This window comes from Odocoileus virginianus, chromosome 20 (assembly GCF_023699985.2).
Source record: "Odocoileus virginianus isolate 20LAN1187 ecotype Illinois chromosome 20, Ovbor_1.2, whole genome shotgun sequence".
Lineage (NCBI taxonomy): Eukaryota > Metazoa > Chordata > Mammalia > Artiodactyla > Cervidae > Odocoileus > Odocoileus virginianus.
This window is the reverse complement of record NC_069693.1, coordinates 339,019-479,531: the sequence shown is the minus strand read 5'-3', so window position 1 is coordinate 479,531 and position 140,513 is coordinate 339,019. Positions and strand designations below refer to the sequence as shown.

Below are 140,513 nucleotides of genomic sequence, written 5' to 3'. Positions count from 1 at the left end.
AATGTGTATTTGTATGAATTTGAGTTGAGGGTCCATGACTCAAACTCAGTGATTCTCTAGAAGACCTCACAGGACTCAAGAGAGCAATATGTTATATTCTCTCTGTAAGCTAGTGTGTTCCTTCAGAGTAAAGGAGAGTCTTCCTTACAAAGGAATGCTTAATACATTGTCTGTCATAGGTGCATACACATAGGCTGTAGGTGGTTTCCAGATTAAAGATTTAAGGATGTTCTCTTCCTCTTTTGTGAATGGATGAACATGTGAGTCTCAGAATGATTGAATAGAAGCACAAAAGATAGGCTATTTTAAATTTAAAAAAATTGGCTTTTCCTACAAAATAAAATGCAAAACTTGTTACACAGAAAGCAGTCAAATAGCTCATCATGGGAAAACTTACAGGAAAACTTATGAGACATTCCTATTTATCTTCATAGTAGTAATTCAAAGATAATTCTTTTAGAATGAATAGGAATGTTCTATTACAGGGCTTGGTGTCATTCAAGGATGTGGCTGTGGTTTTCACCTGGGAGGAGTGGCAGCTACTGGACCCCCTTCAGAAGAACTTGTATCAAGATGTGATGCTGGAAAATTATATCAACTTAGAATCAGTGGGTAAGAAGAGCATTCTGGGTACTGTAGGCAGTGGATTGCCTTTTCTTTCTCAGGGATGAAAGGGGAAGTCTTACAACTGTCTTACTTTTCTAGACTTGAGTTTCATACATCATAGATTTTAGTACCTTCTGGCCTCTTAGTTTTCTTTCCCACTTCCAAAGCAAAAGTCCTTTACTTGGCCAAGTTGGAATTTGTTCAACCCCTTAAATATAACCCTGTCCTACAGAGGACTTGTATTTGGGTCTGTGGGTCCTCTGTAATTCCCCTTGAGTAGGGTATCATGTTACCAAAGCACATGCATTCTACCAGTTGCAACAAGAAGCACCATGGATAACAGGAAAAAATCCAGAGTCAGACTCATCCTGGTGAGTGAAAAACCAGCCCCATGGGATAAATGGAAGTATCAATCTTTGTTGGCCAGAAAGAGGGAAGCACCTCAAAAATATCTGGAGAAATCTTCTTGAAATTTTTAAGCTCTCAATATGACTCAGAACAGCTGACCTGAGTTCCCATGTAACATGAACATTGACTCCTTTTTTCTTTTTTTGGCCATGCAGCATGGCTTGCAGAATGTTAGTTCCCTGACCACCAGGGATCCAACCCGGGCCCTTGGCAGTGAAAGTGCTGTGATTTCACATTTTAATCTCTCTCATATTAGGATTCTTCACCACTGACCCACCTGGGAAACCTGTATTAGGTCTCTTTTGCCTGGTTTAAAAAAAAGCCAACACACATTTCTTTATTTTAGATATTCTGATCAGATCCCTCTCTAGTCCATCTTGGAATTTGCTTTCCTAATTAATCTTTCTCTCTGTTATCCTCAGTGTACTTGCCTTCTCCTTGTCTCCATCTCCTTAATCCATGTTTATATTAATAGCTCTCTTTTCTTAGATATTCAAGCATGCATAAATTCTCCATTCTTCTCATTCTGTGTATCTCTCATGCCTCTTGTGCATGCATGCTAAGTTGCTTCAGTCGTGTCCAACTCTTTGTGACCCTATGAACCATGGGATTCTCCAGGCAAGAATACTGAAGTTGGTTGCCTTGCCCTTCTCCAGGGGATCTCCCGGATCCAGAGATCGAACCTGCATCTCCTGCACTGGCAGGCGAGTTCTGTACCACTATCACCACCTGGGAAGATATTTGTAGTTTATTCCTTTTTTTCTTTTCATCTTTAAATCTCCTTTTACTTATAAATGTCACAGACTTTAGATATATACTCACAGTCTCCCTTCCTTTTTTCTCTTTGGCCTTTGCTGAGATCCTCTTCCTTCTGTTACATGGTTATTGTGGATTCATTGGTCTGTTTCTAGAAGACACCTGGCAAGTTGATAATTACAGAGACTGGCATGAAGTAAACCATGGCAACCTGGAAACTACAGAGAGTCACCACAGAGATAATGCATTTGGAAAAGTATCTTCTCTGAGCTTAAACCTTGAAGTTTCTTTAGCACAAGTATCTCATACCCTGACATACTTGGGAAATACTTGAAACCTAATCTAGAGTGTATTACTCAGAATAAAAGCTATGCAAGAAATGAAGTTGGATTTAATCAATATGACAAGTTATTTCTTTATACTAAGCATGAGAAAATTCTTAATAGACAAAAATATGACGAATATAGTGAACACAGGAAAGCTTTCAGCCATAAGTCACAGCTTATTAAACACTGGAAAACTCAAATGGCAGAGAAACACTACAGCTGCACTGACTGTGTGAAAGCCTTTCCCCAGAAGTCAGACCTCATTAAGCATCAGAGAACATACACTGGAGAGAAACCCTGTGGGTGCAGTAGGTGTCAGAAAGCTTTCAGCTGGAAGTCCCATCTCATTTCACACCAGAGAACCCACACAAGAGAGAAGCCCTATGAGTGCAACAAATGCAGGAAAGCTTTCACTGATAAGTCACGCCTTAATAAGCACCAGAGAACTCACACAGGAGAGAAATGGTTTGAGTGCCGCGTATGTCAGAAAGGCTTCAGTGATAAGTCACAAGTCACATTACATCGAAGAACACATACAGGAGAGAAGTCCTACAGATGTGATGAATGTCAGAAAAGCTTCATCAATAAGTCACAGCTCATTATTCATCAGAGATCTCACACGGGAGAGAAACCCTGTGGTTGCCATGAATGCGGAAAGACATTTCCCCTTAAGTTTAGCCTCATTTTACATCAAAAAACACATACAGGGGAAAAACCTTATGGATGCAGTTAATGTGGGAAAACCTTCATCCAGAGATCTGAGCTCATCAGACATCAGAGAACTCACACAGGAGAGAAAACTTATAATTGCAGTGAATGTGGAAAAGGCTTTAGTGTAAAGTCACTCCTCAACACTCACTGGAGAACTTGTACAGGAGAGAAGCCCTATGGATGCAATGAATGTGAAAAACATTCTCCATCAAATTTAGTCTCATCCTGCACCAAAGAACTCATACAGGTGAGAAACCCTACGAATGCTACCTGTGTCAGAAAGCTTTCACCCAGAAGTCACATCTCACTATTCATCAGAGGTCTCACACAGGAGAGAAACCCTACGAGTGCAGTGAATGCCACAAAGCCTTCAGCCAGAAGTCGTATCTCCTTATTCACCAGATAATTCACTCTGGAGAAAAGCCTTATCAATGCCATGAATGTGGGAAAACTTTCTCTCACAAGTTTAGCTTCGTCATTCATCAGAGAATCCATACAAGAGAGAAACCCTATGGATGCAGTGAATGTGGGAAAACTTTCCCTATGAAGTTTAGCCTTGTTTTACATCAGAAAACACATACGGGAGAAAAACCCCACGAATGCCATGAGTGTCAGAAATCTTTTGCCCAGAAGTCACATCTTATTATACATCAAAGAACTCACACAGGTGAGAAACCTTACAGATGCAGTGAGTGCTGGAAAACTTTCTCCCACAAATTTAGCCTCATTTTACATCAGAAAACTCGAGAGAAGTCATGAAGAAAGTCAATATCCAAAAGTTGTCATTGAAAGGAAATAGCTCATTACACTCCAGAGTAATTTCAGTCCGTAGGAGTGAAACCTTAAAACTGAAGCAGATTTGGGTGCTTTTCAGATTCATACTATGTTACTTTTATCAGACAATGGTATTGCATAGAATGCTAGACAGGAGGAAATACCTTTCCCGATAAATGTCAATTGAATGTAGGCTAGAGGGAACAAATAGGAACGTCTGTATATGTATTAATAGTGGGGATGTTGTCAGTATGAAATTCAGCTACAGAGAATTGACATTTAGGGGGCAAGTCATGCTTTCATGGTATCATTTATGAGGGAATTAATTTCCTGTAATTTTGACATAATACACAGCATTATAGAAATTATTAAATATGTAAATAAATACAGTAGTTAGAAAACAAAGCAAAAATTATATCAGAACCATGTGAAAATAAGTGTTGTGTACCTATTTTAATAATAACATGATTTTTGTATTTGGGAATTGTGTGTGTGAGCATTAATGATTGTGACTCCCTAGTTCATGTGCTTAAATGTCATAAAATTTTACCACAGAACATCTGCACTGAGTCTTTGTATCTTCATAATGCTACATGAATTATAACTGAACTACATGGTTCATTATTTTAGTAAAAAGATCTTATGACTCAATATCTTGCCACCTCTACCATGCCCCACTGTATGCTTTATTAGTAAGTGGGCTTGGAAATTTCTGAGTCTTTCTTGAGTAAAACTTTTGTTTTCATTGATCCAAAGATGGAAAAATTGTCCTGTGTATTAATAACGCTTAAGTTAAAATGCAGCACACAGTTGATTGCTTGACATATTTAAATGGAGAACTGGGTACATAAAATATTAGTGTATCATACAACCAAAGGTATCTTAGATTGGATGAAATACAGTAGAAATCATCATCTTTATAATATTCTTCTAAACCAGCCAGATATTTAGGGTTTGAAGATGATGACTATTCATAGGTTTTATATACCCTCTTTGAATTCTGAACAGTTTGAGATAAAGTCCCTGGTGTCAGAAGATAAAATTAAATATTAGCTTGAGTCCTGGTGTTGCCTGATTGGATGTGTGGTTTGTTCCTAAGGACAAATAAAATATTTCCTATTTCCCCCATACAGCACAAGATGCACTTCCTTTTGAAAGAGCATAAACCAAACTTTAGAGATGTTTTTATTAATCCCTTTCTAGAATGTAATGCAAAATCTCAATTTTTTTTCTTAAATGGGAATTAAACTCTTAAGTTTCAAGGAGCTTGACTCTGGTTTCCTTTTCAAGCACATTTTACATTAAAATAAAACACACACACACAAAAAAAAAAACAAACCTTAAAGAACAATACACAGACTGGGAAACTATGTCTCAATACTTAACTGAAAAAGATGAAAACTTAGAGTATATAAAAAACTCTTATGAATCTGTGGGTACAGAAAAATTAGGATATTAAGACAAAGAGGGTTGCTCACTGTCCAGTTTTGACAGGGGGCTTCCCTGGTGGCTCAGAGGGTAAAGCATCTGCCTGCAATGCAGGAGACTATAGTTCGATCCCTGGGTTGGGAAGATCCCCTGGAGAAGGAAATGGCAACCCATTCCAGTATTCTTGCCTGGAGAATCCCATGGACAGAGGAGCCTTGTAGGCTACAGGCCAGAGGGTCGCAAAGAGTCGGGCACAACTGAGCGACTAACACACTTAAGTTGTAACCCACTGCAGTTACTGACAGTGCACTGAGAGGAATTTAAACAGAAAACAACAGGCATTCTGTGCTTAGAATGCAAGTGAATAGACAGCCTTACAGATCGTTAGATGTATATCTCAGGAAGAATTTTTTAGTGACACTGGATTCTAGCATCTTCGCATACAGAGATAAGCCTTAAAAAGATTAACTTGAGACATTTTTTTTTTCCTTTATGATTAGCAGTAAATCTTTTACCAAGATGTATGCCTAACTGCATGTATTTCCTATTCAGAAAGCATATATAAATGGGCTTCCCCCTTACCTTTTCAGAGCAATTTCCTCAGAGCTAATGTTATCCCAAAACTGGGTTCACCTCTTGGTGGGTGTCAAGCCAATAGGCACAACCAAGCCAAAGAATGGAAGAAGGAAGGGTTTATTACTTGCAGCAAGTAAGAACACCAGGGATCTTTCCCAAAGCAGTGGCTCCTGGGAACCGCAGAAGTGAAGTTTTAAGCTAAGGGCACATGCACGTTCATGAAGGGGCTTGAACAGAGAATTCAGTACAAAACTGGGCAAAAGCTGTGTGTCCAGCTTTAGTAGATTGAAGCAGAGGGTCAAGATCATCAATTTGGTCCTTCACCTGGTGAAAGTGAAAGTTTAGCTGCTTAGTGGCGTCCAGTTCTTTTCGACTCCATGGTCCGTAGCCCACCAGGCTACATCGAGTTCTCCAGGCAAGAATACTGGAGTGGGCTGCCATTCCCTTCTCCAGGTGATCTTCCTGACTCAGGGATCGAACCCACATCTCCTGTGGCTCCTGCATTGCAGGTGGATTCTTTACCATTGAGTTACCTGGGAAGCCCCTTTGTTCCCTTAAGGTCATTGATTACGGAGACTGTTTAAGGGCAAGAATTATGGCCAGGCTTAGATGACAAAACAGCTTAGGCTAAAATGGGTTCTCTCATGTCAAGAAAGCCACACCTGGTTCTCTTTCTTTGAGGAATCTCCCTAACCCATATGCTTACACTAATTGGGTGGCTGTGGTCCTTAGCAAGAACCTGAATAAAACTTAAAGCTCACAACTGTTATTTTGTGTGTCTTTCAGTCAACAGAGCAATAGGAAAATGACAACAGAGTAAAAATAGGTAAATATCCACAGAAGACATGATTCTGAATAGCCAATTAACATGAAAAGACACTAAACTACATTTTTAACTGAAAGCAGGCCCATTTTTGAACAGCCAATTCTCAGATTTTACTTCTTAATCTTAAAAATTATAGCAATTCCTGCTGGATAGGATACTTTTAATAGCTTTGGGGGACATATCTGTAAAGTGACAGCTGACTGACTTACAGTGTCCTAAAAATTTGTAAGGAACACTTGATTTGTCTCTGCCCAAGTGTGACAGGATGGAAGGGGGCAAGGCACAGCTGTTAGGGGAAGCATGCTGATTGAAACCACCCACCCTGACCAGGCACCATAGTAACAATTTGCATGAGTTGTTTTATGACAGGAGATCCTGATAAGGAATACAGAACTAATAAGCCACCACCAACCGGAAGAGTTTGGGAAAGGTCGAGAGGAGACACTGCGTGTCCGTCCACTTCCCAGAATCCCTCTCGATAGCATCTATCTTGGCTGAGCGATGCATGCGCCACCAGGAAAGACTCTGAATTAGAATGATTGGCCAAAGACCACCCGGAAACTAATTCCATCACCATAAAACCAAGACTTCGAGCCATGCGGCAGGGCAGTTCTCCTGGGTTCCCTGACCCTCCTGCTCTCCACCCGCGTGCCCTTTCCAATAAAATCTCTTGCTTTGTCAGCACATGTGTCTCCTCGGACAATTCATTTCTGAGTGTTAGACAAGAGCCCAGTTTTGGGCCCTGGAAGGGGTCCCCCTTCCTACAACACAGCCATTACAAGAATGACACAGCCACTGAAGATATGACATAAACTGGTTAGAACCTACAAGGCTTCGACTAGCCTATGTGACTTCCCATAGACCTTGAGCCTCATTATACACTCATTGTAGTACATTAACATGCTAAATAACACACCCACCAGTGCCAGGACAGTTTCAAGGTTGACCATAAAAGACCAAAAAGTGGGCGGTGGCCCAATTCCTGAAAATTGCTTTTCTCCACAAATAGTTTAAATAATCCTCCCACTTGTTAGCTTATGAAATTATTCAGCCCATAAAAACTAACAACCCTCTACCCCCAGGCTGCTCTCTCTCGCCTAGGGCATGTGTATTCCTCTGAATAAACACACTTTCGCTTTACTATGGCTCACTCGCTCCCAGGACCCGGGATGTGACCAATCTGCTGCTCCCCCCTTCTCCTGCAACCACAGCCCACTGCTGCTACAGCTGGAAGAAGCTTGGACTAAGATGCAGAGATAGGGTGAGGGGTGAACAGAGAAGGGGCTGGAGGTAAAAAATGACAAAACAGCATGAAGATGCCCCAGAATTGTCCCCCAATAATCTTAGATGAAAGCAGAAGTGCTAAGGCCTTAATGATGTTGTCCCAGAAAGAATGGTTTTGTGTATTTTGAGACCTAGCAGAACCCTGTGGGGCTTCCTGTTCATAGGAAAAATGCTTTGGGCTCCTTGACTTTCCCTGAGTTCAAAAGGGCAGATTCAAATAGTTTTTCTAATTAAGGAAGTAAGGGAACTCAGTAACAACAGAAAAGCAGTCAAGAAATAATATTGCAGCAATAAAGCGGGGTCCTGGTTCTTCCTCCAAGGATATACATAACAATATACCTTTCAGCTTTTGGCTGAGCACAACATTCCTGGAACACTATCCATTACCTCACCATCAACCAAACAGAAGAAAGTCACATATCCTGTAGCTCCCCGCCCCGACCCCCATCCCGAATTTTGCTTTTAAAAACTCTTCCCCAGAGTTCCCTAGTGGTCTAGTGGATAAGAATCCTCCTGCCTGAACACAGGTTCAATCCTTGGTCTGGGAGGATCTCCACATACCTGCGTGCTGTGACTACTGAGCTGGCAAGCTTCAACTACTGAAGCCCTTGCGCCTAGAGCCAGTGCTCCGCAACGAGAGAAGCCAGTGCACTGCAGTGACGAGCTGCCCTCACTCTGCAACTAGAGAAAGCCAGCACATAGCAATAAGGGCCCAGTGCAGCCCAAAATTACTTAATTGATTAAAAACAAACAGGGACGTCGCTGGTGGGCCAGTGGTTAAGAGTCTCCCTTCCAACGTGGCAGATGCAGGTTCAATCCCTGGTCAGGGAACTAAGAGGCTGCATGCTTCAACTAAATGTGGTGACTAAGCTCCCATGCTGCAATGAAGATCCCATGTGCCTCAACTAAGACCTGATGCACCCAAATTAAACAAATATTAAAAAAAAAGAAAGAAAGAAAAACTCTCCCCTCAAAACCATCAGGGAGTTCAGGTTTTTTTTTTTTTTTTTTAGCACAAGCCACCATTCTCCTTCCTTGGCCCTGCAGTAAACCTCTCTCTGCTCCAAATTCCAACATGTTGGTTTGGCCTCACTCTGTATCTGGCACATGAACTTGCAGTCAACAACCTGTGTATCCTGCATTGCAGGTGGATTCTTTACCTGTTGAGCCATGAGGGAAGCCCATGTATTGCCTTTAATTACAAAAAGGACTTATTGTCACAAATTTGGTCTTTGTACATACTTGGTCTTTGTCTCTGGTTCTTGGGAGAGTTTCTAAAACATCTGGAATTTCCTGAGAAATAGACGAGTGTCCTTTTTTTAATTCATAACAAGCCCCTCTGAACCATCTGTGAATGTATGCTAATGAGGTGATTCAGGACAGGTCCCTAGACAACTTTAAGATGGGAGCTGATTCCAGAAAGACCAAGCCTTGACTGGAATGTTCGGCTCTACCCTCTGATCTCAGTAGACAGGAAAGGAACTGGAGATTGAACTCTGTCACTAGTAGGCAGGGGTTTAATCAATCATTCCTGTGTAATGGAACCACCGTAAAAATCCCAGCAGGGTTCAGAAAGCTCCCAAGGAGGTGGGCCGATCCCCGTGCTGGGAGCGGGGCTCATCCCAGCTCGATGGGGAAAGAGGTCCTTGCACTCAGGGCCCTTTGACACTCGGCTGTCTGTACGTTTTCACGTGGGTGTTCATTTATATCCTTGATGAAAGTGAAAGTCGCTCAGTCATGTCCGACTCTTTGCAACCCCATGAACTATACAGTTCATGGAATTCTCCAGGCCAGAATACTGGAGTGGGTAGCCTTTCCCTTTTCCAGGGGATCTTACCAACCCAGGGATGGAACCCAGGTCTTCCACATTGCAGGTGGATTCTTTACCAGCTGAGCCACACACGGGAAGCCCTATATCCTTGATAATAAACTATAAAGGTAAGTATAACATTGTCCTCAGTTCTGTCAGTTGTTCTAGCAATTTATCAAAACTTAGCAGGGAAATTATGGGAGCCCCTGAGTTGCAGCCAAGCTGGACACAGATGCAGGGAACCTGGGACTTTGGACTGGTGTCTGAACTGAAGGCAGTCTTGTGAGACTGAGCCCTTTAGTCTGTGGAGCCTGATGCTAACTGAGTTGTCAGTGTCAGATTAGGGCTGAAGTTGAAGAACAAATATTAGAACAAAAGATGTTCCTAGTGCTTTTACCACTTAGGAGACTACAAGGGTTTTAGGATCTCTGAGCCAACAACCAGGGACAGAGACCTCCATTATTTCACACCCTCTATTTTAGTAGTAAGAGGAACACTCGTATTACAGAGAACTGTGTTGTTACAGGGATCACCGACGCTGGAGGATGTGGCCGTGGCCTTCACGTGGGAAGAGTGGCAGCTCCTGGCCCCTGCTCAGAAGGCCCTGTACCGGGACGTGACGCTGGAGAACTATGGCAACCTGGTGTCCGTGGGTGAGGACGGCTGCCCTGGGTCCCTTGGACAGTGCCTTTTCTTTCTTTGGCTTCTAAAAGCTTTGTTGTGTCTGTTGTGCTCTGAAGTGGTAGATTTTTGGTCTCTTCTCTTGTCCCAGATGAGAAGGTATACTCTCTTCTCATTTTAGAGAAAAGCCTTTAATTTACAAACATACAAATTGTGTAGTCCCTAAAAAGTGTACTGTTCTCAGCATCACAGATCCATGGTGACATCTGATGAGCCTGAGTCTTCTGCCATTTCCCATGAACAGGCTATCAAGTTAGCAAACCTGATGTACTCTCCAAGTTGGAATGAGAAGAACCACCATGGACCTTAGACAATGAAGTTCCCAGTCACCCCCATCCAGGTAGGTGAGAGAGAAGAAGCAAGACAGGCAAGGCTGTGGAAATCACCTTCCAGTTCTTTAGAGAAGGCATCCCAGTGGGGAGGACACAGAAACAGCCTCCATGTATCCCTCTCTCCATATGAGAGCTCTTTTTCTGTGTGGGAATTTAAAGGAAAATATACCCCTTTATCTCTTCTTGGAAAGAATCCCTGTTTATTTCTCCTTAGATGTCAACATTCCCCCCCGTCACCCCCCCCCCCACAGTCTTGCTTGGATTTTCAAATCTTCCCATACTTCATCATTTGTCAGAGTGTGAGTTTATGTTCCTTTCATGTCTCTTGCTATGAAACTCCTCCTTCTGTGTCTTGCTTCTAAGAGGAAACTTTGAATTCATCATTATCTTCTGACTCATACACGTTCCTGCCCCACTGGAAAGTATTTCCCCTTATGACAGCCAGCCACACCTCGGAAGCCTTTCTTCTCATGGTGACATGGTCTCTTAACATGTTTTTATGTTTGTTTCTCTTTTTTCCCACTCTGAGCTGCTTCAAAGGTTCTGTTGTCATCCTCTGCTCTCATAGACTATAAAACCTTACTTTATTTAAATGTGTTAAGCCCTTGTTCTCTGTGGAGACTCCCAGTTGACATGTCCCGTAACAATGTCTAATACACCTGCTGCTACCATATATTTTAACTGTCTCCATGGCAACTCCCAATAAATGCACACTTTTTGTGTGAGACACTAGAACCATCTTCCCTCCAAGAAAATCCCTAACATCCTTTGAAGTTGAGATTCTGCTGTACTTCTGTACATCTTAAATCCTGACATTCCCTTGACTCTTCCTTACCTTCTGTGTGTGTGCATGTGTCACTTCAGTCATTTCCAGCTCTTTGCAACCCTATGGACTGTAGCTTGCCAGCCCCTTCTGTCCATGAGATTCTCCAGGCAAGAATACTGGAGTGGGGTGCCATTTCCTTCTCCAGGGCATCTTCCTGACCCAGGGATCGAATGTGCATCTCCTACATCTCCTGCATTGGCAGGCAGGTTCTTTACCACAAGCACCACCTGGAAAGCCCCTCTTTACCCTCTGTGGTCCTGTGTTTAACACCTTTGCTGTTCCTGTTCTTTGTTTCATTAGAGAAGATCTGTCTAAAATTTCTCATTCTCAGTTCATTAGGCTAGGGAGCCTAAACAAAATCATTAAATCTCATGAGTCTTATCCCTCCAAATAAATCATTTCTTCTACGTCTTATTACTTCCTTTGCTTCTTCAAACCACTGTCACATTTGAACTGCGTACTTTATTCCTTATCTTGTTTATTGTTTCCCTTTCTACACGCAGAATATGGCTTCAGTTTAAGTAAAGAATTTTTTTGTGTTTCTACAACATGAGCACCATGTCTGGTTTATGGAGTAGCCATTTAATAAGGATGTGTTGAATGAATGCCTTTCACCATTTTGAAATTGGGTGTCCCACCAGCCTCTGTGAGGTGATGCTAACAGTGATGGTATTTAACTGTCTCCAGGGCCTTATTTATAAAGCAGACAAATCTATATTTATTCATGGTGAATTTACTCTATTTTACACTGATGCCTGACATCTTTTGGGTCGTTTGGTGTTTTATATTATCATGTTTTTAACCATTTCCAAGAGATAGGAATTAGTGCTTAATGGATGCAGAGTTTTTCAGTTGGGGAAAATGAAAAAAAACCAAAAAACTAGCGATGAAAACTGCTGATGGTTGTACAACATTGTGATTATGCTTAATGCCACAGAACAGTACAATTAAAAATGGTTAAGGGACTTCCCTAGTGGTCCAGTGGTAGGACTCTGCTCCCACTGCAGGGAGCATGGGTTCAATCCCTAGTCAGGGAACTAAGATCCTGCATGGCCCAGCCCCCCCCAAAACCATTAAAACAGTAAAATTTATCTTAAATATATTTAACTATAATTTTGAAAAGTTTCTTAAAGATAAGGTACTTTTACACTTGGAATTTCTTTTATATTTCATATCTTAGGTTTTTCATTAAACAGCCAGCTCACCCCAAGGTATTTTTGAAATAGTTTTATTCCATCTGATGCTCATAAAGTGTTCATCATTCTCTTTCCTAGACATTAAGGAAGTGGATGATCATGTGCAGTTGCAATGGCAAAACCAAAATATGCTGAAGTGTTATGAAGAGAATGTATTTGGGAATATTATTCATCAGAGCAGAAGTTGTTTTCCTTTAAGGCCAAACCATGATGTATTTGATTTACACAGGAAAACTCTGAAATCATATTTAGACATAACTAACCAGAATAGAAGCTGCAACAAAAAGGAACCTGCTGAATTTAATGGGGATGGGAGATCCTTGCTCCATGCTCACCATGAACAAACTCATACTGAAATTGAACATTAGGAAATACACAAAACAGGGAATGCCCATGAATGTGCTGAATATGGGAAAGTCTTCCTCAAGAAGTCTCAGCTCAGTGAACATAAAAGAATTCACACAGGAAAGAAACCCCATGGATGTAGTCTGTGTGGGAAAACATTCTTTAAGAAGTTCAAGTTCACTGAACATCCGCGAACTTACAAAGGAAAGAAACCCCATGAGTGTTGTGAGTGTGGAAGAGCCTTCCTCAGTAAATTTCAGCTTACTAAACATCAGAAGACACATACAGGAAATAAACCCCATATATACAGTATATGTGGGAAAGCATTCTACCGAAAGTTCAAGCTAACTGAGCACCAGAGAACTCATACAGGAGAGAAGGCCTACCAATGTACTGAATGTGGCAAAGCTGTCTTTGGAAAGGCAGAGCTCACTATACACCAACAACACAAAAGAGGAGAAAAACCCCATGTACGCAGTGAGTGTGGGAAAGCTTCCTCCAGAAAACCACAGCTCATTCTGCATCAGAAAATCCATACAGGAGCAAAATCTTATATATGCAGTGAGTGTGGGAAAGGTTTCATACAGAAAGGCAATCTCCTCATACATCAACTAACTCACACTGGGGAGAAACCCTAAGGATGCACTGAATGTGGTAAGGCCTTCAGCCAGAAGACATGCCTCATAGCACATCAGTGATTCCATACAGGAAAGACTTCCTTTGTATGTACTGACCATGGGAAATCTTGTTTGCAGAAATCAGGACTCATTAAACCTCAGAGAATTCACACAAGAGAGAAACCTTATGTGTGCAGTGACTGGAGGAAAGCCTTCACCACAAAGACAATGCTCATTGTCCACTGGAGAACTCACATGGGAGAGAGGCCCTATGGATGCAACAAGTGTGGGAGAGCTTTCTCCCACATGTCATGTCTGGTTAAACACAAGAGGACATACACAAGAGAGAAACAAGTAGATTCCGTGAAGGTGGAATACCCTTTCACAAAGGGTCACAGCTTCTTAGATACTAGAGAACTCTTGCAGGGGAAAAACCCTGTTAATATAGTGACTGTGCAGATGCCTTCTGTGACCCTTCAGACATCATTACACATCAGTGGACTCCTAGCAGGTAGGGATGTAGTCCTGATGGAACAGTCAGCTGCCAGATGTGCATCCTCAGGAAATACCAGAGAGCTTGTGCAGGAGAGAAAGGTTTATGGATGCCATGAATGTGGTTATGCCTTGAGTGGTCAATTACATCTTATTTTATGTCATGAAAAATACATAGGAAAAAAGTGGTGCATTCTATTTGGAAAAGCCTTGGGCCATAATGTATAGCTGATTGCATGGTTATATGTAAACAGGAAGCTTATGAATGCAGAAGTTAGAAAAGCTGTGTTTTGGAAGAAAGACCCTATCATCAGTGATTACCATTAGTCATAGGTGAGCTTATAGTGGGTAAAAAATATGAGAGTGGTAAAACCCTTGCCCTCAATAGGTATCATTACATACTAGAGAGAAACTGAAGGCAGTGAATGTGGCAAGGTTTTCAGTGGTACATTCTGCCTCATCCATCAGCTGGTGAAATCATACACAAAACACTGTGATCATACTACTTGACGAATATCTTAATTAGTTCTTGTGAGGCAAAGCCTGTGAAAATGAGGGGTATTTGAGAGCTTTATGTACCATTTCCCACTTTAATGCATTACATAATATACCTGATGTACATTTTTGGACAGGAAACCTGGAACCATATTCTTAGTTACTATGCTTAAAAGTGAAAATGTTAGTCACTCAGTCATGTCTGACTCTTTGTGACCCCATGGACTGTACCTGTCAGGCTCCTCTGCCCATGGAATTCTCCAGGCAAGAATACTGGAGTAGGTTGCCATTCCATTTGCCAGGGGTTTGACCCAGGGATCGAATTAGGGTCTCCTGTATTGCTGGCAGATTCTTTCCTGTCTGAGAAACCAAGAAGCCTGGTTACTATGCTTATGTTTCCAAAATTTTAAGGAGATAATCTACCTCACATCACAGGTTATATTCATTTCTTTTTTTTTTTCCATTTATTTTTATTAGTTGGAGGCTAATTACTTTACATCATTACAGTAGTTTTTGTTATACATATTCATTTCTTATATTCATTCATTTCTCCCAACTGAAAAAAAAAAAAAATTATCTTCAACACCCACCCAGTATATGATAATTAGCTGCTACATTTCTTTGACTCTAAACTTATTTAAATATTATTTCAGACAATTGAATTCTCTAATAAGAAAAATGAATATTAAGGTCATAAATGCAATTTAATGTCCTTGGATGAGCTTAACTTCAACTGATAAATAAGACCAAGCATTATACAACAAAGGTCACCTTAAATGTGATTTTTAAGATTTTCTAGACTTGAAAAGGTAGTGAAAGGAAGGTTTTCAAGGTGAACTGAAAGCCCAAAGACAATTAGTAATTTAAACCTATAAATTAGATAATAAAATACACTGCAACACAGACCTTGGTTTGTTTTTTTTTTTTTTTCCTTAAAACATGAAAAGACGGGCAATCTGAACACAAATTAAGATTGCTTCTCTCCTAGCTCTCCCCTTCTCTGATTATCCAGATTATTCTCAGAATCCTGGGAATATGAAAGTCTACACTGGTTAACTCAGCTGCATTCTTCCTTCTGGACATAGTTTCCTAACCCTATCTTTTGCCTCACTGATGGGATGGAAACAGATGTCAGGAAAAAAGGTGGATGGTTCCATTTCCTCCTAACTCAGGCACTCTTGAGTCCAACATGTTTGGGAGTCACACGAGGAAGAAAGAAGTAGATTTCATAGAATCAACTTTGGCCTGTTACCTCATTCTCCTCAGAGCTGGAGAGACTGAATCAGATTGGGAATGAGTTGAGAAGCCCTGCAAGAGTGGGCTGAATCTGGTCCTAGACTAGAATACTACAGGCCTTTAACCAATCTGGCAAATGTTTTCCGAATCTCTATAATCATTGAGCTGTAGCCAGAAGTAATGTCAGTAGTGACTGGCGTAAGGCTCAGGCCAAGTCTACTGCTGGAAAACTGGGTTTGAGGAAGGGCATTATGTCAGGTCCCTTAGGGAGAAGCTAGCGGTAGAGGCATGTAAGTAGATGAGATATCTTAATGGCATTGTAAATGTTTTTTTAAAACTAACACATGATGTGAAAACTTAAGACTCACTTGGAGTGAACATCTCAATTGTTTTCTTAAGGGTTTTAATGTGGAATATATGAAGATCTTAGGTCATACATAAACATTCCTGTATTACACTGCTCTGGCTGCCATACCGAAATACCAGCGTAGGTGGCTTAAACAGAAGTTAATTTTCTCATAGTTCCAGAGACTAGAAGTCCAAGGTCAAGGTTCCAGCAGATACAACTGGAGCAGAGCCCCACCCTTACAACTTCATTTAACCTGAATTACTTACCTTAGGAGTCCCATCTCCAAATAGAGCCACAGTGGGTTTCAGGGCTTCAGCATGTGAATCTGAGGGGACACAAACATTTAGTCCTTAAAATTCCACCACTGGCCCTGTCCCCTCCATTCATGCCCCTCTTGCATGCAAAATACATACATTTCATCCCAATAGCATCCCAATAGCCCCCTGGATTAACTCTAATCCAGGACTTCCCTTGTGGTTCAGTGGTTAAGAATCCACCTGCCAATGCAAGGGAAATGGGTTTGACCCTTGGTCCAGGAAGATTCCACATGCCTATGGCAACTAAGCCTGTGTGCCACAACTACTGAGCCCACATACTGCAACTAGATAAAGCCCCTGCCCAGCCAGGAAGACCCAACACAGCCAAAAACAAATACCTTAAAAAAAGTCTATATCCAAAGTCTCATCTGAGCCAAATATAGGTAAGACGTGATGTACTATTCACCCTGAGGAAAAATTCCTCTCCATCTTTGGACCCGTGAAACCAGGTAAGTTATGTTCTTCAAAAATACAATGGTGGGACAGAGGTACAATACATACTTCCATCATAAGACAGATAAATCATAAGGAAAAACGAGTGACTGGTCCCAAGCAAGTCCAAAAGCTAGAGAAACAAATTCCATTAAATCTTAAGGCTAATGTCTTTGGTTCACTGCTCTGCCCTCCGGGCACTGCTGATCACGTTGCAGATGGGAATCAAAACTCTCACTATAATGAGGAAGACAAACAAACAACTTTCCTTTTACATTCTGCACACCAGTACTGAGACAGGCTGGGACCCAGGACACTTTGCTGCAGTGCCTGCACCTGGACAAAGGGCCCATCCAGAATATAGAGGAACTATAAGGGACTAAAAATAACTGCCTGGCATAGGCAATAGGGGCATATTATGAACAAGATACACAAAGACCCAAACCCAACCGCTACTTCTGAGGTACTGCGAGCAAAAGCAGGATCCTATGTGTGCTCCCTGCAAACAGCCCTAAAAGGAATGGGCAGATCACCCAAGCCACCCCCCTCCTCTGGACCTGCCCTACCCTCACGCCATTTAATGCACCAGCTCACCACCTGTCCCCTAGCAAGAAAGGGTACCTGTTACTTGTTTTCATGTCCTCCTGCTACAGCACCAGGCCCAATAAAGCCTTGCCTGAATTTATCTGGCCTCTTACCAATTTGTATTTTTTAGAGTCCAAGGACCCTGGTCAGTAACAGAATGTACAGCTCGAAAGAACCATGCTATTTTTCCTGAATTTATACCTTTTATATTTCCAGCACCCCAGATCCCTGTTTGCCACAGAGTATGCATTTTATAAACATCTGCTGGGTCAATAAATAAATGAGTAACCCCTTTAGCTCGAAAGTTCTCTGAACCAAGTTGTATGATTACAGGGTTGTTGTTTATCGCTACGTCGTGTCCGACTCTTTCGCGACCCCATGGACTGTAGCCCTCCAGGTGCCTCTGTCAATGGGATTTCACAGGCAAGAATCCTGGAGGGGGTTGCCATTTCCTTTTCTGACCTTCCTGACTTAGGGAGCGGTGCTTCATCAGTTGCGTCACAATACTCAACAGAATAACTTCCCTCAGAGCTTTTGATTCAAGTATTTCTTACCTTTGTGCAAGTAAAATCTTACCCCATCTTTGCCTAGTCCCACTGTGGAAGGGGGAACCACGCTTCTCCGCTGGCTTTGCCCCGATCAAAAGTGTTCCCCATTTCCCTCCACACCACTCATTACAAGAGCTGTATAATCCCGCCGTTTCACTCACTCTCAGACCTGTGCCCTCCTGAACGGTTCTCTAAACCCTACAACACCCTCTCCAGTCCGCATTCCTAGAATACTACTCGGTTCTCCTTCAATTGTTGCTAGGTTTGGTTTGGGATCCCTCCCTGTTGGGTTTCTTTGAGACGGTCGCGCTTCTTAGCTTCTCCTTATCTTTCAAATCAAATGGCCTTCACGTCCGCGAACATCCCTGTCCAGCCTGCAGAGAACCAGGTACCCTTGAGTTTCTGAGAAGCTAAGCGTTTGTTGCAGCGCCCCTGGCGAATGTTTAAAAGTCATGGCCCAACGAGTCAGGTGGGCTGAAAATAGGGTGAAATAAGTCCTCTTCGATAGCTTCTCACCATTTTACACCTTCCCGCGAAAGGAAGAAAAACAAAGCCCTCATCTGTCAAACGGAGCTAGGCGGAAAAACAGCTAGTACCGGTAAAGAGCCGCGAACCCGGCGTGGAAATATTGCGTCATCGAAAGCTCGCGAGAAGCCAGGATCCGGGTCTCTGGAACCGCTGCTTGTGAACCTCTTCGGCCGCCATCCTTTCATCTTCCAGCGGTCGTGTCTGCTTCAGAGGGTGGTCGCCTGGTTTTTAAAACAGCTGTTCTGTGATTTGTCTCCAGCGGTGAAGACAGAAGGCATCCATCAGGTCAGTGTTGAGTTCTGGGTGTGTTTCAGGGCCAGGAAGAGCGCCTTAGGGTGTTTGTTGTTGTTGTTGTTCCAGATTGCGTAGGGGTAGGCGTTGGGGTGAAGCGAGCGGTCTTGCAGCCTGCTGCCTTTTGTGTTTGTGGACCAACCCGGGGATTCGTGTTGAGAGTTTTCCCTGGTGGGGGAGCACACGGGTTACTGTGTTGGATCTGTAACCTAGCTGGACGCCACCAGGCCTTCCTGGCACAGGCCTTCGCTCATACTCTCTGCTTCAGTTCCTCTCTGAAGTACCTAGATAGTAGTATTTGATGTACGTTTCATGAGTTGTTTTGCAGAGGTTAAAAAGAAAAAAACCTCCCCCTCTCCAACAAAGAAGAAGATATTAATATGCTATTTAGTGAGGTAGAGCACAGAACCCCAGGCCTCCTGCAACCTAAGGACTGATACCATTAACCCCTGTGAAACCACCCTGCTACCTCACTATTAGCCAACTAAAGAATTGTGCACAAGCTGATCTTAGATCCTGAGAACCCCATCCCTCACCTGGCTTTTAAAAGTGATTTGCCAGATCCCTTCAGGGAGTTAAGGGCTTTTTAGGGCAAGAGCCGTCTTGTCTCATTGCAAGGCCTTGATATAAACCTTTCTCTGTTCCAGACTCCAACCTTTCAGTTTGTTTGGCTTTGCTGTGTCTTGAACATGATTAACAGCAGGACAAATTGGGAGGTCTTTGCTGGAGAGTAACATTTGGGATGTCTGGTTGGGGGATTGAACTCGTGTCCACGTTAGGGATAGCGTTTGGGTAGCTTACTGCATGTTTAATTTTAGATGTGGAGTTTCTGGTCTTGCATCCATGTTTATTGTATATTCCTATTGAAAATATGTTTTCAAGTTCATCCTAAAATCAGGGCTTCCCTGGTACACAGCAGTAAAGAGTCTGCCTGCCAATGCAGGAGACCGAGGTTCGATCCCTGGGTGGGGAAAATCCCTTGGAGAAGGGAACGGCAACCCACTCCAGTATTCTTGGGCTTCCCTTGTGGGTCAGCTGGTAAAGAATCCGCCTGCAATATGGGAGACCTGGGTTTGATCCCTGGGTTGGGAAGATCCCCTGGAGAAGGGAAAGGCTACCCACTCCAGTATTCTGGCTTAGAGAATTCCATGGACTGTCGCAAAGAGTTGGGCACAACTGAGCAACTTTCACTTTCCAGTATTCTTGCTTGGGAAATCCCATGGACAGAGGAGCCTGGCAGGCTACAGTCCATGGGTTGGCAAAGAGTCAGACATGACTGAGCAACTAACACGCTTTAAACAATCCTCCAGAAAGCAACTCTTGTTAAAATTTAGTATGTTTCATTTTTAGCGTAGGGATCAGGTGTGTAGGTATTGGTATGATTTTATACATTTTAATCTAACATCCTATCATAACCATTTGAAAGTTTTATTTCCTTTTAAAAAAAAACTAAAAAAAAAAAAAAAAAAACGAAAAAACTATTGCAGTTGTGTTCCATCAAGTGGGTATTTTAATTTGAGAAGAAGCGATACAGATGTAGGTACTACACTTTTAGGAACGTGTAAATGGATTCCTTTTAACTCAAGTTTTTTTATTTCTTTGATAAGCTGTGATTTTTTTCTATATGTGTTTTGGACATTTTTTTTATGTTTGTTTGTAAATGGGTTATACTTTTGTTGTAACTGTAAATAGTGTCATTTTTTTTCCCGTATGACCCCGCTCCCTCTTTTTTGTGTCTTCTAATTTTATGTAATGCACAAGAGCAAAAATTTAAAAGAGATACTTATTTTGTCACCTCATTCCACTCATGATATTACTAATTGATTCCTTCAAATTGATTTCTTTATGTTTTCTAGTTGAGCATCTTTGTCATCTGCAAATAGAGTTGGTCAGGTGGCAAGTTTATGGACTGGAGTAAGAAAAACCTGCTTCTCCCTCTGACTTGGGTAGGTTAATCTCTGAGTCAGGCTTCATCAATTGTGAAAAAAGCTGTCATAATTCCCATTTTCATAGCTGTTAGAAAGATGAAATGAGCAAAAGTTCTTTGAGTACAAAGCATAGTATTTATAGTCTGAATAAATGGTACCTGCACTTTATTAAGTTATTAAACTTTCTCAAAGGCTTCCCACCCACTTTATTGAGATGTTATTGACATAGAACATTCTGTAAGTTTCAAGGTGTACAGTTGTGTTTATTTAATACACTTACATATTGCAAAATGATCACCACCATAAGTTAGCCAGCATCTGCATCATGTGACATAATTACCATTTCTTCTTAGTGGTGAGAACACTGAAAATCTACTTTTTTTTTTTATTAACTTTCAAGTGTATGTGGTTAGTTGCTCAGTCATGTCCGACTTTTTGTGAACCCATAGACTGTAGCCCACCAGGCTCTGCTCTCCATGGGGATTCTTCAGGCCAGAATACTGGAATGGGTTGTCATGCCCATCTCAGGGATCGAATCCAGGGTATAATACAGTATTTAACTGTAATCACCCTGCTGTACATTACAGTCCCCTCAAAAGGCTTTTTAATTTTATTTTCATTGATAATTTCTCTCTCTTTAAAATTTTCTTTATGTTGCAAAATTTCTCAATATTTTATATTCCTGGAAGAAACCATACCTGTTCATAATGATTTGTTCTTTTAACATGGGACTGAATTCTGTCCCATATTTGCCAAATATTTTTGAACCTAGAAATCAAAAAGTGTTTTGGATTTGCTTCAGAATAATCCAGTGGTGGTGGGGGTGTAGATAAATTAGATTTGAGTTGATAGTTGTTGAAGTCACACGATGGATGGATGTGTGGAGTTTGATTATGCTGTTCTTTTTTTTTTTAATTTTTAAACTGTTCTTTATCTATGGCTGCACTGGGTCTTCATTGCTGCACACGGGCTTTCTCTGGTGTGGCAAGTAGAATCTGCCCTCTAGTTGTGGTGCACGGGGTTTCTCACTGAGGTGGCTTCTCTTGTCGCAGAGCACGAACTCTAGGCACACGGGCTCAGAAGTTGGTGTGCCTGGGCTTAGTTGCCCCAAGGCATGTGGAATCTTTCTGGACCGTGGATTGAACCCATGTCCCCTGCATTGGCAGGCAGCCTCTTAAGCACTGAACCACCAGGGGAGTCCCTGAGTATACTGTTTTCTATGGGGGTTTTTTGTACCTGAGGTTTAAATTACTGTTCCTTCTTTTGCTTGAAATTTAAAAAAAAAGATTGTGAAAATGTATAAGTGAAACTGATCTGTACTTTTCTTTAAAAGCTTTTTTCAAGTGTAACACCCAAAATTAAAGACTAGAATATTACAGAAATAAAAACCAAATAAAAAAAGAAGAGAATATTATAGGGACTTCCTTGGCAGTCCAGTGGTTAAGACTCTGCCCTACCACTACAGAGGCATGGATTCAATTCCTGGTATCCCTGCTTGGGGAACCAAGATCTCACATGCCAAACAGCATGGCTGAAAAAAAAAAGATTATTCTAGTGCCCTAGAAGCCTCCACCTCCTAATCTCCCTCCACTCCAGAGGCAATTACTTTCCTAAAAACATATTAAATTTGCCTATTAACTTTATGTAAGTGGAATCATACATTACCTGTTCTCTTGTATCTGGCTTCTTATGTTCAATATTTTGTTGTGAAATTCATCTTAAGTTATTGCATGTAGCAATAGATCATTTCTTTTCATTGCTATTAGTATTCCACTGTGCGAAAGTAAAAGAAATTGTTAGTTCCTCAGTTGTGTCTGCCTCTTTGTGACCCCATGCACTGTAACCCCCCAGGCTCTCTATGTGGAATTCTCTAGGCAAGAGTTCTAGAGTGGGTAGTCATTCTCTTCTCCAGGGAATCATCCCGACTCAGGGATTGAACCCAGGTCTCCTGCATTGCAGGTGGATTCTTTACCATCTCATTTCTTTTTATTGCTCAGTCATGTCTTGATTCTTGCAACCCCATGGACTGTAACCATCAGGCCTCTCTGTCCATGGAATTCTCTTGCCTCTCCAGGCAAGAAGCTGGAGTGGGTTGCCATTTCCTACTCCACTATATTATATATATGTACACATTCTGTTATATTCTTTTCCAGTACTGTTTATCGTAAGATACTGAATATATAGTTCCCTGTGCTATACAGTAGGACCTTGTTGTTTATAGAGCCAACATTTTTGTACTTCATTTTTCCTGAACTGGATCTGTGTGAGATCTTAGCCATGGACAAGACCATGAGCTGGTTTTTATTTCCCATCTTCTCTTCCACTTTCACTCTCTTCCAACTTTGTCAAAAAAGGCATTCCTCTCACCCATTTCGTATGTTTCTGTGGGACCCAGCCCCATGATAGAAAAGCTTTCAGGGAGTTAAAGAGACTTGAACTATTGGGACATTCTGTTAGAGTAAGTACTCGTGGCTAGAGAGAGCTGTGGCCACAGGTTCAGTTGTTGAATTTGCTCTTGAATCCACAGGTTCTAGTCTACAGGACCATCTTCAGTAATAGAAGAAGGAGGCTCCAGTCTTGGGAGATCATGGATTCTGACAGCAGCCTGACCTGAGATCCCTGACCATAACCTCCAGGCAGGTCTGGAAAGAGAGAAGACAGAACACACCCTGGAGTTACACGCCCTTTCTTAAGAACTGGAGAAGATGAGCAAGGTTCAGGTGAGGTTTGTGTTATCTATTTTACTCCTTTGTTTCCCAGGGGACTGGTGGAAGCTTCTAAAAAGCAGTCTTGTGAAATGAGAGCAGTATGAAGTGAAAAGTGAAAGTGATGGTCACTTAGTTGTGTCAGACTCTTTGGGACTCCCATGGACTGTAGCCCACCAGGCTCCTCTGTCTGTGGAATTCTCCAGGCAAGAATACTGGAGTGGGTAGCCATTCCCTTTTCTAGAGGATCTTCCCAACCCAGAGACTGAACCCTGGTCTCCTCCATTGCAGGCAGATTTTCTGCTGTCTGAGCCACCAGTAAAGCCCTGAGAAGAATATATGTTAATAAAAATTAGGATCTGCTGTACAGTAAGCTTAGGCTAAAATCTTAAAATAGAAGCAGATTCTTCCCTTATAACTTCTTAAACCCAGTTTCAAAAAATGAAGTCAGAGCCAATTATTCTTGGTTTGATCTTTGTATTTTTAATTACACAAATGATACATAGCTCCATTCACGTGCACGAGGTTTAAGCACACAAAAGTCTTTGCATCAAAAGGGAATATCCTCTTGTACCTTTTTCTCACCGAAGAGTAGCATGTTAATAATTTGGGTCTCCCATCAAATTCGTGTTTGGTAACATATATCTATATTTATATTAATTTACATATATCTTAACATATGCATTTCTATATGCATACATATGTAAACTTATAGATATGTAACTGAATATATTAGAGTTTTCCACATGTCTGGGATGAGACAATATACTATTTGGGGGCTTGATTCTTTTCATTTAAGAGAATGCCTTGAAGATCATTGATGCCAGTATATTTAAATCCATCTCGTTGATTTTAATGTTTGCATAATATTTCATAGCATGGAGGTATGGGATACCCTGTCTGCCTCTGATAGACATCTAAATTAATAACAGATTTTTCACTTATATGAACAAAGACCTTCTTAACTGCACAGTGTCTTTTATTTCTGTGCAAATATTATTTTAGTTCTTTTCTAGGCTGGGAAGGACTAATTTGTAGAATTCCACAGGGCTGTGGTTTGAGTTTTTGTGTGCCTCCACAATTCGTATGTTGACATTTTAACCCTTCAAAGATGATGGTATTAGGAGGTGAAGGCATTTGGAGGTGTGTAGGTCAGTCATGAGGGTAAGGTCTTCACAAATGGGATGAGTGTCCTTATAAGAACGCACAGGGATCCCTTGCCCTTCCCTGTGAGAACCCAGTGAAAAGGTGCCCTCTGTGAACCAGGGAGCGGGCCCTCACTAAAATGTGGCCATTATGGCCTTTGATCCCAGACTTCCCAGCCGCCACAACTGTGAGAAATAAATTTGTTTTTATAAGCTACCCAGTCTGTGGTATTTTATTATAGCAACCCAAGTGGACTAAGACACAGTCACGGGCTTTCCCTGGTGGCTCAGTGGTAAAGAACCTGCCTGCCAACGCAGGGGACACGGGTTCGATCCCTGGGCGGGGAAGATCCCACATTGCTACAGAGCTCGGCCCAAGCACCACAACTACTGAGCATGTGCTCTGGAACCCGGGAGGTGCAACTGCCAAAGCCCTCTGGCCTAGAGCCTGTGCTCTGCAACAAGGGAAGCCGTGACCCTGAGAGGCCCACACACCACGGCTAGGGAGTGGCCCCCACAGCTAGAGAAAAGCCCATGCAGCAACAAAGACGCAGCACAAAAATAAATAAATAAATACAGATTTTTTTAAAAAAAGACACATGGTCTATCCTCTGTGAAATAGCCACAGCCACAGCGCACATGATTTATCGTGGGGAGGATAAACAGAATGTGTTCCTGAGACTTCCGTGGTGGTCTAATGGTTAGGATTCTGGGCTTTCACTGCTGTGATCCAGGTTCAGTCCCTGGTTAGGGAACTGAGATCCCATGAGCTGTGTCGTACGGCCAAAGAATAAAATAAAAATGAGATCTCTGCTGATTTATAAAAAAATAAAAGAACATGTTCTTACTCTTTTTTTCCACATCACATATTCCACTGCAAATTGCGCTGGGATTTGTTATTACAGGGTTCTGTGTCATTCGAGGACGTGGCTGTGGGCTTCAGCCAGGAGGAGTGGCAGCTCCTGGGCCCATCTCAGAAGGCCCTGTGCTGGGACGTCATGTTGGAGAACTACTGCAACCTAGTGTCAATAGGTAAGGGCAGCCTGTGCTCAGGCCACCCAGGATGGCGGTTCTCCTGCTCTCTGTCCATCTCTGGTTCAAGCCATGCCTGCTTCACCTCCACCCTACTCAAGTGACTGACCTCCCTATCTACAAACTTACCCCAGCCCCAGCTAATGCCCATTCTAGCTTTAGATCAGAACGTCTCCACTATGAGAGCTTATCATAGGGGTGGTGACGGGTGTGCCCCTCTGCTGGTTTCCCTGGTAGCCAATGAGTCAACCTGACATCAATTTCCCCTGTAACTGGTAATGCACCCCTCACCCCAGCAAAGACTGCCACCATGTCCTGCCAGCCATGTACTGCACACAATGGGGTGTTGCTCCAGGACTTTGCGTCAGATAAGTAAGCTCTTCCCTCTGTTAAACCATTGACGTCACTGTCCCTAACTCCAGGCTCTTTTTATGTGGTTTGAAGTTGGATGAGTCCAGGGCTTGGAGGACTGCAGGGTGCAGCCCAGCAGATAGCATTATAGTCAGTTGCCTTTTCTTCCTCATTCAGTGAAATCTATAGGGTTCCTGGAATGTTGTATTTTATGGGTGGGACTAAAGCACTGTAGGTCCTAGAATGCATGTTCTCCCTTTCCAAGTTAAAGGTTTTTACTTTACCAAAGTACAAAGGATGTGGTCCCCGAAATCAAATTTTCTACAGTTCTTGTAGATCACCCCGGCTCAAATGCTCAGCACCAGCCATCCCGTGATTTCCCATTTACAGGATATCAGGCTCCCAAACCAGATTCACTCTTTCAGTTGGAACAAGGAGGACCCCCGTGGAAGGTCAAGGGAGCAGCCCTGAGTCCAACCTGCCCAGGTGAGTAAGCACAAACCAAGAAGGTGGGAAGAAACGACATGAAAATTCAGTTAATCAGTGACGGGTTGACACTTCTGAAATGTTATCTAGAGAACTTCCCTGATACCAGTTGGTGGCCCAATAGCCTAACACCTTTCTGCATGTTTTTATTAGGGCTCTTCTTCTTTGTCTGCTATTAAAGGATGATGTCTTCTTTTTTACAGTTTTCTGGATCTTACTGTGGTTTGTGTCATCCAAGACCTGGAGGTCTTAAGCTGGTTTCGTGCCTCCCAGCACACTCCCTCATGCCTTGTCCTTTGCTTTGTCTGCAGGGGCTCACTTCCTGTCCTCCACCTTCCTCACTATGAGGTCGCTCTCACCACCCATACAGATCGCTTTGCACTTAGCACTGCAGTGTCACCTCCCCTTTTGACGAGCTGTCCTCTCTCCCTGACAACCCACCTCACCTTCATTCATCTGAAAACCATACACACCTTGTCTCCCAGGGGACCTCTGTCTACTGATTGACCCTCTGCTTCCCCAACTTTCAGGTTATGGTTTTTGTTGTTAATCTTCTGTTAAAAGTTTGACTCAGTCTCAGGGCCTCAGCTTTCTGTTCTCTGCTGGAGGGTCCCAGGTTGACTCCTGCTAATGTCTGACCTGCACTCGAACCCTCTGCGTGTTGCCAGCCACCAGGGCCGCTGGCCTGTAATGCTCTACTTCCTGTGTGTGAGACCAGAATCCTCTTTTCTCCCAGATACTGTCTTCACCTTCAGAGTGTGTGTTCACACATGTGGAAGATTTAAGCTCTCTGACAGATATTCCTGGGTTGACAACTCTCATTTTATAGTCTAATCTGCCTTCTCATGCTGCATTTTACCTGTGTCCAAAGTAATTATTCTATGAAATCCTTTTTCCTTCAGTGTCATGAATGAGATCATTTTTCCTCCTAGTGAATCCTTTTCCTCCCCATGCGTTTTGTTTAGGTTCTACCATATTGCTCTGCCTTTCAGTTACCTTGAGTCTTCCATGTTTGGCTCTGTTATTTCTGTGGTAGTCCAGTGGTTAAGGCTCCATGCTTCCTCTGCAGGGGTCACAGGTTCCATCCCTGGTCAGGGAACTGAGGTCCCACATGGCATAGGACATGCCCCCCCCCCCCCCAACCTCAAAAAAAAACCAAAAAGGCATTCTGTATGGATTCCAGGTGCCTTCTTTTGGGCTCCCCTGGTGGCTCAGATGGTAAAGAATCTGCCCGCAACGCAGGAGACCTGGGTTCGAGTCTGGGTCAGGAAGATGCCCTAGAGAAGGAAGTGGCTACCCACTCCAGTATTCTTGCCTAGAGAATTCCATGGACAGAGGAGCCTGGCGGGCTACTGTCCATGGAGTCACAAAGAGTTGGACACGACAGAGTGACTAACACTAACTAACTGCTGTTCCTGTTTAATTTTGTTTTATAATGCTGTCATTTTTTTCACAGAGCATAGGATACACTTCCATGTAGGCGTTTCTCTTAGACTGGGATCTTATAAGAGCTAACTCAAACCATGGCATTTTTATGCTCCATTCCCCCCCTAGAATTATCATGGATGTTTTCATTGTTCTTTTTCCTAGAAGAAATGTGGGAGATTGATCCTATGCAGTGGCACCCAGAAAACCAAAACAGGATTAAAACTTTGGAAAGATGTCCACAAAGTTATGCAAATAATTTTAATTTATGCAAAAGCCTTGTTCCTTTAACACAAAGACACAGTAAGTTTGGCTCACGCTGTAAAAGTCTGAAGTCACTGTTAGGTTTAGTTGTTGGGAATAGAAGATACTCATGAAAGGATTCTGATGGGTTCAGTGGGTATGGGAAATCATCTGTCTGCCTCCAGAATAATAAAACTCTTAGTGCAATCAGATACTATGGTTGTGTGAAACCCAGTAGCACTAAATCACCGCTCAGTGGCCGTCAGAAAACTTATTCAGGAAAGAAGCCATATGCACGCAGTGAGTGAGGGAAGGCATTCTCCAGGAAGGCACAGCTCATGATACATCAGACAACTGAAAGGGGAGAGAAGCCCCATGATGCAGCACATGTGGGAAAGCATTCATGAAGATTCAGCTCACTGAACATCAGAGAACTCACACGGGAGAGAAGCCCCATGAACGTAATGAATGTGGGAAAGCCTTTTCCAGAAGGTCGCAGCTCATGGTCCACCAGAGAAGTCACACAGGAGAGAAACCCTGCGGAATGTGGTGAGTGTGGAAAAGCCTTCAGCCGGAGGTGCCAGCTCAAGAGACATCAGCGCTCTCACACCGGAGAGAAATTATATGGCTGCGGTGTGTGTGGGAAGGCCTTTTCCCAAAAGGCTTACCTCATTGCCCATCAGAGACTCCACACAGGAGAGAAGCCCTATGAGTGCTGCAAATGCAAAAGAATCTTCTTTTTTAAGTCTGACCTGACCAAGCATCAGAGAATTCACACAGGAGAGAAACTGTGTGAGTGCAGTGACTGCAAAAAGGCCTTCCGAAGTAAGGCAAAGCTCATTCAGCACCAGCAAACTCACACCAGAGAGACCGTACAGCTGCAGTGAATGCGGCAAAGCCTTGGCCCACATGTTCTCATCAAACATAAGAAGACTCACTGGGGAGAGAAAGCTGTAGATTCCCCAGAGCTGAAGAAACCCTCCTCCAGGCATCATAGCTCTTTATGCCTGAGCAAACTCGTACAGGAGCAAAGCCCTATGAACACAGTGCCTGCGGAGATGGTGTCTTCGGGAACCCAGTCCTTATTAAACAGTGAGCTGCTAAGGCGCAGAAACAGTGATTGTGGCCCAGCCTTTTCTAAGAAGTCAGGCCTCAGTAGATAATCGGGGGTTTCCCCAGGGAATAAGCCTTGGAAATGCACTGAATGTGACCACCCCTTCAGTAACAAATTGTGTCTTATATGTTACAGATACTGCATAGCAAGAAAAGTCCTCGGTATCAGAGATGGGGGAAAGCCTTGAGCCAGAATCTTCCCCACAGTATTTATGTATCAGTGCTCACTTAGGGCAGAAATGCCAGACTTCCCTCGTGGTTCAGTGGTTAAGACTCCAAGCTTCCAGTGCAAGAGGTGCAGGTTCAATCCCTGGCTAAGGAACTAAGATCCCACAGGCTGTTGTGGGGTGCAGCCAAAAAAGGAAAAAAGTTGATTTCAGGACAAAAATGCCATGGATGCAGTGGTCGTGGAGAACATATCTATGAAAAGTTAGTAAATATCAGTGAGATCACATGGAGCAGAAATGCAGTTCTCGTGGGGAACCCTTTTCCCAGAAGTGATATCCCAGTGGGTTTCAAAGAGTTCCCACGGGACCGAAACCTTAGGAAAGAGTGGGATGGTCTTCAGTGATCAATTATACCTTCTCACTTGTCAGAGAAGCATAGAAAGACAACCTTAGAGGTGCTGAAAGTGGAAAAAACACATTTATAAAATGTGGAAGAATGCCTAGAAAAGAGAAATCCCCTGAAAGCCATTAAAAAAAAGGAAATTGTATCCTCAAACTAAGTTGTGTATCACAGTTTTGCCTTGGGAAATGGAGAGAGACTTCTCTAAGTAAAGGAAATCTTAGACGTCAGGAATTGCACTGTGGAGTGAAAACCTCAGAATATAATGAATGTAAAAGTACAGCTGTATTGGTTTCTTGTGGCTGCTGTAACCAGTTTTCACAAACTCACTGTTTCAGAATAACAGTGTATTAGTCCAGAGATCTGAAATCCAAAATGCATCTCTCTGGGATTAAAAACAGTGTTGTTGCAGGGTCACATTTCTTTATGGAGGTTCTAGAGCAGACTCGGTTTCTTTGTTTTCCCAGCTTCTAGAAGCTCCCCAGATTCCGTGACTTTTGGCCCCTTTCCTTCCTTAAGGTCAGTGATGACTGATCAACTCTTCCATCTCTCATTTTTCTGCCTCCTCCTTCCATACTTAAGGACCCTTGTGATTACATTGGGCCCACCCATAAAATTCAAAATAATCTCCTATCTTACAGTCAGTTAATTAGCATCTTTAACTCCATCTACTAGCTTGTGTCCCCTTTGCTTTATAATATAGCATATTCACAAGTCCTGGATATAAGGATGTAGACATCTTTGGGAGGCCATTATGCTGCCTATCAAAGGCTACCCTTTGGCGCCCAGTGGTTTGTGTCCATCCCATGAGTAAAATGGATTCACCCTATCCCACCATCTCCAAGTGTCTCAGCCTGTTACAGGACCAACTCAGAGTCCAAAATCTCACCTAAAACGGATCCACTCGGGAGTGCGAAATCTCACCTTCTAAAGCTAATATTGGTGAGCCTCTGAGTATAATCTGCCCTGGGGCTCATTTTCTCTCTGTGAACCTTAAAACTCAAAAACAATTTATTTGGCCCTAAAATGACTTAATGCCATCTTCTGCCTTAATTCCCCTTCACCATACAATGTAACAGATTTCCAGATTCTGGAAATTGGGACATGAACATCTTTGGGGTTTGCCATGATATTGCCTACCCCAAAAGCATTAGATTTCAGAGAGTTTGCACTTCAGTAAATTCCTGCCTGCCCCTTCAATAAATTTGGAACAGCATGTTCCCAGTGAAGCAGTTATCTAAAGTAATTATGTTCTAAGTACATTAACATTTTTTTTCTTTAATCAGAGAATCTTGTACTAATTCTTAAGACATGAACACCATGGAATGCTCTTGAAACATATGAATCAAATTGTCAGCACTGGAAAAGAACTCTCTCCTAATGGAACATGAGATTTTTGCTGCTGGAAATACTACCAAACATACGTTTGTATGTATTCTGAAATTGAATAGGTTAATATATCCACATATAAAATTCCATGGGCAGAGGATCCTGGTGGGCTGCAGTCCATTTTAGTCAGCAAAATTACCAAGAAAAAGTATAAAAATATGAAACACATGACACTAAGCAGACCGTGAAAAGGATGCTTGTTTGCATTAGGAGAACTGAAATAAGACAGCAGCATTTGGTTCAGACTCAGCCGGGATCATGCACCTCGGGTGACTCAAATTATTTGTTGCTCAAATTATCGGCTATGCATGTCTGCAGATGTTCGTGAAAGTGCTGTGATTATTGACTTTGGGTTAAAAAGAAATTTTAGCAGTCAGGTGAATTCACAGAAAATCCATGAATAATGAAAACTGACTGAAATTTATTTTTAAATTTTTCTGCTGGTTTATGTACATCTAAATGGTCATTTTAATAATATCCTTTCTACATATTTTAGATATCCTGTTTCTCAATACAGTAAACCTTTATATTAAACATTCATATTAATATCTTGTGCTGATAATTCCTGTATGTGTAGTCATTTCATATCTGATTCTGTTATTTGTTCTATCTGTTGAAAAGTGTCCAAAAGCTCCTTGAGGGCAGATTTTTGCTGTGTTTATATGTTAGCACTTAGTTCTTCACCTTTTAAATAGTTGTCTGAGATGATTTATAGAGACATTTTATATCCCTGTTTTAGGGATATTTTACCTGTAAGATATAGTGAATGTGCTTTTGAGAAACTTCTGATTTACTAGACTAGTTGATAATTAAGTGTTCAATTGCAAAATCAGTATAAAGGCATTTTACTTCTTTTCATAGTAACTGATGAAAACTGTTACCCAGAGAGAGCGCCTTGGTAACTTATGGTGAAAACAGCCACCTGTAGGGCTTTTGCTCATTAGTAATGATCACCACAGGCTTCCCAGGTGCTGCCATGGGAAAGAATCCACCTGCCAACGCAGGAGGCCCAAGAGACAGGGGTTCAATTCCTAGGTTGGGAAATGGCAACCCACTCCAGTATTCTTGCCTGGGAAAAATTCAATGCACAGAGGAGCCTGGCAGGCTGTAGTCCATGGGATCACAAAGAGTTGGATACAGTTAAGCACATATACACACACACACAATGATCACCACACATTGGAAGAAAAATGTGGGATAATTAATAGGGACTAGTGTCATTTGACGGACAAGGCAGTGACACCCCACTCCATTACTCTTGCCTGGAAAATCCCATGGACGGAGGAGCCTGGGTAGGCTGTGGTCCATGGGGTCGCTGAGAGTCAGACACGACAGAGCAACTTCACTTTCACTTTTCACTTTCATGCATTGGAGAAGGAAATGACAACCCACTGCAGTATTCTTGCCTGGAGAATCCCAGGGATAGGGGAGCCTGGTGGGCTGCCGTCTGTGGGGTCTCACAGAGTTGGACACAACAGAAGTGACTTAGCAGCAGCAGCAGCAGTGTCATTTGAGGATATTTCTATGGACTTCACCTGGGAGGCGGGCTTCCCTGGTGTCTCAGATGGTAAAGCATCTGCCTGCAATGGGAGAGACCTAGGTTCAATTCCTGGGTTGGGAATATCCCCTGGAGAAGGAAATGGCAACCCACTCCAGTACTCTTGCCTGGAAAATTCCATGGACAGAGGAGCCTGGAAGGCTACAGTCCATGGGGTCGTAAAGAGTTGGACACGACCGAGCGACTTCACTTCTACTTCTTCACCTGGGAGGAGTAGCAGCCACTAGGTTCTGCTTAGAAGAGCCAACATCAGGATGTGTTACTGGAGAATTCTAGTAACCTGTGACACTAGTTAATGATTGTCCTGTGTCATTCAGAACACAGCCAATAGCCTTTCCTTTTTCAGTTGCCCTAACGTCCAAAGAGCCTCAAGATATTGGAGTTGAGTTTATAGACAATAGATTTTCAGTCCTTCTGTTCCCATCAGAACTTAATGGGCTTTCATCTTTATTAGATCTTTAATCTGCCAAGGTGAGAGTGTGTCCATTCCAGAAACATTTTGTGCTCTTCCCAGACATCCCCCACCAAATCCAATTGTAAGCATCCAAGTCTTTGTCATTTCCCATGAACAGGCTATCAAGCTACCAAACCAGATGTGATCCTTAACTTCGAGCCCGGAGAAGAGCCATGGAAAGTAGAAGATGAAATGCAGCATCAGTACTTTTCAGGTAAGTAAGCAGCTGAGAAGCTGCAAGATGGGAAACCTTGAAAGTAGTTGGACGTGAAAGGTTGACCCTTCCGAATGTGTTTAGCAAGGCTAAAACTCTGAAGGTTGTTGTTGTTTAGTCACTAAGTCATGTCTGACTCTCTACAACCCCATGAACTGCAGCATGCCAGTCTTTCCTGTCCTTCACTGTCTCCCAGAGTGAAAATAAACTCATGTCTGTTGAGTCTGTGATGCCCTCCAACCATCTCATCCTCTGTCGTCCTCTTGTCCTGCCCTCAATCTTTCCCAGCATCAGGGTCTTCTCCAGTGAGTCAGTTTTTCGTATCAGGTGGCCAAAGTACTGGAGCTTCAGCTTTTGCATCAGTCCTTCCAGTGACTGTTCAGGTTTAATTTCCTTTAGGATGGACTGGTTTGATTTCCATGCTGTCCAAGGGACTCTGAAGGTCTTTACAAACACCTGAATCATTGATGAGGCTCTCTTGCATGCTGTGTCCAGGAAAATGTGCCTCTTTTTCTCTCTCAGATTGACTCAGTGTTCAGTAATTAGTTTCCTTACAGCATCCAAACTTCCTCCTACTTCTTCCTCTTTGGCAGCGTCATTTCCTTTCTCCACATTCTCTTTAGCTTCTTTTACCTTATCACATAATGCCACAATTCTTCCAGTTAATACAGCAGCACCGGTGCCGGTGGCTTTCTGTGGGCCATGTGAGAATGTATCAGAGCAAGCCAGAAAGTGGAAATATTGACCACAGTGGTGGTCTGTAAATGTGATATTAGACTGTTGGGAAGGTTCATTGTCTATTGCCTGCAGAATTAGACAAGAAAGGATCAGTGAGATAGGGTAACTACACTTTAAGTTAAAAGCTGAGGATCCTTTATTCTAAACTGCTTACCCCAGATGTTTGTTCAAGACTTGGCATCTTTCCTTTGTAGTCATTGTTTGTGCCTGATGAATGGACCTTCTCGATACTCTGGGCATCTCCTAAAGTCTTTAGAGTTGAAAAGCATGAGGCTTCATCTTTGCCTGTTTCTGTCATTTGCTAATCAGTGTAAATTCATTAAATTTCTTGGCCTTAACAATACTATTTATTTGCTGATGACCCCCAGATTTCTGTCTACTGACCAAACCTTCCCTCATCCTCATATACCTGATACTTCTTTTCTGCACTCAGAATCTGATACCTACCTCATATTCACATCACTTTTTCTTCCTCTTTTCACTCACACCACAAATTTAATCCATCAGCAAGTTTGGTCTCACTCTCCTGATATCCCAAGGGCTCCACTCTTTTCTGTTACTATTATTTTCACTCACATGTCAATGTCCAGTATTTTTTGCCAGAATTGTTATAGTTTTCTTGAAAATACTCTTGACTTCTTTAATGTTGCTTCTCTCTGTTCTCCACACAATAATCAAGTGATTTTTTTTCAAAAATTTTGCTATTTTTATATATTTATAAAAAGGAAGTAAGGAAAGTCAGTGTTTCTATAGCTACTCACCACCCCACCCCCCACAACGGTCATGAGCATAAGCTTCAGAAGCATCTGGCTTTTTAAAGACATAATGTCTTGACAGTTACCTGGATTGAAAAAACCGGGTATGGCAAGATAAACCATCACGTAGAACAACCTTCTGAGTGGGAGGGTAGAGAGCAAAATCTAAAGTGTAATCCAAGAACGATGCTATATGACATAGCAGATCATTACCAGTTTTCATAACCACAGTCCACAAGCCTAAAAATAGTGTATGTCACAATGTTTGAGACCTTGTAATTCACATACACAAAGGATGACATTTTTGAAGTGAAAGCCTAAGACATCTCTCTCCTAGTATTACCTTGAATGGCATCCTATTATTGTTATTAATAATATAATATCTGAATTCCTTCCAGAGTCTTCCTACACGTGAGCATTTCCTGACTACTGCCTACTTTTTTACTTCTTGTAAAAATGAAGTATAATGAAGTTAATTTTTGCAATCAACCCACAGTGTAACCAACATTTAGATTGGGAATACTAGAGTACTGTGCAGGATGCCATTGTGGGAATATGAAACAATTTAGTCATTCTGCATTCAGGCCATTATGAGTAATCCTCCTATATAACTTAATACAAATGTCGTCTTTTATTTTCTATTTTTTCCTTTTGAAAATATTTATTCCTAAATAGTTTAAACTTCATGTGAAATCCCAAGATTATACACAGATTTCATGTACATTGTTTTTGCAGGTTCCCTTAAGTGGTAGTATTTTACCACATTTGCTTTATCATAATCTGTCATTTTACACACACACACACACACACACAAGTACATATTGCTTTCCTGAACTCTTGACCCCTAATAATAACCCTTTATAAATATATAACTATTTCCTAGAAACAGGTAATTTAAAAAACATAAACAGAATAGTTATCAAAATCAGAATATTACTGCTTATACAGAACTATTATCCAATCTAGAGTTTCCTCAAATTTTACTTATTATCTCACTCTTATTTTTATAATAATAAAAAAAAAAAACCTTTTTCTGGACCTTCACTTGCTATGTTGTTCATTCTGCTATGAGTACTCTGGCTTTAATCTAGCTGTCAGAGTTTGCTAATTATAACTCAACTTCTTTAGGCAAGAAACTATATGGATGCAATCAAAATGCAGTGGATACTTGTCAACCACTCACAACCATGCCTTGGAGAACTCACGCAGGAAATAATTCCCATGGATACCGTGATTGTAAGAGAACCTTTCCCAGTGAGTTAAAGCTAGTTACTCATCAGGACACTCACACAGGAGAAAGCCCATATCGATGCAGTCGGTGTCAGAAAGCCTTCATTACAAAGTCAGCACTCGCCTATCATCAGAAGACCCGACACAGAGAAGGAAAGTCCCACAGATGCAGCAAATGTGGGAAAGCTTTTCCCTGGAAATCAAAGCTCAGCTTACATCAGAGGACTCATTCAGGAGAAAGACCCTTCAGATGTGGAGTTTGTGATAAAGCCTTCATGGTGAAAGCACATCTCACTGTACATCAGAGAACTCACACGGGAGAGAAGCCATACAAATGCTCCGACTGTGAGAAAGCCTTCTCAAAAAAGGCTCAGCTCCTGATTCATCAGCGAATCCACACAGGAGAGAGACCATATAGATGCAGTGAATGTCAGCAAGCCTTCATCCAGAAGTCAGATCTCAGCGATCATAAGAAAAGTCATCACGTGGCAGAGAAGTCCCACGAATGCAGTGAATGTGGGAAGATTCTGTCCTCTAAGTCAACTCTCATTGTACATCACAGAACCCATACAGGCGAGAAACCCTTCAAATGCAGTGCATGTGTTAGAGCCTTTACATCAAAGGCACATCTCGTTATCCACGAGAGAGTTCATACAGGAGAGAGACCGTATGAATGCGCAAACTGTGAGAAGGCCTTCTCCACTAAGGCGTATCTCATGATCCATCAGCGAATTCACACAGGAGAGAGACCATATGGATGCAGTGAATGTCCACAGGCTTTCATCCAGAAGTCAGGTCTCACTAACCACCTAAAAAATTGTCATGCCAAAGTGAAACTGTGTGAATGCCCCGAATGTGGGAAGGTTCTGTCGTGTAAGTCAACGCTCATTATACATCAGAGAACCCACACAGGTGAAAAACCATTCAAATGCAGTGTATGTGACAAAGCTTTCACAGCCAAATCCTATCTCACCGTACATCAGAGAATTCATACAGGAGAGAAACCATATGAATGCCCCCACTGTAAGAAAGCATTTACTACTCTGTCAGCTCTTATCAGTCACCGGAGAACTCACACAGGAGAGAGGCCCTATGGATGCAATGAATGTCAGAAAGCCTTCTTTCGGAAATCAGTGCTTGCTAATCATCAGCGAACTCAGCATAGAGGAAAATCCTGTGCACAGTGACTGTGAGAATGTGATAAAGCTCTTCTCATTAATCTTATCTACGCACAGAACTCATAGAGAATGGAAATGCCATAAGTGCTCTCATTATACAGGCTGTTCTGGAACTCCTTAATAGGAAAGAAACCTTGTACATGGAATGAAAGTTGTACATCTTCCATCTAAAGACATTCACCTTGTTATACCTTAGGGATCTCACCAAAAAAAGAAACATTATAGAGTCAGCGAGAATGGGCTTTCCTGGTGGTGCAATGGTATAAAGAATCTGCCTGCCAACGTAGGAGATGCAGGTTTGATCCCTGGATCGAGAAGATTCCCTGGAGTAGTAAAAGGCAACCTACTGCAGTATTCTGGCCTAGTGAATTCTGTGGGCAGAGGAGCCTGGCAGGCTGTAGTCCATGGGGTCACACAGAGTCAGATATGACTGAGCATGCAACATAGTATAAAGGCAGTGATTGTCAAAAGACTTTATTTGAAAGTCACAGGCTATGCATTTAAGAGGCAGCCCATGTGGGTGCAGGGAGAGCAGGAAGTTTTTCTTTTTCAAGTCATGTTGGTTATACATTAGGGTATTCATTGAGGAGAGGGACCCTGCAGTTGCAGTGAACAAAGCAAGCTAAGAAAAGTCACATCTCATTGTACATAAAAATGGAAGTTTCAGGAATGTTTTGATAATGACAATATCCCCTAGAAAAGTCAAAACTTTTTGATCATCTTGTACAGGAGACAGATCCTATGGATGTGGTGAATGTGGTAGTCTTCCCACATCAACGTGATGTAAGATCTTCCTTACATCAACAGACTCAGAAAGGAGGAGAGCCTTGTTAATGTTAATGATCTCCTTGGACTGCAAGGAGATCAAACCAGTCAATCCTAAAGGAAACCAACACATAACATTCATCAGAAGGACTTATACTGAAGCTGAAACTCCGATTCTTTGGCCACCTGACTCAAAGAACTGATTCATTAGAAAAGACCCCGATGCTGGGACAGATTGATGGTAGGAGGACAAGGGGGTGACAGTGGATGAGATGGTTGGATGGCATCACCAGCCCAATGGACATGAGTTTCAGCAAACTCTGGGAGATAGTGGAGGACAGGGAAGCCCGGCATGCTGCAGTCCATGGGGTCACAGAGTCAAACACGACTTAGCAAGTTTGTTGAACAATGACCCAGGAACTCCACTCTTGGGTATATACCCAATAAAGTTGAAAACAGATAATTAACTACTTGCATAAGAATATTCATAGCAGCACACTGTTCACAATAACCAGAGGGTGGAAACAACCCAGATGCGCATCAGCGGCTAAATGGATAAACAAAATACATGTATATATGTAATAGAGTATTAATCACCCATACAAGTGAACTATTGATACATATTATAAAATGAATAAGCCTTAGAAACAATACACTGAGTGAAAGAAACCAGACCCAACACACCACGCACTGGGACTTGCCTGGTGGTCCGTCGTTAAGACAGCACTTCCAATGCAGGAAGCCTGAGTTTGGTCCCTGGATGGGGAACTAAGATCCCACATGCCACCCAACTGAAAAAAAAAAAAAGATCACATATTTCTATAAAATGTCCAGAATGCATAACTCTATAGAGGCATAAGAGTTTCCCTGGTGGCTCAGTGGTAAAGAATCACTTGCCAGTTCAGGAGACCCAGATTCGATCCCAGGGTCAGGAAGATCCCCTGCAGAAGGAAATGGCAACCCGCTTCAGTATTCTTTTCTGGAAAATCCCATGGACAGATGAGACTGGTGGCCTACAGTCCATGGTGTCTCAAAAGAGTCAGACACGACTGAGCGACTAAACAACAACAACAGCATAGAGGCATAAAGGAAATTGGTGGTTACCAGGACCTGGGGGGAATGGGGACTAGAGACTGAATGATTAATGGCTGCAGAGTTTTCTTTTAGAATGATGAAAATGCTTTGGAATTAGAAGTGGTGGTTGCATAACATTCTCAGTGTAGTAAATGCTCACTGAATAGTTTGAAATAGTTAACTATATCTTGTGAATTTTTACATCAATAAAAAAATATTTGAAAAGAATAACATTGCAAGAACCTTGGCACTCAAAATGCAAATAAAAATCGTTTGTTCTTGTCCAGTAGCTAAGTCATGTCTGGCTCTTTGTGACCCTATGGTCACACCAGGCTTCCTTGTCCTTCACTATCTCCCAGAGTTTGCTCAAATTCATGTCCATTGAGTCAGTAATGATACTTACAGAAAAAAAAAAAACAAACCTGCACAGCAAAACCAGTGTAAATATGCAGCCTTTAACATAATAGATATTAGCTACCAAAACTTTATAGCTAACATCATATTTAATGATGAAATTTTGAAGATATTCTCTAGTTATTCATCAGTGAGGTACACAAATCTGCTGTCTATATTTCTGCTAAAACACTCTGCTGGAGGTCTTAACCAACATAGCATGACAATAATAACAACTAATGGGTTTAAAAATTGGAAACAAAATTGTCATTATTTGCAGATGATTTGATTGCCTATGTGGAGAGATGAGAACCCATAGACAACCATGTAGAAAAAGTCCACTGCATAGTACAGGGAAGTATATTCAATATCCTGTGATAAATCATAATGGAAAAGAGTATAAAAAAGGATGTATGTGTATAATAGTTATTTTGCTATACAGCAGATATTAACATTGTAAATGAACTATTGGGTGAGAAGTGGGGACAGAAAAGGTAATGTAGGAACATGGGTCTAATCATTTTCGTCTAGGGAGCAAGCTAGATATCATCCAAGCTGACATAAAAAAAATAGAAGACAAGTACATGTCAATGAAAAATTAGTCAATCTAAGGAAAATTTTATTCGAGCCCAGTTGAGAATTATAACCCAGGAACAGCCTCTCAGAAAGTTCCAAAACCTGTTCTGCCTGTTGGAAGTCAAAACACACTTACATACATTTTCTGAGACAGATGACTGTATGTTAAATGGCATACTGTTGACAGTTTACACAGTCCAGATCTAAGCATCATTGTGGTCCCTTACAAAGTCAAGAAGGAGTGTGAAGGAGTTGTCTTGATGCTGGGAGAATGTTGCTCCTTATGGTTGAGCTGGTATTTCTCCTGATGGGGGAGGTTTGGTCGATGTCCAATGTAGGTACACAGGCACGGTGGAGGGTGAGAGAAGGCCACTGGACAGAAAAAAATTTTTATGTTTAAATTTTTCTGGGAATTCTCTGGTGGTGCAGTGGTGAGGACTCCATGCTCTCACTGCCACGGGCTGGAGTTTGATCCCTGCTTGGGGAACTAAAATCCCATAAGGCTTGTGGTACAGCCAAAAAATAACAATATTAAAAAAAACACATATTTCTTGTCTTACTGTAAAGTGTGAATTTTATCTCACATACACATAAAATATAAAAAGAAACATGAAGACAAGTGTACAGTTAACCCTGGGCAGTAGAAGGAAAAAAAAGAGGAAGTGGAACTATACGAAGCGTATCATTACATATAGTAGGCACTCAAGAACTGAGGGTAGAAGCACTTTCAAAAGTGATTGGGTCACTTGTTGACTTGGCCCCAAGATGGTTCAAAAAGACATATTTGGGCACGAAAGGTGGAGGGACTGGCAGGAGTGATCAGGGCTCCTGCAAGCGTGAATAAGATCCAGCCAGAGCCTTCCCAGCAATCCAGCGCCTCAGACACAGCCTGTGTCCTTAAGAGTGACATACTGTTAGCCAAATGCAAGTTCGGGTGCTTGATGCGCTGTGAAACCAAACCTGCAATGTGAGGGTTTGGAGCAGAGAGGTCATATTGCAGGGCTGTGAAGGAGACAGGTGCTTCGTGCTCAAAAAAGCCCCAACTCCTGGAAGGGTTCAGCAAACCCTTTTAAAGGCAAGGTGAGGGAGGGGCATGGTTGGTTATCACAGACTTCTTGGTGTGGGTATCCTTGCTTCTTGCAGCTGTTGTCCACATAGGTCAGTTCACTTTGTTCCTGTAAACCTCCAACAAGACAAAGGTTATTGTCTCTTCTGCAACTTTTTATATGAATTGACTTTTTTTTTTCAATGAGGGGAGTAAAATATAGATCTTTTATTTCTTTTTTAATATTTTCATTCTTGCTTCCTATTTTAATGTTGCTGATAGACAACAGAAAGTGTCTGACATTGAATCTACACCAAAGAAGTACCATTGTTTATTTCTGCTTCAGTTCAGTTCAGTCATTCAGTAGTGTCTGACTCTTTTCGACCCTATGGTCTGCAGCACGCCAGGCCTCCCTGTCCATCACCAACTCCTGGAGTTTACTCAGACTCATGTCCATTGAGTCGGTGATGGCATCCAGCCATCTCATCCTCTGTTGTCCCCTTCTCTTCCCACCTTCAATCTTTCCCAGGATCAGGGTCTTTTCAAATGAGTCAGTTCTTCACATCAGGTGGCCAAAGTACTGGAGTTTCAGCATCAGCCCTTCCAATGAATATTCAGGACTGGTTGCCTTTAGGATGGACTGGTTAGATCTCCTTGCAGTCCAAGGGACTCTCAAGAGAGAGAGATTCAAGTGAGATTTAAAAAAAAAAAAAAGGTTGGAGCACTTTATGAAGCAATCATTGATTTTTTAAAAAACATTTTAAAAATAATTTAAAATACGTATTTATTTTTGACTGCATTAGATCTTCACTGCTTTGTGCAGGCTTTCTCTAGTTGCAGAGTGGGAACTAGTCTCGAGTTTCGGCGCACGCACGGGCTTATTGCGGTGGCTTCTCTTGTTGCAGAGCACAGGCTTAATGGTCAGAGTCTTGAGATGGGCTGTCCTATATATTTCAGGCTCTAGGCAACATTCTTTTGCAAAATGTGCATTATGACTAAGCACAGGCAACAGCACAAAATTTAGAAAGAAACAGATCTAATACGGAATCAGATTTACTCTTCCTTCTTACAACACCACAGCTCAGAGTCCAACATGAACCTGATAGGTCTCATCTATGTGACCCTGGTTTGCAGCGGGGGGAGGGGGGCAGGACTGGAGGATCCACTTTGCCATCCCAGCGCTGAGTGCCCTGTCTGTCCCGCACTCCCTTGGACACACAGGATTCACTGCAGTGGGGGCAGGAAAATGTTGCCCTCAGCTGCACCTGCTTTTAATTAGCTCTGTCTTAATCCCCAGGGACTGTGGATGCCAACTTGTCTTGGGACTAACGTTGACAGCTGCTTTGCAGATGTACCACAGTCCCTCTGCAGAAGCTGTCAGTGCCTTGCAAGTGCCAGGGTAATTGCAGCTCTTTGGGCAGGGGGCGGGGAGATGAACTCAGGGGATCTCAAGACATATAGCTGCCATGGCTTGCATGGCACATATTCACTGACAGCCACGGTCCCACTGCCCTTTCCAGCAGCAGTGACCAACCCTGGTGAGTGTGTCCTTATAGCTCAGACTCCAACAAGGTGAGGGAGACAGTGTCCAGGAGGAGAGGGCAGCTGGGGAACGGGGCGGGACAGCAGCTTTTCCCCCTTGCGTCTCGGGACAGCTTTGTCTCAGCTGGTCTCCTTCCTGGGCAGAGAGAGGGACGGGGCAGGTGAAACAGCAGAGACCCCCAGAGCAGGCGGTGGAGGGCGGTGGGTACTTGGCTGGAAGGCGGATGGACGTTGCCCAGGCTGTGCCCAGCCTGAGGGTAAGGGTTGCTTTTTTTCTCCTGCTTTTGCCCCTTAAGATTTGAGACGAGATTTTCCATCAACTCAAACCACTCAGCGCTGGACCCAGAGTTGAGATATTTTGATGTTTAGAGCTCAGTGTTAACGTGCAGATTCTTGAGCCATGGCCCCTGTTTTCTGCACACACGTGGGCACTCACACTCACACTGCTCCACTATTGCCTCACAGACCGATTCCACAGTCTGGAAGGACCTGGAGAAATGGACAGGCGTGGGACCTAGTGGGGTTGTAATATCGTACATGCTTTTCTTTGCCACCAAAAGGCACAGCTTCAAAGCAACACTGAGTAAGAGTCCAGTCTGAGGGTGGGAGCAGCTTATCTTCAATTCCTGACTCTGCCTCCTACAACCTGGGGGACCGGGGGCTCCCGACAGCGAGTCTCAGCCTCCCAGCGGTGAGCCGGGACTAGGACAGTATCACTCTGAATACTGAGCAGGGTGGCTGAATGTTGAAGAGGGTGACAGGCGGGTGCACCGCAGGTCTCTGGTAAATGGTCGTGATGTTCTCACCTGCATGATGCTAGAGCCAGTATTCTGCAGCTAGGCATACACACAGCTGGCAACAGCTGTCATCAAATTTCACCCCATCTCTTGGTGATTCTGTGTTGATTTCCCATTCCATCTGATGGATCTGAATGACTTGGTGTATCTGTGTGTGTGTGTGTGTGTGTGTGTGTGTGTGTGTGTGTAAGAGAGAGAGTGTAAGAGAGACAGAGACAGAAAGACTGCCTAGACCATGCCCACATTTACCAGCCCACCAGTGATTTAATGCTAAGATACTTAATGAAAAATGAGACAGTACGTCCAAACATGATGTCTTATTCAGCAAAGAAGGCTATTGATGTGTTTAGGAGTTTCTTCTTAGCAAAGATTTCCATAGTAGAGAAGAATAACCCCTTTACAACACAGATCAGTATTTTTCTTTCTTTTTTTTTTTTTTTGCTTTAGCTTTGTGAAAGTGCCTCTTAGACCTTAAAAGGCGGGAGTGGGGTTGGGGAGGGGACTGCTTTTTTAAAAACTTTATTGAAGTGTGGTTGATATACAGTATTAATTTCTGCTATACAGCAAAGTGATTCAGTTATGTGTGTGTGTATAACTTTATAAATTATTTTCCATGCTGGTTTATCACAGGATATTAAATTTAGTTCTCTGTGCTATACAGTAGCATAAACAACAAGGTAGGACAAAAAACTGCCTCTGGGAATCCCCTGCCCAGTGGTTAAGATTCAGCACTTTCACTGCCAGGGCCCTGATTCAATCCCTGGTTGGGGGAAAAGACCCTGCAAGCCGAGTGGTGCAGCGGAAAAAAAAAAAAAATTGCCTTCTTAAAATTGGCTAGTTGGATTTGAATTACCCACTGATTCACTTAACATGTTGAGTAAACTTTAGTAGCAAAAGAGAAACCAATTTGTTTTCAAGACTAAAGAATGAATTTATTTTTTAAAAAAATCAGAAGTACATACCTTGGGTCACATCAGACCTAGGCTGCAATTTACTGGAACTGAGTGACCTTGAGAAGGTTAAAAAAAAATCTCTCTGGCTTATTTTCCATCCATGTAAAATAGGATAATAATATTCATCGGATAATGTTCTTTGACACTGAACATTCAGTATTAACTTGTCCCTATGTGCAAAGGCTCATCAATAAATTGTATCTCCTGGTATATTTTCTGAATGAACTGTGAGCCACTTATTGGGAAGTGAGTTAAAAATACAGAAATTGGGGCTTCCCTTGTGACTCAGTGGTAAAGAATCTGCCTGCCAATGCAGGAGACACAGATTCAATCCCTGATCTGGGAAGATCTCACATGCCACAGAGCAACTAAGCCTATGCATATTAAATTTAAAAAAAATACAGAAGTTGGTGAAAAGAGAAAGTGAAAGTCACTCAGTGATGTCCAACTCTTTAGGACTGTACAGTCCATGGAATTCTCCAGGCCAGAATACTGGAGTGGATAGCTGTTCCCCTTCTCCAGGGGATCTTCCCAAGCCTGTGATCAATTCTGGGTCTCCTGCATTGTGGGCAGATTCTTCAGCTGAACCAACAGGGAAGCCCAAGAATACTGAAGTGGGTAGCCTATCCCTTCTCCAGTGGATCTTCCTAACCCAGGAGTTGAATCGGGGTCTCCGGCAATGCAGGCGGATTCTTTACCAGCTGAGCTACGGGGGAGGCTACAGAAATTGGTAGCTCTGTTAATTACTTCTGTCTTCCTAATCACTTCCAATTCTTTTCTCTCTCAAAGAATTCCCGTTTGGGTGATTAGGCCTCTTCTAAGGCCATTTTTGTTCCTTTTTTTTTTTTTTTAACTGTCTTCACGTCAGTCTCCTTGAAGATTCAGGGTTTATTTCCAGCGCTGTTACAGCTGGTAGCTTTCTCAAACATCACAGTCCCCGACTCCAAAGAGCAAGTCTAACCATGCTTGACTCACCAGCACTTGACCTGATCTTCACAATTCCATTTTCGTTTTCATATTTGTTTCTGCCCGATGCTTGCCCCTGTGGCACTTGGAACATGAAGACATTTTTTTCCCTTGTCCTTGCTGTCAGTTTAATGTGTTTTTTTTTTCCATAAAGAGACCCCCCAGAAGCACCAAGCAGCCAGTGGAAAAGGCAGAATCAAGACACATCTTGAGTCCTATTGCAGAAACTTATCATGTGTAGTAAAGCGGGTAGAGACAGGACCCCTAGAACCTGCAGTCGTAGAAGCGTGCTGGACTGCAGCACACTGTGGTGGACTGTTTGGTATCTGGCCCCATGCAAGCACATTCAGGGGTCAGCCAGAGTCTTGGATAGACATTCTGGCTTTGATTTATGGTTACACTTTTCTGGCTCTCTTTTTTTCTTTTCTTCCTTTTTTTTTTTTTTTTTTTTTTTACTTTGCAGCCTCTGTAGTTATCCTGTCATTTGGTTCTTTAGACCAGTAGGATTGTGGGGAATCTATTTGGGCTAGGCATGATGCTATAGCTACAGCCTGCCCTCAGGAAGAGTCATTTAAAAAAAGAAAGAAAGAAAAGGAAACCCGTGCTTCTTCCAAGTGTCCTCCCAGCAGGATTTGCCTGCTGTTGTTCACTCTTCAGTGAACTACTTCTGTTGTGGTTTAGTCGCTCAGTCGTGTCCGACTCTTTTGTAACCCCATGGACTGTTGCCCGCCAGGCTCATCTGTCCGTGGGATTTCCCAGGCAAGAATACTGGAGTGGATTGCCATTTCCTTCTCCAGGGCATCTTCCCATCCCAGAGATCTAACCCACATCTCCTTCATTGGCAGATGGTTCTTTACCACTGAGCCACCAGGGAAGCTGAATTAACTCTATAGATATTCATTTAAAAATACAATATAAATATAACAATATAAATATATGTGTGTATATATATATATATATCTTTTGTCCAGAGTCTATGATTGTTATTTGTAGAATTTTCCCAGCTGTTAACAGAAGCAGAAACTGTTCTTTGTCTTTTATTTTACTTATAGTGTTTCATGAAAACTTTCTTCTTTTTAACCTTTATATAGTTGATTTTTTTCAATATTTTATTGTCTTTTGGTATTCAGTCATAGTTAGAAAGCCTTGCCCTATGTCCGGGTCATAGAGGAATTCACCTATAGTCTCTTGTACATAATAAATCTTTTAAAAGGTTTTGATCTTTCATCTGTTCTCATGCTCAGTTTGTCCGTCTGTATGCGAGTACGGGCTCCCCAGGCAGCGCTGTGGTAAAGAACCCACTGCAATATAAGGTATATGTACTATATGTATTATATAATTATATGTATTATATTATACGTACGTTATATGAAAGAAAAGTAAAAGTTGCTCAGTCATGTCCAATTCCTTGTGACCCCATGGAATATACAGTCCATGGAATTCTCCAGGCCAGAATATTGGAGTGGGTAGCTGTTCCCTTCTCCAGGGGGTCTTCCCAACCCAGGGATCAAACCCAGGTCTCCCACATTGGAGGCAGATTCTTTACCAGCTGAGCCACCGGGGAAGCCCATATATTATATATATATATATATAATACATATATTATACATATATATTATATTTTTTAATGAACATACAGTTAATTCAGCTTCCCTAATGGCTCAGTGGTGAAGAACCACCTGCCAGTGCAGAAGATGTGGGTTAGATTCCTAGGTTGGGAAGATCCCCTGGAGAAGGAAATGGCAACACATTCAGTATTTTTGTCTGGGAAATCCCATGGACAGAGGAGACTGGTGGGCTACGGTCCTTGGAGTTGCAAAGAATTGGACATGACTGAGCACACACACACACATGTGAGTACAATGCTTTGTAATTAATTACAGAGATTTTGAATTATGTTTTAACACCTGCTAGAACTACTCCATAGCCCGTCACACTTCTTTTATGCTCTTCCTACCTAATCTTGCATGTTACTTTCCTTATAATTTAAAAAACCAACTCATTTGGTTCCAGAAAAAAAGCTTGTTGTTGCTTTTACTAGGTCCATTAAATTTTAAAATTATCTTAGAGAGAACTGATGTTTTTAGAATGTTTAGAAAGCATGCAATGTCCTTTCGCTTGACTAGAATTACTTTGATATCCTAGTGGACTGTTCAAATTTTTTTGCATTAGATTTTTCTGTTTTTGTTAAGTTTATCCCTAAAAAATAATAAATCTTCATTGGTTTTGTAAATAAAATTTCTCTTCCATTACATAATCTGATTGTTTTATGTGTATATGACTCATATATTAATTTTAAAGCTTTCTACCATGGGGCTTGGGGGAATCTTAGTTCCCTGACCAGGGATTGAACCCAGGCCCATTGAACAATGGGCAGTGAGAGGGCAGAGTCCTAACCACTGGACTGCCAGGGAATTCCCATAAATTATTTTATTAGTTGAATTAGTTTCAACATGGATTCTCTAGGGTTTTCATGCTATACCATCATATCATATGCAAGAATAATTTTACTTCTTTTAAAATGCTTATGCTTATTTGCTTTCTGTTGTGTAACTTAGAGGACACTATGAATTATTAATTGAAATATTATTCCTTCTTGCTTTGTTTTGGCAATATTTTCCCTTCAGTAAAGTGCTAGTATGTAAATTCATAATCATGCCAAGGAGGTATCCATAAACTCATGTATCCTTGAGTGTTTTTTTAAAAAAAATCATGTGGTTGATTTTTGTCAAAGCCTTTTTTAACATCAATGAAGATAGTCATATGAATTTTCTTCTTAGATATATCAAGTGGATTTTATAATATCAAGATATATATATGGTGAATTTTGGTAATAAAATTACTTGCATTCCTGTTTCACATGGCCATGGTATATTGTTTTCTTAGTGTCAGGTTTTCAGTATGATTTTTTTTTCCTTTGGTACATGTTTTATGAGAAAGAATGCTTTAAATTTCTAAACATAAGTGGCACATTTAGTCCTATACTTATTATTACTGATTGCTAACACACATGCCCACTTTTTGTGTGAATGGGTGTGAAAGAATGCACACCTAAAATATATGATTATCTCAGGGGAGAGAGGAATAAGACTAAAAATGAGAGACAGAGGACACAAATGAACTTTTTCCTCTCTATATCTTTGTAATTATTTTATTCCTTAATAGGAGGCACACATATTAATTTAATAATTTGGGATAGTAGTTTTACCAAATTAAATGTCTATATATTATCACAGATTCTTTTAAGTGCTGGAATCCCTGACACACGTATCCACAATACTATTTCTATCCTTTATTCATTTTTGTATGATTTCTATTTTATCTTCTTGTATGTTATATAGGTGTCTCCCACACTAGGCTCCCTGCCTTTGGAACAATGGTCCAGGTCAGCTAATTTTTGTATATCTGTGCACCGACCACCTGTCCTGGCATATAGTAGATGTTTAAGAAGAGTTTTTTAAGTGAAATATGAGGGTTTATACCTTGGAGTTTATGGCCTCAACACATACACTGAAGGATTTGGGTAATGGACTAAATAATGAACCATTTTGCATGGCTATGTGAGCATAAGCAGGCATATGCCAAGATGGCTACTCTGAGTGGTAATTTTGAGCTCATTGCTGTGGACTCCCCTCCCCAGAATTGAAATCTCTATCCTCAGAAAGGGAGTTCCTTAGGGCCCAAGAGTCCCTATCAGATCTGGGAATAGTGATGCAAATCTGTGATTAGTGCTATCACTCAGTTCTAACTTCATGACCCTCAGGTTCTTTTCTGAGCTGCTTCCTCCCATGATCTCGTGAGAATGATTTTTGGTGACTTGATCCTGAGGCTACTCTTCCTGGTCCAGATGGGGCTTGGGGTCCTGGGAAACACCTTTCTGCTCTCAACTTACGCTTTTACATCTTGCACTGGCTGTACCCTGAAGCCCATACACTTGATTCTCACCAACATGGCAGTGGCCAACTTTTTGGTTCTTCTCTTCAAGGGGATCCCCCAGATGATTTTTATCTGGGGAATGACAAATATCCTGGGCAACACGGGGTGTAAACTTGTCTATTACATCCATAGACTAGCCCGAGGGCTTTCTCTCTGCACCACTTGCATCTTGAGCACTTTTCAGGCAATCACCATCAGCCCCAGAACTGGTGGGTGGATGAGGCTCAAGGACAGAGCTTGGAAGAACATCCTTTCTTCCTGCTTCCTGTGTTGGATCTCCAACCTGCTGATAAATGTCTTTGTCCCTATAAATTTAGAGGCTCATCGGCATACTCACAATTCAACCAAGCTACGGGATTATGGGCTGTGTTCTTCAAAAAATCCTGAAATGTCTAGTGCTGCAAAATACACAATTATCATGACTTTCCCAGATGTTGTGTTCATGGCACTCATGATTGGGGCCAGTGTTTACATGGTCCTTCTCCTGCATGAACACCACCAGCGAGTGAAGCATATTCACACCCTCAGAAACTGTCACAACTTCTCTCCTGAGGCAAAAGCCGCTGAAACCGTCCTGCTTCTAGCAAGCACATTCATTTTGTTTAACTTCACCAATTCTCTCCTTACAATCTATAATGTTTTTTCCAAGTCTCACCTCTGGGTGCAGCATGCTACCACCTTTCTAGCTGCATGTTATCCCTCCCTGAGCCCCCTGATATTGTTGCTTCGAGATCTCCAAGCACCAAGATTCTGTTCTTAAATGGTGAAAAGAAAAAATCCCAAATGACTAAAGGCCCATTCACAACAGTTTTATCTCTTCTTCAAATAATCTGGTTATTCATTTATTCAAAGCAAAGATATATGGATGTCTAGCACATGACACATACACTCAAGATACTGGAATGTATCTTGATGATGATGGAAAGATTTAGAAGACATTGACTTAACTGTATAGAAGCTTTCAGCTTCACTAAGAAGGTAGACAAATAATCAAATGAATACAATACTGCATAAGTGTTAGTATTGATGCTTTGTGATTGTTTTTTCTTTGAAACAGTTGATGAAAGTGAAGTTGGATAGACATAATTTGGGGATACATCAAAAATTTGAACAGTTTACTAGGGCAATTATTCAGTTGGATTCAGGGTCTTCCCCTCCAGTTAAGACTCCATCTCCCAATGCAAGGGGCATAGATGGGTTCAATCTCTAGTTGGGGAACTAAAGATTCCACATAATGCACAGTGTGGCCAAAATTAGTAAAAGTAAAATGTTTAGCTTCAATAGAAAGTTGTGATACACAAAGCACAGGAGAGTATTACTTTTTACCTTTACACACAGGAAGAAAGTAATCCATAGATATTGTCACTGAGCAGTCTCATGTATTAGAATTATTACACAAAGACATTAAATCAGCTATTATAAATATAGTCAGGAAACAAAAAGAAACCATCTCTGAAAAACTGAAGGAAAGTATGACAATGATGTTTCATGAAATGCAGGATATCAACAAAGAGATGAGAAAAAAAAAAAGAATTTACTAGAGGGGCTTCACAGCAGATTTCAGTTTTAGAAGACAGATTAGGTAAACATGAAGATCAGTCAGTAAAGATGTGAGAAACAGGGAAAAGTCAAAGAGAAAAAAGTGAAAAAGAAAAAGTAAACAGAGCCTCAGAAATTTATGGTACATTCTCAAGCATACCAACATATGCATAATGGAAGTCCTAGAAGCAGAGGAGAGAGAATAGTGGGCATAAAGAACATCTGAAAAAATAATGACAAAGGGAATTCCCAGTGGTTAGGACTCTGCACTTTCACTGCTGCAGGACTAGGTTCAGTCTTTAGTTGAAGAGCTAAGATCCTGCAAGCTACCCAGTGTGGGGGAAAAAAAAAAAAACAACTTCCAAATTTGATGAAAACAATCTACATATACAATCAGGTCAACAAACTCCAAATAGCATCAAATTATTTTCTTCCTCAAAGGTTTTAATTTCAGGATATTAAACAGGAAACTGGTTCTTTCCAGAGATGGGTACAAAATGAATTCTTATTGGATGAATGCTGAGAACATTTCTACAGTGATCTGAGATAGGATAAATAGAAACTCTACTTTCTTCTCCAACTTCTGCCACACAAAAAGCAAATCACTTCCAAATCAGTTACATATCATCCAAAACCAGTCACCAGTAGCTTCTCACAAGTTTCTTATTATAAAAATGTTCTTACATATATAAAAGGTCATAATACCACAGACATCCATATACTATCATATAGATTCAATAAATGTTAAATTCTGCCATTTTATTTTGTATATATCTTCTAGCATCATGTATCTATCCATCTCCCTCTATCTTCTATCCAATTTACTTCTTTGGGCTGAACTATTTTGAAAGTAAATTGCAGACATCAGGATCCTTCACCCCCAAATACCTCAATTCGAATCTCCTAATAATAAAAATATCATCCTACAAGCCACAAGGTCTTCGTGATGCCAGTCTTTTGAGAGTGTGGTATTGGGAAAGAAAGAGGACCAGATACTGGAGGACATGCGCAAACTGAAAAAGAGAAGCCTAATTTCAATAAAAGTTTTAGCCAAGAAAGCCACAGTGAGGCTTCCTGAATTCAAAAAGGCGACAAAACCAAATAAACCATGTAAGGCAACAACAGAACCTTCATTATATTTGAAAATCATATGACCAGGTTCAGAATCAGGCCTCCACTATGTAAACTTCCACGTGGTTATTAGGTCTTGGGGCCGGACAACCACAGTCCTTTAGGTTGGTCAAATTTAAGACTGAAGTTCTCTAATGTCTATAGAGCAAGACTAAAACAATTGAGTTCCTCACTGAAGACCCAGCAGGCGAAAGAGAAGGAGGAAATGTGGTGGATCTTAGGTAGTACTCCCTCTCTTTTTAAGGATTTCTCTTTTGTAATATTTATTTATTTGGCTGCTCTAGGTCTTAGTTGTAGCCGTTGAGATCAATTTCTCTGGTGGTCCAAATGGCTAAGACTCCCTGCTCCCAATGCAGGGGGCCCTGGTTCATTTGTTGGTCAGGAAACTACGTCCTTCATGCCACACGTCCTTCATGCCACAACTAAGACTCAGCACAGTCAAATAAATTTTACAAAGGGGTGGGGGGCGGGGGTGCCATGAGAAAGAGTGGGTGCGGTCATTCTGCTTTAACCTAGCCTGTGATTGGTTTAGATCTCAGGTCAGGTCAGCCGAAAGTGCTGAAATGCTAGATGGAAGTGCCCAAGATGAAAAACATCAAAGAGAAAGAATCGCTTGGATTGGCACGTTGCCGGCCTGGTCAGCCCCAGTGTCCAACTCAGCTCTCAGTAGGTCACGTGATCCAGAACGGCGACGCACTAGCCAAGATGGCAGCTCCCTTCATAACGTAAGGACGTTGACGCAGCCATATTGCATGGCACTAATTTCCGCCAGGCGTCGGAAACCATCGCTCATTTCCAAAGCGTTCTGGAATGTGAGTGACAGCAGGGACCTGCCACTCACGTCAGCAGAAACGGAACTGTCGGAAGCTTGGCTTTCCCTAGCTTAAGGTCGCGAAATTGGCCTTTGACGTTACTTGAGATTTCTGCGAGCGGCTTTTAGAATCCCGCGTAGTGAAAAGTCTGTGGCTTGAGATGTGGTGTGTGGTGGGTACTCGTGGATGATTATTGTTTAAGGCATCCTAGGAGTTTGAAGGGCGTTGTGGGTGGTTTGGGCGGGCATCAGTCTTGGGGAGTGGGGTTGAGGAAGACACCAGAGACCGTTGCTGTTGACAGTGACAGGTCGGCTCCAGCTCGCATCTCTTGGCCCCTAAGCCCCCAACCCCCAGGCAGTGGAGAGAGGCAATGGAAGAATCAGTGATCAAGGGGCCCGTCTGGGTGCTGTTGTTGAGGATAGGGCTTGGGGGTCATTCATTGGAATACCTGTTGTTGGGGTTTGAGCTTCGGAGGGGCTAGTGCCCTCGATGAAAAGAAGTGTCTGGGGAGCCGTGAATGGGTGCGACAGCAAAGTGCAGGGTGGGTAGCTGTGTGGGTATCCTTAAGAAAGGCTGAGAGGGGTTGGAGCATAGAGACTGCAGGTGGACAGATATTTGGGTGTATACTGAGCACTGGGATACTTTATTTCCCAACATTTTAGACTGAAGAATTTCAAGCATACAGGAAAATCGAAAGAATAGCAGAATATTCTGCAGTATAGCTGCCACTTAGACCCATGAATTGTTAAAATCAACAAAGGTCTGTCTGGTCAAGGCTGTGGTTTTTCCAGTAGTCATGTATGGATGTGAGAGTTGAACTGTGGTGTTGGAGAAGACTCTTGAGAGTCTCTTGGACTGCAAGGGGATCCAACCAGTCCATCCTAAAGAAAATGAGTCCTGAATATTCATTGGAAGGACTGAGGTTGAAGCTGAAGCTCCAATACTTTGGCCACCTGATGCGAAGAGCTGACTCTTTTGAAAAGACCCTGATGCTGGGAAAGATTGAGGGCAGGAGGAGAAGGGGATGACAGAGGATAAGATGGTTGGATGGCATCGCTGACTCAGTGGAGTTTGAGTAGACTCCTGGAGTTGGTGATGGACAGGGAGGGCTGGCATGCTGCAGTCCATGGGGTTGCAAAGAGTCAGACACAATTGAGCAACTGAACTGAACTGCCATAAATATATGTTTATGTGTGTGTGAGTTAGCCAGTGTACACGTGTGTTTGTAAGCACTTGAAATCAAATGAATCCTAGCTTTTTATGTCAGTTTTTCCACTGGTTTGTGTGACTTTAGATAAATATCAAGGCCTGCATGCTTAGTCACTCAGTCATGTCATGAAGCCACACAAAGCCACGAAGACCCAGAATAGCCAATAAATAAATAAGTTATTTTTTTAAAAAAGCTAGTGCAGTTGACCCTTGAACAATGCAGCATTTAGAGGTGCTGATCCCCTATGCATTTGGGAATCTGTATATAACTTGATTCCCTAAGAACTTAACTACTAATAGAGTTCTGTTGACCAGAAGCCTTACCAATAACAAACAGTTGACTAACCACATATTTTTTTATGTTTTATATAATAGAGAAAAGAAAAGAGAAAAGGAAATGTTATTTTAAGAAAGTCATAAGGGGAAATTCCCTGGCAATCCAGTGATTAGGACTCTTACCCTCTTACTGTTGAGAGCCTGGGTTCAATCCCTGTAAGATCCCACAAGCCAGGAAGTGTGGTCAAAACAAAACGAACAAAAACCACCTGTGATGATAGGCTGATACGCAGTTTCTCCAACAATGAAAGAGAAGCAAAGTTATAAATCAGAAAACTAACCCACTAATTTTATACTAAATATCACTCACCTTAGGCCTATGTAAGGATAGTCTGTCCACTTCCAGTCTTACACGTGATATTCTGCATGATGAATACTTAGGCAATGATAATGGTGATGACATAAAAACATCTCACAGTTCTTGCTATCTCATTATTAGATAACTGACTGCTACTCAGAAACTATTACATACAGAATGGATAAACAAGGGCTTACTGTATAGCACGGGGAACTCTATTCAATATCCTGTGGTAAACCATAGTGGAAAATATGAAAATGCATCTGTATGTATAACTGAATCACTGTGTACAGCAGAAATTAATGCAACATTGTAAATCAGTTCTACTTCAGTAAAAAATAATTTTTTAATGCATCTTTAATCTTTAACAGAATAGAAGCAGGATGTGTGTCTTTCAAACCAGTCAAGGGCAAAAGTAAAGAGCAAAAATAGAATGACTAAAAAATATTGTGAGCCCAAAGAAAGGCTAATAAGCAGAGTAGAGGGAATATCTCACAGATAGTGCAGGTTTTGCTCCAGATCACAACAACAAAGATAATATTGCAATAAAGTGAGTCACACAAAAGTTTTGGCTTCCCAGTGCATATAAAAGTTATGCTTGGTGAGTTATTTGGTGGGCCAGTGGTTAGTTAGAACTAGGCACTCTCATTGCCATGGCCCTGGTTTTAATCCCTGGTTGAGGAACTAAGATCCTGCTATCATGGCAAAAAAAAAAAAAGTTATGTTTACATTATATTATAGTGGGTTAAGTGTGCAACGGTATTATAACTTAAAAAGCAATTTATATACCTTGAGATTAAAATATATTTTTTGCTTATCTGAAAAAATTATGCATAAATATAACTAAATCACTTTGCTATATACCTGAAACAATATTGTAAATCAACTATACTTCAATTAAAAGTGGTTTTTTACTAAAAAAAATACTAACCATCACCTGAGACTTCAGCAAGTCATAATTTTTTTTTTTAATAGCAGCATCAAAGATCACTGATCACAAAGACTTCCCTGGCAGTCCAGTGGTTAAGACTTCACACTTCCACTGCAGGGGGTGAGGGTTCAATCCTTGGCCGGGTACCTGAGATCCTACATACCACACAGCACAGACAGAAGGAAAAAAAGTCACAGATTGCCATAATGTGTATAATGATAATTTTCATCTGTCTAGTAACTAAGTTTTCGGGTGAGGCGAGGGCCAATCTCCTGAAATACATTCCAGGTAAGGACATTGGGATTTCTTGGAAGGTTATTTATCCTAGGGGTCCCTGAAAACTCACTCTGGAGAAGCTGACGGGGACTGCAAGTTTCTTCTGAGGCTCTCTCAGTGACATTTAGCAAAACTTCTTTAATCATGTGTCCTAGCTCCAAGCAACCACTAGGTGGAAGTGAGTGAAATTTGCTTAGTCATGTCCGACTCTTTGCGACCCCATGGACATACAGTCCATGGGATTATCCAGGCCAGAATACTGGAGTGGGTAGCCTTTCCCTTCTCCAGGAGATCTTCCCAACCCAGGGATCGAACCCAGGTCTTCCACATTTCAGGCAGATTCTTTACCAGCTGAGCCACCAGGGGAGCCTAGGTGGAAACTGAGTTCTAATCTGAGTTTTCATCCGCTCTTGGGACAAAGAAAGGTGACATGAGTGCCATCATCAGGTCACACCAGAGCTGTTTTACTTTTGCTCTCTTTTGATCCTCTGGGTTTCTAATTAGTCTAGTTTATTTATTTTTATTTTTTGGTCGTGACACGAGTCATGTGGGATCTTAGTTCCCTGACCAGGGTTGAACCCATGGCCTCTGTAGCGGAACTGCAGGGTCTTAATCACTGGACTGCCAGGGAAGTCCCTAACCTATACTTTTTAAAAGTACCTCCCCAGCTTTCCCTGGTGGTAAAGAATCCACCTGACAATATAGGAGACAGGGGTTCAGTCCCTGATCCGGGCAGAGTCCACAGGCCGGGAGCAACTAAGCCTGTGTGCCACAACTACTGAGCCTGTGCTCTAGAGCCCAGGAGCTGCAACTCCTGAGCCCATGGGTCCTAGAGCCTGTGTTCCTCAACAAGAGAAGCCAAAGCAATGAGAAGCCTGCTGCCACACCTAGAGAGCAGCCCCCACTCTCCACAACTAGAGAAAAGCCCACGCAGGAAGTTCCAGCACAGCCAAAAATAAATAACGTAATTAATCAGTTAAAAAAAAAATACCCACCCTCAGGTGATTTTGATGGAACAGTATGGGCTGTAAATCAACTTTTGGGAAACAGTTACCTGGATTGTATTTGCCACCTGGAGAGGCATGAGATGGGAATGTGAGGGGGAAAAACGCAGTTGAACAATCCACAGCATCCCAAGGTTATTTATCTAGGTTCCCTCTTATCTTGTAGCCGTGGTAACTCTTAGGGTGGGATGAGATGCTTGAGAGATCTCCAGTCTCTGGAATGTACATTCTGGAATGAAGGGGACTTCCTGATTACTTTAAAAAAAAATTCCTTGGATAAACAAGGTCTTATTGTATTGCACTATTCTGTGATAAACCATAAAGGGAAAGGGAAAAAAAAAGTTTCTCATTCAGATACACTTAGAGATTCACTCTAGAAGCTCCCACAGAAAATAATTTAACTCTCCTAAACTTTCTTTCCCAATGAGGTCAGAGAGCTGTTCTTGTTGCTCAGTCGCTAAGTCGTGTCCAACTTTGCGACCCCATGGACTGCAGCATGCCAGGCTCCTCTGTCCTTCACTATCTCCCAGACTTGGCTCAGATTCATATCCATTGAGTCAGTGATGTTATCTAACCATCTCATCCTCTGTCACCTCCTTCTCCTTTTGCCTTCAATCTGCCCCAGCATCAGGGTCTTTTCCAATGAGTGAGCTCTTCGCATCAGGTGGCCAAAGTATTGGGGCTTCAGCTTCAGACAACTGAGGGTGAGGCAAGACTCATATTTCCTTGCTTTGTGTCTTAGCAGCCACCAGGTGGCGCTCAGTTTCTAACGAGTTGGTTTTCATTACCCGTTGGGACAAACTGAGGTCCCGCACCAAACCAAGTCATGCCAGGATTGTTTACTGCTGCTGCCGTCTGACCCCTCAGCTCTCCCCGTCCTAATTATGAACTGATGTGATACAACAGTTGCATCTCATTGCTTGGAATTTACTGGCATCTAACTGGAAGGGTGGCTGAGAAACCTATTGTTTTAGGCAGATGAATTTCCACCCACGTCTGGCCACGAGGAAGAGGCATGAATATTGAGCAGGAAGCTGCCAGTCTTTACCGCATCCTACCCTTTTGTCTACCCAGCATCCCTATATACTCTTCTCCCCCCTTCCTAAGGGGGACAGCGCCAAAGTTTTATTTTGGAGTTTTAGACTCAATCAGGTCTAGAAGCCACTCAGTCCTGTCCAACTCTTTGCGATCCCATGGACTCTACAGCCCATGCAATTCTCCAGGCCAGAATACTGGAGTGGGTAGCAGTTCCCTTCTCCAGGGGATCTTCTCAACCCAGGGATCAAACCCAGGTCTCCCACATTGCAGGCAGATTCTTTATCAGCTGAGCCAACTTTGTGGTGAGTATTCTATAATCACTTTGATGACAGAGGTTCATATAGTCAAAGCTGTGGTTTTTCTAGTAGTCATGTACAGGTGTGAGAGTTGGACCCATAAGGAACGGTGAGTGCCAAAGAATTGATGCTTCCAAATTGCAGTGCTGGAGAAGATTCCTGAGAGTTCCTTTGACAGCAAGGAGATCAAACCAGTCAATCCTAAAGGAAATTATCCCTGAATATTCACTGGAAGGACTGATGCTGAAGCGGAAGCTCCAATACTTTGCCCACCTGATGCGAAAAGCCAACTCATTGGGAAAGATCCCACTGCTGGAAAAGAATGATGGCAGGAGGAGAAAAAGGGGAGGCAGAGGATGAGATGGGTGGATGGCATCACCGACTCAATGGACATGAGTTTGAGCAAACTCTGGAAGATGGTAAGGAACAGGGAAGCTTGGCGTGCTGCAGTCCATGAGGTTGCAAACAGTCGGACACAACTTGGCAACTGAACAACAATAGCTACTTCATGTTGTCATACAGCAGAAATTAGCACAACATTGTAAAGCAATTATACTCCAATTAAAAGAATACTGGAGAGGATATTCAACAAGTGCTATTGGATTGCAACCAAGGCCAGTGGGCAGGAATAGTAAGACTTCCCTGCCCTGGCAGCCACTTTGGAAGCACTTATTCTCCTACGTAGAGGATGTACTCACCATAGTCCAGGCCTCCTGGTTCACCCTCGTCTTTATTGTCGTTTAGTCACTAAGTCATGTCTGACTCTTTTGTGACCCCATGGGCTGTAGCCTGCCAGGCTTCTCTGTTCATGGGATTTCCCAGACAAGAATACTGGAGCGGGTTGCCATTTGCTTCTCCAGGGGATCTTCCTGACCCAGGGATGGAACCCTCGTTTCCAGCACTGGCAGGTGGATTCTTTACCACTGAGCCACCAGGGAAGCCTCTTGTCTTTATTAGTTGTTCATTATTTTCTATAGCCATATCTTACTTGGGCATTGAAGAGTATACATTTCTTGGGAATTAAAATGCTTTTCTAGGAGTCAAGAGTGCAGATGAGATGGGTAAACTTCTTTGCATTGAAAATGCAAAATCTTTAGGGGTGACATGAAGAGGGAGAAGATGACGGAGGAAAAACAGTGAAGTGGGTGAAGGACTTCCGATAGCAGGACTAGGTGATACTCATTTTGAGTTGTTTCTTTTGCCAGTGCATTAAGACCAAGTCCTTTTGCAGATTGATTTATTTCAAAACAAAGTGGTCAGGCGACAAGTTAGGCAGAGTACTTTGCCTGGCGTAGGGGTTGACCTTGCCTGAAACAATGCATTCTTTGCTAATAATCCCCACCTCCTCGCCTGCTGCCTCCACCTTTAAAAACCTTTCCTTTTCTGTGGCTCAGTGAAGTTCCTTTCCATTTGCTAGACGGGATGCTGTCTGATTCATGAGTCGTTCGAGCAAGCCAATTTGATCTTTAAATCACTCCGTTGGATTTGTGTCGTTTACCAGCACAGAAGACCTTTTGTTCAGACCTCACCCTATGTGTCTCTAGCTGTTGATTCATATCCTCTGTAATAAGCCAGTAATGTTGTGAATAAATGGGTGTCCAGAGTTCTCTGAGCTGCTCTAGCAAATTAGTAAACCCAGAGAGGAGATGCCACAGGAAACTCCTGTTTATAGTCGGTCAGTCAGAAGCACAGGTGGCAACCTAGACATGGGATCAGCGTGTGAAGTGGTGGAGAGAGCAGTCTTGAGGGGACTGAGCCCTTCTTAACCTGGCAGAATCTGATGTGGAATCTAGACCGCGTCACAACTGAACTGTAGTGATGGGCCTGTGCGAATGGGTGCTGAATCAAATGTCGGAGACAGAGTTTGGGGTGAAGTAGAAAAGAGTAGCTTTATTGTTTTGCCAGGCAAAGGGGACCACAACGTGTGTGTGTGTGTGTGTGTGTGTGTGTGTGTGTGTATAGGATGTCTGGAAGGGGGCAGTGAGGACATTCCACTTCTCTGGGTGCTGGTTCTTCAGATGTGTTGACATTGTAACTATTGAATAAGTGGGACATTTATGACATGCACAATGGCCTGTCTGTATATTACATTTCAGTGAAAATTTTACTGAGAGAGGAAAAAGGAGGGATATGGGAGAGAGGTGAGAGATGGAGAAAGAAGCGAAGGAGTGAGGAAGAGGAGATGGAGGAAAGAGAAAGAGAGAGAGAAAAAGATAGGGAGGGACAGAGGGATGGAGAAGGGAGGAAGGGGTGGAGGAAGCTATTTCCTGGAACAGCAAATGTAAAGGGCAGTGAGTTTTAGCATCTTCCGCAGCCGAACGGATGACACGGGGTGAGTGGATACAGGCATTCAGTAGAGTCCATGAACATAGTTTCTTATCCTCCCCGCCACCCTCCCGCCCCCCGCCCTGCTCCATCCACACACCTGGAGGCTGGGAGAAACACCAGCACCACAGACAGAAATAGCCGAGTTCCGAGCATGATCGCCAGTGACCTGGGGCAGCTGGACAGCACCCAAGGCAGAGAGGCCACTGTGGACAAGGGCCCTCTGTTGTCAAGACTGTTTCCAGGCGCTGGAGCTGGCCTTCGTCTCCCGAGCCTCAGAGGAGCCAGGGCACCTGACTCCTGGGACTCCGACATGACGGGCACCCGTGTCTGTCCCCCTCCCACCCACCCACTCATATATCAGAGGGGACAACACCAGCCGTGCATTGAGATGGCTCATGATGCCTTCCAGACAGCCGTTACCATTTCAGGAATTTTATGAGTCACTATTAGAAATCAATCCTGTAGAGACGTCTCTAGTGGTCCAGGGGCTAAGACTTGCTCCCAATGCCGGGGCCTGGGGTTCAACCTCTGGTCGGGGAACTAGATCCCACATGCAGCAACTAAGCATGCAGCACATCCTGCACGCATGCCTCCATGAAGATCAGAGATCCCGTGTGCCTCAACTAAGACCCAGTGCAGCCAATCGATAATTTTAAAAAATTAAATAAATATTTTTTTTAAAAAATCAGTCCTAAAAAATTACAGTGAATAAGTGATAGTGAAACAAAGGTAACAAATTCTCAGATTCAGCCCTTCCTAATTACTTTGTTACATTTTGATGAACGTTTGAAGTTTCAACAGCCATATTCTGTGTTTTACCTTTGCCTCTCCTTAACATAAACAAAGATACCAACAGACACTCACAACATCGGTTGTAAGAAGTAGCAAGTTGCCCAGAAACCACCATGGTATGGAATTTACAACAGAGTGTTGTGTGTTGAAGTCTGATTTGTAAGCTGTCTGCTTTGTTGTTGTCATTGTTTAGTTGCTAAGTCACATCCGACTCTTTTGTGACCCCATGGACTGTTAGCTCACCAGGCTCCTCTGTCCATGGGATTCTCCAGGCAAGAATACTGGAGTGGGTTGCTGTGCCCTCCTCCAAGGGATCTTCCCAGCCCAGGGATCGAACCTGAGTCTCCTGCACTGGCAGGCGGATTCTTCACCACTGAGCCACCAGGGAAGCCCAAGAGCATCTGCTACGTATCATTTATAATCAGTAAAATTTGTCATAATACATATTTATTTACAGACCTATTTTTTTCCCTTGAGAGCTGGCTGTTAATGTTTACCAACATACCCCAGTGCAGAGAGCACCTGTGCTTGGGATTCTGGAAGAGCTGCATTCAAACCCTGGCTCTGTTAGTTCTCGTATGACCTTAGAGACCTCCTCCCCCATTTTTGAACTTCAGTTTTTCTCCTCTTTAATATGGAAGCTATAGTAACTGATGTTGATGTTTTGCTGGAGCTAATGTCACATACGGATGTGAGAGTTGGACCATAAAGAAGGCCGAGTGCTGAAGAATTGATGCCTTCAAACGGTGGTACTGGAGAAGACTCTTGAGAGACCCTTGGACTGCAAGGAGATCAAACCAGTCAATCCTAAAGGAAATCAATCCTGAATCTTCATTGGAAGGACAGATGCTGAAGCTGAAGCTCCAGTACTTCGGCCACCTAATGTAAAGAGCTGACTCATTGGAAAAGACCCTGATGTTGGGAAAGATTCAGGGCAGGAGGCAAAGGGGGTGGCAGAGGATGAGATACTTGGATGGCATCATCGACTCAGTAGACATGAGTTTGAGCAAACTCAGGGAGATGGTGAAGGATGGGAAAGCCTGGTGTGCTGCAGTCCACGGGGTCACAAAGAGTCAGACACGAACAACTGAATGAACAACAACAATGTTGAATACGAAGTGGGTAGCCCCGGACTTGGCAGGTATCACGGCCACCCTACACGGTATGGCAATTTCGACTTGCTGGAGACAAGCCTACTCTCCCTCTTGCCTTTTCGGCCCTCTGAGGTCCAGACCACAATGATGTGGCCCTTCCGCCTCCTCCCCACAACCTCCTTCCTCTGGCTCCACCCTTCAGCAATCAACACATGGGCAAATCCTTCAGCAGAATTTACTCTGACTCCTTGGACCTGGGGAGGGAGGCAAGGGGACATCTTCCCTGTAACCCATTCTGGTCCCTACTGCCTGAGAAGAGGAGGGTCCCCGTGAGCTTCTCCAGGGCAAAGACCGGTTCCTGGTTTACTGCAGGCCAGGCACCAAGCTGATGTATTGGTCTGCTAGAACTGTTGTAACTCATGACCACAAACTGGGTGGGTTCAAACCACAGAAATATATTCTCTCACAGCTCTGGAGCCTAGAAGTCTGAAATCAAGGTGTGTGTGTGGGGTGGGGAGGTGGTTCTTTCTGATGGTTCTCAGGGAGGTCCGTTCTAGACTTCCTCCTCCTTTCTTGTGGTTCCCAGCAATCCTTGATGCAATGAATTAAATTGTAACCCCCCCCTCCAAATTCTTAAGTTGAAGTTCTAACCCTCCAGCCCCTCTGAATGTGACCTTATTTGGATATGAGGTTGTTGCCTATATAATCATTTCAGTTAAGATGAGGTCATCCTGAAGTCTGGTCACCCCCTGATATGACCAGATGTCCTTAGGAAAGAGGACACAGACGCGCATGCAGGGTGAACGTCATGTGAAGATGAGATTCGGATGATGCTTCTACAAAACGAGGGAGACAGAGGTTGCTAGCAAACCACCAGAAACTCAAGAAGAAGGCCGAAAAAGACTCAGAGCCTTCAGAGTCACAGTTCAGTCGCTCAGTCATGTCTGACTCTGCGACCCTATGGACGCAGCACGCCAGCCCTCCTTGTCCGTCACCAACTCCCGGAGCTTGCCCAAACTCATGTCCATCGAGTCGGTAACACCATTCAACCATCTCATCCTCTGTCACCCCCTTTTCCTGCCTTCAGTCTTTCCCAGCATCAGGGTCTTTTCCAGTGAGTCAGTTCTTTGCATCAGGTGGCCAAAGTATTTGCATTCAGGTGACTGAAGCTTCAGCTTCAGCATCAGTCCTTCCAATGAATACTCAGGACTGATTTCCTTTAGGATGAACTGGTTGGATCTCCTTGCAGTCCAAGGGACTCTCAGGAGTCTTCTCCAACTCCACAGTTAACAGTTCAGAGTCACAACCTGACCAAAACCTTGACCTCAGCCTTCCAGCCTCCAGATCTATGGGGCAGCAACTTTCTGTTGTTTTTAGCCAAAAGGTTGCGGTAAGCTATACAGAAGTCCTGGAAAATGAAGACACGTGGCTGACAGACACATCCCTCTAATTTCTACCTCTCTCTTCACATCACCTTCTCCTTTGCGTCTATTGTTTACTAATCTCCCTCAGCCTCTTTTTTTTTTTTTTTTTTTTTCGGTCACTCTTTTTTTTAAATTTTATTCCTGGAATATAGTTGCTTTACAATGTTGTGTCAGTTCCTGCTCTACAACAATGTGAATCAGCTGTATGAAGACATATATCCCCTGCCTCTTGAGCCTCCCTCCACCACCCCCATCCCACCCCTCTAGGGCATCACAGAGCCCCCGGCTGATGTTATAACAGCAGCTTTCCTCCAGCTATCCCTTTCACACGTGGTAGTGTCTATATCTCCATGCTACTCTCCCAGTTCGTCCCAGCCTCCCCTCCCCTCCCCATGTCCATGTGTCCTTTCTCTATGTCTGCATCTCTATTCCTGCCTTGGAAATAGGTTCATCTCTGCCAGTTTTCTAGATTTCATATACATGCATTAATGTATGTGCCTCGCTCTTGTAAGGATTCCGGCATTGGATTTAGGTAGGGGTGATCTCACGTCAAAATCCTTAAGTTCATCACACCCGCAGAGACTTTTCCCACCTGAGGTCACACTCACAGGTATAGGGGGTGAGGACTCGGGTGGGGGGGACACTAGTCACCCCAGGATACCTGGACACTCGACCCTCTCATGAAACCATGCTCCAAAAATATGATGTCAGAGGTGGGAAACTGAGGCTATGAGTGAGCAAATCACTTTTCCAAACCCACACGCTTCGGTCGGAGGTGGGCTTAGAATACAGTTCCCTCCAGCACGCTGCAAGTTCTGAAGCCGGTTCGCCTAGAGCCCACGCTCCGCAACAAGAGACGCCCCCGCAGTGAGAAGCCGGGGACCCCAACTAGGGCACAGCCCCCTGCTCGCCGCAGCTAGAGAAAAGCCGCGCACAGCAACAAAGACCCAGCGCAACCAGAAACTAATTCATTAATTTAAAATAAAGATTTTCCTTCCCTTTTTAATTTTTTTCTTAAAAAGACGGACTTCCCTGGTAGTCTAGTGGCTGAGTCCGCCTGCCAACGCAAGGGACACAGGTTTGATTCCGGATCTGGGAAGATTCCACAGGCCTCCAGGCAGCGAAACCCATGAGCCACAACTACTGAACCTGTGGGCCTAGTGCCCACGCTCCGCACTAAGAGGGTGACGGCAGTGAGAAGCCTGAGGACCACCCTGAGGAGTAGTCCTGGCTCACCGCAACTAGGGAAAAGCTCTGGCAACAATGAAGACCCAGCACAACCAAAAAAAAATAATTTTTTCTAAAAAAAAGAATACAGGTCCCTCCAACCTACTGCTCTTCCAGGCTCTGCCCCACAGGAGGCCCTGGTGACAGTGTTTGATGAGTCAGTGAGTGTGCTGTGGCTTAGTCGCTCGGTCGTGTCTGACTCTTTGTGAGCCCATGGACGCCTCTGTCCGTGGGATTCTCCAGGCAAGGATACTGGAGTGGGTAGCCATTTCCTACTCCAGGGGATCTTCCCAATCCAGGGATTGAACCCATATCTCCCTCATTGCAGGCAGATTCTTTTCCATTCAAGCCAGAATGAGGCAAATTAGTCACAGGCACAGAAAGCAATCTTGTGCAAATATTTCCTATAAATAACAAATTATCCACGAGTTTGGGAGCTCATTTAAGGCAGTTTCTGGGCTTGGGACCTCCAGCTCTCTGCAGAACATTGAGTGTATCAAGACCTTAGTTTCTTTATTAGTAAAATGAGGATTATAATACTTGCTTCAAAAGGTTTTCAAAGGAGCTAAATGAGGGCAAGCACATAGATCAATGCTAAGCATGAAACAAGAGCCTGGGGAGGGTGCAGGGGTAATGCCACTTCAGAAGTCACTTTTTCCCTTGTCAGATGGTTCTCAAACTTCACAGTGTCTAAGAACCATGTAGGAGGTTTTGTTTTTTGTTTTTTGTTTTGGCCACACTGCGTAGCTTACAGGCTTTCAGTTCCCCAACCAGGGATTGAACCCAGGTCACAGCAGTGAGAGCCTGGAATCCTAACCATTAGGTCACCAGGGAACACCCTGGTGTTTTGTTGCTCAGTCACTAAGTCACGTCAGACTCGTTACAACCCCATGGACTGCAGCACGCCAGGCTTCCCTGTCCTTCATTGTCTTTGCTCAAACTCAAGTCCATTGAGTCAGTGATGCCATCCAACCATCTCATCCTCTGTCAGCCCCTTCTCCTCCTGCATTCTCTCTTTCCCAGCATCAGGGTCTTTTCCAATGAATTGGCTCTTACCATTAGAGGTGGCCAAAGTATTGGAGTTTCAGCTTCAGCATCAGTCCTTCCAATGAATATTCAGGATTGATTTCCTTTAGGATGGACTGGTTGGATCTCCTTGCAGTCCTAGGGACTCTATGGGGCATATGTTTGAGTCATTTGTGGGGTCCTGAGCTCACTGAGTCAGAATATATGGGAGCAGGACCCAGAAATCTATATTTTTAGCAAATGCACACAGCAGACGCTCTGAGGCCCCTAGACCACTCTGCAGGACCCTTGGATGGATGATAAGAGCAGACATTAGAGCAGGTTTCTGGTTCTGAGCTTTGGGTGCCTTCCATCAGCTGGTGTGGTCCCCAGGTCTGTGCCGAGGTTGCCGGGGGAAGGTCGGGAGCCCGCCTGTTGCAGGCTGAGGCAGTCATGCAGACCCTCAGCTGCGGCTGGCTCAGGAACAACTAAAACTCACCTCCAATTAATTCCAGCTCGAGGTGCATATGCTCTCTCCTAACCTGTAGCACTGCGCATGAGGGACAACTTGTTTGCAACCCCATAGCCTGTAGCCTGCCAGGCTCCTCTGTCCATGGGATTCTCCAGGCAAGAATACTGGAGTGCGTTGCCATTTCCTTCTCCAGGGTTGGCTGGAACCCGCGTCTCTTTCGTCTCCTGTGTTGCAGGCAGACTCTTTACCCCTGAGCCGTGAGGGAAGCACAAGGGGCAACTTGAGATGGTTCCATTTTACAGAGGCAGAACGAGAGGCTCAGGGACTCCAGAACACACGAGTGGTCGGCTCCCACCTGGGGGGCCCAGGCGGTCCCTCCTGGTCCCCATCAGCCTGTCTTCTGACTCCAATCATTGTGTTTCTCTCCTGGGAGGCTCTTCAGGCCCTGGTCTGTGTGGAGGCGCAGCCAGGACTCAACGTGGACAACGAGAACTTTGCTCGGGAAGGGAGCCGGGGAGGCACAGAACCAAAGTCATATGTGCAGAGTGACCTGGGGCTCCAACAGTGCTGTCAGAGCTCAGAAGGTGGTGGACTCGAAGGGCCAGGGTCCAGGCCTCCTCTTCAGCACGCAGGAGTGCAGCTCCTCACTGCCTCGTCCCTCAGACCCAGGAGCCCAGACCCCCAGCCCTTCCTCCCTCAGACCCAGGAGTCCTCCTCCCCCAGCCCCTCCTCCCTCAGACCCAGGAGTCCTCCTCCCCCAGTCCCTCCTCCCTCAGACCCAGGAGTCCTCCTCCCCCAGCCCCTCCTCCCTCAGACCCAGGAGTCCTCCTCCCCCAGCCCCTCCTCTCTCAGACCCAGGAGTCCTCCTCCCTCAGACCCAGGATCCCAGGCCCCCAGCCCCTCCTCCCTCAGACCCAGGAGTCCTCCTCCCCCAGCCCCTCCTCCCTCAGACCCAGGAGTCCTCCTCCCCCAGTCCCTCCTCCCTCAGACCCAGGAGTCCTCCTCCCCCAGCCCCTCCTCCCTCAGACCCAGGAGTCCTCCTCCCCCAGCCCCTCCTCTCTCAGACCCAGGAGTCCTCCTCCCTCAGACCCAGGATCCCAGGCCCCCAGCCCCTCCTCCCTCAGACCCAGGAGTCCTCCTCCCCCAGCCCCTCCTCCCTCAGACCTGGAGTCCTCCTCCCCCAGTCTCTCCTCCCTCAGACCAGGAGTCCTCCTCCTCAGACCCAGGATCCCAGGCCCCCAGCCCTACCTCCCTCGGGACCCAGGATTCACAGGCCCCAGCTTGCCTTCCTCAGCCTGGAGTGTCCCCCAGGTCTGTCCAGTTCTGGGGAACGGGAGCCCGCCTGTTGAGTCTAGCAGTCTCCCCCAGCCCTCTCGGAACACTACTCACCTCCATTATACCAGTCGAGGTCTATCTCCTCCTACTTCACGCAGGACCCAAGCCTAGCCTCCCTCCTCTGACCCAGGATGTCTCCATCCCTCAGGCGTGCCTTTCCTCCCGTTCTGGACCCAGGTCTCTTCGCTCCCTGTTGCGCCTCTCTTACCCCTGCAGGGAGCCAAGGGGCAACTTAATGGTTCCATTTTACACGATCAGACCCAGGGAGCCCAGACCACCAAGGCGCTCCCTCCCTGGGGCCCAGGAGTCCTCCTCCCCATCACCTTCTCGCCCTCAGATCCATGTGTCTCTCCCCTGGGAGGCCTCTCAGCCTTCAGTGGACCAGCAGACTCAAGGACACCCAGACTTTCCTCGGACAGGAGCCCGAGGCCCAGACCCCTCCTCTCGCAGGAGTCCTGGTCTCCCAGTCTCCTCGTCCCTCAGACCAGGTGGTGGCTCTCCCAAGGCCCATGTCACTCCTCTCAGACGCAGGAGTGCTCTCCCCGTCCTCCTGGCCCTCAGACCCAGGAGCCCGTCCCCCAGCCCCTCCTCCCTCAGACCCAGGAGTCCAGGTCCCCATCTCCTCCTCCCTCAGTCCCAGGAGTCCTCCTCCCCCAGCCCCTCCTCCCTCAGACCCAGGAGTCCTCCTCCCCCAGCCCCTCCTCCCTCAGACCTGGAGTCCTCCTCCCCCAGCCCCTCCTCCCTCAGACCCAGGAGTCCTCCTCCCCCAGCCCCTCCTCCCTCAGACCCAGGATCCCAGGCCCCCAGCCCCTCCTCCCTCAGACCCAGGAGTCCTCCTCCCCCAGCCCCTCCTCCCTCAGACCCAGGAGTCCTCCTCCCCCAGCCCCTCCTCCCACAGACCCAGGAGTCCTCCTCCCTCATCTCCTCCTCCCTCAGACCCAGGAGTCCTCCTCCCCCAGCCCTCCTCCCTCAGACCCAGGATCCCAGGCCCCCAGCCCCTCCTCCCTCAGACCCAGGAGTCCTCCTCCCCCAGCCCTTCCTCCCTCAGACCCAGGAGTCCTCCTCCCCCTGTCCCTCCTCCCTCAGACCCAGGAGTCCTCCTCCCCCAGCCCCTCCTCCCTCAGACCCAGGGGTCCAGCCCCCAGCCCCTCCTCCCTCAGACCCAGGAGTCCAGGTCCCCATCTCCTCCTCCCTCAGACCCAGGAGTCCTCCTCCCCCAGCCCCTCCTCCCTCAGTCCCAGGGTCCTCCTCCCCCAGCCCCTCCTCCTCAGACCCAGGAGTCCTCCTCCCCCAGCCCCTCCTCCCTCAGTCCCACGGGTCCTCCTCCCCCCCTCCTCCCTCAGACCCAGGAGTCCTCCTCCCCCATCTCCTCCTCCCTCAGTCCCAGGGGTCCAGCCCCCAGCCCCTCCTCCCTCAGACCCAGGAGTCCTCAGGCCCCCAGCCCCTCCTCCCTCAGACCCAGGAGTCCAGGTCCCCATCTCCTCCTCCCTCAGACCCAGGAGTCCTCCTCCCCCAGCCCCTCCTCCCTCAGACCCAGGAGTCCTCCTCCCCCCCTCCTCCTCAGACCCAGGAGTCCTCCTCCCCCAGCCCCTCCTCCCTCAGTCCCAGGGGTCCAGCCCCCAGCCCCTCCTCCCTCCAGTCCTCCCTCCGGGTGGCCTGTCCACCGGTCTCTGCTGTCCCCAGGCTGCATCCCGCTGACCAGGAAACAGCTCCTCCCAGGCCTCAGTCTCCCATCTCTCAAGATGAGACTCCTCTCTTGTTTTCCTGGAAGAGGAGAGCACTGCTGACCTGGGAAGCCTGGCCCTGTCTGTCTGTCTCCCTCAGGGAGAAGGGTTGGAGCAGAGACAAGCTGTCTGCAGCTGGAGGGAGGGTTACAGGCTGACCGGGTGGCCCTCTCCTCCAGCCTCAGAGGCCCCCCAGCTTCTCCCAAGGGCGGAGGGCGGACCTGCAGCCATCACCCCCTTCCCTCTGCCCTGCCCTCCCCTCCCCCCTCCCAGGATTTCTGGAGAATCTGGAGGCCTAGGCATTGATTTCGGCAGAATTTGGAGGCTTAGGTGTTTCCCAGAACGCGACTGAGCGGAAGGAATGGCCAGCTGAATCAGCTGCAGCCTGTCCAAGGCTCAGCTCAGGGCGCTGGGACCCAGCCCTGGAATTCCTAGAAAGCCATCTGCTTCCGGATTCGGATCCTCACTCATCCTGGGAAGGCTCGTCCAGGGTCCCACCTTCCTGGAAACACCTCCTCCCATCCCTCCAGAGCTGTGGGTAGTTGGGGGTCCTCAGCTCTGGGCTTTCTCCCCACCAACTCCCCACTTTCCCATCTCCCCCCACTCCTCCTCTGCCCTCCTCCTCCTTACCCCCTCTCCCTCCGTCCCCCTCCCTTTTCCCTCCTCTCCTTCCCTCCTGTCCCCTTCCCCCTTTTCCTCCTCTTCTTTCTCTTCCCTTTTAAATTTTTATTTCTTTGACAGCACCCAGAGGCTTGTGCAATGCAGCATCTTAGTTGCCCAACCAGGGGTGGAACTCCAGCCCTTGGCCGTGAAAGCAGGAAGGCCTAACCACTGGGCCACCAGGGAATTCTGTCTTCTTCCTCTTTCCTGCCTCCACCCACCATTCTGACTCTCCATCCCAGTCTCACTCACTCATTCACCCCGTATTTATCCATTCAACACCTGCTACGCAACAGGTAGCAGTCCAGACCTGAGAAAACAGTGTCAGCAACGACGTGAAGATGGCCGTCTATGAGCAGCTGGCATCCCAACAAGGGAGATGCAGGTTATACAGGAAAGAGACTCCATGGACAGGTTATGCTTTATATAGAAGTATATGCTGTGGGAAAAAAGAGAGTTAGAGGGTAGTGAGATTCAGGAGTTCCAGAGTGGGACAGCTTTCCGTATTAAATAGGGTGGTCAGGCTAACCAGCCTCCCTCCCTCCCTCCCTCCCTCCTCCCTCCCTCCCTCCTCCCTCCCTCCCTCCTCCCTCCCCTCCTCCCTCCTCCCTCCCCTCCTCCCTCCTCCCTTCCCCTCCTCCCTCCCCCTCCCCCTCCCTCTCTTCCTTTCTCCTCTGACTCTCAGTGTCTAAATTCTCCCAAAGCACTTCGCTCCCACCCAGGACTCCTTGCAGAGAAGTCATTTGCCTGGACTCAAGCATTTAACCAAACACACTTCTTCGAGTTGCCTCCCTAGGCCCGGCACCCTCCCTAGTTCTGAAAGGAGGGAAATGTAGTCAGAAGGAGCTCAGAAGGAGCTCAGAAGGAGGACTTCCCTGGTGGTTCAGTGGTTAAGACTCTGAGCTGCCAATGTGGGGGGGGGGCCACAGGGGAACTAAGATCCACTAAGATCCCACATGCCCTGCAGTGTGACCAAACTATTAAAATTTAAGAAAAAGCTTCAAAGAAGGAGCTCACGAAATATATTTCTAATGAGCAGTCTTGTTTAAAAACAACTGGACTAGATGATGATCATTTACTTTTATCTAGTTTGTTTCACTTTTTCTATTTTTTATTCGGTGCTCCCATCTCATTTAATGTTTTCCAACTTCTCTGTCTCTTCCCTTTTTTTTTGATGTTGTTCCTCAAGTCTTTATGCAGTAGAAAAGTTTTTGTGTCCATATATATAAATAATATGTATAATATATGTATGTTAGAAAACTTATGAATTTTTACCTAACAAAAAAATTTATGACATTTTGATTCCACTTGTTTGACTTCATATGAATAGATTTTTAATTAAAAAATATGCGAAAAACAAAGAAGGCGCACAGACACAAAGGGTCAGTGTGTCTGCCCCTCACCCCTGCTGTCTGTCTCCCTCTCTCACCCACCCTCAGGGCCTCCCCTCTGGCCTCTGCTCCTCCAGCTCCGCAGGTCCCCGATGCTCCCCCAGACCCGCGGCTGCTGCCTGCATCCCAGCTCACATTCCGTGCTCTTTTCCTCCCAGAGAAGATGCTGACGTGAACCGGCCACGCACACACCCTGGCCAAAAGCCCCTAGTCTCTCCATTGCCTGTGTCCCTCTCAGGCACCCGGAACGGACCCTGTCCCTCCCCTGCTCCCAGCCCTCCCCTGGCTCCCCAGCACCCAGGACAAAGTCCCAACCTCTGAAGCTGGCATTCAAAACCCTGCCCGGGGTGGACTGTGTTATACACCCACCCCTGTGCTTCATCCTTTCAGCTTCCACAACATCAACTCCCAGTACTTTCCTGACTGTCTAGGACATTCCTTGCCTCGGATGCCCTTCTTGTTCCATCTTTCAACCCCCAGCCGCCCTTACCCTAACTCCTCCACACTCAAGGGCTCGGCTCCTCCAGGATATCACTTCCTCCAGGAAGCCCTCCCTGACTCTCCTGCTGGCTTCGTGCATCCTTGCTTGCACTGGTCTGTGATCCTCTGTTTACACAGCTGTCTCCTCCACCAGATTGGCATCTCCTCAAGGGCAGGGCCCAGGTCTGAGTCATTTCTGTGTGCCAGGCATCGCCCAGCTGAGAGCCCAGCCCCACCAGGAGCTGGGGCACAGGAGACGTCCCTCCAGTGAGCACATGCCCTTCCTGCTGCCTTTTCTCTGCTGCGGCCTTATGGTCTCCCCGCTTTCGTTCTTTCCGTCCTGCATTCTGTAAACCACACCCTGAGTTTTTCGATGATGATGGAAATCTTGGGAGGGTCACCGTGGACCCAGGGCAGGGACCTGAGGGCCGCCATTGGAGTGGAGGGTTCTGGGAGAGATGGCTCTTAGTGAGGGGAGCAGGGGGTGGTCTTGCCACTACCAGCCACTGCCCCCTCTGCGAGTGCCCGTTTTATCTGTCCTTGTCTTTTAGCTCTTGTCTTGGCTGTTTCCAGCCTTGGTCATGTCTCCCTGCAAGGAATTCTGGGAGACTGGCCATTTAGGTCTGAAGGAGGAGAGCATTAGGGTCCTGAACTCTTGGATCCTGAGGGAGGAGAAGGCTGGGGTCCTGGACCCCTGAGTCTGAGGAAGAAGGGGCTGAGGGTCTGGACCTCTGGGTCTGAGGGAGGAGGGGCTGGGGGCTGGGGGCCCCGAATCCTGGGTCCTGGGGAAAGACACCATTGAGTTGAAAGTCCTGGTCCCTCCTTCCTCGTCCGCATTCTGGTTTTAGAAACATCTGGTTTTATACAGCTGCTCCACCCGGGCAGGGCGGGGTGGGGGCTGGGCAACCAAATGCCCGGCTTCTGAGTGGAGCCCGGGCTCCCCCCAGCCTCCCTCGTGCTCTGGGCTGGGCTCCCACCGGAGGACCCATCACCCTGGTGTCTGGCGGTGGCCAGGCTCCCGGCAACCACGCCCTGCCCTGGTGAGGGGCGGGGTACCCCGGACTTGGGGCCTGAAGTAGCCTTCTTCTCCCTGACAGCCAGGCTCAAGCAGAGGCCCAACCTGGCCGGGGTTCCCCCACACCCTGCCTGTCCCGGGAAACTCAGGGAGTGAGAACTTGGCACCTTGCAGGGGAAAGCGCCAGAACAGGCGGGGAGAGATGGAGCAGCAGGGAGATAAGAGGACCAGGACCTGGAGACAGAAAAACAGAGACAAACAGTGTGAGAAAGAGAGCGTGAGTCAGAGAGAGAGACACACTCAGAGCCTCGGAGATACAGAGATGCAGAGAGACTTAGAGAGCAGACACACACACACCCAGATGAACAAACAAACAGACGGACAGACGCACGGACACAGAGAAAGGAGAAACAGGCAGCCACTGAGAGGATCCGGGAGAAACAGAAACAATACCTGGGAGACAGGAAAAAAGAAAGAGTTAAGGATCCAGACAGAATCAGAGAGAAGGAGATGGATGTACGCAAGGAGAGACAGCAGCAGAGAGAAACCCACAGAGAATGAGGAAGAGAGAAAGAGAGAAAAAGGATAAGAAAGAGAGACAATAGAATGAAGAAGTCAGGAGGTGCAGAGTCAGAAATTAAGAGACAGAAAGACGCAAACCCAGAGGAAAGCAGGTAGAAATGGACACACACACATACACAGAGGGAGCCATAGGGAGAGACTGGAACACAGAGAGAAAGAATCAGACAGACAGATGGACAGAGAAACAAAGCCAGGGAGAGAGAGACAAAGTGTGAGATTTAGAGAAAGACAGATATAAAGAGACAGGAGATGGTCAGGCACACAGAAACATAATCAGGGTCACAGAGAGATGTTAGCCGTTCATTCTAAGAGGAGCAGAGAGAATTCAGTTCAGTTCAGTCACTCAGTCCTGTCCAACTTTGCGAGCTCATGGACCACAGCACGCCAGGCCTCCCTGTCCATCACCAACTGCCAGAGTTTACTCAAACCCATGTCCATCAAGTCGGTGATGCCATCCAACCATCTCATCCTCTTTCATCCTCTTCTCCTCCTGCCCTCAATCTTTCCCAGCATCAAGGTATTTTCAAATGAGTCAGCTCTTCATATCAGGTGGCCAAAGTATTGGAGTTTCAGCTTCAACATCAGTCCTTCCAATGAATACCCAGGACTGATCTCCCTTAGGATGGACTGGTTGGATGTCCTGGCAGTCCAAGGGACTCTCAAGAGTCTTCTCCAACACCACAGTTCAAAAGCATCAATTCTTTGGTGCTCAGCTTTCTTTATAGTCCAACTCTCACATCCATACACGACCACTGGAAAAACCATAGCCTTGACTAGATGAACCTTTGTTGGCAAAGTAATGTCTCTGCTTTTTAATATGCTGTCTAGGTTGGTCATAACTGTCCTTCCAAGGAGTAAGCGTCTTTTAATTTCATGGCTGCAATCACCATCTGCAGTGATTTTGGAGCCCCAAAAAATAAAGTCTCGCACTGTTTCCACTGTTTCCCCATCTATTTGCCATAAAGTGATGGGACTGGATGCTATGATCTTAGTTTTCTGCATGTTGAGCTTTAAGCCAAACTTTTCACTCTCCTCTTTCACTTTCATCAAGAGGCTCTTTAGTTCTTCACTTTCTGCCAGAAGGGTGGTGTCATCTGCATATCTGAGGTTATCAATATTTCTCCTGGCAATCTTGATTCCAGCTTGTGCTTCATCCAGCCCACCGTTTCTCATGATGTACTCTGCATATAAGTTAAATAAGCAGGGTGACAGTATACAGGCTTGACGTACTCCTTTTCCTATTTGGAACCAGTCTGTTTTTCCCTGTCCAGTTCTAACTGTTGCTTCCTGACCTGCATACAGGTTTCTCAAGAGACAGGTCAGGTGGTCTGGTATTCCCATCTCTTTCAGAATTTTCCACAGTTTATTGTGATCCACACAGTCAAAGGCTTTAGCATAGTCAATAAAGCTGAAATAGATGTTTTTCTGGAATGTTCTTGCTTTTTCGATGATCCATCAGATGTTGAAAATTTGATCTCTGGTTCCTCTGCCTTTTCTAAAAGCAGGCTTGAACATCTGGAAGTTCACTGTTCACGTACTGCTGAAGCCTGGCTTGGAGAATTTTGTGCATTACTTTACTAGCGTGTGAGATGAGTGCAATTGTGCGGTAGTTTGAGCATTCTTTGGCATTGCCTTTCTTTGGGATTGGAATGAAAACTGACCTTTTCCAGTCCTGTGGCCACTGCTGAGTTTTCCAAGTTTGCTGACATATTGAGTGCAGCACTTTCACAGCATCATCTTTCAGGATTTGAAATAGCTCAACTGGAATTCCATCACCTCCAGAGACTTTTTTTTTTTTAAATCATGAAAACAAGGGCATGGAAAAAACATGTATGAGTCTTCTGGTTCTTAGGAATTGGGGATTCAGACTCCCCAGTAATCCCCATTCCACTTCAGCCTGTGCTCTGACTCAGTTGCCCAGACTCCCTGAGGCAGCTGACCCACAACTCAAGAGTTCACCCTGGAGACGCTGGGGAGACAAACCCCAATGCCCCAGCCGCCTCCCCAGACCCTGGCACATAAGCTAGCACCCGTGCGCACACGCACACACACACACACACACACACACACACACAGACATGCACATGCACGTGGATGTGGATCGGAATCAACCAGGCACAGAACGTTCAGACATTCACTCACAGCTCCAGTTCCAGACAGCGACCTCCCAGACCAGCGCAGGCACAGTCACACCCAGCAGCACACACGTGTGTGCATCTCATTCCGTCTGCCAGTGGCCGGGACCAGTCCCCGGGGGAGCCAACATGGGAGAGATTCCAAGGATTCGAGGAGACGGGCGGGCATTGTGTGCTGGGGGTGGGGGGATAAAGGGGGCACGCGAGGGGGGCTGGGGGTGGGGGGAAGAGAGAGAAATGGGGGAGAGAGGGGGAGAGAGGTGTGAGGAGAGACAGAGGAAGTGGGGAGAACGAAAGGGATGGATGAGAAGTCCAGAAATAGAGGGAAGAGATGGGGGCAGAGAGAGAGCAGGAGAAACGGAGGGGAGAGACGGGGCCAGGAGTGGGAGTGATGGGGGTGATGCGCGGCTTCGGGGGGAGAGGGAAGGGGAGCGAGGATGGGGGAGCTGGACGGGGAGGTCCATCTGGTATAGGGGGGCGGGGTGATGGCGGGAAGCGGGTGTGGCTGCCGGACTCTGGGCCGTGACCTCAGAGCCCCTGGCCCAGCTCAGCCCTGACGTCAGCCCCTCCTCCCGCCCCCGCCCGCCCGGCTCTTCAAATCTCCCCCGAGCTCAAGGGGCAGCAGGGAGACTCGGGAGCAGCCAGCGGGCGAGGAGAGGCCGCCGGAGCCGCAGCGATGACACAGGTGCGTGCTGGAGTGTGCGTGGGCACGCGTGAGGCTGCGGCGGGCGGGAGGCCTCCCCGCGCGTTTGTGAGCACGTGTGCTCCTGTGCGCGACAGCGGCCCTGTGAGTCTGTGTGCCGTCTGGCCTGAATGCATGTCAGATCCGACCTGCCTGTAAGTCCGTGTGGGTCCGTGTGCCCCGGAGCAGCAAAGAGCTGTCTTTGCGCCACACGTGGTCTAGAATTCTATTTTCTTGTGTTGGGCAAATATTAAGGTGGACCAAATGAAATCGCCCATCTCTGGTCGCTTTTGACTGGTGAAAATGGCAATTTCCTATGGTTCAATCTCAACTGTTAACCTTTTTTTTCCTGACCTTGCCAGGGGTGTCTGTCTGTGTCTGTGCGTGTGTGTGTTTGTGTGAGTTTGCTGGTGGTGGTGTTCTTACCTGAAGAGCGTGTGTGTTTGTATGTGTTTGCTGGTGGTGGTGTTCTTATCTGAAGGGCACATGTCCCTGAGTTCACCTGTGTGGCTGTCAGTGGAGGGGGTCTCCGGATCACTAAATTCTACGGGCAGGTGTTTGGGGTCATCTTGTCTGGGTTGTGTGTCCATGGTGACGTGTGACTGTGACTGTTGTTGGGGTTAGGATTCTCCAGACGCCCACCTGTCCCTGGGATCCTCACCATGAACTAGCCCATCCCCAGGAACTCAGGCACAGTTAGGTTTGGGGCAAAGGGTTTCAGAAGGAAGATTCCAGAAGAAATAATAACAGTGGTTAATACTGAGCAATTACTAGCACCAGGCTAAAAGCTGTAACTTAACTCTGTCCTAGAGAAACATTAAACAAGCCACAGACATCATTTAAAATTTTCTAGTAGCCACATTAAAAAGGAAAAAGAAACAGGTGTGATTAATTTTAATAATAAAATTTTCTTTAACCCATGGTATCAGGAGTCAGCAAACGTTTTCTGTACCAGGCCAGACAGTCAATATTCGGGGTTTTGAGGACCATATGGTCCCCATTGTAACTACACAAACTTTGGCATAGTGAGGAAGCAGCGGTAGACAATATGGAACCAGATGTGTGTGGTGTGCCAAGGAAACGATGTTAAGAACGATAACATTTGAATTTCATATAATCTTCTTTATTCCTTTATTTTTATTGAATGAAGTATAATTGATTTACAGGGCTTCCCAGGTGGCTCAGTGGTAAAGAATCTGCTTGCCAATGCAGGAGACGCAGGTTCCATCCCTGGGTCGGGAAGATCCCCTGGAGAAGGAAATGATGACCTGCTCCAGTATTCTTGTCTGGGAAATCCCACGGACAGAAGAGCCTGGCTACAGTCCACAGGGGTCACAAAAGAGTCAGACATGACTTAGTGACTAAACAACAAGAAATTGATTTACAATGTCATGTTAGTTTCAGGTGTTCAGCAAAGTGATTCAATTATGTGTGTGTATATATATATATATATATATATATATATATATGCTCTTTCAGATTCTTTTCCCATGTAGGTTATTATAAAATATTGTGAAGTTCCCTGTGCTATACAGTAGGTCCTTGTTGTTTATCTGTTTTATACATAACTAGTGTGTGTATTCATATAATTTTCATGTCCCACAAAATATAATTCTTATTTTGACTTTTTTCAACCTTCTAAAAACATAAAATCTAATCTTAGCTTGCCAGGCTGTAGTGAAGAAGGAGGCAGGCATTTGGTCCAAGAGGCCGTAGGGGGCCAACTCCCTGCTATATATATCAAAAAATTATCATTTCAGTACAAACACATGAATGCGATGTTTTACTTTCTTTTTTCCGCACTCAGGCTTCCCAATCGAGATGTGTAGCACATCTCACGCAGATGCTATATTTTCACTGGAGATGCTTGATCTGCAGTTTTAGATTTCATAACATTTAGTTGAAAAAGAAGCTTCACAGATCCTACTTGTTCCAAACATGTGTAAAAGTCTTCCAATAACTGAATTAAGGATCTGTTTTTAAATTTATTTTTGTTTTTAAAAATACTTATCTATTTATTTTTGGTTGTGTCAGGTCTGAGTTGCTGCACACGGGCTTCTCCCGAGTTGTGGCACAGTCAGCCCACGCAGGCTTAGTTCCCCGACCAGGGATCAAACCCTTGTCCTCTGCATTGGAAGGTGGATTCTTAATCACTGGTCCACCGGGGAAGTCCCAGTTTCTGAATCCAAACATTTAAATTGCATACAATTAAAAATTCAGTTCCTCAGTGGTACCCGCTGCAGTTCAAGCAGACGGTAGCGACAGGTGGCCCATGGGGCACGAATTGGACCATGCAGATCTATAGCTTTAGTGATTCATTTAACTCATAATAAGCCCAAGAGTTTCGAACTGGTGACAGAGGGAGAAGGCAACTGAGCGTAGAGGATGGTGGAGCCAGAGACTGGAGCCTGAGTGACCCTGGATGAGAGAACACAGCCCCCTGGGTCTCAGTTTCCTCATCTGTAACAGGAAGCGTTAACAGTATTCACCTTACCAGGGCTCGGCATGTGGAAGGGGCTAAACCCCCACTTTACAGACAAGCAAACAGAGGCACCTCCTTCCCTTCGATTATGAGCTCTGCCAGTCATGGGTACTGGGCATCTGGCCCTGCCAGCCACTCCTCCTGGCTAATCAGTCCTTGGCTTTGCCATCTCTATAGTGGTGGCAGGAAAGATTATCTGTCCCCTCAGCCTACCCCCTGGGGTGCTGCTGAGGAGTAAAGCCAATATATAAGGTTGTGGCTGAGTGACTGGATTCTTAGGGTTCAAATCTTGGCTTCTCTGACACATTTGTGGTGGCCAAAGGGAAAGAGAGGTGGCGGAGGGAAGAGTTGAGAATTTGGGATTAGCGGCTGCAAACTGTCATATATAGAATAAACCACAAGGTACAGTCCAGGACACTGTATTCAATATTCTGTGATAAATTATAATGGAAAAGAATATATGTGTGTAACTGAATCACTGCTTTACAGCAGAAATTAACACAACATTGTAAATCAACTAAACTTCAATAAAGACAGTTTTTAATGCAACACCCCCCCCCCCCCCAAAGAAAACACAGAAGGCTTGACTTCTCTGCTTTCCAGGCAGACCTTGGGCAGGTCGCTGCACCTCTATGTGACTCAGTTGCCTCACCTGTAAAAGGGGGATGGGACTTCCCAGGGGGCTCAGTGGTAAAGAATCCACCAGCCAACCCAGGAGACACAGGAGACACAAGTTCAGTCCCTGGGTTGGGAAGATGCCTTGAAGAAGGAAATAGCAACCTTCGCCAGTATTCTTGCCTGGGAAATCCCATGGACAGAGGAGACTGAAGGGGTAGAGTCCATGGGGTCACAAAGAGTTGAACATAACTGAAGCGACTTAGTGCACGCGCGCGCGTGTGCGCGCGCGCGCACACACACACACACACACACACACACACACAATAACAGTACCCACCTCAGAGGGCTGTTTCGAGGATTCAAATAAGTTAGCTTCTGTAAAACGTTTAAAGGGCATTGCATTCTTCTCTGAGATGTGTATTTTCATCACTATTATCTTAACACTAAGAAAGCTTTGTGAGATGAATCATTTTCCCTGCCACTAAGGAGGCAGGGAGCCCCTGTTAATTCAGCTGTGACACTCCACTGAGTGTAATCCTGGTGGATTTTAAGGCTGTTAAAAACGTGGGCGGGGGGGCGGGGAATAGCATCAGAAGTAGCGTAAGCAGGTATTCAGCCTTGATAACTGTTTGCCACGTTTACTTTCATGAATGAAAGTAACTTTGCAGTACCCAGGGGATTCTCTTTCTGAAAAGGGGATGTGACCGTTGGCCTGGAAACAAAAGCCAGGAGGGCTTCCCTTCCCAGAGAGCATTTAAGGACTCCCCCCCCCTCCCCGCCCCTTTCTCTTCCCGAAGGACGTGCCCAAGCCCAGCCAGGCAGCCCGTCACTGCTCCGGCCTGGTCCGCCGGGTGCTGACCATCACCTTTGCGCTGCTAATCCTGGGCCTCATGACCTGGGCCTACGCCGCCGGCGTGCCGCTGGCCTCCGATCGCTACGGCCTCCTGGCCTTCGGCCTCTACGGGGCCTTCCTCTCGGCGCACCTGGTGGCGCAGAGCCTCTTCGCCTACCTGGAGCACCGGCGGGTGGCGGCGGCGGCGCGGCGCGCGGCGGCGCGGGGGCCCCCGGAGGCGGCCACAGCGCGCAGCGTGGCGCTCACCATCTCGGCATACCAGGAGGACCCCGCGTATCTGCGCCAGTGCCTGGTGTCGGCCCGAGCCCTGGTGTACCCGCGCGCGCGCCTGCGCGTCCTCATGGTGGTGGACGGCAACCGCGCCGAGGACCTGTACATGGTCGACATGTTCCGCGAGGTCTTCGCCGACGAGGACCCCGCCACCTACGTGTGGGACGGTAACTATCACCAGCCCTGGGAGCCGGCGGCGGCGGGCGCGGCGGGCGAGGGAGCCTACCGCGAGGTGGAGGCCGAGGACCCCGGGCGCCTGGCGGTGGAGGCGCTGGTGAAGACGCGCCGGTGCGTGTGCGTGGCGCAGCGCTGGGGCGGCAAGCGCGAAGTCATGTACACGGCCTTCAAGGCGCTCGGCGACTCGGTGGACTACGTGCAGGTGAGTGGGAGGCGCCCCCGCCGCCTCTGTGACCCGGACACCCCCATCCCACTTCCCTCGGATCCTTCATTCAACCTACAGATTGGTGTGAACCTCTCTGCTTCCTTTATTCATTCATCCATTCTTTCCTTCCTTCCACATTCATATTCCCGTTTATCCATTCAACCATTAGGGAGATTACTCATTCGTTTTGCTCATTCATTTGTCCATTCAGGGAAGAGATTTCTTCCTTCTTTCCTTCCTTTTTCATTCATTCATCCATTTGATGCAGAAACTCTCATTAACCCACTCATCCATCCATTTATCCATCCATTCAACATAAAGATTCATTTACCCCAGAATGTCTCTGTCCTTCTTTCTCTTCCTTCTTTCATTGTATCTTTTCTTCATTCATTCATCTCATCATCCACTACAGAGATCATTCATTCCTTTATTTATTCATCCATTCAGTGTAGAGGTTTCATCTTTTCTTCATCCAAGGTAGAAATTCTTTCTTTCACTCATTCTTTCATGCATCCATCTATCCATCCAGTATGGAGATCATTCATTCATTTACTCATTCACTTAAATTAAGTCATTAAATGTAGAGATTGGTTCATTCTGTTTCTTCATTCATTCAGTGTTGAGATTCTTTTGTTTATCCATCCATTTACTTATCAGTACAGAGATTTATTTGTTTATTTCATCATTCATTCATCCATTCAATGCAGTAATTCATTCATTAATGCATTGAAATAGTTGTTTTTTTTACCACCGCATAACAAATTTCCACACATTTGGCAGCTTGAAACAAAACACATTTATTATTATCTCATAGTTTCCATGGGTTAGGAGTCTGGGCAAAGCTTAACTGGATCTCCTGTTGAGGGTGTCATCAGGTTGCAGTCATTGTGTCAGTTGGAACTGGGTCTTATCAAAGGTTCTGGGGCCCATTCCAAGCTCATATGTTTGTTGGCAGAATTTGTTCTTTTGCAACCATAGAACTCATAGCAGCTTGCCTTGTCATGACCAGCAAGAATCTGACTTCTAGACCCTCTCTTAAAGGGCTCGCCTGATTAGGTCAGGCCCACCCAGGATACTCTCCCTTTGATTAATTTAAAGCCAACAGATTAGGAACCTTAATTACACTGCAAAACCCCTTCACCATTTCCAAATGAGGGAATACAGTTATGGGAGTTCTGTATCATCACTTTGGCTATTGGCCATATACTATAGGTTAAAAGCAAGTTACAGATCTTGCCCACACACCAGAGGGTATTTTACAAGAGCATGGGTGTGTGTGGGGGTGGGTGGTCATCTTAAAATGTGATAAGACATTGAACATGACTAAAAAACTCAAGCTATGTTCAGATTGGCTGCAGAGTGAGTGTCTGAGTTGGTTCTCATCCCATGGGGATCAAGGATGGTCCCTCAATTGCCAGCCCTGTGCAAGGATCTCGCCTGAACTTTGGCCCTTCCATTTGTCAGGTCTGTGACTCAGACACAAGGCTGGACCCCATGGCGTTGCTGGAGCTGGTGCGGGTGCTGGACGAGGACCCCCGCGTAGGGGCTGTTGGGGGCGATGTACGGATCCTGAACCCCCTGGACTCCTGGGTCAGCTTCCTAAGCAGCCTGCGGTACTGGGTGGCCTTCAATGTGGAGCGGGCTTGTCAGAGCTACTTCCACTGTGTGTCCTGCATCAGTGGGCCCCTAGGTGAGCAGGGGCAGGGCTGGGAGGGCCATGGATGGGGTGGAGAAGGAAGGGAGAAGAGGAGGCAGATGGGTTGAAGATGGGATTGAGACTGGAGACAAAGATGGGGCTGGGGCAGGAACTGGGGACAGGGGTAAGATTGGAAGCTGGAGGTGGGGATGGTGTCTGGTGGTAGGAATGGTCTGGAGAAAGCGTGTGGATAGCGATTGGACTGTGGCTGGGTGAAGATTGGGGAAGGGGATAAGATGGGTTTGGAACTTAACAACACTGTTGGTGCTAGGCTTGAGGCTGGAGATGGGTTTTTTGGATGCGGATGAGTAGGTGGTGGAGCTAAGAATGATACCAGATTGGGGATGGGTTTGCAGTCAGAGTGGCTATGGGTCAGGGATGGGATTGGGGCAAGTTTGGGATGAGTGTGGGGTTGAGGAAGGAGGTGAGATTGAGAACAGGATTGCGACTGGAGTTGTCATTGGAGACGGGCTTAAGAATGGGATTGAGATGGTTAACTGGGCTGGAGGGCTTTCCATGATGGTCCAGTGGCTAAGACTCCATCATCCCAAGGCAGGGGACCCAGCTTCCATCCCTGGTGGGGGAACTAGATCCCACATGCCACAACAAAGTCCTAGAGAAGCTGAATAAATAAATAAAAATAAATATTTAGAGAAAGGATGGGGTTGGAATTGGAGATGAGTTGGGCTGGGGATGGTGCTGGCAACAGCAGCGACTGAGGCTCCTGTGTGCCCTTCCCCCACCCAGGCCTATACAGGAACAACCTCCTGCAGCAGTTCCTCGAGGCCTGGTATAACCAGAAGTTCCTGGGCACCCACTGCACCTTTGGGGATGACCGTCACCTCACCAACCGCATGCTCAGCATGGGCTATGCCACCAAGTAAGCTGAGGGCACTGGGTGCTTGGGTGTGTGCAGGGGCCGATGAGTATCTCAGCAGATGTGTGTGTGCTGCTGCTGCTGCTAAGTCACTTCAGTCGTGTCCGACTCTGTGCGACCCCATGGACAGCAGCCCACCAGGCTCCTCTGTCCCTGGGATTCTCTAGGCAAGAATACTGGAGTGGATTGCCATTTCCTTCTCCATTGCATGCATGCATGCTAAGTCGCTTCAGTCATGTCCGACTCTGTGTGGCCCGATGGACTGCAGCCCACCAGGCTCCTCCGTCCACGGGATTCTGTAGGCAAGAATACTGGAGTGGGTTGCCATTGCCTTCTCCAGTGTGTGTGTTGAGGATACTCCAAACTTAAAGTAAATCATAGGACATTGGGGTCTCTCTAGCAAGATTTCAGAGGAGACAGAAAGAAACCATGAGGAACAGAAGGGGCACTTGCATTGAATCATGAGCTATAGTGTTGGCCAAAAAGTTCATCTGGGTTTTTCCTAACATGTTACCAGTGAACTTTTTGGCCAATCCAACGCACCAAATGAGACACTAGAGGAGAGTGGAAGATACCATAGGGGCAGGGGTGGCCTTTACAGGGAACCATGTGACCCAGTGGACTCTACCAAGTAGGGTGAAGTGAGGGTGGGAATTCCACCTAGAAGATACAACATGAAATTGGGCAAGATGGCTCCACCACCGAGAGCACAGGCTCCTCAGTCTGTGGAAAGAGAAAGACATCAACAGAGTGGGATCAACTAGTTAGAGAGAGAAGATTCACGTGGGAGAGGAGGGGAGCGCCTAAACCCCAATAAGTGCTTCAGGAAGAAGGGATGTACCTGAAGGGGATTCATGGCTAGACCAGGTGACATACAGGCGAAAGATATTTCTACAAAGTTAGACCAGTGACAGTGCCAGAGAGAACTTGGGGTATACCGAGGGAACCCAATACCTTTATGCACTTGACAAATATTGTTCAAGTGCCTCCCATGTTTTCAGCACTGGGGATGCAGCAGCAAACAAAAGAACTGCAAATTCATGCTTACACTGATTGCAGAGATAGACAGTAAGTAAAATATAGAAGTAGGAAATACAGCATATTAGAGAATGATGCATGATGGTGAAGGCTCTTGACAGTCCCTTGGTCTGCAAGGATATCAAACCAGTCCATCCTAAAGGAAATTGGTCCTGAATATTCATTGGAAGGACTGATGCTGAAGCTGAAGGTCCAATACTTTGGACACTTGCTGCGAAGAGCCAACTCATTGGAAAAGACCCTGGGGTTGGGAAAGATCCAAGGCAGGAGGAGAGGGGGATAACAGAGGATGAGATGGTTGGATGGCATCACCGACTCAATGGATATGAGTTTGAGAAAACTCTGGCAGATAGTGGAGGGCAGGGAAGCCTGGCGTGCTGCAATCCATGGGGTTGCAGAGTGTCGGACACGTCTAGCAACTGCACAACAGCACATGCTAAGGTAACATATAAAGCCAGGAAGGTGGATTGAAGTTTCCAGGCAGGGAGTGAAACGATAAATTAGGGTAAGATAGGAATGGAGACTGAAAGTAGATCAGCTGGACCAATAGCAAGGGAGAGAGCATCAGGAGAGGACAGAGAGTTCACGGGGTGGAGGGTCCACTCAGGAAAGCCTCCATGGTCAAGAATCCGGAACTAAGGAGAGGGGGCCACTAGTGGTTTTGAGGAGAAGGGTAGCATGCTGTTGTAACAGGATCCCTCCCAGCTGTTTTGAGTACGGATTGAGGGAGGAAGAGGATTACCACGGGGGTCACTGAGGATGCCAGCTGGCACAGGGGAAGGAGACTGGACACTGTCAAATAATGCCCCTGGGGACAGAATGGTTTAATCCCTCCTAACAAGCTGACTGCTGGAGGCCACCTCATGACGTCTCACATAAATGATTCTAGCTTTGTGGGGACTTGGCTGGAAACCTGGGAGGGATTGATTAGTAATGTCTGCCAGGGCCACAGGAAGGGAACTTAATGGTTCCCTTGAGAAGCTCTCAGGCCCGGGCTACCCCGAATAGGAACCATGCCTGGCTCCTTCCTCACCCTGAGGTCTGCCAATAACAGTATTCGTAATAGATTAGTGATAGTATTAGTAATAGTGTCATCCATCGCAATGATATTAGTAATGCCGAGTTACATTAGTCATAGTAAAAATAGTCGTAATAGCCACCATCAGTTGAGCAAGTACAATATACTGGTCTTAAGCACTTGGCATTTAATCCTCCTTCAACCCTCATCTATTAGGTAGGAAACGTTGTTGATCCCATTTTACATATGAGAATGAGACAGGCTGGGACCTGGGACCTTTACTGCAGTGCATGCACCTAAACAAATGCCTCCTCCAGTAACAAAATACAAAGAAACTGTAAGGGACTAAAAGTAACCCTCACGCATGTGCAGCTGGGGCAACTTATGAACAATGAGATACAAAACGGCCAAAACTCAACTGCCATTTCTGAGGTGTAGGGAGCAAAAGCGGGGTACCGGGCCTGATCCCTGCACAGTACACCACCAAGAGGGTGGGCAGACCACCAAAACTACCCCTTCACCTGATCTACTGATCCGTTCCTACCCTCATCCCATTTAAGGGACCAGCGCCTCACCAGCCCCATAGGGGAGGGAGCAAGCAAAGGAACCTGTTACTTGCAGCAGGAGTCCCAGTAAAGGCTTCCCTGAATTCCTCCACTGGCATTTTAATCAATTCCTGTTGCATAAAGAGGGGTGTCCCAGGTGGCACAGTGGTAAAGAATCCACCTGCCAGTATGGCAGACACAAGAGATGTGGGGTTGATCCCTGGGTCGGAAAGATCCCCTGGAGAAGGAAATGGCAACCCACTCCAGTATTCTTGCCTGGAGGATCTCATTCATGGACAGAGGAGTCTGGTGGGCTACGGTCAATGGGGTCCCAAAGAGCACACACACTTGGATAAAAAGTCCAGGGACCCAGGTGGGTATCAAAACCCCTGAGGTCCAGAAAGAGAAGAAAGAAAGAATGGTTCAGTCCTGTCTGATTCTTTGCGACCCCATGGACTGTAGCCCACCAGGCTCCTCTGTCCATGGGATTCTCCAGGCAAGAATACTGGAGTGGGTTGCCATTTCCTTCTCCAAGAGAGGCTGAGCACACGTGCCCCAGGGGCCGTTCCTGGCTCTGATCTGTCCCCGTGGGCTCCAAGGAGAGCCGCGCCAACAGCCCCCGTCTCTTCCCTCCCTCCCAGGTACACCTCGCGGTCGCGCTGCTACTCGGAGACGCCGTCGTCCTTCCTGCGCTGGCTGAGCCAGCAGACGCGCTGGTCCAAGTCGTACTTCCGCGAGTGGCTGTACAACGCGCTCTGGTGGCACCGGCACCACGCGTGGATGACCTACGAGGCGGTGGTCTCGGGGCTCTTCCCCTTCTTCGTGGCGGCCACGGTGCTGCGGCTCTTCTACGCGGGCCGCCCCTGGGCGCTGCTCTGGGTGCTGCTGTGCGTGCAGGGCGTGGCGCTGGCCAAGGCGGCCTTCGCGGCCTGGCTGCGGGGCTGCCTGCGGATGCTGCTGCTCTCGCTCTACGCGCCGCTCTACATGGGCGGCCTCCTGCCGGCCAAGTTCCTGGCGCTGGCCACCATGAACCAGAGCGGCTGGGGCACGTCGGGCCGCCGCAAGCTGGCCGCCAACTACGTGCCCGTGCTGCCCCTGGCCCTCTGGGCACTGCTGCTGCTCGGGGGCCTGGTGCGCAGCGTGGTCCACGAGGCCCGGGCCGACTGGAGCGGGCCCTCCCGGGCGGCCGAGGCCCGGCACCTGGCCGCGGGCGCCGGCGCTTACGTGGGCTACTGGGCCGTCATGCTGACCCTCTACTGGGTGGGCGTGCGGAGGCTCTGCCGGCGGCGGGCGGGGGGCTACCGCGTCCAGGTGTGAGGCTGGGTGCACCGGACGCTGGCTCCGGGGGCGGCCAGAGGGGACTTAGCGGGGTTCCCGGAGCCACATACTTGCTGGTGACCCCCTGGGCCTCAGTGGCCCTCCTCTGTGAAGTGAGGGGCTCGACCCAAGACTTCTCAGCCTGGACTCTTTTCGGGGGGCGGGCTGGGATTTCTGGGTCTCTTGGGAGGGGTATTTATTGATCAGGGTGTGGACTTTTAGGGGCAGGGCGAAAGGGGTCCCCATAGGCTGTCCTGGGGCCCCTGATTTCTCTGTTCTTATTTAACCTTATTTGTACTGTGTATTAGAATATAATAAAGAATTTTATTTATTTTCTTCTCAGCCTACTCTCCATTTTTTTTTTTTTTTTTTTTTCCAGAACTAAGCCGGGGGTTGGGGGGCGCTGCATGATTGAGAACTGAGGGCTCCTGGCTGGGTCTTGGGGCTTCCCAGGTGGCACAGCGATAAAGAATCTGCCTGTCAATGAAGGGCGACTCAGGAGACAGGTTCGATCCCTGGGTTTGGAAAGTCCCTTGCAGAAGGAAAGGGCAACCTGCTCCAGTATTCTTGCCTGGAAAATTCCATGGACAGAGGAACCTGTTTGAAACTAGACAGAATACCCTCCTTCCTTTTAGCCTGGATGCCCTCTTTGGAAAACAGGGATAGGAATGCCGTGGGATGGGGCTGTTTTGTTTTTTGTTTTTTTTTTGGCTGCATTGGGTCTTAGTTGTGGCACACAGGATCTTCACTGCATCATGCAGGATCTTTCACTGCAGTGGATGGGCTCCAGAGCATGTGGGCTTGGTTTCTGCAGCTTACAGGCCTAGTTGCTCCCTGGCATGTGGGATCTTAGTTCCCTGACCAAGGATCGAACCTGTATTCCCTGCACTGCAAGGCAGATTCTTAACCACTGGACCACCAAGGAAGTCCCGGGATGGGGTTGTTTTGAAGGTGGAATTTCTCAACTCCTCATTCAGGTACTATGGAGCACCTACTATGTGCTGGACACTGTCATTTCACTTCAGTCATTCTTTGATTCAGTTAGTCAACCACAAAACAAACATTTACCAAGTTCCTATTCAATTCCACACACATTGTCAGGTTTGCAAATACAGAAGCTATTAAGAGTCTGAGTCTGCTTTCCAGAAACTCCTATTCCATTAAGCAAAGATGGTGTTATCCTTAGTTAAGGGTTCTCAGGAACATAATCCATTAGTCCTTGGTAGCGCAGATGGTAAAGAATCTGCCTGCAATGCAGGAGACCTGAATTTGATCCCCGAGTCGGGAGGATCCCCTGGAAAAGGGAATGGCAACCCACTCCAGTATTCTTGTCCGGAGAATTCCATGGACAGACCACGGGGTCCCAAAGAGTGGAACACAACTGAGCAACTAACAGGCACATAATAGTCTGTATCTCTTAATCCCCTGTGCCTTGAGGGTGCAGATTTTTCTGTTCTGATTTCTTCATTGTTGTGTTTACAGTGCCTTGAAAATGCCTCACATATAATAAACGCTGTTTATTTTCTGATTGAATATTTTCTGACTGAAATGAATCAGTGAAAGGGAACATACTGGTGAAGAACACTATGAGGGAGCTTACCTTTTAGGTGGGGAAGCCACAAAACCAAATTAAAAAATAAGTTTACATCAGGTCTGAGTGAATGCTGTGTGCAAGCTAAAATAGGGGGATGTCGAGATTTTCCAGGCTACCCAGTGGTTAGGACTCCAAGCTTTCACTGCCAAGGGCACAGGTTCAATCCCTGGTCAGGGAAATAAGATCCCACAAGCCAGTCACACAAAAAATTTTTTAAAAATGGGGGGTATCATGTGGGAGGAGGGGAGTAATGAGAGGTGTCATCTGAGCTGAGACCTGTGAAGTGAGAGGGAGGTGGCTTCGTGAGGATCAGAGTAATCTCATTTCAAGTAGGAAGGCCCAAATGCAAAGGCCCAGGGGCAGGACTGAGCTTTGTATGTTCCAGGGACCTGCAAAGAAGGCCAGTGGGTTAGAGAGTAAAGAGGAGGGTAATAGAGAAGGGAAGTCAGGCACACCAACATAGTGCCTGCCCACAGAGTTGTCCTGAGGATCAAATAGGTTAATGAACATAAAGGCTGTTCAGGGGAAATCATAACTGAGTTAACTAGACAAAAAGGAGAAGAAACATTATTCTAGGAAGAAAATAGTATGTACCCTAGATCCTGGATAGAACAAGAATAATGGTGAATAGAGGGGGTGCTTTGGAGACCTTGAGGGGAGGTGGATTTTGGCCCAGTGGCAATCGTAAGCCACTGAAGGGTTCTGAACAGAGGAGTGACCTGACCTGACAAACTTTAGAATATCACTCTTAAGATTGGAACTGACATATATACACTACTATATATAAAAGAGATAACTCATAAGAACCTGCTGTACAGTACAGGGAACTCTACGCAATACTCTGTAATGACATATATGGGGAAAGAACCTAAAACAGAGTGGATATGTGTATATGTATAACTGATTCACTTCGCTGGGCAGCAGAAACTAACCGACACCGTAAATCAACTATACTCCAATAAAAATTAATTTAAAAAATTAAAACCTTAGCCAAGGTCGCCAAAAAACAAAACAAGAACACTCTGGCTGCTTTGTGGAGAATGGATTGTACTGGGACAAGGCTGAGCCCACTCTCAGCCAGGGAGACCAGTGTGAATACTGCTGCGGAGACCCAGGCGAGAGATGGTGGTGGACCACAGAGAGGGAGCAACTCCATGAGATATTTAGGAATGATATATGAAAAGGCTGAGACTTGGAAATAGGTGGGACATGGAGGAGAAATTAAATACAACTTAGGTTTCCAGTCGAGCAGCTGGGTGGATGGTGACGCCCTTGACGACAGCAAGAAAGTTTTGAGGGAGGAACAGACTTTTGGGGCGACATTAAGGTCTTTATTTGAGGGTGACTGATGCAGGTGTAAACGTCCAGGACACTGCCGGAAATCTGGGGAGGGGCCTGGGCGTGCACCTAAAGCCCTCAGCACAGGGCCCCGCGCTGCACAGCTGTGCCTCTCACCATCATTATGGGCGCATGTGCACCTGGGCATATGCCGCCCTTCCCCCTAAGTGGTGTGCAGCGATCACTTGCAACGATGAAATAATCTAGAGAGCCAAAATAGACTCTTTATTTTAAGGATGAAAATAGGGTATGAAGAGATACCTTTGTTAGTTGCCGCTGCAGTACCATCGAAAAAACATCCTGGGGAAACAAACAGATGTTAGTATGTGGAGGGGGAAGAGGTTGGGGACCAGAAATTTGGGTCCTGGAGCCTAGGTTCCAAAGGCGGGTGATAGGGCTTGGACTCTTGGATCTGAGAAACCAGGGGCGAGGGGTTATGACTCCTGAGTAAGAGGAGGCTGGAGACTCGGAGTTCCGGATCTGAGGGAGGAGGGGCTGAGAAACCCAAACTGAATCCCAGTCTGAATAAGGAGAGAGCCAGAGGCTGGGACTCCGGGGTCCCGGGGACTCACCACGCCAGCACGGTCACACTGGCTGATGCTAAGGCCACAAGGGCTGCGAGCAGGCACTGATTGCCCGGCGTCAAAGCCCCTGGTGTGGCCAGCAGCTCGCCCAGGCTGGGCCTCCAGGGTTCGATCGTCTCCGCCTCCTGCGGCACCCACCGCAACACTTCCCGAAAAGAGACCTGGAGTTCGGTCTCCCCGCGCGGGGGCGGGCCCGTCACTGCGGGGACGCGCACGTCAGCCGGGCGCCAGCCCGCCCCCGCCGCGCGGCCCCGCCCCCGCCCCCGCCGCGCGGCCCCGCCCGGTCCGCACCGTTAAGAAAGAAGTAGAGCCGCGCCAGGGGGCGCTGATCGTGCGTGATCACGCAAGAGAAGGTCCCGCGGTGCGTGGGCTGCACCGGCCGGATCCGCGCCAGGTAACCTTGGGCCCGCGGAATATCTCGGAAGTAGGTCGGGTCCTGAGTCCGGAGCTGCGGGACGCCCGGGCTGAAGCGGCGAGAGGCCGAGGGAGGCCGGCCCCGCCCCGAGCGCAAAAGAGATTCTCTCCTCCCTGACTCGCCAAACCGCTACGTGAAGCCCCGCCCTGAGCCAGGCCATGCCCCCGAGCCCCAGCCTCGCCCTCTTATTCGCCGAGCGTTCACGCACGGCCCCGCCCCCTAGGCCTTGACTCCGCCTCGTGGGCCTAGTGTTTGCTCTCCCGCCTGAAACCCCTACGGATAACCCTCCCCTGGGCTCCGTCACTGCATTGGGAGCTTTGACCCTTACCCCAAAATGCCGGGACCCTCCCCTTGCACGAAGCATGAGTCTAGTCCGAGCCTCCTCGAATCCCACTCCCTGCCTCCTGACTCTCCATCCTCTAGTGAAGCATAAACCGCCTCCTAAAGCCCTTCACGCTGGTCCCGCCCCGACTCACACCTCCTGCGAACTTCCAGGAATAGGTGATCTCTTCCTTAGGCAGCTGGAAGTTCACAGTGCAAGAGAACATGGCCTGACGACCCCGAGTCACCGTCAGGTCCTGAACTGAAGACAGGTCTCGCGTCGCCACCTCGGCCCGCCCCCGTCCGAACCCCCAACCCCAGCGCCTTCCTCGCTCAGCCCTCTCTTCCAGTTTTTCAGGTTTCTCACCCTTCAAGGCCACGCCCCTCACCTGGGCAGTCAAGCGGGAGATCGCAGACCTTGGAGTAGCATCCGCGGCAGCGGAAACGCCGGGTGACCTCCTGGAGCCCTATGGGGTGGGAACGCTGGGTCCGGGGTCCATCTGTCTCCCCTAGCCAGGGTCCCTTCGGCCACCATCAGTTCAGTTTAGTCGCTCAGTCGTGTCCGACTCTTTGCGACCCCATGAATCGCAGCACGCCAGGCCTCCCTGTCCATCACCAACTCCCGGAGTTTACTCAAACTCATGCCCATCGAGTCGGTGATGCCATCCAGCCATCTCATCCTCTGTCGCCCCCTTCTCCTCCTGTCTCCAATCCCTCCCAGCATCAGGGTCTTTTCCAATGAGTCAACTCCTCGCATGAGGTGACCCAAGTACTGGAGTTTCAGCTTCAGCATTAGTCCTTCCAATGAACACCCAGGACTGATCTCCTTTAGGATGGACTGGTTGGATCTCCTTGCAGTCCAAGGGACTCTCAAGAGTCTTCTTCAACACCACAGTTCAAAAGCCCATAAGGTCTATTTAACTTCCCCGGGTTCTACCTGCCGGACAGAATCTGGACCCCGCCTTTCCCGCGCTCATTGGCTGGCTCTCACCACTCTCCAGCCTCTAGGATCCCTATTGGTTTGCCTTGGGGGTTTTTTTCGGACCCGCCTTTCCTGAGGTTTGTGAACAATGCCTGGTTTACTTACTCCTCTTCTGGGCTCGATTGGCCCCTTCGGATCTGAGGCCACCCAAGAGTCCCAGGTTTCGGCCCTTACCACCTCCCTCCCCCCCGCAATTCTGAGCTTTGAATGACGTGCTTACCGCAGGGAGGAATGCAGGCCTGCACTGTGGAGAGAGAAGAAGCGTTACCACCCTGTAAGTCGCGGCAGGTGCTCACCTGAAATTCCCCTAGAGGAAACGTTTCGGGGCCGGATGCATTCATTCCTCCAAGGGATCAGAGCCAGGTATGCCGCGCTCCACCAAAGGGGCGGGGCCAAGCCTGCAACTTCTCACCTGTAGGCGGGGCCAGGCCTGCGGTACTTCACCTGGGGACCCTGCCAGCCCTGCAACATTCCACTAAGACGTCAGGCACAAGCCTGCTGCTCCCACCCAGAAGGCAGGTCCAGCCCCGGTGTATTCCATCCAGCGGGACGGGCCTAGATCCTGGGCGATCATCGGAGGGGACAGAGCCTAATTAGGGGGCCCAATTAGAGGTGTGGTCAGGCTGGACGTTGCCCACTAAGACGCCCGAGATGAAAGGAATCTTGTCACAGAGTGCCCAGGGTCAGACACAGATCCATGAAGAGGCCCGAGCTAGTCTGGGACAGGACTGTCCTACGAAGCGGTCCCAGCTACAGGTAACCTTGCATCAGAGGCGGGGCCGAACCCAGAGTAGTCCTAGCAGGATAAGAGGCTGTGCCGAGAGACCCACAAGGGAAGCTCGGCTCGGAAATCGGGCCGGGGGTTGGCTTGATGGGAGTGGATGGGGGTCTCCGGAGTGGGGTTTTCTAATTGTGCCTGGGGGAAGGAGACAGTCTATTTTACCTTCCTTAAGCTGTAATATAATCTTCTGCATTTTCTCCGCAGCATGAAGAAAGGCAACCCGAAAGGACCCTGGAGGGTGGAGGGAGTCATTGTAATAAAGACCCTTCCCCAAGGCTGCCGGAGCTCGACAGGCCTGGCTGTCATCATGTCTGTGCCCCTCCCCCAGCCCCTGCTATCTCCGGGACTCTGATAAATGCCACATCCTCCTACTCTATCTATCTGGATGGTGGGCACACCCCCAAATCTCCTTCAGCTGCCTCGGACTAATCACTCTGACAGAACTCCTCTGCATCTGTGTTCTCTTGTTAAGGAGAAAAGGGAGGATAAAGGTCAAATTTCTCCCATGGCCTATGAGACCCTGTGTGGTCTGGCCTAGTCTCGTCTTCCTCTCTGTGTGCTAAGTTGCTTCAGTCTTGTCCAACTCTTTGCAATCCCGTGGACTGTAGCCCACCAGTTTCCTCTGTCCATGGAGATTCTCCAGGCAAGTATACTGGAGTGGGTTGCCATGTCCTCCTCCAGGGGATCTTCCTGACCCAGATATGGAACCGGCAAGTCTTAAGTCTCCTGCAATTCATTTCCCCTGATAAGGAAAGCATCATGTTCTCTACCACCTCAGGGCCTTTGCACATGCTGTCTTCAGTTTGCAGCGCACCTCTCCCCCTACTCCTACTCATCCTTCCTGTCATACCTCATGTCACCGCCTTAGAGGTTTTCCCTGACCACAAATCTAATTTAATCCAGTCCCCTATTTTTGTCTCTAACAATACCCCATCTGTTTCATTCATAGCTCTCACCAATTTGCAAATACATATATTCACATATACATAGTGAGCATTTAAGACTGTAAGCAAACAAGTCCTTCTTTAGTGCTGTGTCCTCAGAAACCAGGAAAGGGCCCCGAGTCTTAGGAATAAGTATGTGTAGAATGAATTCCAGGATTCAACTGGAATGAGTACCACAGCTGGAAGCCTGGGGCCACAATTCATCCACTGGATGTGTTATATTTGGCCTGGAAAGTGTTTTTAAAAAATGACCCAGTTGCTGTCATATAAAGTTTGGGAAAAGTCACATAAAATGTTTGGCATCCCTTTACAAAATCTGGAAGAGCTGTAACAGAGGCAGTATTTCCATGAGGCAGCAGTTGGCTGGAGCTTAGCAGCAGCCACCCACTTTAGACAGGGCACACACCCACTTTTCCAGAGTTCCCAGTCTCTTCATTTCTACCCCTCTTTCACTTTTTTGGAGAATGCAATGGCACCCCACTCTAGCACTCTTGCCTGGAAAATCCCACGGATGGAGGAGCCTGGTAGGCTGCGGTCCATAGGGTCTCTAAGAGTCAGACACGACTGAGTGACTGACTTCACTTTCACTTTTCACTTTCATGCATTGGAGAAGGAAATGGCAACCCACTCCAGTGGTCTTACTTGGAGAATCCCAAGGATGGGGGCGCTTGGTGGGCTGATGTCTATGGGGTCGCACAGAGTCGGACATGACTAAAGTGACTTGGCAGCAGTTCACTCTTTTTATGTTCTCTGCTCTTATGGATGTTTGAGTTTTCACCACTGTAATGGCCTTAAAAAAAAAAAAAAAGTTTGGGGACTTTCTCAAAGTGGATGGCTGCAATGATTTACAGGTGGAGGTGGTTTTGGAAGTCAGAAATGTGGCAGGATTTTGTTGTTGTTATTTAGTTGCTAAGTCAGGTCTGACTCTGTGACCCCGTGCACTGTAGCCTGCTGTGCTCCTCTGTCCATGGGATTTCCCAGGCAAGAATACTGGAATGGGTTGCCATTTCCTTCTCCAGGGGATCTTCCCCACCCAGGGATAGAACCTGCGTCTCCTGCACTGCAGGCAGATTCTTTACCGCTGAGCCACCAGTACTCATGTGGCAGGGTGCTATGGGCTGAATTTCATCTCTTCCAAATTCATACAGTAAAGTCCTAAGCCCTAGTCCTTCAGAATGCAACTGTATTAGGAGATGGAATCTTAAGGAGGTAATGACATTAAAATGAGGGTTTTTTTGGGTGGGCCTTAACCCAACATGACTGATTTCTTTGGAAGAGAAGGAAATCTGGACACAGACACAGACAGAAGACAGTCATTCTGCAAGTCAAGGAGAGAGGCCTCAGAAGAAACCCACCCTGCTGACACTGACACCTTTATCCTGGACTTCTAGCCTCCAAAACTGTGAGCAAATAAACTTCTTTTAGTTAAGCCACCCAGTCTCTGTTTTTTTTTTTGTTACAGCAGCCCTAGCAAACTAATACATAGGGATTGCCAGTTGCCTCAAAATACCTATTTTCTCCTTAATAACATATCACCACATTTCAGCAGAGAAAGCACCCCCACCCTGCCCCAGCTAAAAGACTACATTTCCCAACCTCCAGTGCAGCTTGCTGTGGTCATGTGTCCAAGTTCTGATGGTTGAGACATAAGTTTAAGTGTGATGTATGAGTCACAGAAAGTAGCCTTAAAAGAGATATGGTGCCATTTTATTGGCCCCTTTCCCCTTCTTTCATCCTGTTGCCTGAAACTTGGATTTGATGGCTGCTGCTCTGGCAGTTATATAGGACCATGAGGATAAGTAGTATGCCCTAGGGTGGTAAGGCAGAAAGCTGGAAGAGTACTGAGTCCCCAGGAAAATGGAGCTGCCATACTAGTCTTAAGTGCCTACCTCAAGACTTATTTTATATGGACAAAATAAACTTCTACCTGCTTAAGACATTGCATGTTTTAACCTTAGGTTAAACCATAAATAAAGGGAGGGAATTGAGGATTCTGATAAGAATCTGGCTGAAGTAATGATCATAGAAGTGATGGTAGAAGCTGGAGAGAGGGGGGCTCTGAAGCCAGGAAGCAGGTGCACAATGAGGGGTCAAGGACTTAGCAGTCTCTCCTTGGCCACACGGCAGGCAGGAGCTGTGGTCTGGTGATGGCAGGATGGTCAGGAGGATGTGGTCCTAGTAGCAGTGCTGAAATGAGAGGCCGGGATGATGTTGGAGAAGGCAGCCAAGGGATATCTATGGGCCAAACCAAGTGACTCTCGGGGGAGGGTATGTGGGATATACCAAGTCAGCCATGGGGCAGGGGAGAAGCATGGGAGTCAAGTAGGGATGGAGCGAAATGTCCAAAGGGGCAAGAGGCAGGTTTGTGTTAACCACAAAGGGGCACGAGTTATAAAGTCTCCCCCAAAGAGGTGCTTCATTGGGAGCCTCAACTTGCTGATCACCTGAGTTTGAGTCCTGTCTCTTCCAACTATGCACACACCTGTCTCACTTCTGTGCTACCCATCACACGCACTCCTCCCTGTGTGACCTTGGCCGGGTATTTAACCTGCCTGATCCTTGGTTTCCTCATTCATAAAATGGGGACAACATCGGTGTCTACTTCACAGCATTGGTGGTGAGGATTTCATGTCATACAATATAAAAGCCTCCTCCTCCCAAACTACGTGTCAGGTACCATTTAATGACCATGATGGGATAATGTCTGTGTTACAGAAGAGTCAACTACTGGCATTATTGTCGTCTAATCTGAGACGGGGAAACCCAAGCACACAGAGATTAGGAAATTGGCCCAAGGTCACACAGCTGGATTGGAGCCCATGTGGTCAAATTCCAGAGCCTCCATGGGTGGCCACTATCTGCAGTACACACACTGCCCTCAACATCACTCTAACAGTGTCAGCGGCCACCACCAGGAGCCACTCTGAGTCCACCTGTCCACCTCTCCATTCGGGAGAGACCCAGGAGTCATCCTGATTCTTCCCATCCTCATCACCCTACATACATCTGGTCCAGACATCCCCTGGGTCCATCCAGGGGAGCCCCAACTTCCCCATCTGGAAAATGGGGCTATAAAAACTCCACCTCACAGGGCTGGTACAAGGACATACTTTGGGAGGATTATTAACATAAATCACTTTCTGCAGTCACAGCATCTTCCATGCAAGGGGCTGGTTCATCTCAGCCCCCACCAACCATCACAACAGGTTCAAGTCACCACTGACTGTCTCCTCCCTGGACTTTCTGCTTCTGCCCTTGACCCATACGACCTTAGTCAGAACCCTTCCTTCCTTAAAAATTCTCCAAAGGGTTTCCCCACATCAAGAGCAAGAGCTGAAGTGATTATTTGGTATGAGCTGGAAAGGGGGTCCTCTGGCTGAAGTTAGCTCGAGGACGCACCCTAGCATTTCCCCAAGTGTGTTCCCAGAACAGCAGCAGCAGCACCTGGGAACTTGTTAGACATGTCTGTTTCTGGGCCCTACCTCAGACCTAAGGGTCAGAGACAGAGGGTGGGGCCCAGGAGCCTACATTTTAATAAGGTTCCAGGAGATTCTGACATACACTGTGGGGTTGGAGAACCGTTAGCCTACATGGTCCACTCCAGCCCCACTGGCCCCAGGGCCTTTGCACTGGCTCTTCCCGCCACCTGGAAGCTCTCTCCCCAGGTCACCTGCATAGCTCTCTCTGTTCCCCTCATTCTAGTCTTTGCACAACTGGATCTTTTTCATTTGCACCTCCCCTGATCAACCTGTTTAGTAAAACAATCACACCACTGGTCACCCCACCTTTTCCTCCCCCTTTTGTTTCCCTCCATAGCATGGATCACCAGCTGACATCTATGGCATTTCACTGATTACGCTTAATAATCAATGCAAGCAACCTGAGGGCAGGTGGCTTGCAGTTTGGGTCACAGCTGTATCCCTGGTGGTGCTCTTGGCACATTCAATAAATACCCATGGAACGTAAAGCCCCAGCTTCTCCCGGCCCCCAGACTCTCCCTCCAGTCCATCCTCCACATGGCCTCTGAGGGTCTTTCTACACCCTGAGCTGACCCTGCCCTTCCCTGGCTCACAGCCCTGTTCCTTCGGGACAGTCTCAAATCTCCCTGACTCCCAGTTGGACCCTGGATGTCCCCCAGGCCCCTTGCAGTCACTACATCCTCACCCAGCTGCCCATCTACCCCCACTCCTGCTCTTCCTCCAGGACTCCCTCATCCCAGAGATGACCACTGCCCCCTCAGGCACGGAGCCAGCCCTGGCACACGGTCCCGAACCCCTCTCCCTGAACGGCTGATCAGACCCAGGCCTGGTCCTCTCTTCTCCACCAGCACAGATTCCCCGCCGCAGGTCTGGCCTCCTTCACCACAGCCTCCACCCCAGGCCTTCCAGCCTCCACTCCCTCCCCTGCTCCAGTTGGCCCCACACGCTGCCCTCGGGGGTCTTCTGCACCCAGAACAGGACTTGTTTCTGCTCTTTTCGAAACCTTCTGATGTAGGGGAGAAGGGCATCTCCCAGAATTCTCCCCGCACCACACCCCCCTCCAGCTCCGAGTTCCTCAGCTCTCCCTTTGTGGGTGGGGGAATCTGCAGCTGAAGTCTTCTCCACGCTGCACAACCCCCCACCCTGCCCTGGGAGCCCCCCCGATGGATGGAACCTCCTCATGTTTGGGGATCATGTTCGTCAAAAAGCTCGGAGGCAAGAGTAGGAAGTAAAAGAAGTAACAGAACCGAGATGTAGAAATAAGTGTGCAGCCCCCAGACCACGGACACGGCCATGAATGCTCCCCCACCCATGGTTCCAGTCTCCAGCATGTGGGGCTGGGGGTTGGGGGGAGTCCTCTGTCACGTGACCACGGCAGCCTCGTGTGATCACTGCTCACACTGGCCCTCGGCCACGAGGGTCACCCCAGCCCTGTGGTCCCTTCACACTATCACACGCATATTTCTCATTCCCTCGAGGTTGTCACATGTGCGTGTCTCCCCAGTGATCCTCTCCCTCCCTGCTCCCACCTGTCTTCTGGGCCCCCTGGCCCCCTGATAGCCTCCGCAGGTCAAAGATGTGGAACCACTTTGCTAACTGTAGGGAATAAGTTTTATCCTAAAGGAAGCTCTCCTCCCTGAAGTCTGTCTCCATGCTGGAGCCCCCTCCGTCTCACTGAGTTCCCATGCCTTGCAGGAAGGCAAAACCCTTGTCCCCTTTCTCAGATGGGTAAGTTGAGGCCCGAAGTTGGGAACGGGGGCAGTGACGCATCCAGAATCTCACAGCCAGGGAGAAGGCAAGCCACACAGGGAGGGCAGGCTTTCACCTCCCCGAGCCTCACTGGCCTCAGACTCTCAAGTTCCTTCTGCTCTGAACCCACCAGGCCTTGCCCATCTCTGCTCCCTGACAAGGTCACCCAGCTCCCTCGGCGTCCTACCATCAAGATCACTGTCACATTCTGGGCTTTCTCCCCATTGCCCCCCCCCCCCCCCCCCGCAAAGGCTCAGACATCCATCTCCCAGCGCTGCAGACCCCGCCCCACTCACCCTGGGCGGCGGCCATCTCCTGTAGGGAGTGGGTCATCTGGGTGAAGGCATCATTCAGCTGGCCCCTCTCCTCGTAGTCTGGCGGTGGGAGGCAGGGGCTGGGGGGAACCGCTTCCCCTGGCACCACAGCCCTGAGGTGGTCATCCCTCGGTCTCCGATCTCTGCTCCCCACGCCTCTATTCTCCCATCTCTGCGTCTCTGTCCCTCTCAAGTCTCTCCAGGCCTCTCGGGTCCCTCCCTCCGTGTACCCCCGGGCCCCCCCACACTGGGGAGGATGCTGGGGAGGGGGTGTGGTCTCCTCACTGATCTCCGTGTCCAGCAGCCCCTTAAAGGCGTCTTCGAAGGCCTCCTCACACTTCCCGAGGTCGGGGCTGTCCAGGCCGGCGAAGATCTGGCAAATCTGGAGGCGCTCCTCATAAGACGTGAAGCAGAGGAGACAGGCCCAGGCCGAGGCATCGAAGACCGCGAGGGCCGCCAGGGAGGGCAGGATGGCGCTCCAAGGGGCCAGCCAGGCCATGGCGGAGGGTCGTGGCCTGGGGAAGAAGCTGGTGACTTTTGTGAGGTCACTGTGGTGCGGGGGAGGGGCTCAAGATGCAGGGGTCAGAGGTCAGGTCTCAGTCACCAATCCAATGTCAGGCTCCCCCCCCACCGTGGGGGTTTTCAGGGAGCAAGGGGACAGGGGGTCGGGCTGGCAAGCCCCAGGCTGGTGGTTGGGCCGGACGCCAGGCTCCCAAGAACCTCACCTGTGACCCTGGACGTCCTCACAGGTTAAAGGGTCTCAGGGACGCAGAGGCCGGCAGTGCATTGTGCGGGGGGGGGGCCTGCCAGGCCCTGGGATTGGGGGGGGTGCCGGAGAAATGAACATGGCACAGAGACGCCGTAAGGACCCGAAAGACGGAAACTGGGCCACAGAGAAACACCGGGAGGTCAGAGATCCAGAAAGCACCATAAGAGACTAATGCAGACAGAGTTTCAGAGGCCACTGCACAGAGGCCCAGTGGAGATGGAGAGACAGAGAAAGCCAAGCAGAGATTTCCGGATGGGAGAGAAACTCCCTGAAGGAAAGGGGAGAAAGGACAGGGACGAAGACAGGAGGGACAGGCCTGCTTCTCTCCCAGGGTCCCTGCGGCAGCGCCCCCCCCCAGCCTGGCCGGGTGGGGCAGGGGACCGGGGTCCAGGGGTCCCCGCCGGGCCGTCCCGTGCAGGGCGCAGCCTGGGGAAAGCTAGGAGGCCGTATAGTGATCTCCGTGGGTGTCCTCCTCAACTATACAACCTCCTACCTCAGCCCGGGGGGCGCGGCAGGTGGACAGACAGACGGATGGACGGACAGACGGGGGCCAGGGAGGGCGGGGAGGGCCGGGGAGGCCCCAGCCGCGATGGTGAGCCCCCGACACGGACCCACAGACACGAGCTTGTGTGCGGCGAAGGCCCCGCAAGGTCGGTTCTACGGGTGGGTGCCAGGACCCAGGAATCCGGGCCCCCGGCCCCCTCCTCCCCAAGGAACCCAGGAGTCAAGTCTCTCGGCCCCTTCCTCCCCGAAGATCCCCGGAATCCAGGCCCCCTAGCCCCCACTGCTCCCTGAGATTCAAAATCTAAGTCCTCAAGCCCCTCTTCTCCCTAGGGGACCCAGGAGACCAGGCCCCCGGCCCCTCCCTCAGACCCGGGAATCCAGCCAGGCCTGTCTCCTTTGGAGAAGACGCAGCCCGGCTTCCTGGATCCCGGGTCCGAGGGAACCTCACCAGTTTCAGAGTTTGGCCACTTGGGCCAGCTCCCTCCCTCCCTACCTGTCAGATAATCGGAAATTTCAGGAGCGGGGCGGAGGCCGCCCAGGGGCTATAAACCGGTGTGAAAGCCATTCTAGGTATCTGCTCCTCTCTCTTCCCTGCTTTTGGCCTCTCATCAAGTACCACACTGACAGCTGGGATGCCTGCGCGCGGATGCCGCCCCAGGCCTGTGTCATCTCTCCGGCGGGGCGCGAGGTGCCATCGGCACCCCCACTTCGCAGGTGGGAAGGCTGAGCCCCAGCCAGCCGTAGGGTGGGGTGGCGGGGTGGGGGGGGGGGGGAGTGGGAGGGGCCAGGCCTTCCAGGCAAGAGGGCCCAGCGCCCGCCCTCCCCAGCCCGGGGCTGAGACAGTGCACCTGAGAACCTCCACCTCGGTCCAGGGCTCCGGCGGTCTCGCTCCCGCCGTCTCCCGCTCCAGCTCCATCTTCCCGGTCCTCTCTCCCGGTCCGGCCCGCTCGCCCTCGGCCTCACCTGGCCCCCGTCTCCTGCAGTCTCCGTGTGCTCCTCCCCGGCTCTGCGCTGCCCATCCGCGCCTCCCCCCGCGCGCGGCCGTCCCCGGCTCGCAGGGGCCTTTCTCGGGCCGTGTCTCTCCGCCCTCCCCCGCCTCGCGCTCCCTCCTCTCCTCCTTTCTGCTTCTTTCCCTTTCCCTCCGGTCTTGCCCCCTCCCCTGCTCCGCACCCCTCCCTCTGTCTTTGTCCCTCTTCTCTCGTCTCTCCCTCGATTTCCCCGTCTCACTCTCCTCTCCTCCCCCCGCTTTTCCCCCCTGCCTGCCTCCCTCCCCCGTTTCTCCATCTCCCGGCCTCTTTCTCCCCCTCCGTCTCCCTCCTAGCCTCTCTCTCTCTTTCTCCTTCTCTCCCTCCCGGGTCTCTCGCCTCCCTCCGCCCCCCCCCCCCCTTCTCCTTCCTTCTCTCCCTCCCCCTCGCCGCAGCTCGGAGCCAGGTCTGGAGCTGGGGGTGGGGTGGGGGTGGTTCGCGCAGGGGCCCAGGGCCGGGGTAGCGACCTGCTGGGGAGGCGGGGAGGCGCGGAGGGGCGGGGGAGGCCGGGGGGAAGGGCGGAGGTGGGGGGGCCCAGGGACGAGTCCGCGGACCCCGCTCGCATCCCGCTTCCCTCCTTCCCGGCCTCCCCGACCCTCCGGCGGGGGCGCGAGCCGGGCCAAGGTGGGGAGGAAGGGGAAGGGAGGAGGCGGCCCCCGCCCCCCCGCCCCCCCCAACCTGGCCCGGAGCCCAGGCCCGGGCTCCCAGCATGCCCCGGGGCTGCCGGGGGCCTGGGGAGGGGGTGCGAGCCGAGGGAAGCCGAGCGTCCTCAGGGTTCGCGGGGCCGCAGCATCGCCCTGCGGCTTCGGCTCGTCTCTCCTGGGGAAACCGAGGCCCGCAGAGAGGGGAGGGCGGGGGGGTGGTCAGGACCCGCTCGAGGTCACCACGCCGGGCCTCGGTGGAGACGCGGACTCCCGGGGCCCGCAGGCCCGACCCGGGGAAAGGGTTGGTGCGGGACTTCGCCCAGGTCTGGGCCCCCCTCCCCCTCCCCGCAGACCCTGGGGAGCCCCCAAGGGTCAGAGAGCAGACCCAAACAGTCTGGCACCATGGCAACCAGTGGCCCCGCCCCCTTAACCCCCAGAGGGCTGGACTCCAGCTGGGGCCAAAGAAGAGGAGGTGGGGACGCCTGGGTTCGCGGGAGGAAGGGTCTGGGGGCCCGAACTCTGGGGTTTCGTGGAGCATCGGGGGGCTGGAATGTGGACCCGCAGCCCCTCCCTCCCCGCCCAGGGCTGAGGGAAGAAGAGGCTGCAGGCCCAGACTCCAGGGTCCGGGGCTAAAAGAGGGGGGCTGGGGGTTCGGACGCTGGAATTCTGCGGGAGGGGTCGGGTAGCGGACGCACCGGTCTGAGGGAGGAGGGGGCCAGGGCCTGGAATCCCGGTCCCCAAGGGAGTCTGGACGCTGGGCCTCTCCTGCGCCAGACATCCCCTGCCCCCGCCGCTGACCCTGGCCTGTCTGGCAGCCCAGACAACCTCCCCCTCCTCGGCAGCCCCCTCCCACTGGCACGGCTCACCCTTGACCCCTCAGAGCCCCGCAGCCCCTTCCCTGCCCCTCCCCCGCCCCTCCAGCCAGACGTTAACCCTTCCGCGGCCAGAGGCACCTCAAGAGCCAGCCTCTCCCTCGAGCTCCCCTGAGGGCGCAGGAGGGCATCCCTCCCGAGTCTCCTCCGGCTCCGAGCCTCGCTAGCTACCCCAGCCCCGTCTCTCACCTCCCAGTGGAATCCAGGCGGTGCTCCTGGCCCGCTCCTCCTCCTGAACCCCGGAATCCAGGCCCCCCGATCCCCACCTCCAAGGATTCGGGACTCTGGGTCCCCAGCCCCCTCCTCCTCCTCCTCCAGGAACCCAGAAATCCAGGGACCCTGGATCCGGGCCCCGGGTCCCACGCCACTCCCTCTCGGGAGACTCACGGCTCCACCGCTCCCGCGTCGGGGGAAGGGTCTCGGCGGGCAGCCCCCCGGGGCTGGGCCGAGCCGGGCCCCGCTGCTGCCGCCGCCGCCGCCGCCGCCAGCTCTCCATCCTCTCCCCGCCTTCGCCGCCCGACGGCCTCTCCCCTTCCTCCCGGCGTCCCCGCCATCCTCCTTGCCTCCTCCCCGACTCCCGCTGGCCTGGGCCTCCTCCCGGTTCTGCGGGCCCGGCTCCCCTGCCTGGGACCCCGCTGGACCAGCCCCCTACCCAGGGGGCCCCCGCCCCGGCCCCTCCCCACCGCCCGGCCCAGTCCGGCCTGGCTTCCACCACCACCACCACCGGCTCCCCCCCGCCCCGCCCCTGCCCCGGAGCTGGCCCCGGTCCAGGGGAAAAAATTCCATCCAGCCCCGGGGAGGAGGGAGAGGGGCGGGGGAGGGAGTGGGGCGGGGAGGCCGGGCCGGGGAGCGTGACGCAGGGAGGGGGGAAGGGACAAAAGGGGCCGGGAGGCGGCGGGGCGAGCCGGCGGCGCTCCCGCTCCGCCCTCCCGCCCTCCTCCCTGGGCCGGGGCCGGTTCTCTGCTTTCCGCTTTCTTTCGTCCCCTCCACCTCTCCTCCCTTTCCTTCACTCTGCCTGCCTCCTCCTAGCCCTGTGCTCCCCCCAACCCCCCGCCCCCGTGTCTCCGTCTCCGCGTCTCTCTTTCTCCTTAAATCACGCACCTCCCCCCCCCATCAGGGTCTTCTCTCCCCCGTCTGTCTCCCCCTTTCTGCTCTCCCAGCCTCCTTCCCCTCCCTCCGCTTCGGTCTCTCCAGCCACCCACCCACTGAGGGACAGAAAGGTGAATCAGACCCAGATCTGCCTTTGCAGACGGAGCTCACAGTCTGATGGAGGAGACAGACCCAGACGCAGACAGTTCCAATCCTGGGCGATCGGGGTATGACGAAGGGAGGGACCAGCGGCTTGTGGGAGCTCCGGGGTAGGGGGCAGGAATCCTTTCAGCTGGAGACAGCCGAAAGGGCCTCCAGACAAGGCGGTGGTTGTGACCTCCAAGAACTAGGAGAAGTTAGATCTGAATTGTGAGAGAGAGAGAGAGAAAAGCGGCCGTAAGGGCGTTGCAGGCGGAGGGCACGGCTGAAGCAGAGGCCCAAAGGAAACCAGGGGGCGATTCTGGGAGAAGGGCAGGCGGTCAAGTCTGATGGGAACTCCCGAGCCTGCAAGAGGAGGCTGAGGTGGTGGGCGGGGCCAGGTGCCCAGCGCTGGGCTGTCCGGGGGCGGGGGAACTTCCCCTTATGGGTGTCTGGGAGCAAAGGGAGGGGCAGGGTCAGATTTGGGGTGTCAGAGCGATCCCCCTGGGGCCTGTGGGGGATGAGTTGGGGAGAAAAGACTGCGGGAGGCTGGTGAGGCGGTTGCTTGATCCGAGGCTGGGACCCTGGGGACCCAGAGGAGGGGGCGGGGCAGAGAATGTGAGGAGGGTGATGAGGATGGAAGGGGTGAGGAAGATGCAACAATCAGAAGCCTGGCCCCGAGACTGCGGGGCACAGGAGTTGTTCTGAATGGGGAACCAGAGGGAGAAGGGGGTTCAGAAGAGGGCAGGTGCTGTGTGCCGATTGGGACCTAGCGGACATTAGGGGCCAGAGGTCATATTGAGGACATACTGAGGCAGTGGTGAGTGTAAAGTCCTGGGGTCCCAGCAGTGAAAAATGCAGTCTCCTCCTGCCCTGTCCCTGGCCACCCACTCCTCTCTGGGGACAGCTCATGCTTACCAGTTTCTTTTGTATCTTTCCAGAAGAATTATATTCTTTTGTACTTGCATATGAAGAAGGCAATGGCAACCCACTCCAGTACTCTTGCCTGGAAAATCCCATGGACAGAGGAGCCTGGTAGGCTGCAGTCCATGGGGTCGCTAAGACATGACTGAGCAACTTCACTTTCACTTTTCACTTTCATGCATTGGGAAGGAAATGGCAACCCACTCCAGTGTTCTTGCCTGGAGAATCCCAGGGACAGGGGAGCCTGGTGGGCTGCCATCTATGGGGTTGCACAGAGTCAGATACGACTGAAGCGACTTAGCAGCAGCAGCAGTATTTGCATATCAGGCTTCCCTTATGGCTTAGCTGGTAAAGAATTCACCTGCAATGCGGGAGACCTGGGTTTGATCCCTGGGTTGGGAAGATCCCCTGGAGAAGGGAACAGCTACCCACTCCAGTATTCTGGCCTCGAGAATTCCATGGACTGTATAGGCCATGGGGTTGCAAAGAGTTGGACACGACTGAGTGACTTTCACTTTCACGCATATATTATATTAACTGCCTCTATTTTGTCCCTAGGTGGGATCATATTATTCTATGCTTTGCTTTTTTTTTAACACTATATCCTGATGATCCTCCTGTGTCAATGTAGCTTATAGAGGTACCTCATTCATTTTAGTGGCTCTATAGTATTCCATGGCTTCTCTGGTGGCTCAGTAGTGAAGAATCTGTCTGCCAATGTAGAAGATGTGGTTTGAGCCCTAGGTCAGGAAGATCACCTGGAGAAGGGAATGGCAACTCACTCCAGTATTCATGCCGGGGAAATCCCATGGACAGAGAAGCCTGGCAGGCTACAGTCCGCGTGGTCGTGCAGAGCTGCATACGAGTTAGTGATTAAACAGCAGTAGTATTCCATTGTATAAATTTATTCATCCATGTGTGCATGCTAAGTCGCTTCAGTCGTGTCTGACTCTTTGCGACCCCACGGACTGTAGCCCACCAGGCTCTTCTGTCCATGGGATTCTCCAGGCAAAAATACTGGAGTGGGTGGCATGGCCTCCTCCAGGGGATCTTCCTGATCCAGGGATCAAACTCTCATCTCTTATGTCTCTTTCATTGGCAGGTGGGTTCTTTACTAGTCGTGTCACTTGGCAAACCCTTATTCATCCATACTTGTTATCAACTAGGAGGGGTTTTTCACAGAAAGAAACTAATGCTTATGAATATGCAAATTACTGTTATTTTTAAAACTGATTTCTTCTACTGCTCTGAAGCCTCTGGACCCAGCTATTTGATAAATACTTCTAGGTTCTTTAAATTTTGTCACTAATTACTAATGATAGGAATAATAACAAATGCCAATCCTTTCTCAAATGTCTACTTAAGGACAGCCTCTGGGCTGAGTACTTGTTACACATTATCTCAGTCAACTTTTTTGGGTTTTTTTGGCCACACCCTGCTACTTGTGGGATCTTAGTTCCCTCACCAGGGATCAAGTCCATGCCCCCTGCACTGGAAGCATGGAGTCTCAACCACTGGACCACCAGGGACTTCCCAGCAGCAGTCTTATTTTTAAGGATTGTTTTATCTCCATGTAAGGATGAGAGAACTGAGGTTCTGAACAGTGAGTTGCCCATGCTTACAAAGTGAATGGCAGAGCCAGGATTTGAACCCAGGCCTCTCTGGGTCCACGTTCTATGCTCTTTCTTTGGAGACGGGCTGCCTCTGTGAAAATGTCCAACTTGCCGGGGGTTGCTGTCCAGCAAGGTTAGACTTGTCATGCAGGTAGATTCACACTTGATTAAAGGATCTTTTGTCAGCCCCTGCACCTTACTTGGCATCCAGAATGACTGGCAGTCTCTTCTCATCTTCAGATGCCCTGCGTTCATATCAGGACGAAAACCACAACACCCTGCTGTCTTGTCCTTGCCCTGATTCCCTTGTTTGGTGATTCTCGCCATCTGGGTCTGTCTCAGAGTTCACTGAAGGCGCCATGGAGATCTGAGTCATCTCGGCGTCCTCAGTATCACTCAGCACAGGGTGTGGCTCAGAGGAAGGGCTCGGGGAAAACCTTTGCCAAATGAATGAATGGAGAGATGGGTGAATAACAAGTGGTTGATGGGTTAGGCTGAGACTTGCCTAAGTTCTGGGATAAAAGAATTTAATTCCCGTTAGTTCCTGAAGCATAAGGCCTCTGTTACCATTTGTTAGTGACTCATAGGAAGCACTGTTTCCATTGTTCTTTGATATACAGAGTTCATAACTCCCTTGACACCTAATACTGAACTATTGCCATTTCCACACATCTCTAAAACTCAAGATCCACCGTTCATTCCCATCAGCCCCTGAGACTCAGAACCCACCATTCATTCCCATCAGCCCCTGGGACTCAGGGGATGGGAGTGTCCACCACTCCCATCTATATTGACACACAGTACCACAGTTCTTGTCAGTCCTTGATACCCAATATCCATAATTTCTATCCTACTACAATACAGGGCGACCACCATTCCCATCAACTACTGAGATAGAAGTTCCACCTTTCCTATTATCCCTTTAGAAAGTGAAAGTGAAGTCTCTCAGTCGTGTCCGACTCTTTGCGACCCCGTGGACTGTAGCCTACCAGGCTCCTCCATCCATGGGATTCTCCAGGCAAGAGTACCGGAGTGGGTTGCCATTTCCTTCTCCAGGGGATCTTCCCAACCCAGGGATCGAACCCAGGTCTCCCACATTGTAGGCAGATGCCTTAACCTCTGAGCCACCAGGGAAGCCCATATCCCTTTAGAACAGCATGCCAGTGGAAAATACAAACTCCCTGCCCTTCACAAGGCTGTCTGCCATTCCCTGGAACAGAAACTGTGAGCCAGGAAGACACTTCAACCTGCCCTGAAGTCGGTCTGAATCAAGGACTCACTTATTAATGCTGTAGAAACAGGGACATGAAGGTTATGAAGAAATTATGAAGAACTTCCAAGTAGCAGAGGATCCTTCCATGGGAGGAATCAACCCCAAACCTGACATAATCCTATAGCACCATCAGAGAATGCTTCCAAACCCAAGACAGTGCCCCACAGCACCACTTAATCCCCACAGGTGGGATAATCCTCAGACAGCAGATCTCCCAAAATATTCATGCCAGATGATCCAAATGCAACAGATGCTCCTGTCATGCCATGGCTGCTGCTGCTGCTAAGTTGCTTCAGCCATGTCTGACTCTGTGTGACCCCATAGACAGCAGCCCACCAGGCTCCAGGCAAGAACACTGGAGTGGGTTGCCATTTCCTTCTCCAATGCATGAAAGTGAAAAGTGAAAGTGAAGTTGCTCAGTCGTGTTTGACTCCTAGCGATCCCATGGGCTGCAGCCTACCAGGCTCCTCTGTCCATGGGATCTTCCAGGCAAGAAGAGTACTGGAGTGGGGTGCCATTGCCTTCTCCAATGCATGAAAGTGAAAAGTGAAAGTGAAGTTGCTCAGTCGTGTCTGACTCCTAGCAATCCCATGGGCTGCAGCCCACCAGGCTCCTCTGTCCATGGGATCTTCCAGACAAGAAGAATACTGGAGTGGGGTGCCATTGCCTTCTCCGATCATGCCAGTAAGTAATCCCAAATGGCAGTTTATCCCAGTGGACTTTAGGAATTGGGAAGGGGGCCACCTTTTCTGTGCATATAGGCTGGTAGTGGGTGGGAAGAAGGTGACAAAAAATTTTCAATTTATTTTTTATTTTTGGCTGTACTGGGTCTTTGTTGCTGCATGAGGACTTTCTCCAGTTGTGGTGTGCAGGTCTCTTATTGCGGTGGCTTCTCTTATTGCAGAGCCTGGGTGTGTGAGCTCAGCAGTTGTGGCTCGCAGGTCCACTTGCCTTGTGGCACATGGAATCTTCCTGGATCAAGGATCAAACCCGTGTCTCCTGCATTGGCAGGTGGATTCCCAAACACTGGACCACCAGGGAAGCCCCAGAAGATGACAGATCTTATTCCCACTATTAACTCTTTCCTGGGTGGAGGGTTGGTGTGGTTTTTAAAGGAGGGTCTCTTTTAAAGGGCCTCTCTCTTTCCCTTACAGCCATGCCTTCTAGTCATCTGAACGGTGAAGGGCCTTCAACTAGTCCACTCTTCACATCTCAGCAAATGGGAGAGAAGATGGTTCTGAGCTTCATAGAGAGTGGAGTGGGAGTGGATACCGTTTTTTCAAGCCCATCAGTCATCCACTTCTCCTTCCTCTGGTGATAGAATCTTCCTTTCCCATGAGAAACCCATTCTAGGTGACTCTAACAAGAATGTTCTAATAAAATGCCCTTCTTCCTTCCCCCCTGGACAAGTGACCCAATATGGGCCAGTCAGAACATTCATTCATTCAGCTGTGATCCCCTAACAGAGATGACTAGAATCTAAGATTTTTTCATCTTTTAAAATATTTTTGAAAATTTTATTGAAATGTTGATTTGCAATTTGTTAGTTCAGGTGTATAGAGATTCAATTATATCTTTTCCCTTGTAGGTTATTACAAAATACTGAATACAATCCCTGTGCTATGTAGTAGGTCTCTGTTGTTTGTTGTTTTAGACATAGTGTGTATGTGTTAATTCCAACCCCCTAATTTATCCCTCCCCTTCCCCTTTGCTAATCACAAGTTCGTTTTCTGTCTGTGGTTCTATTTCTCCTTTGTAAATAAGTTCATTTGTATGACTTTTTTTAGAGTCCACATATAAGAGATATCATGTGATATTTGTCGTTCTCTGTCGGACTGACTTCACTTAGTATGATCATCTCTAGGTCCATCCATGTTGCTACAAATGGCAGCATGTCACCTTTTTTTTTTTAATGACTGAGTAGTATTCCACTGGGCTTCCCTGGTGACTTGGTGGTAAAGAATCTGCCCGCAATGCAGAAGAGCTGGTTTCGATCCCTGGCTTGGGAAGATCCCCTGGAGGAGCAAATGGCAAGCCAGTCCAGTATTCTTAACCTGGAGAATCCCATGGACTGACAAGCCTGGCAGGCTGCAGTCCATGGGGTCGCACAGACTCTGACATGACTGAAGCGCCTAAGCAGTAGCAGCAGCCGCAGTATTCCATTGTGTATATATACCACATCTTCTTTATCTGTTTATCTGTTGATGAACACTTAGATTGTTTCCACATGTTGGCTATTGTTAATAGTTAGGCAGAGTTTTACTATTAACATGATTATAGCTGCTCCTGAAGTGCCAGGAAAAGCAGCTAGACAGGAAATTGAAACAAGCAGTGTAAATGTGAGAAATGAAAAGACAAAAGCATCATCATTTGCAGATGATAAGATCCCCTACTTAGAAAGCCCAAGAGAATTTATAGAAAAATAGAACTCATTATCAGGTTCTTTGAGTTGGCAAACTATAAGCTATACACACTAGTTAAGATCTGATGAGGAAGCAACAAGTAAAATTAGATCCCTGTCTCACATCACACACTGCCATTCCAGGTGGAACAAAAATAATTTTCCATTATTTTTTAATGGAAGAAACTGATTGAATTTGACAAATGAATTAATCTGCTGCTAATGGGATTGATTTTGTTCTCCCTCCAGGGGACACTTGGCACAGGCTGGAGACATTTTTTTTGGTCCCAGCTGAGTCAGGGAGGGGGATGCCACTGGCATCTAGTGAGTAGAGGACAGAGAAGCTGCAAAATATCCCACAGAACATCTTCCCTCTCCCCCGGAACAAGGATTGCCCCGGGAACAAGGATTGCCCCGTTCCAAATACCGGTAGTGTTAAAGTGGAAAGACTGTGGTGTAACATGACACCTTAATGAGTTATCGGATTGCTTCTAATAGATTTCCAGTTACTTTTTGGATGTCCCAGGTATAGAATCATACTAACTGCAGATGATAAGGACACATCCTCCCAGTATTTATTCCTCTTATTTGGTTCTGTTTCGTAATTGCATTTAGCCAGCACTCTCAGAGGAGGATGAGATGGTTGGATGGCATCATTGACTCGATGGACATGAGTTTGAGTAAGCTTCAGGAGTTGGTGACGGACAGGGAAGCCTGGCGCGCTGCAGTCCATGGGGTTGCAAAGAATCGGACACAACTGAGCAACTGAACTGAGCACTCTCAGAACAATGTTTGCACCCAGGAACTGGACGGTACTTCTGTTTGGGAATGCCATCATTGGGTAAGATTCTACTTCCTACCACCAAGGACTTAAAGGCTAGATACTTGCTTTTCCTGACACTGAGTGCCTAGTGTGCGGGTGTCTGCACTGAGACTCTATAAAGACCTCAGGAGGTTTCCCGAGTGGCTCAGTGGTAAAGAATCCACCTGCTTGGCTGTGCTTCTCCTCCCATTGTTTCCTTGGGTTTTGACCCATTTTCTAAACTTGGAAGTTTAGCTTTCTCATCCTCTCTGTCAGCTGCCCAGTGTCCTGTGAATGAACCCCCTTTTTGCTTAAGTTAACCTGAATTGGTTTCCTTCACAACCAAGAATCCTACAGTGAGAATGTTAAATAGTAATTGTGATTGCTTGCTTAGTCACTCAGTCGTATCTGACTCTTTGTGACCCCATGGACTGTACCCCGCCAGGCTCCTCTGTCCATGGGATTCTCCAGGCAAAAATCCTGGAGTGGGTTGACCTGCCCTCTTCCAGGGGATCTTCCCAACTCAAGGATCGGACCCAGGTCTCCCGCGTTACAGGCAGATTCTTTATCATCTGAGCCACCAGGGGAGCCCAAGAATACTGGAGTGGGTAACCTAACCCTTCTCCAGAGGATCTTCCTGACCCAGAAATGGAACCAGGGTTTCCTACATTGCAGGCAGATTCTTTACCAATTGAGCTACCAGGGAAGCCCATTCACTGTGATAGTGAGCTAATTGCCTAGTTTCTGACTTAGTTGGAAATAGTCTGTACACATTCATTAATCTATTTGTAAAACACACATTGAAATTCATGCATTCACTCCTTTATTTCTAGTTCCAACCCAATACCAGTTGGGTCATTCTGGTTTTCTGCCTTCCCATATGTGTAAATCCCTTTTCTGAGAAAGGGAAACCAGTTCTCCATTATCCATCATGTGTTTACTTACTTGATTCGTCCCCCTCCCTTTTTTTAGCAGCCACACAACATGGCACACAGACCCTTACTCCCTGACCAGAGATTGAACCGAAGCCCCCCAGCATGGAAGCTCGGAGTTCTAACCACTGGACCTCCAGTAAATTCCCTAGGTTAGTTTCTCTTGAGTGTAACTTGTTCCCTGTCTCAACCACATTCATTCCCAGTTTGGTGGTGGACACACAGGGCCTTCACCACTGGACCACAAGGGATGTCCCCAACTTTTCATTCTTTTTTAAAATTTATTTTGAATTGGAGGATAATTGCTTAAGAATGTTGTATTGGTTTCTGCCACACAACAACGTGAATCAGCCATAAGTATACGTACGTTCCCTCTCAGTTGAACCTCCCTCCCACCCCCACTCCAACTTTTCTTTTTCTGGTTTTATTTATTTATTTCAACTGAAGGATAATTGCTTTACAGAATTTTGTTGTTTTCTGCCAAATATTAACATGAATCAGCCATAGGTATACGTACGCCCCCTCCCTCTTGAACCTCCCTCCCAACCCCACCCCAACTTTTAATTTTTATCTTTAGTTTACATTGAATCAGCATCGTCTGTTTGTGGACAGTTTGAAATAATTTGATGTGCTTCTGTCAGTTTATTGTATAGTTACTAATCTACTTAATCCCTGGAGAAGGAAATGGGCACCCACTCCAGTATTCCTGCCTGGAGAATCCCATGGACAGAGGAGCCTGGCAGGCAACAGTCCACGGGGTTGCAAAGAGTCAGATGCAACTGGGTGACTGAGCACCGTCTGTTTAATATGTTCATCTCTTCTTGAGAATATTTTTGAAATTTACATGGTCCTAAAAAAATCATCCATTTACCCCCAACTTTCTAGTTTTTAGCAATGAACTAAGCAAAGAATTCTCTGAGTAACTAGGTTTCTCCAGAGCTACCCGCTTCTCTCTTATCACTTTCATGCTTGGTTCTTCTGTGCACTGTGTGATTGTACAGACCTTGGAGTCTATGCCCCTGGTTTTCATTTTCTGTGTGCCAAGGACTGTATTTTATGCTCATAAGTATATTTCATTTTTAATTGTCACTATTTTCTCTCTGAGCATTTCTAGTTCTGTTTTGATTTTGTTGTCTTATCATTTTGCTTTTTGTTGTTGTTTAGTCACTAAGTCATGTCTGACTCTTTGCAGCCCCATGCACTGTACCCCACCAGGCTCCTCTGTCCATGGGATTTCCCAGGTAAGAATACTGGAGTGGGCTGCCTCATTGCTTGTATCTAAAAATAAAACTTTCTTTAATTTCCAGTAAGTGGGAAGCTGCAAAAGTCTACCATCTTTTGTTTGAAAAGGTTAATCAATTAAAATACTCTACAATTTTTTTCATGCTACATTCCTTTTATATTTTATTATTTGTAAAATATGGAGGGAGGGTGGGGGAGGGACGAATGGGGAGTTTGGGATTAGCAGATGCAAACTATTCAATATAGGATAGATGAATGACAATGTTGTACTGTATAGCACTGGGAACAATATTCAATATCCCGTGATAAACCATAATGGAAACGAATAGGAAACACATATATAAATGTGTATATATATATATCTATATCTGAGTCACTTTGCTGTACAATAGAGATTAACACAACATTGTAAATCAACTATACTTCAATAAAATAAGTTTCTGTAAAATTTTATTTTTCGAAAGCGTGTTGGACTTCCATGGTGGTCCAGTGGCTAAGACTCCGTGGTCCCAGTGCCAGGGGCTCAGGTTCAATCCCTGGTCAGGGAACTAGATCCCACATGCACAACTAAAGATCCCAAGCGCAGCAGCTAAGATCTGGAGCAGCCAAATAAATAAATATATATATTTTTTAATGTGTTGGAAGAAACTGGAGATCTTGGTCTCCTTGAATTTACCAGTCGAGCTTGCTGAGTGCACATCGTCCAGCAGGGGGCAGGCTTGGACTTTGTCTTCGTGCCTCACCGCGAGCAAATTCCCTCCTGAGAAAGGAAGTTAGAAAGTAAGCCTCTGGCTGGAGGGATTTTTGTTAGATGAGTCAGTGCATCTATTTTTCCAGGAGATGCAAAATTAAGTCCCCACGGTAGTAGAGCAGATATAAAAATGACTGCAGGAGGCCTGGGGTAGGAAAGACAGCCGGGCAGGTGTACTGACCAATGGTACCTGAACTTTGGCCTCTGTGCAGGGGAAACCATAGCACTTGCTGGGAGAATGTGGCAGAATAAAGGCGGACAGCTCTTAGCCCAGCTGATGTCTAACACGTGGGAATGCCAGAAAGTCAAGATTTTCAAGAGAAGTTAGCCATTCAGAGTGTTGCTAGATGTGTCCAGATATTAAACTGTGACAGATAAATTTCAAATGTTTTAAAAACAATATGTCAATCCTGAATATTCATTGGAAGGACTGATGCTGAAGCTCCAATACTTTGGCGACCTGATGCGAAGAGCTGAATCACTGGAAAAGACCCTCATGTTGAGAAAGACTGAGGGCAGGACAAGGGGGCAACAGAGGATGAGATGGTTGGATGGCCTCACCAAGCGTCACAACTGATGCAGCCAAATAAATAAGTGTTAAGAAAATCCTGTTTGTAAACTCAATGCAATTTATGATCTAGATTTTTGTGTGTGTGTGAGTAGCCCTGGATTTGGAGAATGCAGTGGCAACCCACTCCAGTGTTCTTGCTTGGAGAATCCCAGGGATGGCAGAGCCTGGTGGACTGCCATTTATGGGGTCACACAGAGTCGGACATGACTGAAGCGACTTAGCAGCAGCAGCAGCCCTGGATTCACTGTCCTTATGTATCATGGGCTTTCAGTTATATTAAATAGTGAAATACTGAATACTTTCACCTGAGGTCAAGGAAAAGACAAGGATATCCTTCCCAACCACTTCTACTCAACATTGTAATGAAATTGTTAGAGGGTGCAATGAAACATGAAAAGAATAAAAGGCATCGTGATTGGAAAGGGAGAAGTAAAATCTCATTGTTTCCAATGATGAGATAATGTACAGAGAAAACAAAATATACAAGCAAACTATTGGAATTAGTATGTAATTTAACAGAGTAGCTTATCCAAATCAGCATATAGAAATAACTTGTGGAGAAGGCGAGGGTGGGATGTTTCAAGAGAACAGCATCGAAACATGTATATTATCTAGGGTGAAACAGATCACCAGCCCAGGTTGGATGCATGAGACAAGTGCTCGGACCTGGTGCACTGGGAAGAACCAGAGGGATCGGGCGGAGAGGGAGGTGGGAGGGGGGATCGGGATGGGGAACACATGTAAATCCATGGCTGATTCATGTCAATGTATGACAAAACCCACTACAATATTAAAAAAAAAAAGAAAACTATTCTGTGATGCTGTGAAAAAAAAAAAAAAAAGAAATAACTTGTATGTCCATATTAGCAATAGCAGAAAATTAAAGTACAATGCTTTAAAAAAAAAACCCATAAAACTCCACAGTGTTTCTAAAAGTAAAATTAGTAAAAGTTTCAAGACCTCTACACTGAAAACTGGAAAATATTGCAGAGAGAAATTAAAGAAGCACTAAATAGGAGAGATATCATATTCAGGAATTAGAATATTCAATATTTTTTAAAAGTCAATACTTCCTCAAGCCAGGACCATAGGTACTGAGGGCTTGTCTCTCCTGGACCCATCTCAGTGTTGAGGAGAGGAGTCGGTTCTTCATTTCTGTTACCGTGCTTTTGATTTCTGGCATTTCATTTTGATTCTGTCTTAGAGCTTCCATCTCTCTGTGACAATCCCGTCTGTTTTTGCATGTTGCCTACTTTTCTTTTAGAACCTTTAATATAGTTGTTGAGTTGCTAAGTCGTGTCCGACTCTTTTGCGACCCCGCGAACTGTAGCCCGCTAGGCTCCTCTGCCCTTGGGATTTACCAGGCAAGAATGCCAGAGTGTGTTGCCCTTGCTTCTCTCGAGGATGTTCCCTACCCAGGGATGAGTCTCTCGCATTGGCAGGCGGATTCTTTACCACTGAGCCACGAGTGATGTCCCTTAACGCAGTAATCATAGCTATTTTAAACCCCCCTGTGTGATAATTCCAACATCTGGGTCGTGTCAGAGTCTTGTTATGATTCTTGGTTTGTCTCCTTAGACTGTAGTAGTGGTGCTATTGTAATGGACAATTTTTCAGAGCAGTTTTAGGTTCATAGCAAAACTGAGCAGAAAGTGAAGAGAAAGATCTCAGCTGTAACTTCCTGGATATTCCAGTGTGTCTAGATTTTAGGATGATGCCTTGCTCTGTGATCTCTAAGAAAAGTAATTGATCACCCAGTTTTTTCACATTTTTCTCATTGTAAGAATAGAAGTGACAACTTCTAAGTAATTTGAACATTAGGACTGAAACCAGAAGTCTCTTGCTATGTTATTTTTGTTCTTTGTGTGTGTGTGGGATATTTTTTATTTTTGTTGGAGGCTGGACCTTGCCCATCTGCACATTGAGAACATGGTTTCCCTAAACTTTGTTGTTGTTTGGTCACCCAGTAATGTTTGACTTTCTGTAAACCCAGGGACTGCGTCATGCCAGGCTTCCCTGTCCCTCATCATCTCCTGGAGCTTGCTCAAATTCATGTCCATTGAGTTGGTAATGCCATCCAACCATATCGTCCTCTGTCGTCCTCGTCTCCTCCTGCCTTCAATCTTTCCCAGCATCAGGGTCTTTTTCAATGTGTTGGCTCTTTGCATCAGGTGGCCAAAGTATTGGAGCTTCCGCTTCAGCATCAGTCCTTCCAATGAATATTCAGGATTGATTGCCTTTAGGATGGACTGGTTTGATCTCCTTGCAGCCCAAGTTATTCTCAAGAGTCTTCTCCAGCACCACAGTTGGAAAGCATCAATTCTTCAGTGCTCAGATTTCTTTATGATCCAACTCTCACATCCATACATGACTACTGCCTCTTGAAAAAGGAACTAAAAAACTTGGTAAACTTAACCTTTGAAATATGTTGAAAGTGCTAAGTTCACTATGTCCAGCAGAAGGAGCTCTTGAGCTTCAGTTTCTTCCCCTTTCTCAAGGTGTGATCAACTGCTGCTAAATCCAGGTAGAGAAACACTGCAGCTTGTAAGATTTTTCTTGGTAGTTTCAGGGCCTCCCTGCTCAATCTCCTACATGGATTAGGCAGTTATGGTAAATGAGTGAAGTAGAAATGTGTAAGAAGGACAACTGGGCACGTGTTCTGACAAATGGTACCTGGATTTGGTTTTAGCATTTATCATAATAAGGACATTAATTTCATCGTGGAGCTTCTACCCTCATGAAATTAAAAGATGCTTGCTCCTTGGAGGAAAAGCAATGACAAACCTAGGCATCGTATTAAAAAGCAGAGACATCACTTTGCTGACATAAGTCCCGATAGTCAAAGATATAGTTTTTCCAGTAGTCATGTACAGATATGAGAGTTGGACCGTAAAGAAGGCTGAGCACTGAAGAATTGATACTTTCCAATAGTGGTGCTGGAGAAGACTCTTGAGAGTTCCTTGGACTGCAAGGAGATCAAACCAGTCAATTTTAAAGGAAATCAGCCCTGAATATTCATTGGACGGATTGATGCTGAATCTAAAGCTCCAATACCTTGGCCACCTGATGTAAAGAGCCGACTCATTGGAAAAGACCCTGATGCTGGGAAAGAGCCAGGGCAGGAGAAGAAGGGGGCGACAGAGGATGAGATGGTTGGATGGCATCACTGACTCAATGGACATGAGTTTGAGAAAACTGCGGAAGACAGTGAAAAACAGGGAGGCCTGATGTGCTGCAGTCCATGGAGCCACAAAGAGTGGCACACGACTTACTGACTGAACAACAACAAATAATAAAAAGAAAGAACACTGTGCGCGCTCTCTCTCAATCCCCTATGGGAAGACACAGTGAGACGGTGGCTGTCTGCAAGCCAGGAAAAGCCTTCTCACCAGGGAGCTGAATCGGCCAGCTGCTTGATCTTGGACTTTTCAGCCTCCAGGACTGTGAGAAATAAATTCCTTTTGTTTAAGCCTCCCAGATTTGGTATTTCATTATGGCATCCTGAACTGACTAAGACACTGGTCCTTATTTCTTTCTACAGCAGGTTTTGGTCATTTTTATTGTATATTAATGGGCATCAGAGAAGGACTTGCCAAAAAGCATGAACATATGTCAGCAGGTTTCCCAGAAGTCCGTGGAAGGGTTGTGAGCTGCAACATTGAAGGCAAGTCTTGTGGGGAGGTGTGGGGCAGTTTGGGGTGCTGAGGCTGAGTAGGTGCAGGAGTGCGCGGGCCTGGCAGTGAGGGGCAAGGCTGTGTTAGGCACATCCGAGATCATTCCAGCTCCAGTTGACCTGATGGAGAAAACAAAACAAAGCAGAGTGTTGACTTGCTTAACCTGAAGATCTCTGAAGTATATGCGCTTTGGGCTTCCTGAGGGCTCAGCGGGTAAAGATAACCACCTGCGATGCAGGAGACACAGAAGACTCAGGTTTAACCCCTGGGTCAGGAAGATCCTCTGGAGAAGGAAGTGGCAACCCATTGGAGTATTCTTTTTTTCCTTTTAAAAATCTATTTAAAATAAATGAAATTTATTTATTTTTAACTAAAGGATGATTGCTTTACATTATTGGTTTCATTTCTGCCATACATCAACATGAGTTAGCCATAGGTGTACGTATGTCTCCTCCTTTTGAACCTCCCTCCCACCTCCCACCCCTTCCCACCCCTCTAGGTTGTTACAGAGTCCCAGTTTGAGCTCTCTGAGTCACAGAGCAAATTTCCATTGGCAATCTATTTTACACATGTTAGTGTATATGCATCCATGCCACTCTCTGCAATTCCATAAATGTGTCTGTGTCCATCAATCTGTTCTCTATTTCTGCATCTCCAGTGCTGCTCTGTGAATAGATTCATCAGTACCATCCTTCTAGATCCCATATATATGTGTTAATATATGATATTTGTTTTCATCTGTCTGACTTACTTCGCTCTGTATCACAGGCTCTAGGTTCATTCACCTCATAAGAACTGACTCAAATGCCTTCCTTTTCATGAGCGAGTAGTATTCCATGGTGTATATGTAGTATTTTGTTTAAAAAATCCCCTGCACAGAGGAGCCTGGGGGGCTGTTGTCCAAAGGGGTGAATACAACTGAGTGACTAAATGCACACACACATGCCATGGCTTCAGACACTGAGGGCTTTGGAACTTGGTCAATGTCACCAAACTCCTTAAAAAAATAATAATAACGGGGGGTGGGCTTCCGTGGTGGTCCAGTGGTTGAGAATTCGCCTTGCAATGCAAGGCACACAGGTTCGATCTCTGGTCTGGGAAGATCCCACATGAGGAGAAGCAACTAAGCCCATGTGCCAGCACTGCTGAGCCCCGACGCCAGAGCCTGTGCTGAATTACGGGAGAGAAGCCAGGGCAGTGAGGAGCCCACACACCGCGGTGAAGAGGCCCTGCGCTCGCCACAACCAGAGGAAGTCCTTGTGCAGCAACGAAGACCCACCACGGCCAACAAATAAACAGATCTTTTTTTTTTTCTCCTAAAGAGCATAGGGAAATATATAATATGTTAAAAAGAAGTCGTTAACCCTGTAGCTTTGCTGGCCTTGTTCTCAGACAGGCTCTCCCCACATACTCAGCTCTGAGGACCTCCGATCCAGACTCTTCCTTCCCTAGAGATGTTGGCGACTGAGCAGCACCCTGTGGGGCCTTCCTGGGAGAGACCCTCACCCACACCCTCTGCTCTAGCCCCTCTCTGAAGTACCCAGACAGCAGGATCTCATCCGTGCGTGCGTTGAGTGCTAAGTCATTCCGTCGCGTCCGACTCATGGCGACCCGATAGACTGTAGCCCGCCAGGCTCCTCTGTCCATGGGATTCTCCAGGCGCTACTGGACTGGGTTGCCATTTTCCCCTCCATGGTGTCTTCCCGGGTTTTTTCAGATACTAAAAACCACCACCAAAGGGAAGAAATTAACTACTTGAAGATTAGCAGCAAGTAGGCCCCAGACCTTCTGACACCTAAGTATTGATCACCATCAACCGATCAGAGAATTGTGCACGAGCTGATCACATACCCTGGGCAACCTTCCTTCACTTGGCCTTTAAAAATGCTTTGCTGAAACCCTTTGTGGATTTCAGGGGGTTTTTGAGCACAAGCCACCTATCTCCTTCTATGACCCTGCAGTAAACCTTTTTCCCTTCAAACTCCAACACTTGACTGTTCCTCAGACAGGCAAACTTGTTTTCAGTAACAAGGTTACAGGAAAATTTCCTCTTCTGTCAAAATCATGGTCCTTCTTTCTACAGGTTGTGGCTTCTAGATGCAACTTCCTTCCAGATAAAAACTGATCTTATCTGTGTTCCCGCCTCTGACAGATGAATCAGAGCGTGGGGTAAGATAATGACATAATCACAGGGTGTTCCAGAACTGCGTCCTTGGGCTCTCTAATCAAAAGAAATTGATGAGAGGCCAGAGAAGAAATTCAGGGCAGGCTTTATTGAGACTCCGAGGTGGGGCGAGCTGGTCCCTTAAATGGGATGGGGGTGGGTGGATCAGTGGGTGGGGCCAGAGGCATGGTTTGGGTGGTCTGCCCAGGCCCTCAGGGGTGCTGTGTGAAGGGATCAGGCCCAGTACCCTGTTTTTGCTCCCTACACTGCAGAAGGGGCAGTTAGGTTTTGGTCTTTTTGTACCTTATTGCTCATAATTAGCACCAACTGCAGATGCGTGGAGTTATTTTCAGTCCCTTATAGTTTCTTTGTATTTTGTCACTCTGGGAGACATTTGTCCAGGTACAAGCGCTGCCATAAAGGGTCCTGGGTCCCAGTCTGTCTCAAGGGCAGGATCTTGACCTTCCAGCCTAGCGATGCTTCTGCCCTCCTTGCTAATGACCGGGTACCCTGAAGGTGGGCGAGGTGGGGTGTGGGGCTGGCCCTGCTCTGGTCTCTGTCCCCTAGACAGAGCCTGGAAGTGTGCAGAAGCTCTGTATCCCCAAAGTCTTAATTGAATGAACAAGTGCCAGTGCCAGGTTCTGTCCTAAGCATGTGACAGACATGAACTCATTTAATCGGCATTTCTGCTAGTATCTCTGTTTTTCAGATGCGCAAACTGAGGCACAGAGTGGCGAAGTAATTCTGGGAAAGTTGAACAGGTGGCAGGTGAAGTGGCAGATGTCTGGGTTCCCAACCGGACACTCTATGCCCTCAGCTTCTGCATTCCAAACACCGGGCTGCTCAGGTCTGCTTTAACCGTCAACAGCAGGACCAGAATTTGAGCCTGCCCGGGACTAGGGCACTGATGGGAATGGTGCGAACTATTGTGGTTCAAACCATGGTGCGAACTCCAAGGGGTCAGGAGGCTCCAGGCTCGCGGCGGGGACCATATCTCAGGGGATCTAGACACACTTGTCCCTGAGATCTCAGCGTCTCTCCTGAGTCGGGGGCAGCCCTCCGTCTCCTGGATGCTCAGCCTGGGCTCCTCCCCACACCTGATCATGAATTTGCCTCTGGACGTCTCAGGGGCTCTGATCCCCGGGGAGCTAGCCAGGTGACCCTCCACCCCACCCCGTGTAGGAAGCGCAGTACACGGGGAAAGCGCGGGCAGCGGTGGGGCCCTGGGAGTCTCCAGCCTCATGTTTTAGGCTCACAGTTTGCAGGTACAAATGAGAGAGATGGGGAAACGAGATTTCTCAGACATCCCCCGCCCCCGGTCTGTGGTACCCAACTTCCCCTTCTATGGATCTTAAGAGCTCTCTCTCTCCGTCACCCTCTGGCTTCCTGTTGGGGCTTCCTCGTTCCCTCCCCACATTCGGGGCGCTTCCCTCCCCAGCAGAGGGACCCGAAGCGGCTCTGTGCTGGCGGATGCCGACATGGTGCCCCTGCTGCTGCTGCTGCCCCTGCTGTGGGGGGGTGAGTGGGGGAGGGGTGGGGGACGGGGGCACGGCTGGGGGAGGGGGGCACGCGTGGGGAAGGGCTGGAGCTGCCGCTGAACCTCTGTGTCCCCCAGGGTCCCTGCAGGAGCTTCCAGGATTTGAGCTGCGAGTGCAGGAATCCGTGAAGGTGGAGATGTGCATGGACGTCCGCGTGTCCTGCTACTTCTCCTACCTCTGGTATCCCTGGTATCCCTCTATGGAACCCCTCATCTACTGGTTCCGGGAAGGGGACAGCCTACACAGTGATCCTGTGGCCACCAATGACCCAAGCAGACGAGAGAAGCCAGAGAGCCGGGGCCGATTCCGCCTCGTCGGGGACCCCAGCAACAACGACTGCTCCCTGATCATCAAAGGGGCCAGGCTGAGCGACTCAGGAGTCTACTACTTGCGAATGGAGAGAGGACCTGAAGTGAAATATACTTACAGAAATAAGAAGCTGAATTTGCTGGTGACAGGTATGGCAGGGGGCCCAGGAGTGGACCCTGGGACGTGGGGACTTTCCTATTAGAACAGGAACAGGACGTAGGACCATTCCCTGCTCCAGGTCTTGGGGTTCTGGGTTCAGGAGAGACCCAGTACTGGGGGTGAGCTGTGGCCATGAGGCACGGGTCCCTCTGAGGGTCCCCTTCCGTGTCCTCACACCCTGGGAGCCAGGAATCTCCCTCTGTCTCCTCCTCAACCTCAGCAGAGAAACATGACATCCAGTTTGTGGAGCCTCTGGAGGCCGGTCACCCCACAAAGCTGACCTGCAAACTGTCAGTAGCCTGTGCTGGGCGACAACCTCTCCTGTTCTCCTGGGCGGGGGACGCCCTTGACAAGATGGACCCAGAGACCCTCCACTCCTCGGAGCTCACCCTCACCCCGAGGCCCCAGGACCACGGCTCCAACCTCACCTGTCGGGTGACACTCCAGGAAGCACAGATGACCCTGGAGACAACCATGCGGCTCAACGTCTCCTGTGAGTGTGGAGGAGCGGCGGGGCCCCTGGGGGCGGTGTTGGCAGGAGGCGGGTGGCGTTCCTGCATCCCTTTCCAGAAGAGATTGGGGCAATAAAGCCCTGTCCTCTCAGGTGGCTCCTAGGGTGGAACACTGATGCCTCCCTGCCTTTCCTATTTTCCTCCCAGATGCTCCACAGTTGGTGATCACGAGAATATCTCAGGAAAGCTTCACAGGTAGGAAGGATGGTCTCCCCTCTGGGGCTGTGATGGGAGCAGGTCTCTGCCAGCTCAGGGCTCAGGGCTTGGAGATGAGATGGTCCCTCACTCCTCAGCCCCCAAGCTCTTGACCTGTCCTCCTGTCTCCCCAATGTCTTGCATCCATGGACTATTACTTTTACCTGCTCCCTTTCCTTTTATTCTGTTTAAAATTTTAGTTTTAACTGTGAGAAAACACACACGATCAAAGTTACCATCTTCACTACTTTTAAGGGTAGCACTCAGTAGGGTGAGGTCCACTGACAGTCTGATGCCACCCATCCACAGAGCTCTTCCCAATTGGCAGAACCGAAATGCCAAACCCATCAGACACCGCCCCCTCCCCCTTCAGCCCCTGGCCACCAGCTTTCCACTTTTAGTGTCTGTGATTTGGACTACTCTAGCTTCCGCTTTTATTTTAAAAAAAAGTTTCTGTCTGTCATCACCTCCTATGATAGGAACCCTCCTTCAGCTCTGATGTCATCATATTTCAGAGGGACTCATGTTCCCATTGCCCACAGCTCTACCCTGGACCCCATTCCAACCTCTCTTTACCTTCCTGGGTGGACTCCTCCCATCCCGAGTCTCCACTTGCGGTCGTGGCCCCATCCTGACCCACCCTGTCCTGTCCCTACTCTGTACATCCAGAGATGTTCTTCATGTTTAGCCACCTCTTGCTGATGCCTGTCAACTGCACCCTGTGCCGCCATTAACCGGGCTGTGGCTGGACAGCCCTCTACCCATCTCCCTTTCTCACCGGCTGCACCCATGACTCAGGGACTCTGCAGAGCTTCACTGCTCAAATCACTTCCCCCTTTCCATGCCCTTGGCCCCAGAGCCAGCTGCAGGCTTGTCCTGGACCCTGGGCCACTGATCAGCCTCCTCCCTCAGCCTCCCGGCCTCCAGGCTCATCTCCAGTCCAGGCCCCACTCGGCCCCAGCGGCGTCCTGTGAGAGTCGGTGCCCAACGCCGAAGCTTCCCCTCCTCACTGGCTGCTACTGCTTGCCCGTCACCTTGGAGCAAAGCCCAGCGCTCTCACTCTCGGGCCTGCTGTCCGGGCTCCAGCACATCTGCCCCTCCCTTCTCTCTCCCACTCTTGTCGTGTCTCTGTTGCTCTGGGTCCTCTCTGCCGCGATGCAGACACACGTGTCTTTCTCCCCATCTTCTGGGCTGTCTCTCTCTTGGCACATCTTCCTGTGAGCTTCCCACCCACTTCGCTCCCTTCCATCCTCAGACCAGCTCCCATTTCTCCGGAAGGCTGACAGGACCACCAGGACTGTTGACTCATCGGCCCCAGTGAGCTCGTCCTTGGTGCTTGTCTCACGGCCCGTCTTTCTGCATCAGGAAGTGGGCGGAGCGAGGGTGAGACAGCCCTTGGCTCCACCCACTCATCTGAGCATCTCTCACCCAGATCTGAATGGCACATCACTGCCCATCCTGGAGGGCCAGTTCCTGCGCCTGGTCTGTGTGGCCGACAGCAACCCCCCTGCCAGGCTGAGCTGGCTCTGGGAGGGGAAACCCCTGAGCCCGTCCCAGCGCTCAGACCCCGGGGTCCTGGAGATACCCCGCGTGGGGGTCGGGGATGGAGGAGAAGTCACCTGCCGAGCTCAGCACCCGCTGGGCTCCCAGCAAGTTTCCTTCAGCCTCTCTGTGCAGAGTGAGTTGCAGGACAGGTGCTGGGGGCGGGCAGCCGGGGCAGGTGTGTGCCTTTGGGAGGGCTGGGTCTGGGGACTGAGCTTCACCCCCTCTCCCTTTCCCAGAAGGCCCCCCTTCCTGCAGCTGTGAGACTGAGGAGCCGCAGGGCTCCTGGCCCCTGGTCGTCACCCTGATCAGAGGGGCCCTCATGGGGGCTGGCTTCCTCCTCACCTATGGGCTCACCTGGACCTACTACACCAGGTGAGCTCACCTGTCCCCCTGAGGGGAAGTCCTGGGAATGGCCTGGAGTTGTTGGCAGGGTTGGGCGGTCCTGTCTTGCCTGGAGCTAAAGTGTGTGACTCTCCAGGGGCTTCCGAGTCGGTCCAGTGGTTGAGCCTATGAGTTTCCACTGCAGGGGGCAGGGGCTCGATCCCGGGTTGGGGAACTAAGATCCCACATGCCATGAGGCAGAGCCCAGAATGAGTGAAATGGGTCTGACTCTCTGACCTGAGACCGCGTTGGCTCTGTAGGTGTGCTGGCCACTCGGGTGCTGGGCTGAGGGGTGTGGCCGCGCCTCGCTCCCTGTCATGAGGAGATTCACCTGAGAATGCAGAGCCCAGAGGACAGATGTGGGGACATCACTGTCTGCTTCTCCCTGGAAACCCTCCAGTGAAACCCTGTGTTATTTGCATCCATGGGCTTTTATTTGTGGTGATGACTGCATGATAACAGGAAGCGTCAACTCCATTGAAAGGAGACTTTCTGACTCACCTCACTTAGTATGAGATTATCCATGTTCTTATATCAATAACTCAATGTTGGTTTTGCTATGGTTTTTGTCTTGAAAGTGGTATTTTATGTATGACTATTCCTCCAGTTATGTATGAACCCTAAAATACGATGACATTGTATTTGTTTCCTTGTTTTGGCTCTTTCAACATATCGTTGATATGAATGTTGTGATGAAAATAGGAAGGCTAGCAAGTTTTCCTGGTGGGTATGAAACTGCATATATTTAGTTCTAGAAGGTACCCTCAAAGGGTTCTCTTGAGTGGTCAAGTGAATTTCCATCCCCCTATCATATTTGAGGGTTCTGAGCTGTCTGTATCTTCAGCATCACTTTTATATTACCAGCAGGCTCAGTTTTCAGTCTTGCCTTCCACTGTGGCAGTGTCTCCATACCTTTTTATTTCCTTTATGTGTGATATTGAGCTATTTTAATATCTTCTTTGGTGAAATTCCTGTTTGAGTTTTTGCCCATTTAAAAATAAAAACTGGGCAATCTTTTTCTTATTGAGTTCTTTGTTCTTGGTATGATTTTTATTTTTAAATTAAAGTATAATTGATGTATAATGTTGTGTTCATGTCATAGTATAGCAAAGTGATACATTATATATGTATATCTCTCTCAGATTCATTTCCACTGTAAGTTATTACAAGATCCTGAGTAGAGTTCCTTGTGCTATACAGGTGGTCTTTGTTGGTTATCTATTTTATACACAGATGTGTGTACATGTCAATCCCAACCTCCCAGTTTATCCCTCCTTCTTTTAAAAGTGTTCATTCTCTAAGAAACAAAGATGTAAACATATATCCAAATAAGTATGAAATCAATATTCATTCTCACAACTTGTTCCTGGGAGTGTCTCAAATGTATTATGTTTATGGCCATATTTAGGAAATCCACTACAATATTGTAAAGTAATTAGCCTCCAATTAAAATAAATACATTTTAAAAAAAAGGAAATCTTCATGAAATTTGTCCCCTAAAGAACAGTAAGGTTACAGGTTGTTTCCACACGTGGCTCGAGCCCTTCCCGTGGCTTTGAAAACAATCTGTCGTTGTTCAGATTCTCAGTCATGTCCGACTCTTGGTGACCTCATGGACTGCAGCAGGCAGGGCTTCTTGTCATTCACTAGCTCCTGCAGACTGCTCAAACTCACATCCATTGAGTCGGCGATGCCATCCAACCATCTCGTCCTGTCTTCCCTTTCTCCTCCAGCCTTCTATCTTTCCCAGCATCAAGGTCTTTTTCAGCATCTGGGTCTTTTCCAGTGAGTCGGCTCTTCACATCAGGTGGCCAAGGTATTGGAGCTTCAGCTTTAGCATCATTCCTTCCATGACTATTCAGGGTTGATTTCTTTTGGGATTGCCTGGTTGGATCTCCTTGCTGTCCAAGGGACTCTCAACAGTCTTCTCCAATGGTACAGTTTGAAAGCATCAATTCTTCTGCACTCACCCTTCTTAATGGTGAAGAAAGACTGAGGGGTCCTGAATTGTGTTTCAGGTAAGGTCTAGCCCAGAGTCTCCAATTATGGGGCAAGGGTCTCCCTTCACCCACTCCATTTTTCATGGTCTTTTGGCCCACAGCTAGTCCCACAGACCCTGAGATCCAGGAAGACCCACAGCCCCATTTGCCATGTTATGAAAACCCTTCAGGGCAAAGGAGCTTTTCACCTTCAGCTTTCTTGCCTGGCTTCCACCCTCCACCGCATTTGGGTCAGGAAGCTTGTTTTCTGCCCCAAGTGGAACATATTTGAGAAAATTTTCAGTATCTTTTCTGGAAAGTCCAGTTTTTCTGCTGTAGGGTGGGTGGCTCCAAATGAATCTGACCTCATTTCTCTTTTCTCATTGCGCTGCGGGCTGGGCGACCCACGGTGGACGCGAACATCATTGGGAAGGCGATCATGTCAGAGCCACGTGCTGGGAAGCCTCTGGGACTCTGGGGGCCCCACGATCACCCACTGCAGTGTAGGGGGGAATGGGGAGGCGGTGGGGGGTGGGGGATGGCATGACGTTCCAGCCCCCACCCAAACCCCAGAGCCTTTAGCTTCCGAGTTTCCCTTCTGTTCTGGCAGCAACTGACTTCCCGTTGGGGCTTCCTGGTTCCCACCCCGCATTCAGGGCACTACCTTCCGCGACAGAGAGACTTGGACCCCGGGGGACGCGAACATGGTGCCCCTGCTGCTCCTGCTGCCCCTGCTATGGGGGGGTGAGTGGCCGCAGGAGTGGGGGAGGGGTTCTGGGGTGGGGGGGGGCGGCTCAGGTGGGGCGGGGGCTGCAGCTCAGCCTCTGTGTCCGCAGAATCCCTGCAGGAGAATCCAGGGTACAGGCTCCGAGTGCAGGAATCCGTGACGGTGCAGGCGGTCCTGGGCGTCCACGTGCCCTGCTCCTTCTCCTACCCCTGGAGCTCCTGGTATTCCTCTGTGGAACCCTTCATCTACTGGTTCCGGGAAGGGGACGACCCACACAGTGATCCTGTGGCCACCAACAACCCAAAGAGGCGAGTGAAGACGGAGACCCGGGGCCGATTCCGCCTCGTCGGGGACCCCAGCAACAACGACTGCTCCCTGAGCATCAGAGACGCCAGGCTGAGCGACGCAGGAGTCTACTACTTCCGGGTGGAGAGAGACGATGTGAAATATAGTTACAAAGATAAGAAGCTGAATTTGCAGGTGACAGGTATGGCAGGAGCCCAGGAGAGGACCCTGGGACGTGGGGACCTTCCTGTTAGAATAGGAACAGGACGTAGGACCACTCCAGGTCTTGGGATGTGCAGGTGCAGAAGAGACCCAGGACTGGGAGTGAGCTGTGGCCCTTAGCACGGGTCCCTCTGAGGGTCCCTCTCTGGGTCCCCACACCCCATGGGGCCCAGGCATCTCCCTCTCTCTTCCTCAGCCCCACCAGGGAAACCCTACATCCAGTTTCTGGAGCCTCTGGAGGCTGGTCGCCCCACAAAGCTGACCTGCACCGTGTCACTGGAATCTGGTGGGGGACACCCTCTCCTGTTCTCCTGGGTGGGGGAGGCGGTTGACATCATGGACCCAGGGACCCTCCACTCCTCGGAGCTCACCCTCACCCCGAGGCCCCAGGACCACGGCTCCAACCTCACCTGTCAGGTGACACTCCAAGGATCTCAGGGGACCCTGGAGAGAACCGTGCGGCTCAATGTCTCCTCTGAGTGTGGAGGGGCGGCAGGGTCCCTGGGGGCGGTGTTGGCAGGAGGTGGGTGGTGTCCCTGCATCCCTTTCCAGACGAGATTGGGGCAATAAAGCCCCGTCCTCTCAGGTGGCTCCTAGGGTGGAGCACTGATGCCTCCCTGCCTCTCCCATTTTCCTCCCAGATGCTCCACAGTTGGTGATCACGAGAATATCTCAGGAAAGCTTCACAGGTAGGAAGGATGGTCTCTCCTCTGGGGCTGTGATGGGAGCAGGTCTCTGCCAGCTCAGGGCTCAGGGCTTGGAGATGAGACAGTCCCTCACTCCTCAGCCCCCAAGCTCTTGACCTGTCCTCCTGTCTCCCCAATGTCTCGCATCCATGGACTATTACTTTTACCTGCTCCTTTTCCTTTTATTCTGTTTAAAATTTTAGTTTTAACTGTGAGAAAACACACAGACAATCAAAGTTACCATCTTCACTATTTTTAAGGGTAGAGCCCAGCAGCAGGAAGTCCATCCAGGCAGGGTGTTGTGCAATCCATCCACATAGCCCCATCCATTTTGCAGAATCGAAACTCGAAACCCATCAGATATGGTCTCCCCTTGCCCTACCCCTTTCAGCCCCTGGCAACCAGCATTCCACTTTTTGTCTCTGTGATTTGTATTACTGTGTACATTCTGCTCTCTGTAAAAAAATTTTCTGTCTGTCCTCATCTCCTATGATCTGCGCCCTCTTTCAGCTCTGATTTCACCATCTTTGCCAGGAGCCACTCCTGTTTACTAGGCTTCCCTGGTGGCTCAGATAGTAAAAATCTACCTGAAATGCAGGAGACGCTGGATAAATGGGTTCGAACCCTGGGTTGGGATGATCCCCGGGTGCAGGAAATGGCAACCCACTCCAGTATTCTTGCCTGGAAAATTCCATGGACAGAGGAGCCTGGCAGGTTACAGATGATAGGGTTCCAAAGAGTCAGCCATGACTGAGTAACTGAGCATGCACAGAACCACCTCTTGCTGATGCCTGTCAACTGCACCCTGTGCCCCCATTAACCAGGCTGTGACTGGACAGCCCTCTACCCATCTCCCTTTCTCACTGGCTGCACCCATGACTCAGGGACTCTGCAGAGCTTCACTGCTCAAATCACTTCCCCCTTTCCATGCCCTTGGCCCCAGAGCCAGCTGCAGGCTTGTTCTGGACCCTGGGCCACTGATCAGCCTCCTCCCTCAGCCTCCCGGCCTCCAGGCTCATCTCCAGTCCAGGCCCCACTCGGCCCCAGCGGCGTCCTGTGAGAGTCGGCGCCCAACGCCGAAGCTTCCCCTCCTCACTGGCTGCTACTGCTTGCCTGTCACCTTGGAGCAAAGCCCAGCGCTCTCGCTCTCAGGCCTGCTGTCCGGGCTCCAGCACATCTGCCCCTCCCTTCTCTCTCCCACTCTTGTCGTGTCTCTGTTGCTCCGGGTCCTCTCTGCCGCGATGCAGACACACGTGTCTTTCTCCCCATCTTCTGGGCTGTCTCTCTCTTGGCACATCTTCCTGTGAGCTTCCCACCCACTTCGCTCCCTTCCATCCTCAGACCAGCTCCCATTTCTCCGGAAGGCTGACAGGACCACCAGGACTGTTGACTCATCGGCCCCAGTGAGCTCATCCTTGGTGCTTGTCTCAGGGCCCCGTCTTTCTGCATCAGGAAGTGGGCGGAGCGAGGGTGAGACAGCCCTTGGCTCCACCCACTCATCTGAGCATCTCTCACCCAGATCTGAATGGCACATCACTGCCCATCCTGGAGGGCCAGTTCCTGCGCCTGGTCTGTGTGGCCAACAGCAACCCCCCTGCCAGGCTGAGCTGGCTCTGGGAGGGGAAACCCCTGAGCCCGTCCCAGCGCTCAGACCCCGGGGTCCTGGAGATACCCCGCGTGGGGGTCGGGGATGGAGGAGAAGTCACCTGCCGAGCTCAGCACCCGCTGGGCTCCCAGCAAGTTTCCTTCAGCCTCTCTGTGCAGAGTGAGTTGCAGGACAGGTGCTGGGGGCGGGCAGCCGGGGCAGGTGTGTGCCTTTGGGAGGGCTGGGTCTGGGGACTGAGCTTCACCCCCTCTCCCTTCCCCAGAAGGCCCCCCTTCCTGCAGCTGTGAGACTGAGGAGCCGCAGGGCTCCTGGCCCCTGGTCGTCACCCTGATCAGAGGGGCCCTCATGGGGGCTGGCTTCCTCCTCACCTATGGGCTCACCTGGACCTACTACACCAGGTGAGCTCACCTGTCCCCCTGCGGGGAAGTCCTGGGAACGGCCTGGAGTTGTTGGCAGGGCTGGGCGGTCCTGTCCTGCCTGGAGCTAAAGTGTGTGACTCTCCAGGGGCTTCCGAGTCGGTCCAGTGGTTCAGCCTCCGGGCTTCCACTGCAGGGGGCAGGGGCTTGATCCCGGGTTGGGGAACTAAGATCCCACATGCCATGAGGCAGAGCCCAGAATGAGTGAAATGGGTCTGACTCTCTGACCTGAGACCGCGTTGGCTCTGCAGGTGTGCTGGCCGCTCGGGAGCTGGGCTGAGGGGTGTGGCCGCGCCTCGCTCCCTGTCATGAGGAGACTCACCTGAGGATGCAGAGCCCAGAGGACAGACGTGGGGACATCACTGTTTGCTTCTCCCTGGAAACTCTTGACTCCAAATCTGTCTCATTTCCACCCAGGGGTTTTAACCTTTTAATTTTTAGATGTGACTGTGTGATGACACAGAGTAAATCCCATTGAAAAGAGATTTTACTATATTCATTTACCAAGTATGCATGGCCCCTCAGTCAGGGCAGGGCCCGGGGGAAGCACGAGGTTGTGCTCAAGAGGCAGGAGCAGGCGTGGGGAAGCCTTTCTTCGAGTTTCCAAGGGAGAGACAAGGCTTATTGTTGTTGTTCAGGTACTCAGTCATGTCTGACTCTTTGCAGCACAGCATGCCAGGCTTCCATGTCCTTCATCATCTCTCAGATCTTGCTCAAACTCTTTTTCATTGAGTTGGTGATGCCATCCAACCATGTCGTCCCCTTTTCCTTCTGCCTTCAATCTTTCCCATCATCAGGGCCTTTTCTATTGAGTTGGCTCTGGGCATTAGGTGGCCAAAGTATTGGAGTTTCAGCTTCAGCATCAGTCCTTCCAATGAATATTCAGGATTGATTTCCTTTAGGATGGACTGTTTGGATCTCCTTGCAGTCTAAGGGACTCTCAAGAATCTTCTCCAACACCACAGTTCAAAAGCATCAATTCTTTGGCACTCAGCTTTCTTTATAGTCAATCTCTCACATCCATACACAACTATTAGAAAAACCATAGCTTTGACTATGCAGACCTTTATCAGCAAAGTAATGTCTCTGCTTTTCAACATGCTGTCTAGCTTTGGAAGGAAATATTTAATTTTAATTTAATTCATCATTTAATTTCATGGTTGCAGTAACCATCTGCAGTGACTTTGGAGTCCCACCCCCCAAATAAAGTCTTCACTGTTTCTTTTGTTTCCTCATCTATTTGCCATGAAGTGATGGGACTGGATGCCATGATCTTAGTTGTTTGAATGTTGAGTTTTAAGGCAGCTTTCTCACTCACCTCTTTCACCTTCATCCAGAGGCTCTTTAGTTCCTCCTCACATTCTGCCATAAGGGTGCTGTCATCTGCATATCTACGCTATTAATATCTGTCCCAACAATCTTCATTCCAGCTTGTGCTTCATCAAGCCCGGCGTTTCACATAATGCACTCTGCATATAAGTTAAATAAGCAGGGTGACAATATACAGCCTTGATATATTCCTTTCCCGATTTGGAACCAGTCTGTTTTTCCATGTTCAGTTCTAACTGTTGCTTCTTGACCTGCAAACAGATTTTATAGGAGGCAGGTAAAGTGGTCTGGTATTTTCATCTCTTTATGAATTTTCCACAGTTTGCTGTGATCCACACAAAGGCTTTAGTGTAGTCAGTGAAGCAGAAGTAGATGTTCTGGAATTCTCTTGCTTTTTCTACGATCCAGTGTATGTTGCCAATTTGATTTCTGGTTCTCTGCGTCTTCTAAATCCAGCTTGAACATCTGGAAGTTCTCAGTTCACATACTGTTGAAACCTAGCTTGGAGAATTTTGAGCATTACTTTGCTAGCATGTGAAATAGTGCAATTGTGTGGTAGTTTGAGCATTATTTGGCATTGTGCTTCTTTGGGATTGGAATGAAAACTGACCTTTTCCAGTCCTATGCCTACTGCCAAGTTCTCCACACTTGCTGGCACATTGAGTTGAGCACTTTAACAGTTTCACCCACAGTCAATCCCTCCCATCAGGAAGCTTGCACAAGTCTCTTATCCTCATCCAGCAGAGCGCAGACAGAATGGAAACCACTTACAGAGAACTAACCAAACTGATCACATGGATCACAACCTCGTCTAACTCAGTGAAACTATGAGACATGCATTGTAGGGCCACACAAGACAGACGGGACTTGGTGGAGAGTTCTGACAAAACGTGGTCCTCTGAAGAAGGGAATGGCAAACCAATTCAGTATTCTTACCTTGAGAACCCCATGAACAATATGAAAAGACAAAAGGATAGGACACTGAAAGATGAACTCCCCAGGTCAGTAGGTGCCGAATACGCTGCTGGAGAAGAGGGCAGAAATGACTCCAAAAAGAATGAAGAGATGGAGCCAAAGCAAAAGCAACGCCCAGTTATGGATGTATCTGGTGATGGTCCAATGCTGTCAAGAGTAGTATTGCATGGGTACCTGGAATGTTAGTTCCATGAATCAAGGTGAATTTGAAATAGTTAAATGGGAGATGGCAAAAGTGAACATCAACGTTTTAGAAATCTGTGAACTAAAATGGACTGCAATGGGCGAATTTAATTCAGGTGACCATTACATCTGCTACTGTGGGGAAGAATCCCTTAGAAGAAATGGAGTAGCCATCATAGTCAACAAAAGAGTCTGAAATGCAGAACTCAGGTGCAATCTCAAAAATGACAAAATGATGTTGTTTTGTTTCCAGGACGAACCATTCAGTATCGCAGTAATCCAAGTAATCCAAGTCTATGCCCTGACAGTAATGCTGAAGAAGCTGAAGTTGAATGGTTCTATGAAGACCTACAAGACCTTCTAGAACTAACACCATAAAAGATGCCTTTTCATCAGATGCCATTCCAGAGGGGACCGGAATGCAAAAGTAGGAAGTCAAGAGATAACTGGAGTAACTTCAAGGTAAGTTTGGCCTTGGAGTACAAAATGAAGCAGGGCAAAGGCTAACAGAGTTTTGCCAAGAGAATGCACTCATCATAGCAAACACCCTCTTTCAACAACAGAAGAGACCACTCTACACATGGACATCACCAGATGGTCAATACTGAAATCAGATTGGTTATATTCTTTGCCTCTGAAGATGGAGAAGCTCTATACAGTCAGCAAAAACAAGACCAGAAGCTGAGTGTGGCTCAGATCATGAACTCCTTATTGCCAAATTCAGACTGAAATGGAAGAAAGTAGGGAAAACCACTAGACCACTCAGATATGACCTAAATCAAATCCCTTACGATTATACAGTGGAAGTGACAAAGATTCAAGAGATTAGATTTAATATACAGAGGGCCTGAAGAGCTATGAACGGAGGTTCATAACATTCTACAGGAGGTGGTGATCAAAACCATCCCCAAGAAAAATAAATGCAGAAAAGGAAAATGGTTGTCTTACAAATAGCTGAGAAAAGAGGAGAAGTAAAAGGCAAAGGAGTAAAGGAAAGATATACATCTGAATGCAGACTTCCAAAGAATAGCAAGGAGAGATAAGAAAGCCTTCATAAGTGAAGAATGCTGAGAAGCAGAGGAAAACAATAGAATGGGAAAGACTAGAGAGCTCTTCAAGAAAGTTAGAGATACCAAGAGAGCATTTCATGCAAAGGTGAGCACAATAAAGAACAGAAATGGTATGGACCTAACAGAAACAGAAGAGATTAAGAAGAGGTGGCAAGAATACACAGAAGAACTATACAAAAAAGATCTTCATGACCCAGATAATCACGATGGTGCAGTCTATCGACTAGAGCCAGACATCTTGGAGTGCAAGGCAAGTGGGCCCTTAGGAAGCACCACTACAAACAAAGCTAGTGGGGTTAATGGAATTCCAGCTGAGCTATTTCAAATCCTAAAAGATGATGCTGTGGAAGTGCTGCACTCAATATGCCAGTGAATTGGAAAACTCAGCAGTGGCCTCAGGACTAGAAAAGGTCAGTTTTCATTCCAATCCCAAAAGAGGAGGCAAGGCTGAGAGGGGAGAATTCTTTAGGATCTTCTCCTGTGAATGATTCTTTTGGCCTCTGGGTTGAAGGGGTGACCTTCAGTAGCTATTGTCTGTAGTGGGTGATTTAGGTTAAAGGAAATAGTGAGTTTGGGACTGAGGGGTGGATCAAAGGGGGTGATTGGGCATTATGGGGTGTGGATTGGTTGGTTTTCATTTGCAGGATGAGGTCTTGTTAGAGCCCTTTTCTGTTTCTAAGAATTGGCTGACCCTTGGAGGCAGTGTCCTTTATGGGCCATCAGGATTTTTAAGATGTGAAATCATCATAAGGAATAGAAAATAAAATATGGTTATTGAACACACCGCCCCCCACCCACTACTGCCTCCTCATGTTTCTGAAGTCCGCTCACCATCTACTACCTGCTTCTGCTCTTGGTCCTGCCTGAACCCGCCCCTCCCGCCCTGATCCTCTCCCTCCATGTCAAGCTCTACATGACCTTCTCCCCTCATGACCCAAAAGTGACCTGGTTAACACCTGAGTTTCCGGTCTTCAACTTCCCTATCAATGTGGAGGTCCACACAGAGTAGAATCAGTAACACAGTTTTTCTTTCTGGTGTCAAGTCACCTACTTCTTCATTACTGGTATAAATTATCACAACATTCATAATTAAGCAGTTTATTAAGCAATATACAAATCTGAAAATCAATCTTACCGTTTGGCTTTCTTGTGAGACTTTTTAAAGCAAAATAATCTCTTATTGCACCAATATTTTTGGTTGATCTGTTTCAAACATGAAGTTTTCCTGTTTATTTTTGATGCCTACCTTAAATTGAGCAAGGTTGCAGTTCTGAAGGGTACAGTTGGATGGAGGTTTATGTATATACACTACATGCAGGTCAGGAAGCAACAGTTAGAACTGGACATGGAACAACAGACTGGTTCCAAATAGGAAAAGTAGTACATGAAGGCTGTATATTGTCACCCTGCTTATTTAACTTATATGCAGAGTACATCATGAGAAACGCTGGGCTGGAAGAAGCACAAGCTGGAATCAAGATTGCCAGGAGAAATATCAATAACCTCAGATATGCAGATGACACCACCCTTATGGCAGAAAGTGAAGAGGAACTAAAAAGCCTCTTGATGAAAGTGAAAGAATAGAGTGAAAAAGTTGGCTTAAAGCTCAATATTCAGAAAACTAAGATCATGGCATCCAGTCCCATCACTTCATGGCAAATAGATGGGGAAACAGTGGAAACAGTGGCTGACTTTATTTTTCTGGGCTCCAAAATCACTGCAGATGGTGATTTCAGCCATGAAATTAAAAGACGCTTACTCCTTGGAAGGAAAGTTATGACCAACCTGGACAGCATAATAAAAAGCAGAGACATTACTTTGCCAACAAAGGTCCGTCTAGTCAAGGCTATGGTTTTTCCAGTGGTCATGTATGGATGTGAGAGTTGGACTGTGAAGAAAGCTGAGCACCGAAGAATTGATGCTTTTGAACTGTGGTGTTGGAGAAGACTCTTGAGAGTCCCTTGGACTGCAAGGAGATCCAACCAGTCCATCCTAAAGGAGATCAGTTCTGGGTATTCATTGGAAGGACTGATGCTGAAGCTGAAACTCCAATACTTTGGCCACCTCATGCAAAGAGTTGACTCATTGGAAAAGACCCTGATGCTGGGAGGGATTGGGGGTAGGAGGAGAAGGGGATGACAGAGGATGAGATGGCTGGATGGCATCACTGACTTGATGGACATGAGTTTGAGTAAACTCTGGGAGTTGGTGATGGACAGGGAGGCCTGGCGTGCTGTGATTCATGGGGTCGCAAGGAGTCAGACATGACTGAGCGACTGAATTGAAGTGAACTGAACTGAACACCATGCTTATACAACAAAGTTCAGCAAGCAGATTCTTCCCACCTCCCTCTGGTGGTCAGCTAACACTGTCAGAAAGAAGGGGGCTGGGCTGAGACTGAAAGCGGGATAAAGAGAAGGAGGTGGGCAGCTCAGATGGTGATGTGCTAAGAGGTGTGACAGCCTATAGGGTGAGGGGAGAGACACCTATATCTCCAGCTTGGCAGGAAGGTCCAGGAGCAATAGGGACACAACGGTGTTGGAGAGAAAGCAGGTCAGATGGTTTGCAACCTTGAGTGTCAGGCTCTCATTTTTCTCTCCTGATAGATCCATGAGCCAGACTGTGTGCTGTGTCTCAGCACTGTTTTTCAGGCTATCAGTGTTTTTACATGTATCAAGAATTTTTTGGGTTTGCTGTAATTATTGCCTTTCAAATAATATTTTCTGTGGGACTACACCTCCAGTTATGTATTGAGTCTAAAATACTCTGACATTGCATTTGTTTCCCAATTTTGGCTCTTTCAAACCACTTTGATAAGAGCGTTGTGATGAAAGTAGGAAGGCTAGCACTTCTCTGGGCTTCCCAAGTAGCTCAGTTGGTAAAGAATCTGCCTGCAGTGCTGGAGAAGTGGTTCAATTCCTGGGTCAGGAAGTTCCCCTGGAGAAGGGATAGACTCCCCACTCCAGTGTTCTGAGACTTCCCCGGTGACTCAGCTGGTAAAGAATCCACCTGCAATGTGAGAGACTGGGGTTTGATCCCTGCGTTGGGGAAATCCCTTGGAGGACGGCATGGCAGCTGACTTCCAGTATGCTTGCCTGGAGAATCCCCATGGACAGAGGAGCCTGGCGGGCTACAGTCCATGGGGTCGCAAAGTGTAGGACCTGACTGAGGGAATAAGCACATCACAGCAGCACAGCTCTTCTTTCCTGGTGGGGATGGACGTGTTTCGTCCTAAGGCTGACATTGATTTCATTCTAGAAGGCAGCCTCAAAGAGTTGTCTTGATCAGCCACGTGAATTTCCATCCCAGCATCATATATGAGGGCTCTGAACTTTCTACATCCTCAGCAGCACTTGTGTTACCTGCAGGCTGTTTTCAGCGCTGCTGTCCATTGTGGTAGTATCTCACTGCCCTTTTCATTTCTTTCCCTTCAGTGCAATGATGTTGAACCATTTGAATATTTGCTTTTGTGAAATTTCTGTTTGATTTCTTGCTCATTTAATAATAAAAATTGGGCAGTCTTTTTTGAAAAAAATTTGAATTCTTTATTCTGTATGTGTATTTTTAAAAATTGAAGTTAATGGATTTATAATGTTGTGTTAGTTCCACAGTGTAGCAAAGTGATTCAGATATATATATATATATAAAGTCTCTTCAGGTTCTTTTCCATGTATAATATATAAAACATATATATTCTTGTCAGTTTGTTTTCCATCATAGCTTACTACAAGGTGCCAAGTAATGTTCCCTGTGCTATATATTTGGCCCTTGTTGGTTATTTACTTTATATATAATAGTGTGTGCATGTTAATTCCAAACTTCTAATTTACCCTTTACAAAGTGAGTCTCTTGACTTGTGACTTTCTTTCCCCCTCTTCTCTCTTTTCTTTGCTGTGCAGGAGTCTAAAAATTATTTTATGAAAATCCCCTCATCAGTCTTTTCATTTGTATGCAGTGTGCTGGCTGTCCAATTATGGAATCTTTGCATATCTCAATACCTTTTAAAAATTAAAGTATAGATGACATATAAATGTATGTTAGTTTCGGGTGTATAACAGAATGCCCCACACAAAATATATTACAAAATGATCACCCTGACAGGACCTAGTTACCAGCTGCCAGCATATACAGTGTTAATGACTGTATTCAATTACTATAGCTTTGTAGTAGGGTTGACATCAGAGAGTGTCATGCCTCCAGCTTTGTTCTTCTTTCTCAAGATTGTTTTGACTATTCAAGGTCTTTGATGGCATCATAAAAATTTGAGAGTTATTTGTTCTGGCCCTGTTCAAAATGCCATGGGTATTCTAGATAAGGATTGAATTAAATCTGTATTGTAAGGCTACAATGGACATTTTCCAAATATTCATTCTTCTAATCTGTGAGCATGTATATCTTTTGATTTCTTTGTGTCTTCTTCAGTTCCTTTCATCAATGGCTTATGTCTCTTCTTGACGAAATTTATTCCTTGGTATTTTATTCTCTTTGATGCAATTATCCATGGGGATGTTTTATTTATTTATTTTAGTTGGAGGCTAATTACTTTACAATATTGTAGTAGTTTTTGCCATACATTGCTATGAATCAGCCATGGGTGTACATGTGTCCCCCTCCTGAACCCCCTCCCACCTCCCTCCCCATCCCATTCCTCAGGGTCATCCCAGTGCACCAGCCCCGAGCACCCTGCCTCATGCATCAAACCTGGACTGGCGATCTGTTTCACATATGATAATATACATGTTTCAATGCTATTCTCTCAGATCATCCACCCTCGCCTTCTCCCACAGAGTCCAAAAGACTGTTCTATACATCTATGTCTCTTTTGCTGTCTCGCATGTAGGGTTATCGTTACCATCTTGGGA

General features: G+C 47.5%; 5 protein-coding genes, 1 long non-coding RNA gene and 3 pseudogenes across 16 annotated transcripts in view; 7 read left to right on the top strand and 2 right to left on the bottom strand.

The window, feature by feature from the left end:
• LOC110148510 (zinc finger protein 84-like) overlaps positions 1-4,138 on the top strand; it is a 9,000-nt pseudogene extending 4,862 nt beyond the window's left edge.
• LOC110148508 (zinc finger protein 649-like) overlaps positions 1-14,722 on the top strand; it is a 19,497-nt pseudogene extending 4,775 nt beyond the window's left edge.
• The window catches only part of LOC110148513 (uncharacterized), a 19,324-nt gene extending 741 nt beyond the window's left edge, over positions 1-18,583 (bottom strand). The window contains exons 1-4 of one of the 2 annotated variants that reach the window (XR_011482326.1): positions 17,963-18,583; positions 16,341-16,399; positions 14,721-14,849; positions 1,837-1,932 (exon numbers count right to left, since the gene is read on the bottom strand). This is a non-coding gene — a long non-coding RNA (uncharacterized lncRNA). The remainder of the gene's footprint in view (positions 1-1,836; positions 1,933-14,720; positions 14,850-16,340; positions 16,400-17,962) is intronic. The other variant, XR_011482327.1, reaches the window with a different exon arrangement.
• Positions 18,584-18,616: 33 nt separating this feature from the next.
• On the top strand, positions 18,617-42,158 carry LOC110148512 (zinc finger protein 84-like). Of its 4 annotated transcripts, XM_070451612.1 has the most exons (7): positions 18,617-18,769; positions 20,632-20,721; positions 23,231-23,423; positions 25,459-25,585; positions 26,264-26,422; positions 33,290-33,385; positions 36,007-42,158. In XM_070451612.1, exons 3-7 carry the CDS (start codon positions 23,409-23,411, stop codon positions 37,293-37,295), a joined length of 1,686 nt encoding a protein of 561 aa, XP_070307713.1. In that variant the 5' UTR covers positions 18,617-18,769; positions 20,632-20,721; positions 23,231-23,408; the 3' UTR covers positions 37,296-42,158. The 4 variants fall into 4 exon arrangements, with proteins under 4 accessions (XP_070307713.1, XP_070307712.1, XP_070307715.1 ...); XM_070451611.1 differs by lacking the exon at positions 20,632-20,721; XM_070451614.1 differs by lacking the exon at positions 20,632-20,721 and having other exon boundaries at positions 23,231-23,428.
• On the top strand, positions 27,053-31,721 carry LOC139029779 (zinc finger protein 577-like; annotated as a pseudogene).
• Positions 42,159-76,331: 34,173 nt separating the features above from the next.
• On the top strand, positions 76,332-87,987 carry HAS1 (hyaluronan synthase 1). Its single transcript, XM_070451609.1, has 5 exons — positions 76,332-76,552; positions 80,447-81,151; positions 82,619-82,844; positions 83,598-83,730; positions 86,970-87,987. The coding sequence occupies exons 1-5, from the start codon at positions 76,544-76,546 to the stop codon at positions 87,643-87,645; spliced, it is 1,749 nt and encodes a 582-aa protein (XP_070307710.1). The 5' UTR covers positions 76,332-76,543; the 3' UTR covers positions 87,646-87,987.
• Positions 87,988-90,548: 2,561 nt separating this feature from the next.
• On the bottom strand, positions 90,549-102,174 carry SPACA6 (sperm acrosome associated 6). 3 transcript variants are annotated; one of them, XM_070451630.1, is made up of 9 exons: positions 100,432-102,174; positions 100,129-100,206; positions 93,823-93,891; positions 93,100-93,123; positions 92,287-92,364; positions 92,053-92,159; positions 91,453-91,609; positions 91,150-91,360; positions 90,549-90,877 (listed from the first exon to the last, which is right to left on the bottom strand). In XM_070451630.1, the coding sequence occupies exons 1-9, from the start codon at positions 100,643-100,645 to the stop codon at positions 90,844-90,846; spliced, it is 972 nt and encodes a 323-aa protein (XP_070307731.1). In that variant the 5' UTR covers positions 100,646-102,174; the 3' UTR covers positions 90,549-90,843. The 3 variants fall into 3 exon arrangements, with proteins under 3 accessions (XP_070307731.1, XP_070307730.1, XP_070307732.1); XM_070451629.1 differs by having other exon boundaries at positions 100,129-102,174; XM_070451631.1 differs by lacking the exons at positions 100,129-100,206; positions 100,432-102,174 and having other exon boundaries at positions 92,287-92,419; positions 93,823-93,969.
• Positions 102,175-121,735: 19,561 nt separating this feature from the next.
• LOC110141357 (sialic acid-binding Ig-like lectin 14) lies at positions 121,736-128,027 on the top strand. 2 transcript variants are annotated; one of them, XM_070451627.1, is made up of 7 exons: positions 121,736-123,052; positions 123,150-123,530; positions 123,761-124,033; positions 124,200-124,247; positions 125,680-125,925; positions 126,029-126,164; positions 127,907-128,027. In XM_070451627.1, exons 1-7 carry the CDS (start codon positions 123,013-123,015, stop codon positions 128,025-128,027), a joined length of 1,245 nt encoding a protein of 414 aa, XP_070307728.1. In that variant the 5' UTR covers positions 121,736-123,012. The 2 variants fall into 2 exon arrangements, with proteins under 2 accessions (XP_070307728.1, XP_070307729.1); XM_070451628.1 differs by lacking the exon at positions 127,907-128,027 and adding an exon at positions 126,434-127,256 and having other exon boundaries at positions 121,739-123,052.
• A 785-nt stretch (positions 128,028-128,812) lies between these two features.
• Positions 128,813-139,195, top strand: LOC110124807 (sialic acid-binding Ig-like lectin 14). 4 transcript variants are annotated; one of them, XM_070451639.1, is made up of 7 exons: positions 128,813-128,896; positions 128,989-129,366; positions 129,583-129,861; positions 130,028-130,075; positions 131,592-131,837; positions 131,941-132,076; positions 134,835-139,195. In XM_070451639.1, exons 1-7 carry the CDS (start codon positions 128,857-128,859, stop codon positions 134,857-134,859), a joined length of 1,152 nt encoding a protein of 383 aa, XP_070307740.1. In that variant the 5' UTR covers positions 128,813-128,856; the 3' UTR covers positions 134,860-139,195. The 4 variants fall into 4 exon arrangements, with proteins under 4 accessions (XP_070307740.1, XP_070307739.1, XP_070307742.1 ...); XM_070451638.1 differs by lacking the exon at positions 134,835-139,195 and adding an exon at positions 132,346-132,579; XM_070451641.1 differs by lacking the exons at positions 129,583-129,861; positions 134,835-139,195 and adding an exon at positions 132,346-132,579.
• The last annotated feature ends 1,318 nt before the right edge of the window (positions 139,196-140,513 follow it).

What these genes read in the sequence shown, in the direction of transcription:
- LOC110141357 (XM_070451627.1), top strand. Translation starts at nt 123,013, where the DNA reads ATGGTGCCCCTGCTGCTGCTGCTGCCCCTGCTGTGGGGGG. An exon ending in GCTGCCCCTGCTGTGGGGGG is followed by an intron (nt 123,053 to 123,149) that starts GTGAGTGGGGGA and finishes TGTGTCCCCCAG; the next exon opens with GGTCCCTGCAGGAGCTTCCA. An exon ending in ACCTGGACCTACTACACCAG is followed by an intron (nt 126,165 to 127,906) that starts GTGAGCTCACCT and finishes TTTCTCCTCCAG; the next exon opens with CCTTCTATCTTTCCCAGCAT.
- LOC110148512 (XM_070451611.1), top strand. An exon ending in CTGCAACCTAGTGTCAATAG is followed by an intron (nt 25,586 to 26,263) that starts GTAAGGGCAGCC and finishes AATTTTCTACAG; the next exon opens with TTCTTGTAGATCACCCCGGC. An exon ending in GCAGCATCAGTACTTTTCAG is followed by an intron (nt 33,386 to 36,006) that starts GTAAGTAAGCAG and finishes CAACTTCTTTAG; the next exon opens with GCAAGAAACTATATGGATGC.
- SPACA6 (XM_070451629.1), bottom strand. Translation starts at nt 100,645, where the DNA reads ATGGCCTGGCTGGCCCCTTGGAGCGCCATCCTGCCCTCCCTGGCGGCC. An exon ending in TCTCCCGCTTGACTGCCCAG is followed by an intron (nt 92,160 to 92,286) that starts GTGAGGGGCGTG and finishes ACCTGTCTTCAG; the next exon opens with TTCAGGACCTGACGGTGACT. An exon ending in GCTCTACTTCTTTCTTAACG is followed by an intron (nt 91,361 to 91,452) that starts GTGCGGACCGGG and finishes GCGTCCCCGCAG; the next exon opens with TGACGGGCCCGCCCCCGCGC.
- HAS1 (XM_070451609.1), top strand. An exon ending in ACTCGGTGGACTACGTGCAG is followed by an intron (nt 81,152 to 82,618) that starts GTGAGTGGGAGG and finishes TCCATTTGTCAG; the next exon opens with GTCTGTGACTCAGACACAAG. An exon ending in AGCATGGGCTATGCCACCAA is followed by an intron (nt 83,731 to 86,969) that starts GTAAGCTGAGGG and finishes CCTCCCTCCCAG; the next exon opens with GTACACCTCGCGGTCGCGCT.
- LOC110124807 (XM_070451638.1), top strand. Translation starts at nt 128,857, where the DNA reads ATGGTGCCCCTGCTGCTCCTGCTGCCCCTGCTATGGGGGG. An exon ending in GCTGCCCCTGCTATGGGGGG is followed by an intron (nt 128,897 to 128,988) that starts GTGAGTGGCCGC and finishes CTGTGTCCGCAG; the next exon opens with AATCCCTGCAGGAGAATCCA. An exon ending in ATCTCAGGAAAGCTTCACAG is followed by an intron (nt 130,076 to 131,591) that starts GTAGGAAGGATG and finishes TCTCTCACCCAG; the next exon opens with ATCTGAATGGCACATCACTG.